At 41.7% G+C, this 144,179-nt stretch overlaps 6 protein-coding genes across 9 annotated transcripts; 4 read left to right on the forward strand and 2 right to left on the reverse strand.

Moving 5' to 3' along the window:
• Positions 1 to 11,530: 11,530 nt before the first annotated feature.
• On the reverse strand, positions 11,531 to 12,556 carry LOC307123537 (T-cell ecto-ADP-ribosyltransferase 1-like; the record flags this gene model as incomplete). Its single annotated transcript, XM_079812094.1, has 2 exons — positions 11,531 to 12,424; positions 12,500 to 12,556. 2 exons carry the CDS (start codon positions 12,554 to 12,556, stop codon positions 11,531 to 11,533), a joined length of 951 nt encoding a protein of 316 aa, XP_079668220.1.
• A 26,584-nt stretch (positions 12,557 to 39,140) lies between these two features.
• LOC307123733 (GTPase IMAP family member 7-like) lies at positions 39,141 to 52,097 on the forward strand. Its single transcript, XM_079812407.1, has 2 exons — positions 39,141 to 39,247; positions 50,234 to 52,097. Exons 1-2 carry the CDS (start codon positions 39,214 to 39,216, stop codon positions 50,668 to 50,670), a joined length of 471 nt encoding a protein of 156 aa, XP_079668533.1. The 5' UTR covers positions 39,141 to 39,213; the 3' UTR covers positions 50,671 to 52,097.
• On the forward strand, positions 50,722 to 51,153 carry LOC307123741 (uncharacterized protein; the record flags this gene model as incomplete). The annotated part of the gene is made up of 1 exon (XM_079812420.1): positions 50,722 to 51,153. One exon carries the CDS (start codon positions 50,722 to 50,724, stop codon positions 51,151 to 51,153), a length of 432 nt encoding a protein of 143 aa, XP_079668546.1.
• Positions 52,098 to 53,303: 1,206 nt separating the features above from the next.
• On the forward strand, positions 53,304 to 69,931 carry LOC307131923 (GTPase IMAP family member 8-like). Of its 2 annotated transcripts, XM_079826016.1 has the most exons (3): positions 53,304 to 53,398; positions 67,752 to 68,363; positions 68,456 to 69,931. In XM_079826016.1, the coding sequence occupies exons 2-3, from the start codon at positions 67,766 to 67,768 to the stop codon at positions 69,274 to 69,276; spliced, it is 1,419 nt and encodes a 472-aa protein (XP_079682142.1). In that variant the 5' UTR covers positions 53,304 to 53,398; positions 67,752 to 67,765; the 3' UTR covers positions 69,277 to 69,931. The 2 variants fall into 2 exon arrangements, 1 of the variants encoding a protein (XP_079682142.1); XR_013817245.1 differs by lacking the exons at positions 67,752 to 68,363; positions 68,456 to 69,931 and adding an exon at positions 54,591 to 55,827.
• LOC307131932 (GTPase IMAP family member 9-like) lies at positions 69,534 to 78,470 on the reverse strand. Of its 3 annotated transcripts, none has more exons than XR_013817247.1 (4): positions 78,214 to 78,470; positions 77,087 to 77,137; positions 72,127 to 73,495; positions 70,075 to 72,050 (listed from the first exon to the last, which is right to left on the reverse strand). XR_013817247.1 is itself a non-coding variant. In XM_079826033.1 (3 exons), the coding sequence occupies exons 2-3, from the start codon at positions 77,093 to 77,095 to the stop codon at positions 72,380 to 72,382; spliced, it is 1,125 nt and encodes a 374-aa protein (XP_079682159.1). In that variant the 5' UTR covers positions 77,096 to 77,137; positions 78,214 to 78,470; the 3' UTR covers positions 69,534 to 72,379. The 3 variants fall into 3 exon arrangements, 1 of the variants encoding a protein (XP_079682159.1); XR_013817248.1 differs by having other exon boundaries at positions 70,081 to 71,832; positions 72,173 to 73,495; XM_079826033.1 differs by having other exon boundaries at positions 69,534 to 73,495.
• Positions 78,471 to 80,432: 1,962 nt separating this feature from the next.
• On the forward strand, positions 80,433 to 82,045 carry LOC307131940 (GTPase IMAP family member 5-like). Its single transcript, XM_079826062.1, has 3 exons — positions 80,433 to 80,491; positions 80,984 to 81,051; positions 81,147 to 82,045. The coding sequence occupies exons 2-3, from the start codon at positions 81,043 to 81,045 to the stop codon at positions 81,849 to 81,851; spliced, it is 714 nt and encodes a 237-aa protein (XP_079682188.1). The 5' UTR covers positions 80,433 to 80,491; positions 80,984 to 81,042; the 3' UTR covers positions 81,852 to 82,045.
• Positions 82,046 to 144,179: the final 62,134 nt, after the last annotated feature.

Genomic DNA, 144,179 nt, shown 5'->3' on the forward strand with positions numbered 1-144,179 from the left:
CTCCCTCTCTCTCTCTCTCTCAGGTAGCATTTTATTCATGCTGTGTACGATTAATGGTATAAGTTTATCATCTCATACATCCATTTTTAAGCTATTTTAAGTGTAACCATAACCAGATTTTGTCATTAAATCCTATCTATTATGAATACTGTGCTAACTAGTTTTTATTTGGTATTGACTTTGAAGGGCTCCCTATTTCAATACAATATAGTCACATTATAGCAACGCTCTCCCACATATTTTGCTATTGTAACTGCACTTATCTCTGTCGTTGGTATAAGTTGCAGTGGGTGGAAATAGACGAGAAATGTACAGTTTTCTTCCATCTTTCTGATAATGTTTCTTTAGTCTTCTGGCAACCCTGCAGATTGAACCATCTACAGGAGTCCACTCTTACAAAGTCATCCGCAATAAACCCGTCTCCAGCGTGTTGCCTCCGATCATTCGAATATTACAATTAAATAATACTTAAATCGATATGTCATCCTCAATAAACCCGTCTCCAGCATGATGACTCCGATTGTTCGAATATTACAATTTAATAATTCTTAAATTGATATGTCATCCACAATAAACCCGTCTCCAGCGTGTTGCCTCTGATCATTCGAATATTACAATTAAATAATACTTAAATCGATATGTCATCCTCAATAAACCCGTCTCCGGCGTGATGACTCCGATTGTTCGAATATTACAATTAAATAATACTTAAATCGATATGTCATCCGCAATAAACCCGTCTCCAGCGTGTTGACTCCGATTGTTCGAATATTACAATTAAATAATACTTAAATCGATATGCCATCCTCAATAAACCCGTCTCCAGCGTGTTGACTCCGATTGTTCGAATATTACAATTTAATAATACTTAAATCGATATGTCATCCGCAATAAACCCGTCTCCAGCGTGTTGACCCCGATTGTTCGAATATTACAATTAAATAATACTTAAATCGATATGTCATCCGCAATAAACCCGTCTCCAGCGTGATGACTCCGATTGTTCGAATATTACAATTAAATAATACTTAAATCGATGTCATCCGCAATAAACCCGTCTCCAGCGTGATGACTCCGATTGTTCGAATATTACAATTTAATAATACTTAAATCGATATGTCATCCGCAATAAACCCGTCTCCAGCGTGTTGACCCCGACTGTTCGAATATTACAATTAAATAATACTTAAATTGATATGTCATCCTCAATAAACCCGTCTCCAGCGTGATGACTCCGATTGTTCGAATATTACAATTAAATAATACTTAAATCGATGTCATCCTCAATAAACCCGTCTCCAGCGTGATGACTCCGATTGTTCGAATATTACAATTAAATAATACTTAAATCGATATGTCATCCGTAATAAACCCGTCTCCAGCGTGATGACTCCGATTGTTCGAATATTACAATTAAATAATACTTAAATCGATATGTCATCCGCAATAAACACGTCTCCAGCGTGATGACTCCGATTGTTTGAATATTACAATTAAATAATACTTAAATCGATATGTCATCCGTAATAAACCCGTCTCCAGCGTGATGACTCCGATTGTTCGAATATTACAATTTAATAATACTTAAATCGATATGTCATCCGCAATTAACCCGTCTCCAGCGTGATGACTCCGATTGTTCGAATATTACAATTAAATAATACTTAAATCGATATGTCATCCGCAATAAACCCGTCTCCAGCGTGATGACTCCGATTGTTCGAATATTACAATTAAATAATACTTAAATCGATATGTCATCCGCAATAAACACGTCTCCAGCGTGATGACTCCGATTGTTCGAATATTACAATTAAATAATACTTAAATCAATATGTCATCCTCAATAAACCCGTCTCCGGCGCGATGACTCCGATTGTTCGAATATTACAATTAAATAATACTTAAATCGATATGTCATCCTCAATAAACCTGTCTCCAGCGTGATGACTCCGATTGTTCGAATATTACAATTAAATAATACTTAAATCGATATGTCATCCTCAATAAACCCGTCTCCAGCGTGATGACTCCGATTGTTCGAATATTACAATCTAATAATTCTTAAATTGAAATGTCATCCTCAATAAACCCGTCTCCAGCGTGATGACTCCGATTGTTCGAATATTACAATTAAATAATACTTAAATCGATATGTCATCCGCAATAAACACGTCTCCAGCGTGATGACCCCGATTGTTTGAATATTACAATTAAATAATACTTAAATCAATATGTCATCCTCAATAAACCCGTCTCCGGCGCGATGACTCCGATTGTTCGAATATTACAATTAAATAATACTTAAATCGATATGTCATCCGCAATAAACCTGTCTCCAGCGTGATGACTCCGATTGTTCGAATATTACAATTAAATAATACTTAAATCGATATGTCATCCTCAATAAACCCGTCTCCAGCGTGATGACTCCGATTGTTCGAATATTACAATCTAATAATTCTTAAATCGATATGTCATCCTCAATAAACCCGTCTCCAGCGTGATGACTCCGATTGTTCGAATATTACAATTAAATAATACTTAAATCGATATGTCATCCTCAATAAACCCGTCTCCAGCGTGATGACTCCGATTGTTCGAATATTACAATCTAATAATTCTTAAATCGATATGTCATCCTCAATAAACACGTCTCCAGCGTGATGACTCCGATTGTTTGAATATTATAATTAAATAATACTTAAATCGATATGTCATCAGTAATAAACCCGTCTCCAGCGTGATGACTCCGATTGTTTGAATATTACAATTAAATAATACTTAAATCGATATGTCATCCGCAATAAACCCGTCTCCAGCGTGATGACTCCGATTGTTCGAATATTACAATTTAATAATTCTTAAATCGATATGTCATCCTCAATAAACCTGTCTCCAGCGTGATGCCTCCGATTGTTCGAATATTACAATTTAATAATTCTTAAATCGATATGTCATCCGCAATAAACCCGTCTCCAGCGTGATGACTCCGATTGTTCGAATATTACAATTAAATAATATTTAAATCGATATGTCATCCTCAATAAACCCGTCTCCAGCGTGATGACTCCGATTGTTCGAATATTACAATTAAATAATACTTAAATCGATATGTCATCCGCAATAAACCCGTCTCCAGCGTGATGACTCCGATTGTTCAAATATTACAATTAAATAATACTTAAATCGATATGTCATCCGTAATAAACACGTCTCCAGCGTGATGACTCCGATTGTTCGAATATTACAATTTAATAATACTTAAATCGATATGTCATCCGTAATAAACCCGTCTCCAGCGTGATGACTCCGATTGTTCGAATATTACAATTAAATAATACTTAAATCGATATGTCATCCTCAATAAACCCGTCTCCAGCGTGATGACTCCGATTGTTCGAATATTACAATTAAATAATACTTAAATCGATATGTCATCCGCAATAAACCCGTCTCCAGCGTGATGACTCCGATTGTTCGAATATTACAATTAAAAAATACTTAAATTGATATGTCATCCGCAATAAACACGTCTCCAGCGTGATGACTCCGATTGTTCGAATATTACAATTAAATAATACTTAAATCGATATGTCATCCGCAATAAACCCGTCTCCAGCGTGATGACTCCGATTGTTCGAATATTACAATCTAATAACTCTTAAATCGATATGTCATCCTCAATAAACCCGTCTCCAGCGTGTTGCCTCCAGTCCTTCGAATATTCCGATCTATTATGACCTCTGACCTGTAAACTGCCAGAATAATAATAATAATAAATATAGCTGCAAGCAGCCATACCGGGGCCAAGCGCAAAGAAGAAGACAAGACATGCCAAAATGGCTGGCAATGTCAGATCAACTGCAGCAATGAGCAATTAAAGACCTATTAAGGTGATTTTAGGCAAAATAGCTGTAAAATGATAAATACAGTCAATAATAATGATTTAATGATTTATCACTTTCAACCAATAGGTGGCACAGTTAGGTGTGGTCAGAATAAGGGAACAATGACACTTGCAAAGATTGGTGTCAATAAATCAAAGCAGTGTGTCAATATAGTGTCAATATGTCATTGCAGAGATATAGCTTCAAGAGGCCTTTTCATTATAAGTATGGACCACATGGCGGTGCTGTTTTGAAACCTTTTAAGTACCTTAAAGGCATGGTGCTGATGGCACATACAAAGTTTCGTAATAATACAGTAATTCATTTGTAAAGTAAAGCATTTTATATCATAATACTGCATTGTCAATGGGAATTTCATGTTTTGTTCTATTATAGCGCCACCAAGTGGCACAATCCTACCATTTTTTTTATGTGTCCTCAGAGTGAGCCCATACATGTCTGTGTCAATTTTGGTGAAAATATCTAGTTTCGTTTTGGAGTTATAGACATTTATATGAAAAAACACATGAAAAATGACTGACACCTGACTTTGATTGGATTTTACACCTCCTTACTATCAATAATTTTACATTTGGGCATAAATAAATAGCTATCGACCTATGTTTTCGAACTTCTGACGCTGGTTTCGTCTCGATCGAACTAGGGGTTTCGAAGATATCAGCTAATATGCCGAAACCTAGCAAGTCTGGAATCGTTGGACTCGGTGAGGATTCAGGAGACTAAAAAAGTTAGTCCCATGAAAATAAGTCAACCCCACCCAGAGTTATAAGCGTTTGGAAAAAAAAATTCTCCACTAGGTGGTGCTGTTTCGAAACTTCTCAGGCTCCTTCAGGGCATTGTGCTGATGACCCATACCAAGTTTCGTAACAATCCATTCATGTGTTCATAAAATACAGCATTTTAGCACATAATTCAAAATGGCCGACAGCCAAAATGGCCGATATGGTAACATTAAATATCAGACGACTCGGCATGCCGTCCTGAATCTAACGAGACCAATTTTTGGACAAACGGTTCAAAAATTATAAGCAAAAATAGCAATTTTTTGTATCTCCGGACCAGTAGGTGGTGCTGCGCCGAAACACTGCATGTTGCCTCAAGTCATGCTTGTGATGAAATATACCAAGATTGGTTTTAATACGATAAAGCGTTGCAGAGATATACCCTTAAGTGTGTTCTTGCAACCGCTACTTAAAATTTGTTTGCGCGTTTATCAAAAACGAATTAACGAATCAACTTGATTTGCAAGATTTTTTGTCAGCATGGTCTGAAGATGATCTGGTTAAATTTTTGTGCAAATCGGATGAACCGTGTAGGACGAGCTCGCAAAAGTAGGTTTTTCGGAAAATACAAAAATGGCATGAAAAATGTAATGACAGAAAATGATTTCATATGGTGCAATCGAATCGGCTTCAGCCAAGGAATCATAAAAAGTTAGTCCCATGAAAATAAGTCAATCTCACCCAAAGTTAAAAGTGTTTGGGAAAAAAAATTCTCCACTAGGTGGCGCTGTTTCGAAACTTCTCAGGCTCCTTCAGGGCATCGTGCTGATGACCCATACCAAGTTTCGTAACAATCCGTTCATGCAATCATAAAATACAGCATTTTAGCACATAATTCAAAATGGCCGACTGCCAAAATGGCCGATATGGTAAAATTGGATATCAGACGACTCGGCATGCCGTCCTGAATCTAACAAGACAACTTTTATGATTTTTGACCAAAGAGTTCAGAAGTTATAAGCAAAAATAGCCATTTATTGTATCTCCGGACCAGTAGGTGGTGCTGCGCCGAAACGCTGCATGTTGCCTCAATTCATGCTTGTGATGACTTTTGCCAAGTTTGGTTTGAATACGATAAAGCGTTGTGGAGATATAGCCTTAAGTGTGTTTTTGCAACCGCTACATAAAATTTGTTTGTGTGTTTATCAAAAACGAATTAACGAATCAACTTGATTTGCAAGATTTTTTGTCACCATGGTCTGAAGATGATTTGGTTCGATTTTCTTGCAAATCGAATGAACCGTCTAGGACGAGTTCGCCAAAGTAGGTTTTTCGGAAAATACTAAATGGCGGGAAAATTATTATGACGGAAAATGACGTCATATGGTGCAATCGAATCAGCTTGAGCAAAGGATTCAGAGGAAAAAAGAATTTTGTTTCTAGCCCTTATGGTTAAAAAGTTATTAGCATAAACATGAGTCAAACTTTGGTCTGATGGTGGCGCTAGAGCGATTGAGTTAGAGACTCCAAATTTGCTATGGAGACTTTTCAGACTGTCCTTTATCTGTGTGCCAAATTTCACAACTTTTTACCATTCGGTTCTATGGGCTGCCATAGACTTCGTGGCGGAAGAATAATAATAAATATAGCTGCGAGCAGCCATTAACGGGGCCAAGCACAAACAAGCCAATAAATCATGCCAACATAGCTGAGAGTGTTAGACCAACTGCAACAATGAGCAATTAAAGGCATTTTAAGATGATTTTAGGCAAAATGGCTGAAAAATCATATATACAGTCACTAATAATATGATTTAATGGTTTGTCACTTTTGACCAATAGGTGGCACAGTAACGAAATTGATGTGGTGTGGTCAGAGTGAGATGACGATGACAAAGGCAAAGTTTGGTGTCAGTATGTCAAAGCATTGCAGAGATACAGCCTCAAGAGTCATTTTGGCATCATGGCTCAACTTTGTCGCTGCAGTATATGAAAACGGTTTTGTCTGTTGACACGAAATTAATAACTTTTTGCTGTAATAGTCTGAAGATGTTACGATTCGATTTTGGTGAAAATCAGACAAATGGTCTAGGAGGAGTTCGTAAAAGTAGGTTTCTAAAGTAAATCAAAATGGCGAACAGAATGTTTGGCCAAATATGGTAAAATTGGGATCTATGTTCTTGGCATGACCCAAGGAATCTATTAAAACCAGATTTATGACAATAGTCAAATTTTAATCAAAAGTTATTAGCATTATTGGGAAATTAATTATAACTTTTGTCCACAAGGTGGCGCTGCCTTGAAACCTTTTGAGTACTTTCAGGGCTTGGTGACGAAGATACACATCGAGTTTCATAATGATACGCCAATGCGTTTGTAAAACATAGCACTTTCTGACTAAATTCAAAATGGCCGACGCCCAAAATGGTTGATATGGGAAAATTGGGTATGGTATGACTCGGCGTGATGCCCCGACTCTAAGGAGACCAGTTTTGTGATATTTGGCTAAAGCATTCTTAAGTTATAATCAAAAATATAAATTTTTTCTACCTCTGGACCACTAGGTGGCGCTGCGCTGAAACGCTGCATGTTGCCTCAGGTCATACTTGTGATGACACACACCAAGTTTGGTTTGAATACGATAAAGCGTTGTAGAGATAGAGCCTGACTTTCATTTTTTTGGCAATTAGTCGATTTCATTCGAATATTATTCAAGAACAGTTTGACTAATCATCTTGAGTCTAATACGCTTTTGTCACCATAGTCTGAAGATGATCTGGTTAAATTTTCGTGCAAATTGGAGCAACGGCCTAGGAGGAGTTTGCAAAAGTAGGTTTTTCGGTTAATTAAAAATGGCGGGAAAATTATAATGACGGAAAATGACTTCATAGGGTGCATTCGAATCGTGCATCAAGGAATCAGAGGAAAAAGGAATTTTGTTTCTAGCCCTTATGGTTCAAAAGTTATTTGCAAAATAATAAGTCAAACTTTGGACAGTTGGTGGCGCTAGAGGGATTGTTTTAGAGATTCCAAAATTGGCTTGGTCAATGCTGGGACTATCCTCTATCTGTGTGCCAAATTTCACAACTTTCCCGCAAGCGGTTCTATGGGCTGCCATAGACTTGCGGCGGAATAATAATAAGAAATCTAACGATTTCAATAGGTGCCTACGCACCTTCGGTGCTTGGCCCCTAATAATAGGAACGGGAACGGTTTCAATAGGTGCCTCCGCACCTTCGGTGCTTGGCCCCTAATAATAATCATACACTGTTTGTTAATTGGCCAGAGGAGAACTGGCACCCCGACTGAGCCTGGTTTCTCCCAAGGTTTATTTTTCTCCATTAGGTCACCTGATGGGGTTTTGGTTTCCTTGCCACTGTTGCCTCTGGCTTGGCGTGCTCAGTTGGGGACACTACATTTTTCAACTAAACATCGAAATAAATCTAATTAATAAACTAAATTAACCATATAAACTAAATAACTGATCTAATTATTGATCTAAAGCCCACACTGTCACCGTATGGAAATTGAAATGAACTGATGACATCAAATGGCTATACAGCTTAATAAAATTATGCTGCATTATTTTCCTGTTTAACACTGTAAAGCTGCTTTGAAACAATCTACATTGTTAAAAGCGCTATATAAATAAAGGTGACTTGACGTGTGACGGACATGGAAATTCGGTACATTTTATAACTCTCTCAACAACCGTGTTAAAGTGTTAAATGCATTATATATATGTTCAAATACATGTATGAAATATATTGCATCGAAAAGATTCGCTTAAAATATATAATTTTTACCTTTAATCTGTTAATGAGTTGGAGCGTGTAAAATCGCATCAAATCTGCTGCAGTACGGCAAGAGAAGAGTGACAAAATACAACATCTGCAGTACCATTAATAGCCACAGGAGGGGAGCCTTCGAACACCAATGCATACACACCAATGCCTTATTTTATGAAATTCACACAATATTACTATATAAATTAACTGTTCTTTTTAACCCTGTTACATCGAACTGTTGAATTTGTTGGAGTGGTGTGACGGGGGTGAGTTGGTCTTTCCCGGAACAGATCGCAAATCTTCTGCAGTACACCACACTGGACTTCAGGTAGGCCTTGAACAAATATATATTGCTTTCAAGAGGCCTTAAACCCCATTGACTAAGACAGATATCGCACACACACACACACACACACACACACACACACACAGACACACCATACACAAGCACACTAACCTCACGTTTCTTTTGAACTCTCTGCTTGTGACAAAGACATTCAAACGTGATATCTGAACTGAACTTGAACATGTGAAAGAGACTGAGTATGTTGTGGTGATTCGTTTCCTGATATGTTTTGTTTTATTTTATCTGAATAAGCGTGGTACAGGGTAAGAGATGAGCCTCTTTTGAGTTAATTCAAAGGAAAACAAAGAACGTGTGTGCGCTTTTAACATGAGTTTATTTTATATTTGAACTGTTCTGTGAGGAGTGATTCTAGATCCACTACGACACAAGTTTTAAATATGGATATTTTTCTTTCACAAACATTCGCTTTGCTTCAGAAGGCTTTTATTAACCCCAGTTATTTGACGGACAGATGCTTTTTCTTTATGGACTTCAAAAACAGAGCATCAAATACTGCTATAATTATAATGATTGTGTCCATCTGAAAGAAGAATGTGATGTACACCTAGGATGACATGAGGGAGAGTAAATCATGGGATAATTTTCATTTTTGGGTGAACAATCCCTTTAATTCTAGCTAATACACACTAAAGTCACGTGTTCAATTCTACACAACGTGTCATTTTTAACACATCTCTTTTTAGAGTGCGACAGATTATTTGGCTGGTTTTTCCTTTCTTGTTCACATCCATCAGATCTAAAAGAAACATTAAATCATGTGAGATTTCAAATGTGAAGCTCAAAGTCAAGATCACTGAAGAGTTCAATAGTCATTTCAATCCCATCAAATCTGCTCGAAGATGAATGTCATAAGGATGATTTGTGTTATAAATCCCTAGTTTGGTCCTGAAACTCTAGAGGGCGCAGGGGGAAGAACAGGAAGCAGGAGACAAATTCATGGCAAAAAATAGTTTATTGAATAATCTAGTTGAATTCAACTTTTATCCAAAGCGACTTACAGTGCACAATATCATCTTATGACACTCAAAACATTAATATGGAGACATTGACAGGTCTATAACTTGCTTGTAAAGACACACTGCATAACATATGATTAAACAGCAATAGAAAAAAAATGTAACATTTAAAATGATTAAATGAATATGAATGAGTAGATAGTGTTGGACTCGGCACAATCACAATCCTATGCGAGGCTTGTTTGGGCAATCCGCAACAGCTCGCACTTTCCCTCGACCCAAATATGTATACACAAAAGAATATGTAGGCTGTATTTTCTTGGAAGTCAGATGACTTTCTGGCCTTGTGCTTTGTTTGCAACATCGCCCCTCGTTCCAGTTCCTGTTTTTTCACCCTGCACACAAAACTGCTTCTTTGTTAAGAAACAGAAGTGCTCTACAGCGCCTCAGCCTTATAACCAAACAACTCCTTAAATGGACCTGTCATATATACCAACACCCTATGGCTATTACTCTGGTCACTCTAATCCCCAACAGAAAGTACACACTTTTCTTACCCATTTAGCTTTCAATCCCCATTACCTTCAATTAACTATGTTAATGATTAATCTCTAAAAGCATGCTAGCAATTATGCACATGTGAAGTACAACATGGATGCATGTTTGCTTTCTGGAAGCTGCGCACAAGCTGCTATCAAAAAATCAAATTAAATCTTTAAATCCTTATTTAAAAAAACATACATGAACAAATAATGTTTTCTGACAAAGAAGGCAAAAATGATGTGTAGATAATTAATTGATTTGTGTGGAACTAAAGCAAATCATCTAGTCATGCAAATCAGTACTCAATACAGTGGGTTCGGAAAGTATTCAGACCCCCTTAAATTTTCACTCTTTGTTATATTGCAGCCATTTGCTAAAATCATTTAAGTTAATTGTTTCTCATTAATGTACACAAAGCACCCCATATTTATAGAAAAACACAGAATTGTTGACATTTTTGCAGATTTATTAAAAAATAAAAACTGAAATATCACATGGTCCTAAGTAGTCAGACCCTTTGCTCAGTATTTAGGAGACGCACCCTTTTGATCTAATACAGCCATGAGTCTTTTGGGGAAAGATGCAACAAGTTTTTCACACCTGGATTTGGGGATCCTCTGCCATTCCTCCTTGCAGATCCTCGCCAGTTCTGCCAGGTTGGATGGTAAACGTTGGTGGACAGCCATTTTCAGGTCTCTCCAGAGATGCTCAATTGGGTTTAAGTCAGGGCTCTGGCTGGGCCATTCAAGAACAGTCACGGAGTTGTTGTGAAGCCACTCCTTCGTTACTTTAGCTGTGTGCTTGGGGTCATTGTCTTGTTGGAAGGTGAACCTTCGGCCCAGTCTAAGGTCTTGAGCACTCTGGAGAAGGTTTACGTCCAGGATGTCCCTGTACTTGGCCGCATTCATCTTTCCCTCGAATGCAACCAGTCATCCTGTACCTGCAGCTGAAAAACACCCCCACAGCATGATGCTGCCACCACCAGGCTTCACTGTTGGGACTGTATTGGACAGGTGATGAGCAGTGCCTGGTTTTCTCCACACATACCGCTTAGAATTTTCTTTTTTAATAAATCTGCAAAAATGTCAACAATTCTGTGTTTTTCTGTCAATATGGGGTGTTGTGTGTACATTAATGAGAAAAAATGAACTTTAGCAAATGGCTGCAATATAACAAAGAGTGAAAAATTTAAGGGGGTCTGAATACTTTCCATACCCACAGTATATTTTGAAGTATTACACAGCTCAAACTGAAGAGCATAAGAGCAGTGCCAAGGTCACAGGGTCCTCATCAATTTCTCGTAAAAGGGAGAGTGCATGGCTTCTATACCTTGAATGCAATGTAAATCGCTTTCCACCAAAGCGTCTACCAAATTCATACATCCTAAATGTTGGTCTTTTTGTTACCGACTCTGTTGGTTTGTTGAATAGAGCACAGTTCAGGTCACTTCTTACTCCAGTGCTTTCCAACACAAACACAGTGTCACACCAGAGATCTTTCTGCTCTGCTCTTGTCTTGACAGCAGTGACTTTAAACTTCTCATATGGAGGAATCAGCACCTCTTTTTGATCAGGATACTTTGAGTATTTTGACACATCAGCACCTTCACAAGTTCTGATTTCAAAACAAGATTTCTTTCCAAAACTTTCTGCTACTGCACGATTAAGAGAGGATGAAGCAAACTGGCCAAAACGAACCTGTTTGTTCAGAACAGTCTTAAATTCAACATTTGTTCCACGATAAGTAAATTTGCATCCATTTTGTGTTTCCTTCAGAATCTGTATCGCTTCTGTCAGCAAAAACTGAAGTGAATACCATGTGTATGTTATGTCTTTGTATTTTTGTTTATCATTACGAACAGCATTATTAAACACCCGATATGTCTTCAAATCTACGTTGGTGTACACATAAATGGCAACTGAATGATTCTCTTCCAAGTTATCGGCAGGAGGCTCATGATTCTCTAAAGCATCTTCCCAAGCCATTCTGAATTCAGGTGACTTATTCAGTTCATTCTGTAGCAATTCAGTCTCAACCAGACATTTCATGCTCTTTTTGCAACCAACATAAAGGTCATCAACAGACCTTTCTGCCATATCCAATGGATATATCTGTCCTTCAACAGCAGTTCTGTGATCCTGCAGTGACAGGAATCATAATGATCAGTCATCAGTTTTCATGTCTGTAATATTCATACTAGAACACAAGCTCACCTGTCCAAGAGCAGCTGAAATGAGCAGAAGAGCTTCAATGATCAGCAGCATCTTCATTCAGTCGAATCCCTCAGATGATCCAGTGAAAAAAGTGAGGATACCCATTGCCTTAAAATGATTAAGTAACTAAACTTAATAAATGTCTTGTTATAAATAAGTTATGTGGAATTGACAAGTTCACATAACTTTGAAAATCTACTGCAAATAGTAGGCCATCAGGGGAATTTTGACATACTCTTTTGAACATACGATGCTTTGGGACACACTTAATCTCACATAATATTTAGGATGGATAATATATGCATTAGGATGCAGGGACGGTACAAACTTTGTTTTTTTTTTCAAATCCAATTATTTATTTTTTAAATTGAACTGTCAGGACACCTTTTAACAATCTATTATTTCATAAAGTCAGATATAATTCGTTTTTCTCAGAATCTCTGCATCAGGATATGAAACTGCATGTATGCATATTCTTAAATAAACCAGTGTTTGGTTCCCCCTGAGGCTCTTTACTCATGACACGCCTGATTCATATCTCGATTCAACATGTAGTGGATGTTATTTTCAGATGTAATTTATCACTGCAGTAATCTTGTGTTATTGATAATAGCAGCCCTGTCATTCTACAGAATAAGGTCCAGTAATGTTGTTTGAAGAACTGTTCAGTTATCACAAGTGGAAGATTTGACATCTTCCACGGGTACCAGAGTAGATAAATCTAAAAACAACACCCTTGAGTTTTCGTGTGTACAGCCAATCTGTATATTTTGTGAAACGATGATGTCATCACCCCACGTCTCGACACTAGTCAGACACCGCTACGTCACGTAACAGTGACAGCAGCAGCAACAACAACAACAACAACAACAACATAATTTGTTGTTTCAGAATGGGAGGCAGGTCAAACCCAATAAAGCAGGGTAAAACAAGCCCATTTCTGAAAGAGATGTAACTTATAATTATGCCGAGTTCCCACTGCACGATTTTCAAAGTAGTCGGATCACTGCTCTTTTCACACTGCATGACTATCTGGGCCAGCATTCAGTCACTGCTGTGTTCACACTGACCGATGGATCGGCGACAGGTTTCACACTGCATGACTGTACAAGAGGAAGAATCGCCGACAACGGTCTCGTTCGCAAACTACGTTTCACAACCAAACGCACGTGAGAAGTAACAAGGACGGCGAGATGCGAGATCACACGTGTGTGAGACCGGAGTCACGCAAGACTGGAATTATTATTATAAAATGATAAACTGCACAAAGCTTGTGATCCAAATTGTCTGATTTGTAGTGAAAATGAGAAAAAGGAAAAAAAAAACATTATATGGTGGAGGAAATGATTGGGGAGACGCGGGGAGCAAGGATTGTGTGTTCTGCAAAGAGAATTGGAGGTAAATAAATCACTGTGCAATGTGCTGCTGTTGCAGCCGGTCAAACAAATGTTTGTTTTCTGTTTCTGTTTGATTTCCTTGTAAATATATCCATTAAAGTTAACATTTCTATTAAAATACTGATATTCTGGTCTATAACTCCTCCCCCCTTTATCTTGCTCTCTCTCATTGGCTGTCGGTCATCGCCAATGTAGTTTTCAGTCAGAACTCTTTTCACACAGTAGGATTTTGAATCGGCGACAGGTCCAGATATTTAGCATGCCAAATATCTCAAAGGCGTCGACGACTCATCAGCGATTTTCTCTTTGATAATGTCATTGTCACTCACGTGAACGAGCATCGATTTACCTATGATTTTGGACATTTGTCTGCGATTTCGTAAAACCTGTCAGCAAGTGAAAATCAGGCCTAAAGTTGTGCAATGTGAACTCTGCATTAGAGTCAGTTACCATGGTAAACCCACACAGCAAATTTCCCAGTGTTAAATTAACACTACTCAGTGTTTATATGTGTGCACACTCAGAGTGTTAAATGTAACACTGAATCAGTGTTGAAGTTAATTAGGTAATTAAGAGATTAATTGAGTGATGTTTGAGCATTAGTGATGAACACTTAATGTTAACAAGCAGAATCACTGAATGAAAGAGAAACACTAAAACTACAGCTGAATTCAGTCACAGCCCTGAAATCCACTGAAGATAAAAGACGACATTACATCTCTGAAGATGCACATTACTGGCACAACAAGATGAATGACAGACATTTGACCCAAAGGTTGTGGGTTCAAGTCCAGTGCGGGGTAACTTTATAAAAAATTTTGCAATGTGTAATTTCAATTCCTTTATTATCCGGGTAAGTGTTGTACTTATCTTTCTTCCTCTTGGATTAGAAATAAGTGTTTTTTTGTTCATCTGAACTTCTGTTCATTTTGAGTTCATCCTTCCTATACTTAATACATTCTTAGGACAGTATATTTCTGCCATTTTTGTTCTTCTGGTTCTGCATTGCGCTACAGCCCCTTCTAGGGCTCGGCCCCACAATCGCTGCTTGCAGCTATATTTGTGTTTATATCTCTGTTGTTTTGAGACATTGCATCATACATTCAAATGGTGGAGGGAAGAGGAGATGCACCAAGTACCTCAGGAATAATTGTTAAATCATTTCATTTTCAAAAAACCAAACGGGTACAAAATTATTTTTCAGCCTAATAAGATGTTAGAAAAACTTTTATCCAGATTTTTAAAATATTTCTCTTGTACTTTTTTTTTTTTCTCTGACAGAAAATACATCTGTCCACTCCGGTGGGGTATATTGTGCCAATTGGGCCTTAGATTCCACCTTATTTTGTATGTTTTAGTTAAAATGATGATGTAATTTTCATGTTAGATTTATTAAACACACTGTAAAAAAAAATAAAGTTGAGAAAACTTAAAAGTTTAAGGCAACCAGCTGCAGAACATTTTTGAGTTTTCTCAACTTAGGGTCAATTAATTGTACAAACTTTTTTCATGTTAAATAGTTGAATAAACTTTAAAAGCTGAATTTGTCATACAAAACATAAGTTGGGTTTTTTACAGTGCAGTAATATTAAATAGTCTTTAGATTTGATTTCCTTCAATGCTTACAGTCTATATTTATTGTATTTTTATTTTAGGTTGTCAGTGTACATTTTAAAATGAATAATACATATTTTATTAATAGTTTTATTGGTGGAAGAAGGTCAATCAAATAATACTAGGTATGATACAGGTTTTAATGTTTTAAATAAAAGTTGGCCATTTTTTAAATAAAGTTTTGATACATAGATTGATATGTTTTTTTTTTTTTAAATGTACTCTCAATTGCTGTTGTTATTTAATGACATTTTTTGTATTCATATCATTTGCAAGTGAATGTTTTAAAAACAAACTCAAACAATGAGTTTTATTGAATCACTTTTTATACCATGGTTCACTGCTGTGGACAGATATGTAACTCTCTCAAAATAAAATATATTGGAAATAAAAAGTTATTGGCATGATTTTTCACTTGTTTAAAAGTAAAAACAAACAAACAAAAATATTACTTTGTGATTGAATAATTCATGCATGAAAGGGTTAATTATGTCGGAATTATTAGAACCATTTAAATTACACAGAGTTACCATTGTGGAGCTGAGTGAAGCATGTGCTCAGGCTGTGGACTGACGTATGTATTATTCCATAATCCATATTTAGATTTTCTTAGAATCTCTGCATCAGGATGTGAAACTGCACTTATGCAAGTTCAGCGGTTTGTTCCCCTGAGGCTTCATACCTGATTCACTCATGTTTTCAGCTGCAGTGTAGAATTAAATGGCAATTGAACTCATGTTTGACAAGTTAGCTTTTGGTTTCTTAGCATTGTCTATGCATATAAAAAAAATATAAAAATAAAAAGTTAATGTAGTTGTTTCCTTCATCAGAAATGTATTATCTCCACTTCATATTGAGCTTCAAAGCATTCCATATAGCAAAAATGATTTGGGGAACAAGGTTCTTTCATACAAGAAAAGGATGACAGGGAACCCAAATGTATTCTAAATGTACAATATCAAAATCCTCTGGGTAATATCAGAACAGGCCAAATGCAGATAGAGCCGTCTAATTCAAAAAAAAAAAAAAAAAAAACACTTCCTGCTTTTATAAGGTATAATTCTAAGGTTCTCTCTTGCAAAACATTACAGTTTTTCTCAGTCGCTTTAGTGCATTTCTCACATCACTATTTACATTTGCACAACAGTTCTCAAAACAATTAGTACAAACTGCAAAATCTAGTTGATAACCTGCAAAAGCGTGTCACTTGCTCAAAATGGATAGCTCATTCCTCAAACGCAAGTTTTCATGTCAATGAAAGTGTCAGTGTCATCCCCCCAATCTGCTGAGAATCAACAACTGGCCGATGAGCTGAATGCTTTTTACTGCAGGTTTGAAAAGCCCAGTCTCACACCACACACCGCTCTGATCTTCACTTCACACGTCCCCAATCTCCTCCTGCACCCCCTCTCCTCCCCCCTCCTGTCATCCAACCCGAGCTTAAGGTCTGTGTGGAGGATGTGAGCAGAGTCTTCAAAAAACAGAAGACTAGGAAAGCTTCAGGCCCAGACGGCTTCTCATCTGCCTGTTTGAAAGCCTGCGCTGACCAACTGGCCCCAGTCTTCACGCAGATCTTCAACAGATCATTGGAGCAGTGTGAAGTTCCCTGCTGCTTCAAACGCTCCACTATCATTCCCGTCCCCAAAAAACCCAAAATCACTGGACTTAATGACTACAGACCTGTCGCTCTCACGTCTGTGGTCATGAAGTCGTTTGAAAGACTGGTTCTGGCCCACCTGGAGGACATCACTGGACCCTTACTGGATCCTCTTCAGTTTGCCTACAGAGTAAACAGGTCTGTGGATGATGCAGTCAACATGGGACTGCATTATATCCTGCAACATCTCGACAGACCTTGGGCTTATGCAAGAATCTTATTCATGGACTTCAGTTCGGCCTTCAATACCATCATGCCTGATCTTCTCTCAGCTAAACTGACCCAGCTCTCCATGCCATCCTCAATCTGTCAGTGGATCTCCAGCTTCCTGACAGACCAGCAACAGCTCGTGAGACTGGGGAAACTCACATCCAGGACTCTCACTACCAGCACTGGCGCCCCCCAGGGGTGTGTCCTCTCCCCACTGCTCTTCTCCCTGTACACCAATGACTGCTCTTCTAAAGACCCCTCTGTGAAGCTCCTGAGATCTGCAGACCACATCACTGTCATCAGCCTCATCCAAAACAGTGATGAGTCTGCTTACAGACTGGAGGTTGAACAGCTGCTGTCTGGTGCAGTTATAACAACCTTGAGCTCAACACACTCAAAACAGTGGAGATGATAGTGGACTTCAGGAGGAACAGCCCATCATGAACAGCACTGTGGAAGCAGTGGAGTCATTCAGGTTCCTGGGCACTACCATCTCTCAGGACCTGAAGTGGGACAATCACATTGACTCCATTGTGAAAAAGGCCCAGCAGAGACTGCACTTCCTTCGTCAGCTGTGGAAGTTCAACCTCCCACAGGAGCTGCTGATTCAGTTCTACTCGGCTGGCATTGAGTCTGTCTTATGCACTTCCATCACTGTCTGGTTTGGTTCAGCTACCAAATCTGACATCAGGAGACTACAACGGACAATTCGGACTGCAATCCAGGACCTGTCCAGGACCTGAACTCTTCCAGAGTGAGGAAGAGAGCAGGGAAAATCATCACAGACTCCGCTCACCCTGGACACCTCCTGTTTGAACTGTTACCATCAGGACGGCGACTCCGATCACTGGGCACTAGAACATCTGAGCACAGGAACAGTTTCTTCCCACAGGCCATTTCCCTCTTGAACAGTTAAATACCCCCCCAAAGTGCAATACTCTGACTGTTTAGTCCAATCTTCTAAACTCAGGAGATTATTTACGTTTATATATTCATACTACTCAAATACTGTAAATATGTTCATAATCTGTAAATGTTTATTCTGACTAAACGTAACTGTGACCTTATATTTTTTATACTATTTTTCATATTTTTATTCTTAGAATTTGTATTACTATGTTCTTGTTGTGTTTGTATTGTAAATGTGCACTGGAAGCTTCAGCACCAAGAACAATTCCTTGTGTGTGCAAGCGCACTTGGCAATAAAGCTCTTTCTGATTCTGATTCATGTCTAATGTAATTTACTTGTTATTTATATAGCTTGTTATCAGAAATAATCTACTCTAGAGGTGATTATTCTGGCTGCGTTTACACCTGGCATTAGTCAATCAGGACACAGCGAGTTTACATTTGTTCACATGAAGTGGTCGCCATCTGGATAAATGATCGGATTTATGTTTCCCGCAAAATATTTAAATGTGCCTTTATCAGTGCAAAACAACTTTTGCTTTGTCCTCTATTAACGGCAGTGCCCATACAGCACAGGATTTTTTGTGATGCATTCATATACAATCAATCTCAAATAGTGTACTTTATCTACATGTTAACTTTCCCAACATTAATATTATGTTATGAAACAAAGAAACATGTTATTTCGATGCATTGCATTGAAGGCGAGCGCGCAAGCATTTATAGATACTATACAGAAAACGGCATTACACCCAAAAATGTTAATTCTGTCATTATTACTCTCCCTCATGTCGTTCCAAACCTTTAAGACCTTCGTTCATCTTCAGAACACAACTTCAGATATTTCTCTTCTTCTCTACGGTCTTACGGTTTGGGGTCGACATGAGGGTGAGTAATTAATGTATGAATTTACATTTTTGGGTGAACAAACCCTTTAAAGGGGCCGTTCCCCCACTCTATATTGCAGACAGAAATGGGAGATTATTTATAATAAACATGCCTGAACAATAAAAACATGTAAATTAAGATAATGCTGCCCAATTAAGATGAAAGATGATAGCGTATAAAGATAATGCAGCCTCTGTTGTTGTTGATTCTTTGCGGACGTCTACCGGAAGTTAAGTTTGGGCTACAAAAGCGCGCATGCGCAGTAACGTTTGTTTAAGTTGTTGCAGTTGAAACCGTCTATACATGTTGCTGCTGATTGGGCTGACATTTGACACACCCACCAAACGAGATAAAACGCATCTCAAACCTGTTGCGCACCGTTTCCAGGAAACATGACGTTCCGGTTTGAGCTTTGAACGTGCCCCTGATGCCTCACTTTCTTTCCAGTCACGTGACTGCTTCTCTTTCGGAATGTTCGGAATTAATTTGTGTCGGAATGTTAGAACCCAGACCAGCTCTACGGGTTTATGGAAGTTCAAGTCCATTTACTAGCATTTTTAAAGGTCCCGTTCTTCGTGATCCCATTGTTCAAACTTTAGTTAGTGTGTAATGTTGCTGTTAGAGCATAAATAATACCTGTAAAATTATAAAGCTCAAAGTTCAATGCCAAGCAAGATATTTTATTTAACAGAAGTTCCCTTTCAAAGCCTACAGCGAACGGCCGGTTTGGACTACATCCTGGTACTTCCTGCTTTAATGACGTCAGTAGAACAGTTTGTTGACTAACTTCCGCCCACAAGAATACGCCTTGTTGCTCTCCCAAATGGAGAAGAGGAAGTGTTGCGTTTGAGTGTGTTTGTCGCCAAGCTGCTGTCGAATCACAACACAGGAACCGGGCAACGTGCGCTAAGCTGCTGTCCAATCACAACACAGGAACCGGGCAACGTGCACTAAGCTGCTGTCCAATCACAACACGGGAACCGGGCAACGTGCGCTAAGCTGCTGTCCAATCACAACACAGGAACCGGGCAATGTGCACTAAGCTGCTGTCCAATCACAACACAGGAACCGGGCAACGTGCGCTAAGCTGCTGTCCAATCACAACACGGGAACCGGGCAACGTGCGCTAAGCTGCTGTCCAATCACAACACGGGAACCGGGCAACGTGCGCTAAGCTGCGGTCAAATCACAACACGGGAACCGGGCAACGTGCGCTAAGCTGCTGTCCAATCACAACACGGGAACCGGGCAACGTGCGCTAAGCTGCTGTCGAATCACAACACGGGAACCGGGCAACGTGCGCTAAGCTGCTGTCCAATCACAACACGGGAACTGGGCAACGTGCGCTAAGCTGCTGTCCAATCACAACACGGGAACCGGGCAACGTGCGCTAAGCTGCTGTCCAATCACAACACGGGAACCGGGCAACGTGCGCTAAGCTGCTGTCCAATCACAACACGGGAACCGGGCAACGTGCGCTAAGCTGTGGTCAAATCACAACACGGGAACCGGGCAACGTGCGCTAAGCTGCTGTCCAATCACAACACGGGAACCGGGCAACGTGCGCTAAGCTGCTGTCCAATCACAACACGGGAACCGGGCAACGTGCGCTAAGCTACTGTCCAATCACAACACGGGAACCGGGCAACGTGCGCTAAGCTGCTGTCCAATCACAACACGGGAACCGGGCAACGTGCGCTAAGCTGCTGTCCAATCACAACACGGGAACCGGGCAACGTGCGCTAAGCTGCTGTCCAATCACAACACGGGAACCGGGCAACGTGCGCTAAGCTGCTGTCCAATCACAACACGGGAACCGGGCAACGTGCGCTAAGCTGCTGTCCAATCACAACACGGGAACCGGGCAACGTGCGCTAAGCTGCTGTCGAAGCACAACACAGGAACCGGGCAACGTGCGCTAAGCTGCTGTCCAATCACAACACGGGAACCGGGCAACGTGCACTAAGCTGCTGTCCAATCACAACACGGGAACCGGGCAACGTGCGCTAAGCTGCTGTCTAATCACAACACGGGAACCGGGCAACGTGCGCTAAGCTGCTGTCGAAGCACAACACTGGAACCGGGCAACGTGCGCTAAGCTGCTGTCCAATCACAACACGGGAACCGGGCAACGTGCGCTAAGCTGCTGTCCAATCACAACACAGGAACCGGGCAACGTGCGCTAAGCTGCTGTCCAATCACAACACGGGAACCGGGCAACGTGCGCTAAGCTGCTGTCCAATCACAACACGGGAACCGGGCAACGTGCGCTAAGCTGCGGTCCAATCACAACACGGGAACCGGGCAACGTGCGCTAAGCTGCTGTCCAATCACAACACGGGAACCGGGCAACGTGCGCTAAGCTGCGGTCCAATCACAACACGGGAACCGGGCAACGTGCGCTAAGCTGCTGTCCAATCACAACACAGGAACCGGGCAACGTGCGCTAAGCTGCTGTCCAATCACAACACGGGAACCGGGCAACGTGCGCTAAGCTGCTGTCCAATCACAACACGGGAACCGGGCAACGTGCGCTAAGCTGCTGTCGAATCACAACACGGGAACCGGGCAACGTGCGCTAAGCTGCTGTCCAATCACAACACGGGAACCGGGCAACGTGCGCTAAGCTGCTGTCCAATCACAACACTGGAACCGGGCAACGTGCGCTAAGCTGCTGTCCAATCACAACACGGGAACCGGGCAACGTGCGCTAAGCTGCTGTCCAATCACAACACGGGAACCGGGCAACGTGCGCTAAGCTGCTGTCCAATCACAACACGGGAACCGGGCAACGTGCGCTAAGCTGCTGTCCAATCACAACACGGGAACCGGGCAACGTGCGCTAAGCTGCTGTCCAATCACAACACGGGAACCGGGCAACGTGCGCTAAGCTGTGGTCAAATCACAACACGGGAACCGGGCAACGTGCGCTAAGCTGCTGTCCAATCACAACACGGGAACCGGGCAACGTGCGCTAAGCTGCTGTCCAATCACAACACGGGAACCGGGCAACGTGCGCTAAGCTGCTGTCCAATCACAACACGGGAACCGGGCAACGTGCGCTAAGCTGCTGTCCAATCACAACACGGGAACCGGGCAACGTGCGCTAAGCTGCTGTCCAATCACAACACGGGAACCGGGCAACGTGCGCTAAGCTGCTGTCCAATCACAACACGGGAACCGGGCAACGTGCGCTAAGCTGCTGTCCAATCACAACACGGGAACCGGGCAACGTGCGCTAAGATGCTGTCCAATCACAACACAGGAACCGGGCAACGTGCGCTAAGATGCTGTCCAATCACAACACAGGAAACGGGCAACGTGCGCTAAGATGCTGTCCAATCACAACACAGGAACCGGGCAACGTGCACTAAGATGCTGTCCAATCACAACACAGGAACCGGGCAACGTGCGCTAAGCTGCTGTCCAATCACAACACAGGAACCGGGCAACGTGCACTAAGCTGCTGTCCAATCACAACACGGGAACCGGGCAACGTGCACTAAGATGCTGTCCAATCACAACACAGGAACCGGGCAACGTGCGCTAAGCTGCTGTCCAATCACAACACAGGAACCGGGCAACGTGCACTAAGCTGCTGTCCAATCACAACACGGGAACCGGGCAACGTGCGCTAAGCTGCTGTCCAATCACAACACAGGAACCGGGCAACGTGCGCTAAGCTGCTGTCCAATCACAACACGGGAACCGGGCAACGTGCGCTAAGCTGCTGTCCAATCACAACACTGGAACCGGGCAACGTGCGCTAAGCTGCTGTCCAATCACAACACGGGAACCGGGCAACGTGCGCTAAGCTGCTGTCCAATCACAACACAGGAACCGGGCAACGTGCGCTAAGCTGCTGTCCAATCACAACACGGGAACCGGGCAACGTGCGTTAAGCTGCTGTCCAATCACAACACGGGAACCGGGCAACGTGCGCTAAGCTGCGGTCCAATCACAACACGGGAACCGGGCAACGTGCGCTAAGCTGCTGTCCAATCACAACACAGGAACCGGGCAACGTGCGCTAAGCTGCTGTCCAATCACAACACGGGAACCGGGCAACGTGCGCTAAGCTGCTGTCCAATCACAACACGGGAACCGGGCAACGTGCGCTAAGCTGCTGTCCAATCACAACACAGGAACCGGGCAACGTGCGCTAAGCTGCTGTCCAATCACAACACGGGAACCGGGCAACGTGCGCTAAGCTGCTGTCCAATCACAACACGGGAACCGGGCAACGTGCGCTAAGCTGCTGTCCAATCACAACACGGGAACCGGGCAACGTGCGCTAAGCTGCTGTCGAAGCACAACACAGGAACCGGGCAACGTGCGCTAAGCTGCTGTCCAATCACAACACGGGAACCGGGCAACGTGCGCTAAGCTTCTGTCCAATCACAACACGGGAACCGGGCAACGTGCGCTAAGCTGCGGTCGAATCACAACACAGGAACCGGGCAACGTGCGCTAAGCTGCTGTCCAATCACAACACGGGAACCGGGCAACGTGCGCTAAGCTGCTGTCCAATCACAACACGGGAACCGGGCAACGTGCGCTAAGCTGCTGTCCAATCACAACACGGGAACCGGGCAACGTGCGCTAAGCTGCTGTCGAAGCACAACACAGGAACCGGGCAACGTGCGCTAAGCTGCTGTCCAATCACAACACTGGAACCGGGCAACGTGCGCTAAGCTGCTGTCCAATCACAACACGGGAACCGGGCAACGTGCGCTAAGCTGCTGTCCAATCACAACACAGGAACCAGGCAACGTGCGCTAAGCTGCTGTCCAATCACAACACGGGAACCGGGCAACGTGCGTTAAGCTGCTGTCCAATCACAACACGGGAACCGGGCAACGTGCGCTAAGCTGCGGTCCAATCACAACACGGGAACCGGGCAACGTGCGCTAAGCTGCTGTCCAATCACAACACAGGAACCGGGCAACGTGCGCTAAGCTGCTGTCCAATCACAACACGGGAACCGGGCAACGTGCGCTAAGCTGCTGTCCAATCACAACACGGGAACCGGGCAACGTGCGCTAAGCTGCTGTCCAATCACAACACAGGAACCGGGCAACGTGCGCTAAGCTGCTGTCCAATCACAACACGGGAACCGGGCAACGTGCGCTAAGCTGCTGTCCAATCACAACACGGGAACCGGGCAACGTGCGCTAAGCTGCTGTCCAATCACAACACGGGAACCGGGCAACGTGCGCTAAGCTGCTGTCGAAGCACAACACAGGAACCGGGCAACGTGCGCTAAGCTGCTGTCCAATCACAACACGGGAACCGGGCAACGTGCGCTAAGCTTCTGTCCAATCACAACACGGGAACCGGGCAACGTGCGCTAAGCTGCGGTCGAATCACAACACAGGAACCGGGCAACGTGCGCTAAGCTGCTGTCCAATCACAACACGGGAACCGGGCAACGTGCGCTAAGCTGCTGTCCAATCACAACACGGGAACCGGGCAACGTGCGCTAAGCTGCTGTCCAATCACAACACGGGAACCGGGCAACGTGCGCTAAGCTGCTGTCGAAGCACAACACAGGAACCGGGCAACGTGCGCTAAGCTGCTGTCCAATCACAACACGGGAACCGGGCAACGTGCGCTAAGCTTCTGTCCAATCACAACACGGAAACCGGGCAACGTGCGCTAAGCTGCTGTCCAATCACAACACGGGAACCGGGCAACGTGCGCTAAGCTGCTGTCCAATCACAACACGGGAACCGGGCAACGTGCGCTAAGCTGTGGTCAAATCACAACACGGGAACCGGGCAACGTGCGCTAAGCTGCTGTCCAATCACAACACGGGAACCGGGCAACGTGCGCTAAGCTGCTGTCCAATCACAACACGGGAACCGGGCAACGTGCGCTAAGCTGCTGTCCAATCACAACACGGGAACCGGGCAACGTGCGCTAAGCTGCTGTCCAATCACAACACGGGAACCGGGCAACGTGCGCTAAGCTGCTGTCCAATCACAACACGGGAACCGGGCAACGTGCGCTAAGCTGCTGTCCAATCACAACACGGGAACCGGGCAACGTGCGCTAAGCTGCTGTCCAATCACAACACGGGAACCGTGCAACGTGCGCTAAGCTGCTGTCCAATCACAACACGGGAACCGGGCAACGTGCGCTAAGCTGTGGTCAAATCACAACACGGGAACCGGGCAACGTGCGCTAAGCTGCTGTCCAATCACAACACAGGAACCGGGCAACGTGCGCTAAGCTGCTGTCCAATCACAACACGGGAACCGGGCAACGTGCGCTAAGCTGTGGTCAAATCACAACACGGGAACCGGGCAACGTGCGCTAAGCTGCTGTCCAATCACAACACGGGAACCGGGCAACGTGCGCTAAGCTGCTGTCCAATCACAACACGGGAACCGGGCAACGTGCGCTAAGCTGCTGTCCAATCACAACACGGGAACCGGGCAACGTGCGCTAAGCTGCTGTCCAATCACAACACGGGAACCAGGCAACGTGCGCTAAGCTGCTGTCCAATCACAACACGGGAACCGGGCAACGTGCGCTAAGCTGTGGTCAAATCACAACACGGGAACCGGGCAACGTGCGCTAAGCTGCTGTCCAATCACAACACGGGAACCGGGCAACGTGCGCTAAGCTGCTGTCCAATCACAACACGGGAACCGGGCAACGTGCGCTAAGCTACTGTCCAATCACAACACGGGAACCGGGCAACGTGCGCTAAGCTGCTGTCCAATCACAACACGGGAACCGGGCAACGTGCGCTAAGCTGCTGTCCAATCACAACACGGGAACCGGGCAACGTGCGCTAAGCTGCTGTCCAATCACAACACGGGAACCGGGCAACGTGCGCTAAGCTGCTGTCCAATCACAACACGGGAACCGGGCAACGTTCGCTAAGCTGCTGTCCAATCACAACACGGGAACCGGGCAACGTGCGCTAAGCTGCTGTCCAATCACAACACGGGAACCGGGCAACGTGCGCTAAGCTGCTGTCCAATCACAACACGGGAACCGGGCAACGTGCGCTAAGCTGCTGTCCAATCACAACACGGGAACCGGGCAACGTGCGCTAAGCTGCTGTCGAAGCACAACACAGGAACCGGGCAACGTGCGCTAAGCTGCTGTCCAATCACAACACGGGAACCGGGCAACGTGCACTAAGCTGCTGTCCAATCACAACACGGGAACCGGGCAACGTGCGCTAAGCTGCTGTCTAATCACAACACGGGAACCGGGCAACGTGCGCTAAGCTGCTGTCGAAGCACAACACTGGAACCGGGCAACGTGCGCTAAGCTGCTGTCCAATCACAACACGGGAACCGGGCAACGTGCGCTAAGCTGCTGTCCAATCACAACACAGGAACCGGGCAACGTGCGCTAAGCTGCTGTCCAATCACAACACGGGAACCGGGCAACGTGCGCTAAGCTGCTGTCCAATCACAACACGGGAACCGGGCAACGTGCGCTAAGCTGCGGTCCAATCACAACACGGGAACCGGGCAACGTGCGCTAAGCTGCTGTCCAATCACAACACAGGAACCGGGCAACGTGCGCTAAGCTGCTGTCCAATCACAACACGGGAACCGGGCAACGTGCGCTAAGCTGCTGTCCAATCACAACACAGGAACCGGGCAACGTGCGCTAAGCTGCGGTCCAATCACAACACGGGAACCGGGCAACGTGCGCTAAGCTGCTGTCGAAGCACAACACTGGAACCGGGCAACGTGCGCTAAGCTGCTGTCCAATCACAACACGGGAACCGGGCAACGTGCGCTAAGCTGCTGTCCAATCACAACACAGGAACCGGGCAACGTGCGCTAAGCTGCTGTCCAATCACAACACGGGAACCGGGCAACGTGCGCTAAGCTGCTGTCCAATCACAACACGGGAACCGGGCAACGTGCGCTAAGCTGCGGTCCAATCACAACACGGGAACCGGGCAACGTGCGCTAAGCTGCTGTCCAATCACAACACAGGAACCGGGCAACGTGCGCTAAGCTGCTGTCCAATCACAACACGGGAACCGGGCAACGTGCGCTAAGCTGCTGTCCAATCACAACACAGGAACCGGGCAACGTGCGCTAAGCTGCGGTCCAATCACAACACGGGAACCGGGCAACGTGCGCTAAGCTGCTGTCCAATCACAACACGGGAACCGGGCAACGTGCGCTAAGCTGCTGTCGAATCACAACACGGGAACCGGGCAACGTGCGCTAAGCTGCTGTCCAATCACAACACGGGAACCGGGCAACGTGCGCTAAGCTGCTGTCCAATCACAACACGGGAACCGGGCAACGTGCGCTAAGCTGCTGTCCAATCACAACACGGGAACCGGGCAACGTGCGCTAAGCTGCTGTCCAATCACAACACGGGAACCGGGCAACGTGCGCTAAGCTGCTGTCCAATCACAACACGGGAACCGGGCAACGTGCGCTAAGCTGTGGTCAAATCACAACACGGGAACCGGGCAACGTGCGCTAAGCTGCTGTCCAATCACAACACGGGAACCGGGCAACGTGCGCTAAGCTGCTGTCCAATCACAACACGGGAACCGGGCAACGTGCGCTAAGCTGCTGTCCAATCACAACACGGGAACCGGGCAACGTGCGCTAAGCTGCTGTCCAATCACAACACGGGAACCGGGCAACGTGCGCTAAGCTGCTGTCCAATCACAACACGGGAACCGGGCAACGTGCGCTAAGCTGCTGTCCAATCACAACACGGGAACCGGGCAACGTGCGCTAAGCTGCTGTCCAATCACAACACGGGAACCGGGCAACGTGCGCTAAGCTGCTGTCCAATCACAACACGGGAACCGGGCAACGTGCGCTAAGCTGCTGTCCAATCACAACACGGGAACCGGGCAACGTGCGCTAAGCTGCTGTCCAATCACAACACGGGAACCGGGCAACGTGCGCTAAGCTGTGGTCAAATCACAACACGGGAACCGGGCAACGTGCGCTAAGCTGCTGTCCAATCACAACACGGGAACCGGGCAACGTGCGCTAAGCTGCTGTCCAATCACAACACGGGAACCGGGCAACGTGCGCTAAGCTGCTGTCCAATCACAACACGGGAACCGGGCAACGTGCGCTAAGCTGCTGTCCAATCACAACACGGGAACCGGGCAACGTGCGCTAAGCTGCTGTCCAATCACAACACGGGAACCGGGCAACGTGCGCTAAGCTGCTGTCGAAGCACAACACAGGAACCGGGCAACGTGCGCTAAGCTGCTGTCCAATCACAACACGGGAACCGGGCAACGTGCGCTAAGCTTCTGTCCAATCACAACACGGGAACCGGGCAACGTGCGCTAAGCTGCTGTCCAATCACAACACGGGAACCGGGCAACGTGCGCTAAGCTGCTGTCCAATCACAACACGGGAACCGGGCAACGTGCGCTAAGCTGTGGTCAAATCACAACACGGGAACCGGGCAACGTGCGCTAAGCTGCTGTCCAATCACAACACGGGAACCGGGCAACGTGCGCTAAGCTGCTGTCCAATCACAACACGGGAACCGGGCAACGTGCGCTAAGCTGCTGTCCAATCACAACACGGGAACCGGGCAACGTGCGCTAAGCTGCTGTCCAATCACAACACGGGAACCGGGCAACGTGCGCTAAGCTGCTGTCCAATCACAACACGGGAACCGGGCAACGTGCGCTAAGCTGCTGTCCAATCACAACACGGGAACCGGGCAACGTGCGCTAAGCTGCTGTCCAATCACAACACGGGAACCGTGCAACGTGCGCTAAGCTGCTGTCCAATCACAACACGGGAACCGGGCAACGTGCGCTAAGCTGCGGTCCAATCACAACACGGGAACCGGGCAACGTGCGCTAAGCTGCTGTCCAATCACAACACAGGAACCGGGCAACGTGCGCTAAGCTGCTGTCCAATCACAACACGGGAACCGGGCAACGTGCGCTAAGCTGCTGTCCAATCACAACACAGGAACCGGGCAACGTGCGCTAAGCTGCGGTCCAATCACAACACGGGAACCGGGCAACGTGCGCTAAGCTGCTGTCCAATCACAACACGGGAACCGGGCAACGTGCGCTAAGCTGCTGTCGAATCACAACACGGGAACCGGGCAACGTGCGCTAAGCTGCTGTCCAATCACAACACGGGAACCGGGCAACGTGCGCTAAGCTGCTGTCCAATCACAACACGGGAACCGGGCAACGTGCGCTAAGCTGCTGTCCAATCACAACACGGGAACCGGGCAACGTGCGCTAAGCTGCTGTCCAATCACAACACGGGAACCGGGCAACGTGCGCTAAGCTGCTGTCTAATCACAACACGGGAACCGGGCAACGTTCGCTAAGCTGCTGTCCAATCACAACACGGGAACCGGGCAACGTGCGCTAAGCTGCTGTCCAATCACAACACGGGAACCGGGCAACGTGCGCTAAGCTGCTGTCCAATCACAACACGGGAACCGGGCAACGTGCGCTAAGCTGCTGTCCAATCACAACACGGGAACCGGGCAACGTGCGCTAAGCTGCTGTCGAAGCACAACACAGGAACCGGGCAACGTGCGCTAAGCTGCTGTCCAATCACAACACGGGAACCGGGCAACGTGCACTAAGCTGCTGTCCAATCACAACACGGGAACCGGGCAACGTGCGCTAAGCTGCTGTCTAATCACAACACGGGAACCGGGCAACGTGCGCTAAGCTGCTGTCCAATCACAACACAGGAACCGGGCAACGTGCGCTAAGCTGCTGTCGAAGCACAACACTGGAACCGGGCAACGTGCGCTAAGCTGCTGTCCAATCACAACACGGGAACCGGGCAACGTGCGCTAAGCTGCTGTCCAATCACAACACAGGAACCGGGCAACGTGCGCTAAGCTGCTGTCCAATCACAACACTGGAACCGGGCAACGTGCGCTAAGCTGCTGTCCAATCACAACACGGGAACCGGGCAACGTGCGCTAAGCTGCGGTCCAATCACAACACGGGAACCGGGCAACGTGCGCTAAGCTGCTGTCCAATCACAACACAGGAACCGGGCAACGTGCGCTAAGCTGCTGTCCAATCACAACACGGGAACCGGGCAACGTGCGCTAAGCTGCTGTCCAATCACAACACAGGAACCGGGCAACGTGCGCTAAGCTGCGGTCCAATCACAACACGGGAACCGGGCAACGTGCGCTAAGCTGCTGTCCAATCACAACACGGGAACCGGGCAACGTGCGCTAAGCTGCTGTCGAATCACAACACGGGAACCGGGCAACGTGCGCTAAGCTGCTGTCCAATCACAACACGGGAACCGGGCAACGTGCGCTAAGCTGCTGTCCAATCACAACACGGGAACCGGGCAACGTGCGCTAAGCTGTGGTCAAATCACAACACGGGAACCGGGCAACGTGCGCTAAGCTGCTGTCCAATCACAACACGGGAACCGGGCAACGTGCGCTAAGCTGCTGTCCAATCACAACACGGGAACCGGGCAACGTGCGCTAAGCTGCTGTCCAATCACAACACGGGAACCGGGCAACGTGCGCTAAGCTGCTGTCCAATCACAACACGGGAACCGGGCAACGTGCGCTAAGCTGCTGTCCAATCACAACACGGGAACCGGGCAACGTGCGCTAAGCTGTGGTCAAATCACAACACGGGAACCGGGCAACGTGCGCTAAGCTGCTGTCCAATCACAACACGGGAACCGGGCAACGTGCGCTAAGCTGCTGTCCAATCACAACACGGGAACCGGGCAACGTGCGCTAAGCTGCTGTCCAATCACAACACGGGAACCGGGCAACGTGCGCTAAGCTGCTGTCCAATCACAACACGGGAACCGGGCAACGTGCGCTAAGCTGCTGTCCAATCACAACACGGGAACCGGGCAACGTGCGCTAAGCTGCTGTCCAATCACAACACGGGAACCGGGCAACGTGCGCTAAGCTGCTGTCGAAGCACAACACAGGAACCGGGCAACGTGCGCTAAGCTGCTGTCCAATCACAACACGGGAACCGGGCAACGTGCGCTAAGCTTCTGTCCAATCACAACACGGGAACCGGGCAACGTGCGCTAAGCTGCTGTCCAATCACAACACGGGAACCGGGCAACGTGCGCTAAGCTGCTGTCCAATCACAACACGGGAACCGGGCAACGTGCGCTAAGCTGTGGTCAAATCACAACACGGGAACCGGGCAACGTGCGCTAAGCTGCTGTCCAATCACAACACGGGAACCGGGCAACGTGCGCTAAGCTGCTGTCCAATCACAACACGGGAACCGGGCAACGTGCGCTAAGCTGCTGTCCAATCACAACACGGGAACCGGGCAACGTGCGCTAAGCTGCTGTCCAATCACAACACGGGAACCGGGCAACGTGCGCTAAGCTGCTGTCCAATCACAACACGGGAACCGGGCAACGTGCGCTAAGCTGCTGTCCAATCACAACACGGGAACCGGGCAACGTGCGCTAAGCTGCTGTCCAATCACAACACGGGAACCGTGCAACGTGCGCTAAGCTGCTGTCCAATCACAACACGGGAACCGGGCAACGTGCGCTAAGCTGCTGTCCAATCACAACACGGGAACCGGGCAACGTGCGCTAAGCTGTGGTCAAATCACAACACGGGAACCGGGCAACGTGCGCTAAGCTGCTGTCCAATCACAACACGGGAACCGGGCAACGTGCGCTAAGCTGCTGTCCAATCACAACACGGGAACCGGGCAACGTGCGCTAAGCTGCTGTCCAATCACAACACGGGAACCGGGCAACGTGCGCTAAGCTGCTGTCCAATCACAACACGGGAACCGGGCAACGTGCGCTAAGCTGCTGTCCAATCACAACACGGGAACCGGGCAACGTGCGCTAAGCTGCTGTCCAATCACAACACGGGAACCGGGCAACGTGCGCTAAGCTGCTGTCGAAGCACAACACAGGAACCGGGCAACGTGCGCTAAGCTGCTGTCCAATCACAACACGGGAACCGGGCAACGTGCACTAAGCTTCTGTCCAATCACAACACGGGAACCGGGCAACGTGCGCTAAGCTGCTGTCCAATCACAACACGGGAACCGGGCAACGTGCGCTAAGCTGCTGTCCAATCACAACACGGGAACCGGGCAACGTGCGCTAAGCTGCTGTCCAATCACAACACGGGAACCGGGCAACGTGCGCTAAGCTGCTGTCCAATCACAACACAGGAACCGGGCAACGTGCGCTAAGCTGCTGTCCAATCACAACACGGGAACCGGGCAACGTGCGCTAAGCTGCTGTCCAATCACAACACGGGAACCGGGCAACGTGCGCTAAGCTGCGGTCCAATCACAACACGGGAACCGGGCAACGTGCGCTAAGCTGCTGTCCAATCACAACACGGGAACCGGGCAACGTGCGCTAAGCTGCTGTCCAATCACAACACGGGAACCGGGCAACGTGCGCTAAGCTGTGGTCAAATCACAACACGGGAACCGGGCAACGTGCGCTAAGCTGCTGTCCAATCACAACACGGGAACCGGGCAACGTGCGCTAAGCTGTGGTCAAATCACAACACGGGAACCGGGCAACGTGCGCTAAGCTGCTGTCCAATCACAACACGGGAACCGGGCAACGTGCGCTAAGCTGCTGTCCAATCACAACACGGGAACCGGGCAACGTGCGCTAAGCTGCTGTCCAATCACAACACGGGAACCGGGCAACGTGCGCTAAGCTGCTGTCCAATCACAACACGGGAACCAGGCAACGTGCGCTAAGCTGCTGTCCAATCACAACACGGGAACCGGGCAACGTGCGCTAAGCTGCTGTCCAATCACAACACGGGAACCGGGCAACGTGCGCTAAGCTGCTGTCCAATCACAACACGGGAACCGGGCAACGTGCGCTAAGCTGCTGTCCAATCACAACACGGGAACCGGGCAACGTGCGCTAAGCTGCTGTCCAATCACAACACGGGAACCGGGCAACGTGCGCTAAGCTGCTGTCGAAGCACAACACTGGAACCGGGCAACGTGCGCTAAGCTGCTGTCCAATCACAACACGGGAACCGTGCAACGTGCGCTAAGCTGCTGTCCAATCACAACACGGGAACCGGGCAACGTGCGCTAAGCTGCTGTCGAAGCACAACACTGGAACCGGGCAACGTGCGCTAAGCTGCTGTCCAATCACAACACGGGAACCGGGCAACGTGCGCTAAGCTGCTGTCGAATCACAACACGGGAACCGGGCAACGTGCGCTAAGCTGCGGTCCAATCACAACACGGGAACCGGGCAACGTGCGCTAAGCTGCTGTCCAATCACAACACGGGAACCGGGCAACGTGCGCTAAGATGCTGTCCAATCACAATAAGGGAACCGGGCAACGTGCACTAAGCTGCTGTCCAATCACAACACGGGAACCGGGCAACGTGCGCTAAGCTGCTGTCCAATCACAACACGGGAACCGGGAACCGGGCAACGTGCGCTAAGCTGCTGTCCAATCACAACACAGGAACCGGGCAACGTGCGCTAAGCTGCTGTCGAATCACAACACAGGAACCAGGCAACGTGCGCTAAGCTGCTGTCGAATCACAACACGGGAACCGGGCAACGTGCGCTAAGCTGCGGTCGAATCACAAGACAGGAACCAGGCAACGTGCGCTAAGCTGCTGTCCAATCACAACACGGGAACCGGGCAACGTGCGCTAAGCTGCTGTCCAATCACAACACAGGAACCGGGCAACGTGCGCTAAGCTGCTGTCCAATCACAACACGGGAACCGGGCAACGTGCGCTAAGCTGCGGTCGAATCACAACACAGGAACCGGGCAACGTGCGCTAAGCTGCGGTCGAATCACAACACGGGAACCGGGCAACGTGCGCTAAGCTGCGGTCGAATCACAACACAGGAACCGGGCAACGTGCGCTAAGCTGCGGTCGAATCACAACACAGGAACCGGGCAACGTGCGCTAAGCTGCTGTCCAATCACAACACGGGAACCGGGCAATGTGTACTAAGCTGCTGTCCAATCACAACACAGGAACCGGGCAACGTGCGCTAAGCTGCTGTCCAATCACAACACAGGAACCGGGCAACGTGCGCTAAGCTGCTGTCCAATCACAACACGGGAACCGGGCAACGTGCGCTAAGCTGCGGTCGAATCACAACACAGGAACCGGGCAACGTGCGCTAAGCTGCTGTCCAATCACAACACAGGAACCGGGCAACGTGCGCTAAGCTGCTGTCGAATCACAACACAGGAACCGGGCAACGTGCGCTAAGCTGCTGTCGAATCACAAGACAGGAACCGGGCAACGTGCGCTAAGCTGCGGTCGAATCACAACACAGGAACCGCTGGCACAATCAGAACTCGTTACGTATTTCTGAAGGAGGGACTTCATAGAACAAGGAACTCATCAGCCGTTTTTAGGACAGTGAGAACAGCGGTATACAGATCAGTAAATTGTGTGAAAAATACTGTGTTTTTTACACACGAAACATGAACACATGTTATATTGCACACTGTAAACACAATCAAAGCTTCAAAAAAACACGAAGAACGGGACCTTTAATATAGGGTGAATTCAGGGTGATTGGGACACTTTTCCAAGTCATCTCAATGGCAAAATGTGTCCAAATCACCCTAAATTCACCCTACAAGCCTATAGCCTATATTTCTTGATCATATTTTCTGCCATATAAACAATAGACTATAAAATCCATACAATTATTAGAGCACCATTTACTTGCATCAAACAACTCTGTTAGTATTATTATAATTGTTACATTTAATTTATTGCCACACTTTAATATGTTAACTATATTATCAGAAAACTGAACATTTAGCATAGTCAGGCTTTTATTTGTGTTTAACGGATAAAAATCGCACTGTTATATGGCTGTTATAAATTTTACATGCCACAAGATTAGGGGTGTAACGATTCATCTACTACATCGATGTATCGATTTATTTTCCTACGATCTAACTACATCGATCTGTGCTCGGCAAGTTGGCCTTCCGGACGACATATATCGATCTAACATCGTTTTAAAAGGTAATCAATCGATTGTATCGATCATAGGAAATAACGCATTGGATTTAAGCACGTCAGACTTTATATGGATGTTTTTTCTTAGCACTTTTAATGATAAAGGCGTTAAACGTTACTCGATTCAGTCTGCCTATCTGTGACATCATCGCAACGCACGCACCAGCAGCAGCGCTAAGAAAACAAAACAGCATGGCGGATGGCAGAGGAGAAGCCAACCAGCGAGAAATTATCAAGTCACCAGGAGAAAGAGCTAAGTTAGTAACGTGTTACCTGTACTTTCAACCCTTGCTAAATGTTACCTGTGCATTCCTGGGACCAGTGTGCCAGCAGAGCGAGCTTTTAATACTGCTGGCGACATAGTGAACGCACAGAGAAGTGTTCTGCGGTCAGATCATGTTGATATTTTTGAAAAAGAAATATGTAGAGTCATTGAAGAGTAGTTGGTTACATTTTATCTTTTGTTAAATATTGTTTGTTTATTAAACTGAGAGTAGTAGCAGGTTCAGCCAGTTTATTCAAACTGAAGAGATGTTGGTTGCACTTTATTTTTGATATTAATATTGTATTTGTATTATTTTAATGTTGAAAAACAACAGCAAAAGTAACAGGTACACCTACTATTAATTAAACCTGAAGAGAAGTTAGTTGCACTTTATTTTTGATATTAATATTGTAATATTTGTATGTTGGATAACAAAAGCAGAAGTAGCAGGTTAACCTACTGTTGAAATGTTGGTTGCACTTACTGGGCTTTTATTGAAAATGTATTGAATATTGAAAATGAGAGCAGAAAAGGTTAACTTCCTGTTAATTCAACCTAAACTGTTGATTGCACTTTATTCAAATAAAATTTGAATGCATTTGCCATTAATTGTTGTTTACTTGTTTGTTTATATCCATAATTAATTGATACCTGATTCCCTTACAAGAAACAACAGGAATCTAGGAAACGTCACCTGCACTGACCAGTATCCAGATATTTATTTCAGTCACACAATTTTTGGCTAAAAAGTTACTGAATCGATTTCAGGTCACTGAATCGTTTCGGATCGTATCGTTCTAAATGAACCAAAATCGTCCTTGAATCGTATCGACAACCTCAAATCGTGATACGAATCGAATCGTTGTTAAAACGAATCGTTACACCCCTACACAAGATGGTTTTCGACACTCCCGTTGCTTTGAATCTTTTCCCGAAAAACAATCGGGGCCCATCCATAGGAAGTGACAACGTCCGGCTAAGGAAGTAGACCAGCTGGCACAGAAAACATTAAATTATCCACAAATAGAAACGAATGTATCTTTTAGTAATCTGAAGTCAAGAGATTGATTTCATTTGAAATGAGTAAGAAATGGCAAAAGATATGGAATTGTGGATCTAAAGGATGACATCTTTATCAGATTCAGGATGGAAATGAGAGGAAAACATATGGAAATAGGAAAAAATGTATAACTGTTAGAAGGATAAGAATTGGTCACACTGCATTAAACAACAGGGAAGCATGAAACAGGAAACTGTGCCTGAAACAGTGCAGCATATTCTTTTTGAGTCTCTGCATATCAGAGGGAGAGACAACAGTCATTCAAGAATTATGATGGAGGGGACTTGATAACATTTCACTAAAAGTATTGTTAGGAAACTGGTCAAGACAATCAATAATTCATGAAATATTATTTAAATATCTTTAAAAAAATTATTAAAAAAACAGGAACAGGAACAGGAACAATGAATAGAGTTTTTTTTAAAGATTTCTTTCATTTCTTCACTCCACACTCCAGATCAGTCGGTGGCGGTAATGCACCTTATAGTTGGATAAAGAAGAAGGGTGTTCTCAGTGTGGAGGGATTCGCCATTATCTGCGCGGATCTCTAAATCTAGTGGCGATTAAAGGACAACTAAAAAGATGTGGCAAAATCAATGGAACAAAGAAAGTAAAGGAAGATATCTGTTAAAAAATAACCCATTAGTTGGGAGTACAGGGTCTGGAGGACGAAATAGAAAAGAGGAGAAGGTTATTACAAGAATAAGGAATGGGCAAACTGGGCTAAATGGTTCTCTCTATGTGATTGGAAAACATAAGGATGGGAAGTGTGAATATTGTGGAGAGCCAGAAACAGTGGATCATGTTTTATTACATTGTCAGAAGTATGAATCAGAGAGAGAGAAGTTTTAAAGCATGCACTGAGAGAAAATGGAGAGGAAAATATCAGTAATATTCTTAAAACCAGCTTTTTTTGTGATTGTTGCGGCAAAAATCCTTGATTATGCGGCACGTTTTCTTAAAAAATGCGATGGAAAATGCGGATATTTATGCAATTTTATGCGATAAAATTTGCAAAAACTACAGTTTGAGGAAAAAGAGAAAAATAATATTTTTAATTGAATATTTAAGTTCTCATCTTGTTTTATTGAAGACCTTAATAAACACATGGCTCAATTTGGACCGATTTCAAAACACAGCATCATGAGGCTTCAGAGCGTTATGAATCAGTGAGTCGATTCATGATTCGGATCACGTGTAAAACTGCTGAAATACGTGACTTTGGCGATCCGAACCGCTGAATCGACTCACTGATTCATAACGCTCTGAACAGCTGAATCGACTCACTGACTCATAACGCTCTGAACCGCTGAATCGACTCACTGATTCCATAACGTTCTGAACCGCTGAATCGACTCACTGATTCATAACGCTCTGAACTGCTGAATCGACTCACTGATTCATAACGCTCTGAACCGCTGAATCGACTCACTGATTCATAATGCTCTGAACCGCTGAATCGACTCACTGACTCATAACGCTCTGAACCGCTGAATCGACTCACTGATTCCATAACGTTCTGAACCGCTGAATCGACTCACTGACTCATAACGCTCTGAACCGCTGAATCGACTCACTGACTCATAACGCTCTGAACCGCTGAATCGACTCACTGATTCATAATGCTCTGAACCGCTGAATCGACTCACTGACTCATAACGCTCTGAACTGCTGAATCGACTCACTGATTCATAACGCTCTGAACCGCTGAATCGACTCACTGACTCATAACGCTCTGAACCGCTGAATCGACTCACTGATTCATAACGCTCTGAACCGCTGAATCGACTCACTGATTCATAACGCTCTGAACTGCTGAATCGACTCACTGATTCATAACGCTGTGAAGCTTCATGATGCTGTGTTGTGAAATCGGTCAGCTCAGGGAAACTGCTTTGCTCTTTTGCTGTTATTTTTGTTGGCCAATGGGAGTTTGCGCTTCATCATGGTTTCACTGATATCTATGGTTTCACTGATATCTATGGTTTCTCCGTGGGGTTTGCAGCTTTTCGATGACGTTCACGTTGGGTAATTACGTCACTTTAAAGCGTTCCCATGGCAACAGGGGGAAATGGCGGTTCTTGTGTGAAGTAAACAAAAAATGTTCAACTTTCTGCTAATATATATATGACTTTATTGCAACGGAAATGCGGGGGATTATGAGATCATGTTAACCTCGCATATTTTGCACGCAGAAATAGGCAATTTATGCGCCGAAAGTGCGGCGTATTTGAAAAAAACGGATAAATTATATATATATATATATATATATATATATATATATATATATATAAATATGCAGACTTTGGCTGATTATGCATTAAATCATGCGATCGCATAATCACGTTTTTCTGGAGGGACTGAAAAACATCTGCAGATGACAAGGGTTGGAAACTTCTTCTAGAGTATTTAGGATCAACAAGATTAATGAATAGAATTTGAGAATTATAATTTTGTTTATGTTTATTTGTTTAGGTTTGTTTATTGGTTATTTTATTTTATTTTATCTTTTTTTTTAATCTCATTTAAAAATGTGTTCTCTTTGTCCTTATAATTTGGGTGTTTATATAGATCATTAGTCCAGACTCCAGATCAGTGGGTGGCGGTAATGCGCCTAGAAGTTGTTTGCCAACCGCCAATGAAAACAGAAGAAGAAGAAGAAGAAGAAGAAGAAGAAGAAGAAGAAGAAGAAGAAGAAGGAGGAGAAGAAGGATCTCTAAATCTGACCCATGGCGTCCTCAAGCGCCACAACAGAGACTTCAGGTAACGTTTTGCCTTTAAGAAGAACTAATATAAGTAATTGTGTTACACAGACAAATGAACTTCATATACTCAATGTATTTTAAGTTCGTACTGTTTTACTTTCGGTTTGCACACGGACTGTGAAGTGCTGTTACTTCCACATCTGCAAATAGCCCAACTTCTCTTCGCCGTTATTTCCATTACGTATGGTCCGTTCTTTAGAAAGTGCAAACATTTTAAACAATGTATGGTTGCAAGGGTATCGATACGTTCTGTAAACTAGGCTAAGTGTCTGGAGCCTTAAATCTGGGCTTTTCATTTTCTGTTGAGTAGTGTAAAGATAACAGGCCAACACTGAATCAAGGTTGAAATTTAACATTGATTTTTCATCAGGTTTGCACCCTAAAATAATGTTATTTCAATGATGAAAAATAGAATAAAATAAAATAAAATAAAATTAAATAACTTATTTTACATCGAAACAACGTTGAGGAAATGTCAAATCAAACTCGCTTTATGTACAGCAGGATTCTATGCCAGTATTGTTTATTATTACAGTTGTATGTATTATTCATATTTGTATATTGACTGTGATGTATTGTATGTTGAAGAGATTTAAAAGAGTAAAAGTCGTGTCCATTTTGACTTCTTTCAATGAAGGGCTGACATTAACATGGCAAAAAAAGTCACTGACCCCAAAACATTTGATTTATTTCTGTCATACATCTACAAAAGGTCTTAAACATCTAAACCTCAATTAATTCTCAATATGTCGTATGAGGTCACCATGATGGTGATAAGTGTTTGCTTTATTTGGGCTCTTAACCTTTGACTTTTATAATATACATTTTTCTCTAGCTGGTGTAACCGTGTGTTTATAACGGGGATGGGACGATTACCGGTTTCACGATAAACCATGATAAAATGTACTGACGGTTAGTATTATTGTTTAAAATGTAATTATCGATTAAAAAGCTTGTGGTAAATCCTGTCCAGCCAGCATCAGTCTGCGCAACGTTGTTTTGAAACGGTGGAAGGCAGTGACAGTGCTCGGCCTTCTAAATAGACCAAATCAAAAAGTCGAGTATGGTCACCCCGTCCGCAGAACATGCAAGAAGAAAGCAGCTGCTATAGGGGCAAACACTTCAAATCTGCCGAGTCGTCTTCATGACCATAACACACTGTTGTATATTAGGGGTGTAGCGGTACACAAAACGGTTCGGTACGGGTTTGGTACAGCAGTTTTACAAAATTGCTTTTTATTTATTTATTTTTATTCAACAGTGGTTTCCTAAAAAAAAATGTGTCTGTCCCTAAATTAATGCAATTATAACTATAAGTTTCTTAAAGATAATGCTTTAAACTATATAAGGAGTCCTTATTGCACATTATTATTAAAGGTTAACAACAGAGCCCAAACTATTAGCCTAAATTCAGTTGCTATTTATTTTTAGGTATAATAATCAACACTCAAATAACACACAGTACCCAAACATGTCAACGTCACATAAGGCAGTTTTTGCAATAACTTCTAAATCTAATTATAAAATAGTTTTTTCTCCAATTCTTTGTTGAAATGTAATCATTTATACACAGTGTGTCATTTTCATGACAGGTTTATTTAAACATACATTAAATAATCAAGACATCACTAACAGGCTAAGCAGAATATAATGAATATAACGGCTAATATAGTAAATATAACGGCTAATATAATGAATATAACGGCTAATATTGGTCATATATTTAGTGAAAGAGTTGATTTCTCTAGTGAACTCACAGCTGTTGGCACTGATGGACTTCTGATGTAAATGTGATGCTACATGATAGTGTTTACAAGCTGTTTTATTGTCTTTACGCGGTTAAAACACAGATTGAGCGATTACACGACATATGATACATTTCAGTAAGTGTCAATTAGGGGTGGCACGGTACATGGAAAAAAACCGAACCATTCGGTTCGCTTGTCTTGGTTCGGAGTGTGTGCATCGCACGGTTTCGACGCATGCACAATGTATCCTCGTGCCCGTATGTTACCTCAGACAGTGGGTGTCTTTTCGCGCGAAATAAGGTGTTTGTGTGTGTGTGTGTGTGTGTGTGTGTGTGTGTGTGTGTGTGTGTGTGTGTGTGTGTGTGTGTGTGTGTGTGTGTGTGTGGGCATACAGTAAAATAAAGTAAAAGTGGAGTGCTGCAGGTCACGTGTAGAAATGCAAGTGGGAGAGATAAGGAAGGCTGCACCAGCGTATAGCTGGCAGGGCAGATGCAGTCGGTATGGAGAGCGGGAGCTGCGCGCATTCACACACTGGCAGTGTGTGTCTTGCGCAGCTGAACCGCGGCTCGTGTATTGCAAATACGGACGAATATTGTCCATTCTGTCACATTTTCCGGTGTTCTCCTCCGACCCCTGTCTGTCTTGTGTTTTGATTTATGATGGGCAGCATTTATCTGCTGCAAATGCGACGTGTTCCCCTCTGTCTCATACACACATGCATATAACATGTTGTATATAAGTAGTTCACATGGTAAATGTAACATTTAAAAGTTAAGATGCTTCTACAGTAGTTGTAATAATTTAAACATGCCTTTGAAGTTTGGGCAAACAACACTGCCAGAAGTTTGTTTTCGTGTATTTTTGTTTTCTTTTCACAGCGCTGGATGTCATGTGGTGAAACACACGGCACACTTCATGGTGAAATGTGTTAATCAGGTCAGCTGAATTAAAGCCACAGTGCATTGTTCTGATCAAAATTGACATGATTAACATGAAAAATGGGTAGACAGCCAGTTAGGAAACAACTTCTTCTACATGATATAAAAATGTTTTAATACTGTATCCTAAACTGTGGATGATTAAGCTATATATCATATGCTGAAGGAAATTTCTGGAGTGTTAACAATTAAAAAAAACAATAAGAACCGTACAGACCGAAAACCGTGATATGAACCGAACCGTGCCACCCCTAGTGTCAATGTCAATGTATCCTCAACATACCTTAAGAGATATTAATTAATTTATTCTTTAGGAAGAGATGATCGCCTTCACTCGCGTGCTGCGCTGCTGCTTGAAGTTGAACTGAAGCGTCTATACAGAGCCTATACAGTCACGTCACATTAAAGAGCGTCAAAACGGCATTTATCGTTTGAATTTATCGTGTGGGAACTCGGATTGAAGTGTGTTCCGTGCTTAAAACAAACTGTTAAAGATTGCATTCGGAACCGTTTGGTACACACACGCACCGAACCAAGAGCCCTGTACCGAAACAGTTCGATACGAATACATGTACCGTTACACCCCTAGTGTATAGTGAACACAAGGCAAGTGGACTTTGACCTCAATACCAAAACTGTCTAGGAAATAATTGGGCACAAAATGTTGTTTTGAGTTGAAATATTTTATCTCACTCACTTGTAATTTATGTCAAGCAAGTGGCTTTGAGCCAAAGACGAACTAACAAGTTCAAACTAGGGCTACACGATAATGATTAAAATGATAATCCTGATTTTGTTCAATTATAATCAGGATTATTGATCACGTTTATTCTATCAAAAAGGGTAATGTAGTTATGGCCTCCCATAGAAAACCTTTATAAAGAAAAAGCTTAATGTCACTTAATGTAGCCTACTAAGTGATATTAAAAGATCAAATTCTGCACAAACCAATTTTTCTGTATAGTATGGTTTAGTAATATAGTGTTTACTAAGTTTGGTTTGTTAATTATAAGGGACCCACTTTATATTAGGTGGCCTTAACTACTATGTACTAACATTTTAATTAATCATTTGATACAATGCACTTATTGTGTACGTACATGTTTTTACATTGTACTTACATTTTTAAAAATACCTTCATGTAATTGACATCTGTTATTAATTTCTGTAGTTACATTTGTAATTACACAGTTGACTCTTCCCTTACACCTAACCCAACCCTTAAACTTACCCACACCACCACACCTGTCCCTAACCCTACCCTTAAACTTACCCACACCACCACATCTGTCCCTAACCCTACCCTTAAACTGACCCATACCACCACATCTGTCCCTAACCCTACCCTTAAACTTACCCATACCACCACAACTGTCCCTAACCCTACCCTTAAACTTACCCACACCACCACATCTGTCCCTAACCCTACCCTTAAACTTACCCATACCACCACACCTGTCCATAACCCTACCCTTAAACTTACCCATACCACCACATCTGTCCCTAACCCTACCCTTAAACTTACCCATACCACCACGCCTGTCCATAACCCTACCCTTAAACTTACCCATACCACCACACCTGTCCATAACCCTACCCTTAAACCTAGCCATACCACCACATCTGTCCCTAACCCTACCCTTAAACTTAACCATACCACCACACCTGTCCCTAACCCTACCCTTAAACTTACCCATACCACCACATCTGTCCCTAACCCTACCCTTAAACTTACCCATACCACCACACCTGTCCCTAACCCTACCCTTAAACTTACCCATACCACCACACCTGTCCCTAACCCTACCCTTAAACTTACCCATACCACCACATCTGTCCCTAACCCTACCCTTAAACTTACCCACACCACCACATCTGTCCCTAACCATACCCTTAAACTTACCCATACCACCACACCTGTCCCTAACCCTACCCTTAAACTTACCCACACCACCACATCTGTCCCTAACCCTACCCTTAAACTTACCCATACCACCACACCTGTCCCTAACCCTACCCTTAAACTTACCCACACCACCACACCTGTCCCTAACCCTATCCTTAAACTTACCCATACCACCACATCTGTCCCTAACCCTACCCTTAAACTTACCCACACCACCACATCTGTCCCTAACCCTACCCTTAAACTTACCCATACCACCACACCTGTCCCTAACCCTACCCTTAAACTTACCCACGCCACCACACCTGTCCCTAACCCTACCCTTAAACTTACCCATGCCACCACATCTGTCCCTAACCCTATCCTTAAACTTACCCATACCACCACATCTGTCCCTAACCCTATCCTTAAACGTACCCATACCACCACATCTGTCCCTAACCCTATCCTTAAACTTACCCATACCACCACACCTGTCCCTAACCCTACCCTTAAACTGACCCATACCACCACACCTGTCCCTAACCCTATCCTTAAACTTACCCATACCACCACACCTGTCCCTAACCCTATCCTTAAACTTACCCATACCACCACATCTGTCCCTAACCCTACCCTTAAACTTACCCACACCACCACATCTGTCCCTAACCCTACCCTTAAACTTACCCATACCACCACACCTGTCCCTAACCCTACCCTTAAACTTACCCACACCACCACACCTGTCCCTAACCCTACCCTTAAACTTACCCATGCCACCACATCTGTCCCTAACCCTACCCTTAAACTTACCCATACCACCACATCTGTCCCTAACCCTACCCTTAAACTTACCCATACCACCACACCTGTCCCTAACCCTACCCTTAAACTTACCCACGCCACCACACCTGTCCCTAACCCTACCCTTAAACTTACCCATACCACCACACCTGTCCCTAACCCTATCCTTAAACTTACCCATACCACCACATCTGTCCCTAACCCTATCCTTAAACTGACCCATACCACCACATCTGTCCCTAACCCTACCCTTAAACTTACCCATACCACCACATCTGTCCCTAACCCTACCCTTAAACTTACCCATACCACCACACCTGTCCCTAACCCTATCCTTAAACTTACCCATACCACCACATCTGTCCCTAACCCTACCCTTAAACTTACCCATACCACCACACCTGTCCCTAACCCTACCCTTAAACTTACCCATACCACCACACCTGTCCATAACCCTACCCTTAAACTTACCCATACCACCACACCTGTCCCTAACCCTACCCTTAAACTGACCCAGTGTGGATTCCAGAGTTTCAGGGCCACAGCACTGAATGATCTACCACCCATAGTAGAAAGATGGAAACAAGGTACAGTAAGTAGTCTTGAGTCAGACGAGGAAGTGAATAACGGTGTAGAAGTTCAGATAAATAAAGGGGAGCAAGTCCATGCCAGAGTCCTGCATGGGTCCGATTTTGTAAACCCGCACCGCCCGTACCTGCAGTGCTTAAAACCGCATCCGACCCGTTTTCCGACAACAGCACTAAATAAAATCCGCACCCGACCCGCTTAAAATAGAACCGACACCCGACCCGCACCCGCAATAAAATCAGTTTAGCATATCACATTATAGAAACACTTACAAAAATGTTTATTGCCAGCATACAGAAGTTATTACACGACCATTAACACAAGGACAAATTCAGCCGGGACATTCTAAACGCTTTACGCTTAACGTGGCTTAATGTACTAAGACACTGTTATTAAGAGACCAAACTCAGTAAACATAATACTAATAACGTATACTATGTACAAAAAAATCAGATGAGCCCAGAATATGAACGCAACACGTTTAATTACACGTTAAGCGCTTTCCTCCCATAGAAAACCATTATAAGAACATTTACATTTATGCATTTGGCAGACGCTTTTATCCAAAGCGACTTACAGTGCCCTTATTACAGGGACAATCCCCCTGGAGCAACATGGAGTAAAGTGCCTTGCTCAAGGACACACTGGTGGTGACCACTGGGATCGAACCAGCAACCTTCTGCATATCAGTTCCATGGTTTAACCCACTGGACCACCATCTCACATTACGCTTAACACTTAACGTGGCTTAATGTACTAAAACAGTGTTATTAAGAGACCAAACTCAGGAAACATAACAAAAATACTGTTCGATAGAACTTCTTGTTCATGGTTTGTTACCACAGTTATCTGCATGCTTCCTCAGCGATGAAGTTCCACATTTGCGGCTATCTTTTCTTCAACTCCTCATTATCCATCTCGACGACTGCAGTGCAGGCAGATCGCACACGCGGTTGTGATTCTTCTGGGAGGGCGCGCGCCCTGCGCGACCACAAATAAACTGATATGGATTTGAAATTATTTTATCAACTTGAAATGCAGGCAAGGCACATTTTTGTATATGCATATTTTTAGGAACACATCTACAATATATATGCATATATTGTATATGTCCGTGCAGGACTCTGGTCAATGCAGACATTTAAAAGTTAACAATATAATTTTATACTGGATGCGGACAGAAACAGGTAGTCAATGCAGATTATCGAGCAAAGGTGTAATGTGATAAGATTTCTTGACTTGATGGATGACTTTGGCAGCAGAATTTTGTACATATTGAAGTCTAACGATTGTTTTAGCGGGAAGCCCAATAAGCAGTGGATTACAGTAGTCGAGACGTGAGGTTATTAATGCATTGATTAGAGTTTCTGTATCTTTAGTGCTGAGAGCAGGTCGCAGTCGGGCAATATCACGGAGGTGGTAGAATGCAGTCTTGGTAATAGAACTTATATGAGCTTGAAATGTAAGTGAAGAGTCAAAAGTTACACCCAGATTTCTAACAGTGTGAGATAAACTCAATTCTGACTTTTTCAAAAGGGATGGTGGACCAAATACAGTAACCTCAGTTTTATTGTTGTTAAATCGAAGGAAGTTTCTATGTAACCAGGTTTTGGTGTCGGCAATACAGGTATTCAATGAGTCCAAGAGGAGAGTGGCGACGGAGCGGGCTGAAATGTAAATTTACAAGTCATCAGCATAACAATGATAGATGAGACCATGACTACGGATAATGTGACCTAATGGTAACAGATAAATATTGAACAATACTCATATATCCCAGAGTCAAGACGTGTATGGCAGTTTAAGGACCGCAAAACAGATGTAGAGTATGTTAATGACATACTGCAAATGCCACATATGGATGGTGACAAAGTAGCCGGAGAATCCCGATGGTAGGGAAACAAGATAATCACAGCCAGGTATAAAGTAATCCAAAAGAGAACCAGCGGGAAAACTCATAGCAGATGAACACGAGCATAAACAGACGGGCACCAGTTAGCGTTCACAGTGTGAAGCGGCAGCCAGACATGAACAGCATACTCGCACCGGAACCGGAAATCCGTCCATAATGGAATGTCCATTATGTCAATTATGTATTAAACATATTATAGCCACACAAATGTAGTGCAGGCAATGCCTATTATCTTCAATGCATGCTTATAACAAAACAAAATATAAAAAACCCAGCCTCTTTTCGTTTACATTTTTTTTAAAAACACACATTAATGTATGCATAATATAGGCTATGATTATTTATCAGTGTAATAAATTAAATATGACAAAACACAACCCAGTCTCTTTTTGTTAAATGTCAGTTTATGTGTGATCAACAGCAATTATTATATAAGTAAAAGCTATAAGAAGCTATACAATAAATAAAGCAATTCAGTCAAACAAAGTCAGCGCTAGGAGACTACAACGGTAAAGTTTAATAGCTTAAAAATATAAAGTTATGAAACTTCACTTTGCCTTCAGACAAAACGATCTGTCAGGGAACAAATTATAGATTAATGAGAGCAAAGATCAACCGTTAGATCTACACCAGACGAATCATATCTTATGTTTAACCACCACAGAGACATCAGAGCCAGCGGCTGAAGGACTGGCCGAGGAAAGGCTGCTGTCGGCGGGGTTAATGAGCGATTGAGCGCCGCTGATCCACTGGAGCTCACAACTCCGAAAACGGCAGATCAAATTTTCAAAAAGGCGCTCTCTTTATAAATAAACCACAGATTTGAGATTTAAACAACTACATTCATGTATGAGATCATGATACATTCTGTACCATCATACAGACATGATGGCTGATTCGAACGAGTGATGCTCCACGGCGGCAAATCTGCTTCACCGTCGCTGCGCTGTCGTCATCGTGTAAAGCCCGCCCCAACGTTTCTGATTGGTTCCTCGATTTCTAGGCATTAGAAATGGGTTTGAATGGGCTCTTTGCCAGACTACTTGCAGAGCAAATCTAAATTTGCCGGAAGTTGTCTGGGTTTTCCCAGGCTAGTAGTGTTCTGTATTCATACCGTTTCGCTGTCGTGTTTTAAACACGAATCTGATGTGTGAGTGCTCTCCGTGCAGCGCCGCGTGTGAATGTAAACACAAGGCGTCAGTGATAGTTTTTATTTGGCCTCTAGAGGGCGCTCTCGTGCTATATAATGCCAGTAGATCCTTCTCAGAGCTCTTGTACTGTGTAATAACAGCTCAGCGCTCCAGCAACGGACACAACACGGAAAAACTATTGTGAGGATTTTTGCCGATAGCTGATTGGTGGAACAATCGGTTATCGGTAACGATTAATCGGCAAAACCGATGAATAAACATCTTCTATAAAACCCTTCTATACTTTATTTAATGGAAAATATATTAACCACTCAAAACTGACTGAAAAACTGATAACAACTGAAAAGAATGATAACAAAAAGCACACAACAATTCTTGCTTATTGATATGAACAAGTGATTTATCTTTCCTCCAAAGCCACATGAAGCAATTTTGAATTTAGAATCATAGTTACAACTATTTAATGGACACTTTTGACATTTCTGAAGTGATATAATTGTGGCTGGGTAAACAACACAGATTTAGTGGAAGGATAGTGGTAATGCAGCGGTGAACTACAGCAATATGTATTCTCATTTTCCCCAGTAGCTACAGCTCCATAAAAATAATAAATAAAGTTAATATAGTATCTGGTAAGGACATATTATATTAATAATGCAATCAGTCAGTAAATAAAGTTGAACTCTCTTGCATCTGGTCCGTCGATGAAGGTGTCCACAAAAGGCGTCCATTCACAACTGACTTCCGGAAAAATGCGATTGACCAATGACATTTCAGGTTACAATGAAATAAGTAAAGTCCCGCCCCACGACTGATAAAAATAAAAAGTTTTCGCGCGAGCAAAATAGAAGCTCGAGTGCGGGGAATGATGACGGGCGTGCTGCGAGTCGTGTCCAAGCTCGCAAGGGCTTGATTTGCGCGCAGAGGAGCACGCAGGTTTAAAAGGCTTCTGCCAGCCGGCTCGTCTCATTGTGAAATGGCTGACATGGATTGTTTTAAAATACGGCGAATAAGCTCAATGTGCCGGCTTTAGCTAGCTTGTAGTCTCAATATGTAGAGCTCAAATTGAGTAAAGAGTGTTTTTTACAACTCACCAGACTGTCCAACCTCCTCACTCACTTTCTTCCAAGCAAGATCCTTTTTATTCCTGTTTCTATATGAAGTATGAAGATGTATCGTACAGCTCCGGGTATCTGGGTATCAGACATTTGTCCTGATTTTTGTCACTACTAGAGCAAGTTCCTGATTGGTTAACGCGGCGCGAATATCCACCAAAGTTCAGATCTGGTGTGAACGCACCATTACAGTTGTAATGCGATTTAAACCTTTACAAAGCTTCTCTTGCGCATGCACATTTCATTCATGCTTGCAATCTTATGTACCCTTTCACAAATCTTACCCTGTGTATGCGATTGTTTATAGCATCATTTTACCTTCATATTTATAAGGATGCTGACTTTTAGAAGGCTTATCCATGTTAATTACCGTTATCAGGGCTAGACGCTTACTTTTTTCCCAAGTTGCACCTGTGCTCCTAAGTTGAAAAAGTTAGGAGTGCATTTAGAAACTTTAGTGGCGCAACTATTTCTGCCTATGTCTGCTCTACGGGGTGACCATACTCGATTAAGTTTCCCTCAGGACTTTTGTAAAAGCCAAAAATATGACCACACCTCAGACTTTGTCCTTTTAGAAGGCCGAGCACTGTCACTGCCTTCTATCATTTCTTCTCAATAAAAAAACAGTGTTGCACACTACGCCAGACTTATCCGGGATAATCAAACAGGGTTTTAACAATAATTAAATTATACTAACTGTCACTACATTTTATCGTGGTTAATCGAGAAACCAGTAATCGTCCCATCCCTAAACATGTTATTTGTTTGCTTTGTGTCTTTGATTTCACTATCAGTTAATCCATTTTAGCAAGTACATAAGTTTATTCTGTCTATTTTCAGTGTCCTTGAGACTGGTGTTGGTGGGAAAGACTGGAGCAGGCAAAAGCTCCTCTGGAAACACCATCCTGTGCATAAAAGCCTTTAAAGCTTCTAAAAGCCCTTCATCTGTGACTAAAGAGTGCTGGAAAGAGACTGAAGAGGTGTCTGGAAGAGAAATGACTCTGGTAGATACTCCTGGTATGTTTGACACAGATGTACCTGAGGATCTTCTGAAACGGGAGATCAGCAAGTGTATAAACATGACGGCACCTGGACCTCACGCCATCATCCTGGTCATTCAGCTCGGCCTGTTCGCAAAAGAAGAGAGACTCTCCGTGGAGAAGATCAGAGCTGTATTTGGAGAAGAAGCAGACAAACACACAATCGTCCTCTTCACTCACGGGGATGAACTGACCAGCTCTATTGAAGACTTCATTAAAGCCAGTGAGGATCTCTGAGAAATCCTGAGGCGCTGTGGGGGAAGATATCACGTCTTCAACAATAAAGAGATGGAGGATCGAAATCAAGTTCTGACACTCCTAGAGAAAGTGGATGCCATGGTCTCTGCTAATGGAGGGGGGTTTTACACCAGCGACTCTTACCAGGGTGTGGAGATCATCTTGAAGACCAAAGAAGAGGAGCTGAGACGAGAATACGAGAAGAAACTACAAGAGAAAGAGAGGGAACTGGAGTCCAGATTTGCTGAAGAGAAGCAGAAACTACAAGAGAGAATGGAGACTCTAACAGAATCTGAGCAGGAGAAGCAAGAGAAGATCAATGAGCTGGAACGACTGAATCAGAGGAACATTAACAAATTGGCCGAGAACAAGCGACACTATGAAGCAAAGCTGAGACAGGCCAGACTGGAGGCAGAACTCACTCACATTAATGAGGGGAAAATGATGGAGATCCTTGCCAACTTACAAAGCCTAGTCCTGTAGTGATAATTAAATAACCGTTATTTGATCTTTTAATAGGCCTACAGCACAAGGGGGAGTTATGGACCAAAAGAATTAGACAATCACCAATTAAGTTTGCGTGCACACTATGCAAAGTCATCTGAAGCCATCCCATAGTTTAATGTGAGGGACAGAAGAATATTTACATCATTACATTACAAGTTGACAGAAAGTCGTTTTCCCTCGACAGCTGTCAATCATTCTCCCTTCAGCATTCAAACAACGCGACCCGTTCGGTTACAACAGTAAAACTCTCTCCAATATCATTTCACGAGTTCACACTTGCATCAAATTAAATAGAGTAAAGATTATACATATCTGGCATCAAACACACAACTGGATTTGAATGATAATTTGATTATAATTGAACTTTTTTTACTTTAGTGAGTGTGTAGTATTGCTGTTTGAGCATAAACAACATCTGCAATTACGACGCTCAAAGTTTAGAGCAAAGGGAGATATTTGCTTTTCCAGAAATCTCTGGTACCCCATTGTCTGAGATGGTTCTCGGTGTCCCACAACCATTCCAATTCCACCAATCGATGAGCATTTGCTCAGGATGTGATCAACACAAATGGTGCAGAAACAACAGAACTTGACTTTCTTCTTCCATATGATAATTGAGCCATTTTGGGGGCGAGCTCATCCTAAAATAGACTTTGGAGGGGAATCTGAGTTGAGGCAGACTACAATTTCTTACAAGACGGAGCGCTATAATTCTGACTAAAATATACATTTTGCTAAAACATTTGTTGCTGGTGAACATAAATGTGCCATATGTGGAATTTCATATATGCTTTTTTATTAGTTTAATTTTTTAATCAAATAGAAAAAATTAGAGAATGACTTGTGCTGAATTTTCCATGTTTTAGCTAAGCCGTAATGATGCATTTTTATATCACTTAAATAAATAAAAATGGACATTCAGTCCTGCAATACTAATTTGTTTTGTTTTAGGGATGGGAGAAAAAATGAAACATCCCACCCCTAATATAAATAAATATATATATATATATATATACTTTTTTAATTTTATTTATATATATATATATATAGCTTGTGATTTATATATTTTTATTCTGTTGTTTTTCCATTTAATGAAGGGAATATATTTAATATTTACATGTCTTAACTGTAATCTTATGCTGCAAAATGATAATTTACAAAGGAATAAATTCATCACAATTATTTAATTAATGAAGCACAAAAAATGTATGGCAAAGCCCTAAAGCTGGCAATTAATCTGCATAACCGCAATACTTTTTTAGACAATTAATCATCAGCCAAATTTGATAATCATGACAGGCCTAACAAAGCCTCTAAAATGAATCATTTAATTCCTAGTGTTGTGAACGGTTAGGTTCATGTGCATAAGGCAATGGTGCAAATAAGAACCTTTTTTAATGATTGTAATATTATGATGTCAGTCAGTAAATCATCTTATTTGTCATCTTGTCTAGGGGAGTAAATATTGATGGTAAGTTTGAAGTGAAATGGAGTGAAGGTGAAAGGGCTACACACTCAGAATGGGTCTGGATCTCTTTTCTAAACTCAGTTCATGCCACCTGTAGTTGAGGACAAGGGTTAACTGAGCTGCTTTACTGTAGCATGCATCTGTAATATTGTTTTATTATATATTATTGTAACATTTATGAACTCTGCTATTTCACCTGCTTTCCTCATCCCAACAGAATGTGTGCTGACATCAGTCAAGCTGAGCTTTGTAACACAGGATGACAGACGCTTTACTCCCTATATATAGAGGAATCTGAATAATGACACTATATTAGAGCTGCTTTACCTCAGAATCTGAATAACACTGAATTTCTGTCTTGATCTGAATAATGACAGTATATTTTAGAGCTGCTTTACAGCAGAATCTGAATTGTCTCCATTGTTTATTATATGCTATGTTCCCGTATATTTCTGTGAAACTGCTTTGACAAATCTGCATTGTATAAATTGCTATAGAAATAAAGGTGACCACATTTAAAAGCAAATAAACACGTACAGTCATCTTCTAAAGCAGTGTACTGTCATACGAGCTAGATACCACTAAAGAAACACATTTTAGCTCCTGTGGTAAATTGCTCTCCCTCTCTCTTCCTCTCCGTTTTTATTTCTAATGCTCCGCCTTTCATTGAAAACGAAAGTGACTAGGTTTCAAGCACATCGAGGCTCGAGAACGGATCGACAAGTCAACCGTATCTTGAGTTATTTTTGTAAGGTAAGATGATGATGATGTTTTAAGCTCGTTGAATATGATTTTAGGCTAACCGAGACGTGACTAAGTTGTGTAAATGACTGAAATGAACAAGTCCATAGCTGATGTGTAGGCCTAGGTCTATAAGTGCGTCATCACTAGGCTACTACAGATTTACTATCGCTTCGCTTCTCACCGTCGGAACAGAGAAATATGGTTTGATTATAGTGTTGTTTATGTTTAGGCCATTTCTTTATAGACCCCTTTCACAGACTGTGATGACGCGTTTTTTTAATGTATGTACATTTATAACACTAATACTTTGTATTATATTACTTTTGCATCAAATTACCAAAAAAAAAGTTAGCGCTGCTTTTAAAACTTTTACTGTTTGTAAACACACAGGATGCGCGCGCAGATAGGTTGCAGAAAACCAGTGAGAGATAGCGCTATAGAAAATTACATACGGTACAAAATCGTTCCATTTAAAAAGATTATAGATTATTTATAGATATACATTTATAGATGATTAATTATAGATTATTAGATGTTGTTTTCAAAATGTTTACTATAGTTTGTCACCCAGTGATAGGGACCGGCGGTATCATGAATGCTGTTTTACGTGAATATTATGACACCAGTGCAGCACAAACATTTATTTCCAAAATAAATATATTTTTAAAGGTCCCGTTCTTCGTGTTTTTTTGAAGCTTTGATTGTGTTTACAGTGTGCAATATAACATGTGTTCATGTTTCGCGTGTAAAAAAACAGTATTTTTCACACAATTTACTCATCTGTACACCGCTGTTTTCACTGTCCTAAAAATAGCTGATGAGATCCTTGTTCTATGAAGTCCCTCCTTCAGAAATACGTCACGAGTTCTGATTGTGCCAGCGGTTCCTGTGTTGTGATTGGACAGCAGCTTAGCGCACGTTGCCCGGTTCCTGTGTTGTGATTCGACAGCAGTTTAGCGCACATTGCCCGGTTCCTGTGTTGTGATTGGACAGCAGCTTAGCGCACGTTGCCCGTTTCCTGTGTTGTGATTGGACAGCAGCTTAGCGCACGTTGCCCGGTTCCTGTGTTGTGATTGGACAGCAGCTTAGCGCACGTTGCCCGGTTCCTGTGTTGTGATTCGACCGCAGCTTAGTGCACGTAACTTGCACGGAAAGGTCACGCCTCTTAACGGGAGATGTATGCGCTCAATGATCTCTACAGTGTCCCTGGGAAAGCCAAACAAAGGTGATTTGACTCCGGGATGAAAATAACAGCGTCTCGACGACATGGCGACAAACACACTCAAACGCAAACACTTCCTCTTCTCCACGCAACACTTCCTCTTCTCCACGTGGGACAGCAACAAGACCACGCCCCCTTTTTCTCGTATTCTTGTGGGTAGAGGTTAGTCTGTTCTACTGTTCTACTGACGTCATTTATGACGTAACATGCTATCTATTTCTGATGCAGAAAAGTTAGTTCATGCATTCATGACCTCGAGACTAGATTACTGTAATGCTTTATTAGCTGGTTGTCCTGCATCATCGATAAACAAACTGCAGTTAGTTCAAAACGCAGCTGCTAGAGTGCTTACTAGGTCAAGAAAATATGATCATATAACACCAATTTTATCATCCCTACACTGGTTACCTATTAAGTTCCGTATCAATTACAAAGTATTGCTACTGACCTATAAAGCCCTAAATGGGCTAGCTCCAGTGTATTTAACTGATCTTTTATCGCCCTACAATCCATCGCGCTCTTTAAGATCACTAAACTCGAGGCTTCTGGTCATTCCTAGGATATCCAAGTCCACTAAAGGAGGGAGGGCTTTTTCACATTTAGCTCCTAAACTCTGGAATAGTCTTCCGGATATTGTTCGAGGTTCAGACTCGCTGTCCCAGTTTAAAACTAGATTAAAGACGCATCTCTTTAGCCAAGCATTCACATTATAATTAAGTTTTATACTACAGTTAAATCGCACCAACAGCATTAATATTCTGAACAGCAGCTATGCTAATTATTTCCCATCTGCTTTTCTGTTGTTATCTCGGGACACTAGTCCCGAGGTAACTAGTTCGTCAGCTCCAGTTTGTATCCAGCCTCTGATGGAGACTTCAGATGCCCCGACACCTGTGATGAGACGACTCGACGCCTGTGAAGAGACGACTCAACGCCAGCGTTGTTATGGCCTAAAATAATACATGATTGATTAACTTATCCTAACATTTTTTCTTTAACATTCTCTTTTCTAACATTTTTCAATGTACATTTATGAAATGCACTTTCTGTGAAGCTGCTTTGAAACAATGTGTATTGTGAAAAGCGCTATACAAATAAATTTGAATTGAATTGAATTGAATTTATGAAGGAAGTACCAGGATGTAGTCCAAGCCGGCCGTTCGCTGTAGGCTTTGAAAGGGAACTTCTGTTAAATAAAATATCTCGCTTGGCATTGAACTTTGAGCTTTATAATTTTACAGGTATTATTTATGCTCTAACAGCAACATTACACACTAACTAAAGTTTGAACAATGGGATCACGAAGAATGGGACCTTTAATTAAATGTTACATCGCAGCCATAGAAACATTATATTCATGCCGAACGAGAGAAGTAGGCTTTGTGAGCTGAGCCAAATTTAAGCTTTGTCTGTGTTTCGCAATCTGGTCACCCGATTTTCCACGAATTTAACAATAGGCTTACTCTCATTTTATTCATTTACGTCTCTCACAGGGGATTATGCACGTTTCTTCCTTGTTTGCTTTTAATTAGGAGTTCGCATAATTTACTGTGGTAAAGTAGAAAACCCTGCTGTAGGACAGATACATTTAGTTAAAATGTTAGGTAAATGAGGTATCATTTGAAAGCTTAACTCAAAATTCATCCTGTGAAAACCGTTTTGAAATCGGACATTGTGTTACCATGGAAACGTTACTCTAAATTATTCTAGCGGGCTCCTCCCCTAGTGGGCGGCGTCATGTTTCATATTACAACAATTATTTTAAATACTTTCTGATGCATTTTTTTCTTATTTTCAAAATCTTTTCCAATCTTGACAAAACACATATTGTCGGAAAGGTCTGAGTCTCAAGGGTCCATATTTGGGGACTGTTTTGTGATGGAAGTGATATTTGGACAGAAATTTACAGGAAAATGCATCAAAAAAACAATCAATGGAATGTGAATGACACCCGGTGGCTGTGTTTGGTACAGCACCTAAACAAAATCTCATGGGAACTTCAATTTTTGTGATATCAACTTCAAATTTGGAACACATATTGGTTAGACATATGGCTTTGATTTTATAATAATTTTAGAGTACATTTTTTTTGTAAAATATATATTTTATATGAAATAAAAAATACAGTATTTACAGTATTAAATTATTAATACAGTATTAAAACAGTATATAAAGTACAGTATTTTTCATTTACAGTAAATTTAAACTTCTATCACTTTTTCATACTTTCATATTTTGAATTGCTTTTACTTCAGCAATAATCTGCAGAGTCTCGTCTTTAAAACGAGACCAAACTTTGGTCTATATTCCAAAGCATTCTTGAATTACAGCCCTTTAAGTTTGGATAGTGCATTTTCATGTGTATTCTCAAAAAGGGGGGTGATGGTTAAAGGGTTTTAATCCATCGTTTTTCAGCAGATTCTTCTTGGAAAACCAAAGCATGTGCGATTGTTCACCAACTCTCTTCTGCACGTGTGTGTATTACGTCACCAAAACACACCACCGCGCATGCGCATGACAGCGTCCAGTACGTATTGGATCTGATCCAGCTACGTCATCTCGCTTCAGGCTGCAGCGAGGACTTGTTGGAGACCAGACACAAAACAACCGGTTCTTTTTAGTGAACCGGTCGAACCTGTTCGCGTCTCGAGTCAGCGCTGATCCACAAGTTACTAAAGTTACTCACTTTCTGACGTGATAGGCTATGTTCGAACTGTCAACAAGTGTATTCTATAATAAAAAGTGGTTTCACTCTATGAATTTTTAATCACGGCAAAATGGTGTAAATTGGATACTTATCAATTTCGTTGCAAGTGCAGGGCGTTTGCAGAGAGCCCGTCCACACGCTCTTCTGATTGGCTGTGATGTCAGGTTTGCTGCTGAAATTCTTGTTGCATCGCGTCTGGTTAGGACACCGCAACAGAACCAACGAGCAGCGTCATGAGCTGTTTATTTCTCCTGCTTGTCTGATATGGCGAGCCGATCATGCCACGGATAACCTACCGAAGTAGACAGTCGTGACTCGTGTTCTTTTACGTGAGAGAAGGGGTACGTCGCCACAACAGACGCGTGACACCAACGTCGCTGAGAAGTACGTCGCCACCACAATAAAGTATCTTATCCTTGTTTTTTCTAGCTTTTCTATCATCAAAGTTTCCATTTTATTGTTGAAGAAAATCTTGAATGAAATGAAAGAAAATTAAGGGCTTTAGCGTCCAAGTAAAAAAAAGAATGCCTTTAATGTTCATAACATTTTTAATTGGCTGAACTTCACTTCAACACTAGTATATATGCACATGAAATAAACGTATAAGTAGAATACACTATTGCCACTTTTTGGGAAAGTTAACTGAATACTGTAAAAGAAATAGCCTATAACAAATACATCTAGGCTATTAATGCAACATTTTAAATGGTTTTGAAGGCGACATAGGCCTATGGAAACAATGTATTTATCAGGTGTTTTAATTGGAAAATAAACAAATTTACATACAAATTAGGCATTGAAAAAACAATATTAACAATTTACAATAGCCTACTCAAAAGTCAAAACAGCAATTAAGTCTCGAATTAAGTCTCGAATCAAGTGCAAGGAATTAAAAAAATGAAATTAAGAAAATAAAATAAAATAGACACAGTAAAGAGCTATATTGCACATAGCTTATTTAAAAAAACTGGCTACTGTAGAAGCCTTTTCACTTGAAAGGGTACAAAGTGAAGCAACTAAAGCTTTAAGTTCATTAGTAAAATGAGGAAAGGAGGGTTTTCTGAAAAAATCTGCAAATATGAATAAAGTATTTAGCAAGTTCAAATAGGTTATTAATCAATTGTGAGCAATCTTTCTTAAGTAAACCAAATTTAATTTGTTTGCATTCAATGAGATTTACACATATAATAATATATGACAGTTTACTGTACAATTGAGACCAAAGCAATTTGGAGTAATAATAGCTAATAATAATTTAAAAAAAGATATGCTCAGTGGTTTCAATATTAGTTCCAAAAAATTGACAAGAGTTTTCTCCAATATCAAATTTAGATTTAATTATTTAGATGGGCATGCCATTTATTATATTGAAATAAAGTTCTTTCATTTTAGGGAGAGTTGGAAAGGTAAGACAATTAATTATCTGTATCAGGCGTATTGTAAGGCGACGACGTATGTATCAGGTCTTATTAGGCGACGTACATCGAAACGACGTATGTATCAGGCGTCTTATAAGGCGACGTGCCTAGTTCAGACGTACTAAAATTTAGTCAATTTCTCACATACGCCGTCGCCGCGTCGCCGTAGGTATTCGTTCCTACCATGACGTCGCCGTGACTTCGCCGCCGGTCTGTCGTCTACCGTCTCTATCAATCCCATTCAAAAAAAGACACGGACTGACGGCGACGGAAGGGTAGACTGCTCCTTCGCCTTCTTCAGGGTAGTATTAGAAAAGTCACTTTTCGCTCGCCATAGTCTGAATGCCAGGGTATGGCAACTGCCACACCACCATACGTAAACGCCCCTGTCGTGAGGTGCTTGTTTGTGCACTGAACACACTCTGTGAAAAACAGTGAATCACACTTTTTTTTAAATAACTGTATAGACCAGTGGTCTTCACTATTTTTTTCAGGAGAGCCACACTGATAGGAAAAAATCAATAGGAGAGCAACTTTTACCGCAAAATTTCAAAAGTTACATACAGTCATAAATAGCATGTCTGCGTATCAGTCTGTCATCCCTGAACATACAATATACTATGTAATAAATACAAAAGCTAGATAGATAGTGGGTAGGCATAATATATTTTTAATGTAAACTTTCTTTTAGTGCTGTTTTAAACTAGATTATTCACACATTTTTCTGTTTAAAACACATTTTTATATATATTTTATAATGTAATACTTTCACAGTAAATCACCAAATTAATGTGGAAAAAACAGACATTTTTAAATATTTGTTCAATGGCATGTTTTTATGAATGTTGGCCCGTATCACTGATATTAATACTGATACTGATGTCTCTTTGAAATAGACCCTCCCCCATTTAAAATATGAATTATAGCCATTCAACATTAGTGTAATTGAAAGCTTTTGAACATGTATTAGGCTTCAAACTTCATTAGTAGCCTAGTTAGTGCTGCTGTGACTTTAAGATCTGCCGAACATGACGCGGATCTTATTTAACTCATTTAAAACTGTTCTTCTGAGGATAATCAACAAAACGGACATTTAGGCATAATTCTGTGTTATAGTTTGTTCAAGAGCGAAAGAGAACTGGATTCCAGCGCTGTCTGTGCTCATGATGCTGGCGCGTAACACACACCACTCAATACGGTTGACAATGCGTATCATATGCACGTAAAAAGTCGTTTTGGTGTATAAATTGCACGATAAATGCAAATTGTGTTTATAGATACGCATTTCATGAGAATGTGTTGATCTATAAGAGCACATTCGCCATTAAAAGCAGGAAAAAGAGCCAAACTGACAACTCCGCAGAGAGTCATGGGCGTAGGGCAGAGCAAGTTTATCCTTTCTCTAGATTTCCATCTTGTAAAGCCGCTGTTTTGGGCTTCGAGGAGAGTTGAAATCAGGTCAACTTTATGGTAATAAGCTATGACACGGTTCGGCGGCAACCAATCGGAATATAGAAGTGCTCCGCTTGAGATGATTCCAGAGAACGCAGTTCTGTATGGCAAGCCGTTTTAGCTTAAATTGTTCCCAGTCGTAATTGCATTTTTAGTAAGAATTGAATTAGAGAGCTCTACAATTCAATTCTTGTATTCAAAAACTAGTAACAATTACAATACAGAGCTCTCTAATTCAATTATTACTAGTAACAATTAGATCGGCGTTCTGCCTATCTGGGCTTTTTCTACTGATGTTTATACATTGTGTTGATGCTCTCATAACCTACGATCGTCAAATATTGCTGCACATCAAAAAGTTCACTGGAGACTCGTTCTACAGCCTGCTCCATCACGCGTGATTTCTACTCTACGTTCTCTCATTCCTCGGCGGCGTATGTTCACCGGTTACCGTGTTGTATCATCTCCCAGCGGAAACGTTGCAGAAAGAGGGGAAATCGCGGAGGCATCCGGGTGAGGATTAGCAGAGAATTTTCACTGGAATTAATTTTTACTAGTAAAAAAACGAATTAAAGATATGTATAATTGCAGAGCTCTGTAATTGAATTAGAGAGCTCTGCAATTTAATTCTTACTCTTTGACTAGAGAGCTCTCTAATTCAATTGTTACTAGTAAGCATTGGATTGCAGAGCTTTCTAATTGGAATTCTTACTACTAACAATTCAATAACAGAGCTCTCTAATTGTATTATTACTATTAAATATGCAACTCTCTCTCTATTCAGTACTACCTCATTATGATAATTAGGTTACACCTCACGGATATTCACAAAATGGCCGACTACACTGCAGGGCTGCGTTCAGCCCTAACAAAAACTTTTTTTAAATGGAAACGGTGCTGCGTTGAACACGCTGTTCTGATGACGTTGAGTTGCAACTATGGCAGCTGAGAAGGCCATCCTTTGTGTTCTTTTTGAGGAATTTTCGGCGCCTGATGAAATCGATATAAATACGTGTTTAATACTGCAAAATACACGCAATCACTGCCCTTGCCGACCAGAATAAAAGACAACATCCCAATCCCATTTAATGAACCTTTTTTATGGTAATCTCCTGGTAATCAATTCTAATTTTATTTTATTTCTAGTTCTTACTTTTTTAATAGCTTGTATTTTCTTTCTCATTTATGTAAAGCACTTAATTACCATATATGAAATTTACCTTGCAATGAAGCTAAAAATATAAATAAATACATCATCATGTTGATATACTGACACACCCACCAAACGAGATAAAACACATCTCAAACCCGTTGCGCACCGGTTTCCGGAAACATGACGTTCAACCGGAAACCGTAGCAAAACGTTGCTCACCGGTTTGAGCTTTGAACGTGCCCCAGGTTGTTCAGTCAAGGCATTTTTAATGATGAAGAGAAATGCAGAGGTAATAGTCTGCAACACAAAGTTGATTTGGCGCTAATTTGATGTAATATTTAATGTTATATAATTTTTTTTTTTTTTTTTTTAGTTTGTGGCAAATGAGAATCGATACAATTATTGAATACATTTTGGGACAAAGGTCTTGTTAATGTTTTTCAGTTTTCAGTAATGAAAGCAAAAGTTTTTCCAATAATGGAAGTATGTGTAAAAGTAAGGTATTTTGGGTAAAATGATATAAGTAATCAAATAGTTTATGTAATTTTAAAATGAACATATTTATTAAACAAAAATGAATTATTTTATGTATCAAAAATAGTACAAACTTTGCTAAAGTGATTGTATTGAACAAGTATAGACATTATTAAAAACATTATTTTCTGCAATCATATAACATGAGAATAATGAAAAGCACATTTTTCTTAAGGTGTGAACGAATCATTTGAATGAGTGATTTAATGAATCACTCATTAAGACAGAATTGGGCTGCCACCTACTGGTGGTTTTAAACAAGCCTTAAACAAAAAAATTCCCAAATATTTGCAAGACATCTTATCCTTGACGAAAAAAATCCCCAAAAATATATGTAGCCTATTTTTTTTTTTTTTTTTTTTGTCAATATCGCATACCCCTAATTTGGGCTTGTATTTGTTTGGTCATGAGAATAATAATAAAAAAAAAAAAAACATTTTAGGCTACAAGAAATATATGCAGGAACGATTTAAAGCCAGAATAGGTTTAACCTATTTAAATATATCTCCTTCCAACCTACAGTAGGCTATTCCACAATCCACACTTTTTGGGTGTATATAATATAATATAATATTTTATTTTTATTATTATATATAATATTCACATTTTTAATCATTATTTCTCTCTCATACTTATATTCCATATATAGTAGTTATTGGGTAATTAAAACAAACATGATGGATATTAAAAGAGAGAAATATATTTTACATATTAAATTGCATTATGTCAGAGTGAAGGCTAGCCTAATAATTTAGCCTATGTAGCTCATATCTGCAAACATGTTACCGTAATAAACACAAACATTTGAATATATTTTGTCTGGTAAACTATATCATTACCAGGACCAGCAGCAAGGAGACAATAATTTTTAGAGTATAAAGATGTGAATAAATGTAGTTTAAGTATCAATTGCAAAATATAGCTATATAGCTATATATAGCTAAGTTGTCTAATGGGACTTTTATTTTGAAGTGTAGCTCCGCAGGTGGGATTTGCTGAGGGAAATCAGTCCCTCCAGAAAAACGCGATTATGCGATCGCATAATTTAATGCATAATCAGGACCACATTTTTTTCAAATACGCCGCACTTTCGCCGTGTAAATTGCCTATTTCTGCGTGCAAAATATGCGGGGCTAGCATGATTTCATAATCCCCGCATTTTCGTTGCAAAAAAGTCACATATATATTAGCAGAAAGTTGAAAAATGTTCGTTTACTTCACACAAGAGCCGCCATTTTCCCCTGTTGCCATGGGAACGCTTTGAAGTGACGTAATTACCTGACATCGAAAAGCTGCAAACCCCGTGGAGAAACCATAGATATCAGTGAAACCATGATGAAGCACAAACCCCCATTGACCAACACAAATAACAGCAAAAGAGCAAAGCAGTTTCCCAGTGATGACCAATCAGAACACAGCATCATGAAGCTTCAGAGCGTTATGAGTCAGTGAGTCGATTCAGCGGTTCAGAGCGTTATGAATCAGTGAGTCGATTCAGCGGTTCAGAGCGTTATGAGTCAGTGAGTCGATTCAGCGGTTCAGAGCGTTATGAATCAGTGAGTCGATTCAGCGGTTCAGAGCGTTATGAGTCAGTGAGTCGATTCAGCGGTTCAGAGCGTTATGAATCAGTGAGTCGATTCAGCGGTTCAGAGCGTTATGAGTCAGTGAGTCGATTCAGCGGTTCAGAGCGTTATGAGTCAGTGAGTCGATTCAGCGGTTCAGAGCATTATGACTCAGTGAGTCGATTCAGCGGTTCAGAGCGTTATGAGTCAGTGAGTCGATTCAGCGGTTCAGAGCGTTATGAGTCAGTGAGTCGATTCAGAGGTTCAGAGCGTTATGAATCAGTGAGTCGATTCAGTGGTTCGGAGCGTTATGAGTCAGTGAGTCGATTCAGCGGTTCAGAGCGTTATGAATCAGTGAGTCGATTCAGCGGTTCAGAGCGTTATGAATCAGTGAGTCGATTCAGCGGTTCAGAGCGTTATGAATCAGTGAGTCGATTCAGCGGTTTGGAGCGTTATGAATCAGTGAGTTGATTCAGCGGTTCAGAGCGTTATGAGTCAGCTTTTTTTCTCTTTTTCATCAAACCGCAGTTTTTGCAAGTTTTATCGCACAAAATCGCATAAATATCCCGCATTTTCCATCGCATTTTTTAAGAAAACGTGCCGCATAATCTAGGATTTTTGCCTGCAACAATCACAAAAAAAAGCCGCATTTTTCTGGAAGGACTGGGAAATGGGTGTAATAGCATATCTGTTTTGCATCTAATCAATACAAGTTCTTACTAGTAAGAATACAATTGTGGAGCTCTATAACTGGAATTCTTACTAGTAAGAACTGATCTAGAGAGCTCTCTGATACAATTGCAGAGCTCTGTATTGTAATTGTTACTAGTAAGAATTGAATTGTAGAGCTCTCTAATGGAATTCTTACTAGTAAAAATGCAATTACGACAAGTAACGCTGGGAGCAATTTAAGCTAACACGGCTTGCCATAGTTCTGTAAACTTTGGTTCCCACCACATTAGTTCCCAAGCAAAACGAAGGAGAGGTTGATCATTGCTGTGGCGGGTTTGGTAAGAAGGCGCGCAACATTATTAATTAGATTAGATATAACTTTATTGTCATTACACAAGTACAAGTACAAGGCAACGAAATGCAGTTTAGGTCTAACCAGAAGTGCAATAGCAGCAAGTGCAGGATATACAATGGTTGCATAAGTGCAGGACATGGATATGTACTGAATATATATAAATATGTATAAATAGAGAGACGGTTATTACTATAAACAGAACTGAATTTACAGGTGAATATATACAGTGAATATAATATACAGATGGCTATTACTATAAACAGAATTTTACAGATATAGATATACAATAATATGTTAGGCAAGATGAGGAATATAGCAGTGGATTAAGTTAGTGCAATAAATTATGGACAGAGCTATCCGAGAAAAAAAAAGTGGAAAGTGCAGTGGAAAGTGGTTGCATATTACAGTTAGAAGCACGGTGCAAAATGCAAATGTAAACAGTAGGTACTATAAATACAGTCGGCAGTGCAAATGAGCATAATCCAGTTAAGATATGGTGGTGCAAAATGCATAAGTAAACAGTTGTTACTGTAATAAACAGTCGGTAGTGCAAATAATAAAGTGAAGGCTGATGTGAGGTAGGAGAGTTAGCAGTTTATGAGGGAAGTGGATCAACGGGGGTTTGAGTTCAGTAAAGAGACAGCTCTGGGGAAAAAACTGTTCTTAAGTCTGCTGGTCCTGGTCCGGAGGATCCTGAAACGCCTGCCGGAGGGCAGGAGAGAAAACAGTCTGTGTGCTGGGTGAGAGGAGTCCTTGAGGATGCTGCGAGCTCGATGCAGACAGCGTTTCCTCTGGATGTGCTCGATGGCAGGTAGTGGAGTCCCTGTGATGCGCTGGGCAGTTTTCACCACCCGCTGCAGTGCCTTGCGCTCCGCAACAGAGCAGCTCCCATACCATACTGCCACACAGTTGGTCAGGATGCTTTCTATTGCGCAGCGGTAGAAGTTCACCAGGATAGCCGAGGAGAGCTGATTCTTCCTCAGTGTCCTCAGGAAGAAGAGGCGCTGGTGAGCCTTCTTGACCAGGCTGGAGGTGTTAGTCGTCCACGACATGTCCGCCGAGATGTGGATCCCCAGGAACTTGAAACTGGAGACACGCTCAACAGCCATTCCATTGATGTGGATGGTGTCGTGTGTGCCTCTTGACTCTTTCCTGAAGTCCACGATGAGCTCCTTTGTTTTGGTGGTGTTGAGGAGCAGGTTATTTTCGGTGCACCATGTGGCCAGGTGCTGGATCTCCTTCCTGTAGGCAGTCTCATCGTTGTTGCTGATGAGACCAATCACCGTAGTGTCGTCCGCAAACTTGACGATGGAGTTAGATCCATACACAGGCTAGCAGTCGGAGGTGAAGAGGGAGTAGAGAAACGGACTTAGCACACAGCCCTGTGGTACACCAGTGTTGAGTGTGATGGACGTGGAGCAGGTGGATCCTGATCGAACATTCTGGGGTCTGTCAGTTAGGAAGTCCAAAATCCAGTTACACATTGAATTGTTGATGCCCAGGTCTCCAAGTTTGGCTATTAACTTGGTTGGGATGACAGTGTTGAATGCTGAGCTGAAGTCAACAAACAGCATGCGTGCATAAGTGTTCTTATGGTCCAGATGAGTGAGCACAGAGTGCAGTGCCATGGAAACTGCATCCTCTGTGCTCCTATTGCTGCGGTAGGCAAACGAGTCCAATGTGGATGGAATAGAGTCTTTTAGGTGTTCCAGGACCAGCCGCTCAAAGCACTTCATAACGATGGGTGTGAGTGCTACAGGGCGGTAGTCATTAGGGCACCTCGGGCTAGAGCTTTTCGGCACTGGCACAATGGAAGTGCGTTTAAAGCATGATGGTACAGCTCCTTGGGCGAGAGACAGGTTGAAAATGTCTGTAAAAACCCCAGCGAGCTGCTCCGCACATGCCCTGAGAACACGTCCAGGGATGTTGTCTGGTCCAGCAGCCTTGTGCGCGCTGATCCGGCTCAGTGCCTTGCAGACATCTGTGGAGGAGAGTTTGATAGGTGGGTGGTCAGCTGAGGGTTTGAGCTTGGTGGCAGTTTCTCTGTTGTCTCTTTCAAAACGAGCATAAAAGTAATTTAGCTCGTTCAGGAAGTTGACATCAGTGGCTGCGGGGGTGGACCGGGTGGGCTTATAATCACTGATGGCCTGAATGCCCTGCCACATGCGTCGAGGGTCAGAGTTGGAAAAGTGTCCCTCTATCTTTAGCTTGTAGCAGTGCTTGGCCTTTTTGATGCCCCTCTTCAGGTTTGCTCTGGATGCGCTGTAGGCTTGTGCATCACCTGATCTGAAGGCAGTGTTGCGTGACTTCAGCAGGAGTCGCACTTCCCTGTTCATCCAAGGCTTCTGATTTGGGTATGTGATGATCTGTTTCTGGGTTGTAACACTGTCAATTGTGGTATTGATATGATCCAATACAGAGGAGGTGTAGGAGTCAATGTCCGTGCATTAATAGCAACATTTTTGCTCTAGAACGCTTGTTTTTCATCGGGAATGCAATTAATTTGCTCAAAACAACACCAATTTGATCAATTGCATTAATGCTTCACTTCAACCAGGACAGTTAATGTAATGTAGGCTGCACACAAATGAATGTTAATGTTAATTAAAGACCAAGGCTAGCAAATGTCTCCTATAAACTGCATGTTGAAATTAGACTAGCACTTAACCATGAACACGAAAGCCACACCACACAAATGGCTTTCAAATGGTTTATTTCGTTAGCAAACATGCAACTATAATTGTTACGTTTTCCATCGATCAGTTTTGTTTTTTTAACTTTCCCATTTAAATGATTTCATTAGGTTAGTTTACGGTTATACCGTACCTGTGGTCAGTCAGCACAAATGTCGATCAACCTGATTGTTTACTTTTGCCCCTTTAAATAAAGTTTAAAAAAAGACCAAGCATTCGATCAACGTCAGCACGTCCACAAATCTTTCTACAGCATCGTTGGCAGGGCGTCCAGAGCTAAGTTTGACGCTCTCAAACTTGTGTGTGAACGCACAGTAAGCGGGTGCGAGCTGCATGAGGCTCGTGAGTCGCACAATGAGTAACACTGGTATAGACTATATAATTAAATTGCAGGCTTTGATTTGATATTCACACTTATATTGCACGCTATATGGCGATCGATTTTTATTTTGCATTCAATATAATTAGCTTTTTGTCAGCTTAGGAACACTCTGCAGTTCCCTCACAAACCCCCAAGGCTTTGCAAACTCTGCTCTGTTGCGAGTCGCTTTGTTAGTTACTTGTGTTTTCATTCATTACACTTTTTCCCTTTAGGACACATTTTGAAAATGGCTCAAACTAATGAAGATTTGAATCTGGTCCTACTTGGAAGAGCAGGAGCAGGAAAAAGTGCAACTGGAAACACAATACTGGGACGAGACGCTTTCATATCAAAGAAAAGCCCCACACCTGTCACACAAGATGTTGCCGTGCAATCTGGAGCTGTTTCCGGTTTTCCAGTCACTGTTTATGACACACCAGGATTATCTGACACAGAAATGAGTGAAAAGAAGGTTCAGCAGAAACAAGCGGTTGAGCAGAAATATGAAGAGGTTCTGCAGAGATGTGAATCACGTCACTGTGCGTTTCTGCTGGTCATCAAAGCTGACCGATTCACTAGAGAAGAGAGAGAAGCTGTGGAGAAGATTGAGAAGCTGCTGGGAGAAGAACGCCTGAAGAAAACCTGGATTCTCTTCACTGGAGAAGATCAACTGGTGGATGACAACATGACGATACAAGAATTCATTAATCTGTCTGAACCACTGAAGAAACTCGTTCAGAAATATGAGGAGAGATTCCATGTGTTCAACAACAAGATGAAAGAACTTACTGGACAAGTTAAAATGCTGATTGCAAACATTGCCAAAACATGTTATAAAACAATGGGTGAGTCTTTCATACCAAATATTAAAATGTGTTAATTAAAATAGCTGTGAATAAGGTTAATGTTAAAACTGTACTTTTCTTTTTTTATACAGTGAAATTGAAGGATAACGTGATGAGCCAAATACCAAAAAAATTTAAACCGGTCACTCGTGACAGTCCTTCATCCAGACGGATTGTGCTTCTGGGTAAAAGTGGTGTTGGGAAGAGTGCAGCTGGAAACACAATCCTGGGACAGAAAGTGTTCAGATCTGAGAGCAATGCGAGCTCAGTCACCAGTAAATGTTCAGAAGCTCACGCCACTGTTTCAGGCAGATCTGTGTCTGTATTTGATACTCCTGGGTTCTTCGACACACGGATGAAAGATGAAGAGTTAAAGACAGAGATAGCCAGAAGTCTTTGTTTATCCAGTCCTGGACCGCACGCTTTTCTCATTGTGTTTAGAGTAATTGACAGATTCACTGAGCAGGAGCAGCAGATTCCTCAGCAGATTAGGGTGTTGTTTGGTGAGGATGTGTTAAAATACTCCATCATTCTCTTCACTCATGGAGATCAGCTAGAGAAGTCCATAGAGAAACTCATTGAGGAGAACTGTAGATTAAGAGATCTAGTTCAGCAGTGTGGAGGCAGATATCACGTCTTCAACAACAGAGATGAGAAGAACAGAGAGCAGGTGAAGGATCTACTGCAGAAGATTGACTCAATGATAGAGCAGAACGGAGGACACTACAGCAATCAGATGTACGAAGAGGCTCAGAGATTCAGACGAGAGGAAGAAGAGAGGAGACAGAGAGGGGAAAAGAGTACCTTTGAAAATGTAATGGATTTTTTATCAAAGTTTATTTCTGAGCATCCATTTTATTTTTATATGGCAGTTTTTGTACTTGGTGCTGGAGCTGTTGGAGGTGCTCTATGAGCTTTTATTGGAGTTAAAGCTACTGCTGTTGGAGCTGTTGGTGGAGCTGTTGTTGGTGGAGCTGTTGCTGTAGCTGTTGTAAAAAAACGCTAGGGTCACTGAGCCCGTTACAGTTGAGAAGAGGTGGTTGGGCGTTCCTGACCAGGGCCTAGAATCACCCCAACCTTGCAGTAACGGAGGTTTACTCATTATTTCTTTGATATTTGTTACTTGTATATCACTAATCTTTACATTCAATTGTTTTTTTGTGTTTTTTTACTTTAAAATATAAAATGCCATGAGCAGTAAAGTGCCATTCTCTCTCTATGCTTGTTGTTGTAATAAAGCAGGTTTAACTTGTTTTACGACAGATCAAGTCTGCAACTAAGGGTCATTTCTTGAACTATTGTCTCCTGTGACATGCTCTTCTGTGGCATCTGAAGACTTTACACATCACAAGAAAAAGCATCAGAATCTCCAAATGTGACGAAACCTTTATCTTGCACTGGTGGCTGTATTTCTGTAATTGATTTTCATTCAACTGTAACATAAAATATGTATATTGAATATTCTACTGTTTGCAATTGTGTACACTTTGGATTTAAACTTTAAGTGCAATCAATATTAAATAAATCATGAAAATCTTCTCAAAATAAACAATGATTTACCTTTCTATTAACTTTAAGTATTATCAATAAATGGTTTAATGTATTACATCAACATAAAATAAATTTAACATAAGAAAATACTGTATACGGTTTCAAATGATTAGATTTGAAAACCATAAATATGAATATGAGATACTCTAGGACACCGAACCATGAGTGGAGATTCGTTTTATTCATGTTTAAGATGCCTCAAATAAGAGATGCTATCAACACTTTGTTTTCAAGATCACACTTTTCTCATTTCATAGCATTGTCATATCAGTCCATACACATAATCATCTAGACAGTTCTGAAACCTTGAATCAACACTAAATGTCAGACGTGAAATTTACTAAATACTTCAGAAAATATGAATTGTATTTTTGTCAAAATTGCAATCTTAAGAAATCATTAAAGGAACATGCCGACTTTTTGTGACTCCACCATATCCCCCAGAGTTAGATAAGTCCATATGAGTAATGAAACGGTATGGACATTTCACATCATGATTATAGTGACCCAAATTATCACGGTTATCAATATCATTACGGTTTTGTTCAAATGCGATGAAACTGTTAAAAAAGAACAGATGCACACACTTAAAACATTTCAACAAGTTTTATATTTGAAAATCAACAAACAACAAATATATCAAGCAGCTCTATGCACTTAACAGGTAAACATTAATCTCAATTCAATAAATCCCTGTAGTTATTTATGTGGTAAGGAAAATCTGTGTAATAATTGTTCAATGAACATGCATTATTATAAGGGCTTGACATTAACTTTTTGCTCACCAGCCACTGTGGCTAGTGGTTTTCCAAAGTTACTAGCCACTCAGAATACATTGTTATTGGGAAATTTTTTTTTGATTATATGTTAATGAGCATTGTAAACACCCAAATCAAGTCCATGTGAAATGTATACATGACTCATCAGTGTTCTATCAGCTACGACGCATTTAAATCTAACAGATTTGGTGTACGAGCCCAAACAGTATCCTAGTGGAATAATGCATATCCATATTTTCATGATTTGTATATATTTTGAAAATATTTTCTCTTCAAATGCTATTGAAGTTAGAAACGTGTATACCAATGTTGTATGTAACTTTAGCGACGGTCCCTAAATCCGTGACTATCGAACGTAAAGCCGACTTTATGCCATTCATATCAGATGCGCTGTGGTTCTGCTGTGTTTGTTTGAAACTATTTTCACTGCTGAAATAGAACAAAAACAGTCAACCTCTGTATGATGAGTGAATCTCCTGCATACATCACACACACACATCTCTGCTTTGAGTGCAGTTTTCAGTGAGTGAGAGCGGCTCTGAACAAAACTCTAGTTAATCTGAACGCCTCTGATTATGAGACATTGCATTCATAAACTCAATAGAAACACGTGTGATTGGTTATAATGCGCAACGCGATTATAACAGATGGCTTTTGAGAAGACTATAATAAGTTCAACCACAAAAGTGGCTAGTGGGAGTGACTGTGTTACACGCCACAGCCGAAATACACCCTGATTATCCCTTAAATGTCACCCTAGTCTTGTCTGAACTTGTTTGTTCGTCTTTGGCTCAAGCTTCACGTTCTTATTTCCCAAACGTACTTTCACGAGTTTGTGTGCCCATATAATCTTAGTGAAAGTGGTAAACAGATTTGGCTTGCTGTCTGCTATAGAGGGGCTCGGAGAGGATATTCTACCCAAGCTTCGATTGCTCCCCTATAACAGGCAAAATTGTACAAAAGGAGGAGCAGGGGAGGAGGAGGAGGATGCTGCAGGAACTAACAATGGGAAGCTGCTGGTTTCTAATCTGGAAGATTAGATGGGCATACTCCTCCCGAAATTATGTTTAATAACTTCACTTTAATATTGAGGTCAAAGTCCACTTGCCTTGCATAGCTAGCCTAGCGTAGCACAAAGACTCCAGCTAGCCTTCTGCTCAATAAGTGACAAAATAACGCCAACATTTTCCCATTTACATGTTGTTATGTGTATAGTTACATCGTGTACTAAGACTGAAGGAAAATGAAAAGTTGTGATTTGTGATGTGGCTAGGAACTATACTTTCATTCCTGCGTAATAATCAAGGAACTTTGAGCTATCCCATGAGTGCAGCGGCGCATTGATATTACACAGCGCCTGAAAATAGGTGACAACCTGCTTACACAGAGAGCGCTGGGGACTATTTTCAGGCGCTGTGTAATACCATTGCAGCGTTATTTTGTCACTTATTGAGCAGTAGGCTAGCTGGAGCCATTTACCTCCAGTCTTTGTGCTAAGCTAGGCTAACGGTGGGTGCATCAGACAGAGTTATGGCACGCACTGAGATGAGAATGGGATGTATAGACTTATCTAACTCTGGGTGATACGGTGAATAAGCTAAAATCTCAAAAAGTTGGCGTGTTCCTTTAAGTAATTCAATTTAAGAGAAAAATGCAAAGCTGCTTTTTATGATGATCTGTAAAGCATTAACGGCAGCATTGCACTGATGTTACAGCTCCAGCTAATACTGACAACACTGCAATATGACGTACATTTCCTCCTAGAACGTGACCAATCGCTGCTCCAGAAACTGCACCACACACAGCAACGGCTGTTTTCAGCACAAACTGTCCAACAGCACTGGGACGCTCCTCAGATGAACAGATCCTCACAAACTGACTCTTGCTGTGCACCCATCCACAGAGAATCCCAGAGAAAGCTCCTGCAGCTGCCGCTGATCCTCCGATACAGAAACCTTTAATGAAAGTCCATCCCTGTGAAGAGTCTTTCTTCCACACTGAAACACCTCCTGTCCCTACAGCAAAACACACCACTAAACAGACATTCTTTAGCTTTATCTGTTGAAGGAACACATGTGTTATGCTCTTCCCAGCTTTGTCTGGGTTATCCGGTCTTTCCTGCTCCTCAGATTCCCTCCTCACACGTGTCTCTCTCTCTCTCTCCTCCTCTCTTCTCCTCTCGTTCTCCTCCATCATGTCTAGTGTGTAGCAGGAGTTTGTGTTCTCAGACACAAGTCTGTCGATCTTCTCCATGAGTTCAGTCACCTGCCGTCTGTTTGCTGGAGCTTTAATGTTAAACTCATGATATCTCTGACCGCATCGATTAATAAAGTCAGATAATTCATTATTGCTCCTGATCATTTCACTTAGTGGCGTCACGTGTGTTTGATCTGCATGAGTGAAGAGCACTAGAGTAAATCTGAGAGCTTCAGCTCCAAACTTCTGCTCAAAGCGACTCAGGAAATCCTTCTCTTGTTTGGTGAATGTGCTGAAAGACAGAATGAGCAGGATGACATGAACACCTGGTGCAGAGAGAGCTTTCTTCAGCTCTGAGTCTGAATCAAAGTCAGTGTGAGTGGAGAAGATGAAGTCTGGAGTATCGATCACTGTCACGCTCCTGTTATCAACCGCTCCGCTGTGTGTCTGACAGACTCTGGTCACTGAGGAAGAGCTCATTTCTGACTCAAACACTCCACCATTGAAGAGGATGTTTCCTGTGGCGCTTTTCCCCGATCCGGTTTTACCGACCAACAGCACCCGAGGCCGACGATCTTCATCATCACTTCCCTCACTCGTCAACATCTACAAACAATAATTAAAAAAACACACAACAGATTGTCAGTTAAAACACAATAAAATGCGTCCGGGAGTGCATGGGAGTATTTTAGCATGAAACGCATTGATGATGTGATGTCTGCGCGCGCATGGTGTGCTCTATAGTTCATTATCATTCATTTCTATTTTAGAAACCATATCCATGGTAAGAATGAGCATGGTTTACCTGTGACTGTGATCTTACTAATAGTTTAACCTTTTAATAGAAGTAAATGTTAGTTCCCTTAGAGCTTGACGAAATATAAATATCAGTATCTTACATAAATTAACTCTTTACCAATGTTAGTGTTGTTAAAGGAATAGATGACCCCAAAATATAATTTACTCTCCCTCATGTCATTCCAAACCTGTATGTCTTTCTCTCTTCTGTGAAACACAAAAGAAGATATTTTAAAGAATGGTAGTAACCAAACCCTCGACTTCATTTGAAAACAACCCTCTACAATAATAGTAAAACACTCGCACATGCGAGTAAATCATCACTGACTAAATAATAGCTTACATTAGCCATTGACTAATAAATGCTTAGATTTTACTCGCCAGTGTGTGTTAGAGGCTAAGAATTAGTTTAGCATAGATAAAGTTTCACTCGCTCTCCGTCGAGCGCTGACGTACCGTAAACTCTAGTGTGAAGGAGCACAACTTGACGTCGCTTTGCCAAGAGTGCTGTGTTTCTCTCTCTCACAATCTCACAATCACACACACACACACGCAAAGAGAGAGAAGAGAGAGTCTAACACCCCATGCATAATCTGCTACATGTGAAGTGAACCATATTATTTGTTGTATTGTCCTGTCAAAACAACGGAGTTCATTTGGAATTATTCAGCTTTTAAGAAGCAGAAGATACACGTTTTTAGTGGGCAAAGCTAATATGGAAACGGCAATCTCATAAGCTGGCGCTCATCTTTTACTGTCCCTGATTTGATTTCAGCAAATCAGCTTGAGCGAACGCAGACATGATTATTATTCAGCTCATCAATCCTTAGTGAGTTGTATATTGTTATTAGTAATAATTACTATTATCATTTTTACAGAAACACTGAATGGCCAACAATATCTTGGTTCAGTTAAAATATCAAATATGCAGTCATACATGTGTGTGTGTGTATATATATATATATTAATCTCGATATATAAAATAGATGTAGATCTCGATATAGATGTATATTTGAATACACACACATGTATATATTTAGGAGATATTTGCATACTGTGTATATCTTTTCATATCATTTATATTATATATAAATATTTTAAATATAAATATTCAAAAATAATTTCTTAAATATACATGCATGCGTGCATATTTATATACACATAATAATTATACACAGTACACACACTTATATTATGTTTAAAAAAAAATTATTTTGGATGCGGTTAATCACGTTTAATTGATTGACAGCACTAATATAAATAAAAATAGTATATCAGTCTGGTGAGTAAACAAAAAAATGTACTAGCTAATAGGGGTGTAACGATTCATCTACTACATCGATGTATCGATTTATTTTCCTACGATCTAACTACATCGATCTGTGCTCGGCAAGTTGGCCTTCCGGACGACATATATCGATCTAACATCGTTTTAAAAGGTAATCAATCGATTGTATCGATCATAGGAAATAACGCATTGGATTTAAGCACGTCAGACTTTATATGGATGTTTTTTCTTAGCACTTTTAATGATAAAGGCGTTAAACGTTACTCGATTCAGTCTGCCTATCTGTGACATCATCGCAACGCACGCACCAGCAGCAGCGCTAAGAAAACAAAACAGCATGGCGGATGGCAGAGGAGAAGCCAACCAGCGAGAAATTATCAAGTCACCAGGAGAAAGAGCTAAGTTAGTAACGTGTTACCTGTACTTTCAACCCTTGCTAAATGTTACCTGTGCATTCCTGGGACCAGTGTGCCAGCAGAGCGAGCTTTTAATACTGCTGGCGACATAGTGAACGCACAGAGAAGTGTTCTGCGGTCAGATCATGTTGATATTTTTGAAAAAGAAATATGTAGAGTCATTGAAGAGTAGTTGGTTACATTTTATCTTTTGTTAAATATTGTTTGTTTATTAAACTGAGAGTAGTAGCAGGTTCAGCCAGTTTATTCAAACTGAAGAGATGTTGGTTGCACTTTATTTTTGATATTAATATTGTATTTGTATTATTTTAATGTTGAAAAACAACAGCAAAAGTAACAGGTACACCTACTATTAATTAAACCTGAAGAGAAGTTAGTTGCACTTTATTTTTGATATTAATATTGTAATATTTGTATGTTGGATAACAAAAGCAGAAGTAGCAGGTTAACCTACTGTTGAAATGTTGGTTGCACTTACTGGGCTTTTATTGAAAATGTATTGAATATTGAAAATGAGAGCAGAAAAGGTTAACTTCCTGTTAATTCAACCTAAACTGTTGATTGCACTTTATTCAAATAAAATTTGAATGCATTTGCCATTAATTGTTGTTTACTTGTTTGTTTATATCCATAATTAATTGATACCTGATTCCCTTACAAGAAACAACAGGAATCTAGGAAACGTCACCTGCACTGACCAGTATCCAGATATTTATTTCAGTCACACAATTTTTGGCTAAAAAGTTACTGAATCGATTTCAGGTCACTGAATCGTTTCGGATCGTATCGTTCTAAATGAACCAAAATCGTCCTTGAATCGTATCGACAACCTCAAATCGTGATACGAATCGAATCGTTGTTAAAACGAATCGTTACACCCCTACTAGCTAATGGTGATTCTGTTGCCAAGGTGTGCTTAGAGGGTTGGGGAAAAAGCAGACATTTCCCAAATGACCTTATTTTATGTTCCACAGAAAGAAAGTCATACTTTAGAATGGCATTAGGGTAAGCAGGAAATGTAGCTACTTTAGACCATGCTAGCTCAAAACCAGTGCTTCAGTGTCAAGTGCATTTCTATGTGACAAAAACTAAACAGCTCTTTCGTAATTCGTGGAAAGAGCGCATACAGAAAGGCCGTAAAAACTGCTAGATCTGCTTATTTCTCAACTCTCTTGGAAGAAAACTAACACAACCCAAGGTATTTATTCAATATAGTGGCTAAATTAACCAAAAATAAAGCTTCAACTTCTGATGTTTGTAAACAGCACAGCTGTAATGACTTTATGGACTTCTTTACATGTAAGACTGATAATATTAGTACATATCCTAATGACAAAGATGAATTGATGATATTAAGAAGAGGATCTATGACCTCTGGTAGCATCTCTTTTAATCTCTTTTTATAGTTGATTTTATTGATTTAACGAATTTAGCCAATTCTTCTTCTCCTATAGCAGTGAATGATTGTAATTTTTCCTCAGTGACACTACAATGCTCTGTCTGCTGTGATACTGTAGTAGACGGCTGCATGTATGAATTAAATATTACTGTTTTTGCAGTAAATTCAATAATATATATCATTATTTGTTTGTTCTATGTTATTACTTAATTTACTTAAATTGCAGTGTGTGTGATGTGACAATCGCACTGAGACGCAATTTTATTTTGATATGTCAAACAAAAGGAGTTTCTCACCTGATTCATAATTGCAGAAGCCTTATCCCTTTGCTCAAAGACAATGCCTGTCTAAAATCAACAATAACATGGCATATTAGTTAGTAACATATATAACCAGAGAAAGTGGCCTATTACATTTTATCTTTACTGCTTTTGAACCATTAGTATGGTAATATGAAACTGAACTCTATGAATGAAGAAATATGAATTCACATTAAAGTTGCAAAATATGGAGGTCAATAAATAACCGAAAGGAATAGCAATATTACAAACTGACAAATGTGGTATAGCCTTCTTTTTTTTGTCAATTCAAAATCAAAAAAGTTTTTAACTACTGGCTCATTATCATCCCAGCTAACAATTTTAGCTGGTAACGTTAAAAGCGTCCAGTTTTTTAAACGTTGTATTAAAGTTCTACTTAGGGTATAAGAACGTTATTGAAAACGTTTTTTAGAACGTTCCATTCTCTTGTTATATAAACATTGTATTAACGTTCATGTTAGGGTATAAGAACGTTATTGAAAACGTTTTTAGAACTTTCCATTCTCTTGTTATATAAACGTTGTATTAACGTTCATGTTAGGGTATAAGAACGTTATTGAGAACGTTATTAGAACGTTCAATTCTCTTGTTATATAAACATTGTATTAACGTTCTTGCTTGGTTATAAGAAGGTGTCACTGGATATACAAATGATGTATCTGAAGTTGATTTGCAAAAGAAAAACGCTGTGTGACTAATTTGCAATGACTATAGTTTTAATGTAATAACGTTTTTAAAACGTTCCTCTAACAATGTAAGAATAACGTTTTAAAGCTAACATTTTTAGAACGTTTATCAATAGTATATAACGTTTACACAACGTTCTAATAACGTTACTGCAAGAACGTTTTTTGATAACTTTGAGAGAACTTTCAGAGAACGTTAGCCAATGTTCTGAGAACGTTCCCTGTTAGCTGGGATGTTGTTTCCACATTAAAAAATATCTTTAGAATGAATGCTGTAACAGATTGAAAATAGAACATGCACGCATTATTTACCTATTATACATATTCGCTCATGATTCATTCGAATTAACTTCTAAGATAATACTTCTACGCAATAAAAGAAGCTATATAAACGTAAAATACTAAAACGTCACTCACTGAGAAGCACACGAGACAGTCGAGGGGAAATGCCTTCCGTCAGAGCTTCAACAAAATGTCCGATTTTACTTTCACATTTAACTGTTTCCACCTAATCGTTCTGTTGATCCGATCAAAAGTTCAGCGGGGGAGTCTAGGCGGGGTCTAAAATGTTCAGTGATCGGGTCATTAAAACCATAAATATAGTCAAGAACGCATGACTACATTGCATTTGTAGTCTTTCCGTTCTGAATGTGAACCTCCGCCCACTCTTCTACGCAAAGCGACGCGTTGAGAGAAAACTCCTCTTTGTCCTCTTTGGGCTTGTCCTAATACACACACTTGTGGCATAGAGGTTGAAGAACTGAACATATAATCAAACCACACGAGTGTTTACACTGAAAAGGTTACCAACAATATGTTCTTAATTCAATAAAGGCAATGAATGTAGGCTAGGTCTTAAAAATAAAAACCAAATAAATATTGACATTTCCTTTAGATGGGATGTGTGTGCCAATATACATACTGATTAAACATTAGCATATATCTGAGTTTAGCAGCAGAAATTGATTTGAATAGCCTATACCAGGGGTTTTCAAACTTTATGATGCCCAAATATGACTAACCTTTTATGAGGGACCCCCTTCCTAAAATCCAAAATATTTAAACTGTTAGATAAGTAGTAAGTGTGACATTATAAATACAACATATTGTTTGCAAACTTAAATCGGCAATGCTTAATGTTGGATGTATAGACCCGAAGAAGAATATGTTCAATTAAAATGATTTGTACAGTTCTTTCACAATAAATGTATGTAAGCAGATTAGATAAGCAGATAAAGGGGACTATAGTGAGGAAAGATACAAAGCAAACATATACTACAATTCTGGAAAGTATGTATACGGCAATAGGATAGGTGTACAAAAAAGGAGAGAAACATTTACAAATGAATGTTCGGTAGACTTTATCCATTTGTCCTTTTATTCTCTGAAATTTTCTGGGGACCCCTTAGAACCATCTGGAGGACCCCTGGGGGTCCCCGGACCCCAGTTTGAAAACCCATGGCCTATACAAAACATTAATACAAGCCTCCGTTACTAAATTGCACTACTATGCTATATTTGATTAAAATGTAAAGTTTACCATGCATCATCTCGGAAATAAAGCAGTCAGTGTTATTTGTCTGAATAAGTTATGATGCATGATTTCCTGATTGATCTATTTCAGACTCTTAAAGACAACGCATATGTATGCCGTTTACAGTTTCCACATGTGTAAAGTTATGCTATGTTGTTGAAGTAACTATTCATTTAACCATTGTTTAAATCAGGGGTGTCCAAACTCGGTCCTGGAGGGCCACTGTCCTGAAGGGTTTAGCTCCAGCTTGCTTCAACACCTGTCTGGAAGTCTCTAGTATGCCTAATAAGACCTTGATTAGCGGGTTCAGGTGTGTTTAATTGGGGTTGGAGCTAAACTCTGCAGGACAGTGGCCCTCCAGGAGCAGGATTTCACACCCCTGGTTTAAATAATATCAGCTTCGAAATGCATGCTGTTCTCTTTCATCATCTCGTGTCTCGTGTCGCAGCCACTACAAAACTAAGTGAACCCAACATGTTCCTTCCCAGTCACCATAGTAAACTGCTGTTGACAGTTCTTCCAGCATTCTGCATATTCTTTCTCTATGATTTTGTGATCCATTTTTTCACACTGAGGACACTCAAACACAACTGTTAGAATATAAATGCTGCAAAAATAGACATTGCTGGTGTTCTGTCGATTTGTCTTACCTTGTCAGATTTTGTTACCTCCCATTAAAACAGTAGGTAGCACAATTTGACAGCAAAAAATGCTACCTATTAGATTGTATCATATCACCAGCATCATATTAATGTAATATGAGGCTTTATTAATATCAATACCTACCCCTAAAACTATGCAAATATTTAAAAATAAAATGTGCGCATACTCAAACCCTGGTAGGAAAATCTGAAGGGTGGGATAAAATGTCACATTTTGTGACATAGATTAAATAAATCCCAGCCTTTTCAGGAAATGGAAGAAACACATTTTAGACTGTATTGTCAAAGTTGATATTGTGGCTTTATATGATCACTATATTATTCATAATCAATCAAGTTTTTGATAAGCGAATGTCGGACATGTGTTTTGTCTGTGATTCGGTCGTGTCGCTTTCACAGAATGACGCGGCTGTTAAAAGTGAAAGTAAAATATCTCCGACATTTTGTTGAAGCTTCTGACCGAAGACATTTGACCTCCTCTGTTTTTAAGTGCTTCTTGGTGAGTGTACCGTTTAAGTTCTTTGTATTTGTTTATATCTAACGAATAAATTGTGTAGATTAGTGTAGCCTATCAACTAAAAAGCGAATAGCTGATAAAAAGCTGATAGCAGCGGTGATAAATAAAAAACAAAACACGCACACATTCCAGCGCCAGATCGCACCTCGGAACTAAGACAAACGAAGTTAATCATTTGATAGGCAACTGGAAGTTTCCATTAGGTACATACATGACGCGAGATATTTTTAAAAAGTGCTGGGAACAACCATGGCAACACCTATCTACAATCCTGTGAGACATGTTTGGTTAAAATCTATATTAAAACTTACCAAAGTTGTGTCAGCCATACCACAAGCTTGCCTAAAAGCAGACAACAAATGTTGCGATCCCATGATGCGTGCTATCAAATATATCATCTGTCCAGCCTCTTTCTGAAGGTTTTTTATTTATTTTACATTATTTAACTGAAAAGTGCTTTTGTGTTTTTTGTAGTTTGACTCCTGTTTGTCTTGGTGAAAGTGCTTTAACCAGGGAAAGCGAACCTTGAAATCATGCATCAAGTGAGTAACTCTTCCCCCCTCTGGATTCTTTTGTAACACACACATACATTTGAGTGTGTTCGGTTAACTAAGTGATGTGTGGTTTTATGTATTAGGGCTGGCTGCCTCGGGTGCTGTTGGTCGGTAAAACCGGATCGGGGAAAAGCGCCACAGGAAACCTCCTCTTCAGTGATCGAGTGTTTGAGTCAGAAATGAGCTCTTCCTCAGTGACCAGAGTCTGTCAGACACACAGCGGAGCGGTTGATAACAGGAGCGTGACAGTGATCGATACTCCAGACTTCATCTTCTCCACTCACACTGACTTTGATTCAGACTCAGAGCTGAAGAAAGCTCTCTCTGCACCAGGTGTTCATGTCATCCTGCTCATTCTGTCTTTCAGCACATTCACCAAACAAGAGAAGGATTTCCTGAGTCGCTTTGAGCAGAAGTTTGGAGCTGAAGCTCTCAGATTTACTCTAGTGCTCTTCACTCATGCAGATCAAACACACGTGACGCCACTAAGTGAAATGATCAGGAGCAATAATGAATTATCTGACTTTATTAATCGATGCGGTCAGAGATATCATGAGTTTAACATTAAAGCTCCAGCAAACAGACGGCAGGTGACTGAACTCATGGAGAAGATCGACAGACTTGTGTCTGAGAACACAAACTCCTGCTACACACTAGACATGATGGAGGAGAACAAGCATAATCATGGGAGAAGGGTGAACCATCCATGGCTTAAACAGAAAAATATATATTTATTTATTGTCATTATTGTAGGTGTTGTTTTAATTATCTCCATTCTGCTCAATTAGCAATTCTCAATCCTTAATGCTGAACAAACTGATCATATTGAATGGATAATTTCAATTGGAAAGGTGAATTTTATTGGTAGGCTAATGTTTGTGTATTTTTTGCTTTATTTGTAATGCTTAATTTCATATAACTGCTTTCTTTTCAACCCCTGCTTAATATGTAAATAAAACTAAGATGCAGCATTTTTAATTGAAACCTTAACGTTTGTGATTTTTGTTGTGTATTATCTGCTTTTATCTGACTTTTAAAATCATATTTCCAACTTTTATCTTATAATTATGACTTAGCATGTCATATTTTTGACTTTTATCTAATAATGAGGACTTTTAAAATCATATTTCCAACATTGACTTTTATCTAATAATCTTATAATTATGACTTAGCATGTTGTATTTTTGACTTTTATCTAATAATGAGGACTTTTGAAATCATATTTCAACATTTTATCTTATAATTATGACTTAGCATGTCATATTTTTGACTTTTATCTAATAATGAGGACTTTTGAAATCATATTTCAACATTTTATCTTATAATTATGACTTAGCATGTCATATTTTTGACTTTTATCTAATAATGAGGACTTTTGAAATCATATTTCAACATTTTATCTTATAATTATGACTTAGCATGTCATATTTTTGACTTTTATCTAATAATGAGGACTTTTAAAATTATATTTTCAACATTTTATCTCATAATTATGACAGCATGTCGTATTTTTTACTTTTTATCTAATAATGAGGACTTTTAAAATCATATTTCCAACATTTATCTTATAATTATGACTTAGCATGTCGTATTTTTGACTTTTTATGTAATAATGAGGACTTTTAAAATCATAATTTCTACATTTATCTTATAATTATGACTTAGCATGTCATATTTTTGACTTTTTATCTAATATTGAGGACTTTTAAAATCATATTTTCAACATTTTATCTCTTAATTATGACTTTATGATAACTGAAATGAGCTGATGAGTGATATAGTTGAATATTTAGTGTCCACAACTAAAGTTTAAAGAATATGTGTTGCTGCAAAGAGGGACTTAATTGCTATCAAAGTGTTTTTTGTAAAGCAAGATCAACAAACGCTGCAATGATTAACGGGCGCCTATTATGCCCCTTTTTACAAGATGTAATATACTCGGGTGTCCCTAGAGTGTATCTGTGAAGTTTCATCTCAAAATACCCCACAGATCATTTAATAGCTTGTCAAATTCGTCCCTATTTGGGTGTGAGCAAACTGTTTCCATGTGTGTATCTTTAAATGCAAATGAGCTGCTTCTCCCCATTCCTGTGGAAAACTGTTCCAGTGGGTGGAGTAGGCCAGAGGTTACTATTTAGAATATAGGAAAAAAATATAGGAAAAAATTATAGGCTACTTCATCACCAATGTCATAAAAAGCATTTTGCTTTTGTGATGCATATATTCATCATCATATAAAGTCTGTTTCTGGATGTAAGAGCTGAAGTCACTAGTAGCTCTGGCAGTGTGTAATCTGGATGTTGCCCGGTTTTAATAATTATTTATTACATAACTGTAATTATTATAAAACTGTAAAAATAATAACAATTCAAATAAAACACAAAAAAGATGATGCATTTTATTTGTTTACATGTAAATCATGTCAACAGTAACCAACACCAGAGAACTGTGAACGTGGTGTGTTGTTAAATTATTGAAATATTATCTTTATTAATCTCCGGAGGATTTCAAGTAAATATTTTAGGTCAACAGAGTTGAGAAATGTTCAGAAATGGTATCACTTGTAAAATGAGAAAAAGCGTTAAACAAGATTACCACAACGTTATGGATCATTAAAATTTTGATGATTTCATGCACCATATAAAACACCTGTGTGTGTGTGTGTGTGTGTGTGTGTGTGTGTGTGTGTGTGTGTGTGTGTGTGTGTGTGTGTGTGTGTGTGTGTGTGTGTGTGTGTGTGTGTGTGTTATTAGTAGCTCTTTATCTTAGATTCTCTACAGTATTTGTATTTGACTGTTAACTAAATACAAAAGAGAAAAACATGATATACTCTTTTGAGGGTCCCTTTTAAAAGGATAGGTTGTTCAAAAATAACAATTCTGACGCCCTCATCTGGTTTCAAAGTTGTATGACTCGTGCATATTTTGAAAATAAATGTCAAGTCAAGTCAACTTTATTTATATAGCGCTTTTAACAATGTAGATTGTTTCAAAGCAGCTTTACAGTGTTAAACAGGAAAATAATGCAGCATAATTTTATTCAGCCGTATAGCCATTCTGGAGAAAATGGTGATGTCATCAGTTCATTTCAATTATCATACCGTGGCAGTGTGGGCTTTAGATCAGTAATTTAGTTTATATGGTTAATTTAGTTTAATAATTAGATTTATTTCGATGTTTAGTTTATTGTCCCCAACTGAGCACGCCAAGCCAGAGGCAACAGTGGCAAGGAAAGCAAAACCCCATCAGGTGACCTAATGGAGAAAAATAAACCTTGGGAGAAACCAGGCTCAGTCGGGGTGCCAGTTCTCCTCTGGCCAATTAACAAACAGCGTATGATTATTATTATTATTATTATTATTATTATTCTGGCAACTTTACAGGTCAGAGGTCATAATCCTTCTATCCATCCATCCATCTTCTTCCGCTTATCCGGGGCCGGGTCGCGGGGGCAGCAGTCTAAGCAGAGATGCCCAGACTTCCCTCTCCCTAGACACTTCCTCTAGCTCTTCCGGGGGGACACCGAGGCGTTCCAAGGCCAGCCGGGAGACATAGTCCCTCCAGCGTGTCCTTGGTCTTCCCCGGGGCCTCCTCCCGGTTGGACATGCCCGAAACACCTTCCCGGGAAGGCGTTCAGGAGGCATCCGGAACAGATGTCCGAGCCACCTCAGCTGTCCCCTCTCGATGTGGAGGAGTAGCGGCTCTACTCCGAGTTCCTCCCGAGTGACTGAGCTTCTCACCCTATCTCTAAGGGAGCGCCCAGCCACCCTGCGGAGAAAGCTCATTTCGGCCGCCTGTATCCGGGATCTTGTCCTTTCGGTCATGACCCAAAGCTCATGACCATAGGTGAGAGTAGGAACGTAGATTGACCGGTAAATTGAGAGCTTTGCCTTACGGCTTAGCTCTTTCTTCACCACGACAGACCGGTACATCGACCGCATTACTGCAGAAGCTGCACCGATCCGTCTGTCAATCTCCCGTTCCATCCTCCCCTCACTCGTGAACAAGACCCCTAGATACTTGAACTCCTCCACTTGAGGCAGGAACTCTCCACCAACCTGAAGTGGGCAAGCCACCCTTTTCCGACTGAGGACCATGGCCTCGGATTTGGAGGTGCTGATCCCCATCCCAGCCGCTTCACACTCGGCTGCAAACCGTCCCAGTGCATGCTGAAGGTCCTGGTTAGAAGGGGCCAACACGACAACGTCATCCGCAAAGAGCAGAGACGAAACCGTTTGGTCCCCAAACCTGACACCCTCCGGCCCTTGGCTGCACCTAGAAATTCTGTCCATAAAAATTATGAACAGAACCGGCGACAAAGGGCAGCCCTGCCGGAGTCCAACATGCACTGGGAACAAGTCTGACTTAATGCCGGCAATGCGGACCAAACTCCTGCTTCGGTCATACAGGGACCGGACAGCCCTCAGCAAAGGACCCCGGACCCCATATTCCCCCAGCACCCTCCACAGGACGCCGCGAGGGACACAGTCGAATGCCTTCTCCAAATCCACAAAACAAATGTGGACTGGTTGGGCAAACTCCCATGAACCCTCCAGCACCCTTTAGAGGGTATAGAGCTGGTCCAGTGTTCCACGACCAGGACGAAAACCACACTGTTCCTCCTGAATCCGAGGTTCCACTATCGGCCGAATTCTCCTCTCCAGTACCCTGGCATAGACTTTCCCGGGGAGGCTGAGAAGTGTGATCCCCCTATAGTTGGAACACACCCTCCGGTCCCCCTTTTTAAAAAGAGGAACCACCACCCCGGTCTGCCATCCCAGAGGCACTGTCCCCGACCGCCACGCGATGCTGCAGAGGCGTGTCAGCCAAGACAGCCCCACAACATCCAGAGACTTGAGGTACTCAGGGCGGATCTCATCCACCCCCGGTGCCTTGCCACCGAGGAGTTTCTTGACCACCTCGGTGACTTCAGCTTGGGTGATGGACGAGTCCTCCTCTGAGCCCCCAGCCTCTGCTTCCTCAATGGAAGACGTGACGGCGGGATTGAGGAGATCCTCAAAGTATTCCTTCCACCGTCCGACAACATCCCCAGTTGAGGTCAACAGCCGCCCATCGCCACTGTAAACAGCGTTGGTAGGGCACTGCTTCCCCCTCCTGAGGCGCCGGACGGTTTGCCAGAATCTCTTCGAGGCCAGCCGATAGTCCTTTTCCATGGCCTCACCGAACTCCTCCCAGGCCCGAGTTTTTGCCTCCACAACCACCCGGGCTGCAGTCCGTTTAGCCTGCCGGTGCATAATAGATCGGAAAATTCGAAGGACTGGAGGCAACATGCTGGAGACGGGTTTATTGAGGATGATGTTGATTAAATAATTATTAAAGTGCAATATTCGAATGATCGGAGGCAACATGCTGGAGACGGGTTTATTGAGGATGATGTTGATTAAATAATTATTAAAGTGTAATATTCGAACAATCAGACTCATCACACTGGAGACGGGTTTATTGAGGATGCCGTGTCGATGAGGCAGTTGCAGGGGGAGTCTAATCACGGTCTCTGCGGACACTTCAGGGTTCTGTGTTGGTCTTCTCTGGGCGCAGGTCCACCATCTGATCTGGATACGGCCCGGATCCGGCTGACTGCAGTAAACCTCGGGATAAAACAGAGAGACTAGCATTAGCGTAGATGCCATTCTTCTGATGATGTAACGAGTACATCAGGTGTTATGGGAAGTGTTCCCGGTTCCGGCTGACCTAGTTAATGCAGCCTAACAATCATTTCATTGAAAAAGTGTTTTATGTGTATGCCACAGTAAAGAGATGTGTTTTTAGTCTAGATTTAAACTGACAGAGTGTGTCTGCTTCCCGAACAATGTTAGGAAGACTGTTCCAGAGTTTAGGAGCTAAATAGGTAAAGGATCGACCGCCTTCAGTTGATTTGCATATTCTCGGTATGATCAACTGGCCAGAGTTTAGAGAGCGCAGTAGACGTGATGGAGTATAATATGTTAAGAGCTCGCTCAAGTATTGGGGAGCTAAACCATTTAGTGCTTTGTAAGTAATAAGCAAGATTTTAAAATGTATGCGATGTTTAATAGGCAGCCAGTGCAGTGTTGACAGAACTGTGCTAATATGGTCACACTTCCTGGTTCCAGTAAGAACTGGAGCTGCTGCGTTTTGGACCAGCTAGAGTTTATTTATTAAGCGAGCAGGGCAACCACCCAGTAGAGCATTACAATAATCTAACGTTGAGGTCATGAACGCATGAACTAACTGCTCAGCATTTTGCATTGAGAGCATGTGCCGTAATTTAGATATATTTTTAAGATGGTAGAATGCAGTTTTACAGATGCTAGAAACGTGGCTTTCAAACGAAAGATTGGTATCAAAGAGCACACCCAGGTTCCTCACTGACCACGAGGACTTGACAGAGCAGCCATCAAGTGTTAGACAGTATTCTAGGGCACTAGAATAAAGATAATTAAAAATTAATTTTTTTCTGAATTGAGTTGCAGGAAATTACCGGCCATCCAGTGTTTTATATCAGCTATGCATTCCGTTAATCTTGTGAATTGGTAAGTTTCTTCAGGGCGTGAAGAAAAATAGAGCTGAGTATCGTCAGCATAACAATGAAAACTAATGCCATGCTTCCTAATGATATCTCCCAGTGGTAGCATGTACAGGGTGAAGAGTAGCGGTCCTAGCACTGAGCCTTGCGGTACTCCATACTGAACTTGCGATCGGTGTGACATCTCTTCATTTACTGCTACAAACTGATAACGGTCACATAGGTATGATTTAAACCATGACAAAGCAATTCCACTAATACCTACATAATTTTCGAGTCTATTCAAAAGAACGTTGTGGTCGATGGTATCAAATGCAGCGCTAAGATCGAGTAACACTAATAGAGAGATACAGCCACGATCGGATGATAAGAGTAAATCAAGTGTAACTCTGAGGAGAGCAGTCTCAGTGCTATGATACGCTCTAAATTCTGACTGGAAATCCTCACAGATACCAATTCTTTCTAAAAAGGAACATAATTGTGAAGACACTGCCTTTTCAAGTATTTTTGACAGAAAGGGTAGATTTGAGATTGGTCTATAATTGACTAATTCTGTAGGATCAAGTTGCGTTTTTTTAAGAAGTGGTTTAATAATAGCCAACTTAAAAGTTTTCGGTACATATCCTAATGACAAATATGAATTAATGATTTTAAGAAGAGGATCTATGACCTCTGGTAGCATCTCTTTTGTTAGAGTAATGATGAAATTCATTCCTTTATTCCCAATATTTAACCAGGGATGAGGCCTAATATAGGGAGGCCTTGCTCCCATTATGTAACCGAGAGGAATGCCAAATGTAAAGAGGCCTATGTTAATCACACAAGTATGTTATGTATGGTTTTATGATCTTAAGACTATATAGGAAAATGTAGTGGAGGTTTTATAGAGAACCTTTATGTTTGACTTTATAAGAGCCGAATAGAAAAATGTAGTGAAGGTTTTATAGAGAACCTTTATGTTTGACTTTATAAGAGCCGTAAAGAAAAATGTAGTGGAGGTTTTATAGAGAACCTTTATGCTTGACTTTGTAAGAGCCACCAGTAGGATAGAAATAGCAAAGTGAAGTGAAAAGTTGTTTATATGGCCGAGAAACTTTTATAAGAAGTTTTTATTTTCATAACTTTTATGTGTAAACTGTTTGTAAGGCCGAAGAGCCTAAAGGGGGTTTTTCTTGTGCAACTTTCATGAATGATTTTGTAAACATGGAAAAACATGATACTGTGAAAATGTTTTACTTTGGTTTGTGGTAAAGACACAGAAACAAAGACTTTTGTGAAAATGTTTTTATTTGGTTTTATAGCAAAAACACGGAGACAAAGGCTTTGTAGAAATGTTTTATTAGACAATTGAAATAAACACGCTGAGACATGTTTTAGGTAATATGCTTTATTGAAAAGATAAAGAAAGACATGGAGCCAAATGTGCGAAAGTCATTTATTAATGTAAAAGACAAGCAAGTGAAATGTAAACTGTATTAGTATGCAAGCATGTAACAAAGCGTTGAACAAAGAAGTAGGTTTTACCCCAGGATGATGTCTTGCAGACGAGACGAAGGAAAAAGTCAAGGATCCGAGCCAGAAGAAGAAGAATGAAAGAATACAAAGCATTACATACTGAAATGTTGAAGGAACTGAGGGAGTTGACAATGGTCCAAAATCTGGGATTGGATAAACTGTACTTATGTGAATGAATATGTAATGAAGAGGTGTGATGATTAAAATGTTATATAAGGTATTGATCTCTGTATGAACTTCAGAAGCTGAGAGCGACATGCTGCTTCTCCATTGCTTGATGATCCGAGCCTGACATCTGCTGGTGACTCTTGTGAACCGACTTTTTGAAACTTAGAACTTTTCTTTTTTTTTGTAACCACTATTGGTTGTATGTAAAACTTATGTTAATGGAAAAATAAATCTACTTATAATTGATTTATGAAAACCTTTTGCCACGTCTCTGCTTTCTAAAACGAGTCGAACTGAACCAGACACGGAGGGGGTCTGTTCTTCTAGAGAGTGAGTATGAATTTATATTTATGATCTAGTTAAGGATTTTACCTGCTTTACCTAGTCTGAGAATATAAGTTAAAACTAGGTAGAAGGTGTGTGGGATCTAAATAGATTATGGGATCTAAATAGATTGTACACCGAATAACACTTTTAATAGCCTAGTCGGTACAGGGTCAAGCATACGTTGTTGATTTTGATGATTTAACGAATTTAGCCAATTCTTCTTCTCCTATAGCAGTGAATGATTGTAATTTTTCCTCAGTGACACTACAATGCTCTGTCTGATGTGATACTGTAGTAGACGGCTGCATGGTTAAAATTTTCTTCCTAATATTAATAGTAATCAGTCTTACATGTGAAGAAGTTCATAAAGTCATTACTGCTGTGCTGTTTACAAACATCAGAAGTTGAAGCTTTATTTTTGGTTAATTTAGCCACTATATTGAATAAATACCTTGGGTTGTGTTTGTTTTCTTCCAAGAGAGTCGAGAAATAAGCAGATCTAGCAGTTCTTACGGCCTTTCTGTATGCGATCATGTGCTCTTTCCACGAATTACGAAAGTGGGTAATCGCGCTCGGGCACGGTACAAGGCAACCGTGCCTAGTGTGAGTACACCCTTAAGGGCCCGGGTGTGCTCGTTGTACCACGGTGTTGGACTATTTTCTTTAATCTTCTTTAAGCGCAGAGGAGCAACTGTGTCTAAAGTACTGGAAAAGAGAGGGTCAATAGATTCTGTTGCAACATCGAGTTCTTCTATGCTATCTGGGATGCTGAGGAGAGGATACTGATGAGGAAGATTATTTAAAAAGCAATCTTTAGTAGCGGCAGTGATTGTCCTGCCATTTTTGAAGCGAGGGGGCGGCTTTGCAACCTTAGCTAAATTAAGTATACATGATACTAGGTAATGATCAGAGATGTCATCGCTCTGCTGCAAAATTTCAACTGTATCAACATTTATTCCATGTGACAATATTAGGTCTAAAGTATGATTATGGCGATGAGTGGGTCCTGACACATGTTGCCTAACTCCAATAGAGTTTAGTGTATCTTTAAATGCTAATCCCAATACGTCTTTTTCGTTGTCTACATGGATATTAAAATCACCAACAATTAGTACTTTATCTACGGCCAGTACTAATTCTGATAGAAAGTCAGCAAATTCTTTGATAAAGTCTGTATTATGCCCTGGTGGCCTGTATACAGTAGCTAACACCAATGTTGAACGGGTTTTGTCATGTACACTACATAACGTTACATAAAGCACCAAAACTTCGAAGGAAGTATATTTGAAACTAGACTTCTGATTAATACTGAAGATATTATTATAAATTACAGCAACCTTTACCTTTCAGACGCGGCTCATGTTTATAACAATAATCTTGGGGGGTGGACTCATTTAAAGTAATGTAGTCGTCAGGTTTTAGCCAGGTTTCTGTCAAACAGCACATCTAGATTATTATCTGTAATAATATCATTAACAATAAGCGCTTTTGGGGAAAGGGATCTAATATTCAGCAACCCAAGCTTTATCAATTGTTCATCTGTATTGTATCTTTTGTTTATTTGTTGGACATCAATTAAGTTTTTACTGTTGAATGGTTTTGATGTTTTTTTGTATTTACTAATTCGGGGAACAGACACAGTCTCTATATGATAATATCTAGGTGAAAGAGTCTCTATGTGCTGGGATTTATCTGACTCCGGTGACATGAGACAGCTAGCAGATGGTCAGTTTAGCCAGTTTGTCTGCTTCCTGACCTGGGCCCTAGTGAGTCAAAGTTTAGCTCTAAGACTATGTGCCAAATTACTAGAGAGAAGAGCGGCACCACCCCAGGAGGGATGGATGCCATCCTTCTTCAACAGGTCAGGTCTGCCCCAAAAACTTTTCCAATTGTCTATGAACCCTATGTTAACACCACTTAGACAACCAGCCATTGAGTGATGATAGTCTGCTAACTATCTCATCACTCCTTTTAACAGGGAGCGGACCAGAACAATAAACAGCCTCTGACATCGTACTAGCGAGTTCACACCTCTTTAATGTTAATTTTGGTGATCTCCGACTGGCGAAGTCGAACATCATTAGTGCTGACGTGAATAATAATCTTAGAGAATTTACGATTAGCTTTAGCCAGCACTTTTAAATTTGCTTTGATGTCAGGCGCTCTGGCTCCCGGTAAACATGTGACTATGGTGGCTGGTGTCTCTATTTTCACGTTCCGTGTAATAGAATCACCAATGACTAGGGCACTTTCAACAGGACACTCAGTGGGTGCTTCACTGAGAGGGGAGAACCTGTTTGATGTTCTAACCGGAACGGAAGAGTGGTTCTTTGGTCTGCGACTGTGCTGCCTCACTGTCACCCAGTTTCCCTGCTGCACGGGCCCTGCAGCCGGAACCGAAGAATGTACAGAGTTCACTAAGCTATTCGCATCCAAATCAGTGTCTAAAGCTGTTACATCCTCACTACTCTCAGATAAAGTATGGATGCGTGTTTCTAATTCTGAAATCTTCTCCGTCAGCCTAACTATCTCCTTACATTTATCACATGTGAAGCCCTGTTCGCCAGCGGAGAAGCCTATACTGAACATGCAGCATGCGGTGCAAGTGATAATGACGGGAGAAGACATGACTTACCGTGTTTGTTGATTAATCCAATTTACCACAAATGTTTGCTGGACACTATTTACTAATCCCACTAATGAACTCAGAGAGCAGACCCGGGTGCAGAGATGACAAGCTAACAGGCTAGCGAAATGCTAACGTGTGATGGTGATTTAGATTAAAAGCTAGCGATGTCAAATTTAACGTGATATGCAATATTTAAACAATGTATGGTGATGAGTAAGTTATATTTAGCAGTAGAACAAAGAAAATATATCAAAATAGAGATTCAAATGCAAGCAAGGCTGTACAGAGATACAAACAGGAGGCAAACAGCAGACAGGAGACAGGAGCAATTGATGAGGACAACTCATTCAAGAAGCACCTGAAGTTAAAAACATCATCAGAAATGTGTTTGATGGAGTGGATGTTGTATGTTGGGAAAGTTTCTCCATATAGTTCATAACAGGTATCCACAAAGTGTTCCAGCAGGTTTTGAGCATATTGCAGGTAGTGTCCTCTTCTGGCATCATCATCATCATCCAAGAGAATAGACATTCCGATTGTTAATGACAGAAAGTGATGATAATGGTCCGGAGACAGAACATCCTGCAACACAAGTGGTCCTGTATACAGCAAAAATTGCCGTAGTTCAGTTGCTTTCCAGCGATCAAGTTCAGTCAGAGATCTTGGCCGCCTGGCAAACTCTGCCGGCATTGCACCTTTCAGTTGTACTAACGTATTGTTGATTTTTTCACGCTGTACTTTTTGCAACCTGCAAATTACTGGGCCTCACAACAAAAAGGTGAGTAATCTTTTCACAACTCCAAGAAAAATTTGGTGCATGTGGTCAAGAGGAAACTGTGTGACACATTTGATTCCCAGTTGAGCTAGAGGTGTAGGTTCCTTCTGATGGTTTGAATACTGTAACTGACTGAATTTATCATCAGTGAGTTTCTCACAAGACACTTTATTTAAGTGGACAACCCTTCTCTCAACTGATGTGCCCACTGACAAACAACGCTCATATCTATGCAAGGCATTATGGCTTTTGATGCACTTTAGATATGCTCTTGCTGGAGCATCACATACAAATGCTCACAGAGTTAATTTGTGCACTGTGGTTTTGTGTGGGACACCATTTTGCATAAGCACCTGCAATTCTGCTATTAAATCACGAAGATAGTCATGAACAGGGTCGGGCTTGCTATTGCCATAATATAGAGCAACCAGAAATGGCTCAGAATTATTAAATTTAGCAAGAATAGGCCAAAAATGTGTGGACTTTAATATTGGCAGACCATCTATATTGATAATAAGGTCTATGCTGCCTGTAAATGAGGGGTTTTGGGAAAGGTACTGGAGAATACCCGGCTCTAAGCCATGGTATGTGTACTGGCCACCGCATATATTCTTCATTTCAAACCCTGACGGGGTTTCTAGCAGCGTTCTGCTGTCTTTTGGAAGTGTATGCCCATGTGTTCTCAAGATTCCCAGCAGCTTATTTAGTGCAGCATGTGTTTGACTTGTTGTTGTTGCCCATTCAGCCAAATCTTTGCGTAATGATGGTGTGTCATCTGAATCTGAATAATCAAGTTCTGTATTAGAGTCACTGGAATCGGCAGTTTCCTTGTATCCATAGTTTAAATCCTGAACGACCGAACCATCCCCAGTTGATGGACCCTCTTCAGCATCTACATCTAAAGATAGACCCTCCTCAGACAAATATCCTTGTAACTGTACATCCAAATCTGGATATTCATCCAAGCTGCTACTTGATGTAGCAAGAGCATTAACTCTATCTCTCAATCGACGCCATTCTCTTTTTTGGTATTTGGGATCCATATCATATCCAACTGCTGAATATATTATAATAAAAGTTATATTATCATTGACAAATATTAACAATGTTATCCAAAGACATAATAATAATATTTGAAACTGAAATATACAGTATATTTTGTATTATTGTAATAAAGGTAATATTTTCATTTATAACCTACTTTTAGTCACTCAATTTTAAGTCTTTATTAATCACTGTGCTATATACCTCTACTGAACTTATAAAGATACTTAAAGTGATAGTTCACACAAAAATTTAAATCCTGTCATCATTTACTCACCCTCAAGTTATTCCCAACCTTTATGGGTTTCTTTCTGTTGAACACAAAAAATAATGTTGGTAACATGACATGTGATGGTGGCCATTGACTTTCACAGTAGGGAAAAAAAGACTATGCCTTTTATAAATTGTAAAGGAATAATAATTATTTTCTTATACTGCACTATAAAAAAACTCTTTTCACTAAAATTGTTTTATTATGTTAATCATAACTGTTATATAAATATAACTCTTTTAAAGTGTTTTTAAATGTCTTCTTATATTGTCTTTTTATACTATTGCCCAATGTTTGAAATGCCTTTTTTGGTCAAATGTTCTATACAAATAAACTTGCCTTGATAAATAAACTCATATTTCAAATAATAATAATCTAAAAACTAAAAGATATTTGTGGATTTTATAACAAATAATAATAAGTTGGCCGTTTCGTTTAAGGGCAGACAGAAGCACAGTTACAGTAACTTACACGTGCAGGTAACGTTAGCTTGGTAGAAAGAAAAAAAACTATCCAATGTTACCCGCTGAAATGTCACGGTTCCTACACATGCAACAAATAATGTATTTAAATAATAAACACTTCAAAACAAACGAACACACATACTTACAAGATCCAAGTGTAAGTTTTAAGGTTTGCTGTTGCTTGACCGTTGCTCTACGACAGGTAGCCTATAAAATGCTCTCTCTCGTGTAAAATGGCGGAAATGCTTATCGCAAGATCTTGCAAAAGTGATCTCTATTACCTTAAAGTCGTGCGTTGCCAGTATTCATGTCTTGTTGCCATCTAGGTTGATAATTGTAATTGCATTTTTATTGAACTTAAAATGAAAGCCCGTCAAATAATATCCTAGAATGTGTAGTATGAATGTTAGTGACTGATAGGTTTTATGTATATCTCAGCCTCACCTTGTAGTGTGGTTTTAGTGGTCTACACACACACTCTCTCTCTCTCTCTCTCTCTCTCTCTCTCTCTCTCTCTCTCTCTCTCTCTCTCTTTAAGTGGAGCAGACCCTAGACATATGGTTTCAATATAAGAAGGCTCTGGTGGGTCCTTGTGGTGAAATGGCCTCTATTCTATGCATTAGAAAGAAGCTGAAGGAGCTCCAGGCTTGCCTGGGAAGAAATAATGATTACCAGATGTGTTGTATACATTATACTGATATCACGTGGCTCACGTTCTTATACCATGAGATATATATGATGTAATTATTTTCCATTGGTTGAATACATAGTACGCCTCTTTTCTTTTGCATATATATTTGAAATCCTTTGTTCAATAAATAGAAGATTTTCCTTCCCTCAGATCTGAGCAGTCATTGTCTTTGAATCACAGAGAAATGCTGAGAAGGGCACTAGACGGGACAAGATATAATTGAGACTTATCATTCACAAATGCACATTACTTTTTGAATGAGCAATTTATGATTTATGAATGCAGAACGGAACATTTTTATTTGCAAACGTACAAATCGCTGCACAATCATTCAAACCCGAATTCCACAGATTTAAATCGAATGGCATTTGTTTGTGGCTAGTAAGATACATTCATAACATTAATCGTTTAGAGTCTAAAATCATCCCATAAAACTGCTATTGTGATGCGCACAAATGACAATGTTGTGGAGGTTGAACTGTTTTGCAAATGTAAATAGTGCTGTGAGAAATGCACCAAAGCCACTGAGAAAAACTGCAATTGAAGCAATCATTTTCACGAAACACAAACAGTTTACTTCTAATTTGTTTTCAAACATAACATTAGTGTTGTAACAATGTGTCGACATGTATGAGAAAGTTCCATGAATTGCTTTCTGTGACATTTATTTCATATTTTAGGACGGATAATTATTTTCTTGTTCAAGTTAAGCATAAAAGGCAGTGCTGACTATTTTGTTCAGTGCAGATTTTGGCAGATACCATTTCTTATTTATTTAGTTCCTTAAACGTTTTTAATCATTAAATAATCCTTTGCCTTTGTGCTTTCCATCTTTTAAGAACAGCTGTCATCACTAGCCCATAAGCGCGCGCGTTGGCAGTTCGCTGTATTTCTCCTCATTTCCACACACACACACACACACACACACACACACACACACACACACACACACACACACACACACACACACACACACACACACACACACACACACACACACACACACACACTCGCTCAGGTCTGAATGAACTCAACACATGTTCCTCTCATGCTCACACACACACACACACACACACACACACACACACACACACACACACACACACATAGCAGCAGACCCGTCCTGTCGTTCAGTTCAGGAACAGCAGCGTCGAGTCTCTGAGGTGAGTCGAGCAGTTCGCGGTATTTCTCCTCATATTTACACACACACACACACACACACTTTATAGAGTTTGATGAAGGCTCATTTCTGTGTTGTTCTCATCGGGCTCAGCGCTACTGGAGCGGCTTCCTCCTGAAATAAACATTTAGTGCAGCAGCAGCGTGTGTGTGTGTGTGTGTGTGTGTGTGTGTGTGTGTGTGTGTGTGTGTGTGAGCATGAGAGGAACATGTGTGTGTTTGTGTGTGTGTGATTGTTTCGATGTTTGAGTGAGAACTGTGACTGATGTCAAGTCAAAAGTCAAAGTTTGAGATCTGTGAGGGGAATCATCTCAAATGTTGAGCTCACATTTTATTTCTACTCTTTTCACATCTTTGACTGTTCAGACTTATTAGTTACTTTAAAAGGTTAAAGTACACAGATACTGCTAAATACTGTCACAAAGTCCATATGCGCGCGCGCCTTTCGCAGCAGATGTCGTCTCCGCTCGCATCTCGCCCCGAAGGGGTGTCTTTATATATTTACTTTGCTGTGCTTTCACACCTGCCTCATTTAGCTCGGTTGAATTGTACTAGAGTTGGTTTCCCCTTTGGTGCGGTTCGTTCGGTCAGCTGGGAAAGCAGCAATCGCTCTCGGGTGCGCACCAAAAGCAGACCAGACAAGCGTACCGAGATCGCCTTGAAGAGGAGCTTTCAAACGAACTCTGGAGCGGTTCCTTTGTGGGCAGAACGTGATCCGACCTCGAACAGACCCAAGTGCAAAAAGTAATGATCTCTTTTTGACTAAACCAGCTGCCGTAGTCTGCTGTGCTTTACATTATAGGATGAGGAAGTGTTTGTTGACAGTTTGCACTTTAGCATGGCAGCTCGCGGACAAACTTGGAGTAGTGAGGAGGTGCGGAGCCTCATAGAGTTTAGAAGAATTAATGCACGCCTCCGCTTGAAGTGACGAGTGATGCGCGCTCTCCGTTTGCAATGCATTAAAGGATTAGTTCACTTTTAAATAAACTTTTGCTGATAATTTACTCACCCCCATGTCATCCAAGATGTCCATGTCTTCTTTTCTTCGGTTGAAAAGAAATTAAGGTTTTTGATGAAAACATTCCAGGATATTTCTCCATATAATGGACTTCAATGGGCTCCAAACGGTTCAAGGTCCAAATGACAGTTTCAGTGCAGCTTCAAAGGGCTTTAAACGATACCAAACGATACCAGACGATGAATAAGGGTCTTATCTAGCCAAACCATCAGTTTCTGTGAGAAACCCAGCAGTATTTATGCTATTATTTTACCTCTTATCAGACGAACGTGATCATCTCTGAGCTCAGCCATAACTTCCGCTAAGTGAGGTCAAATATGATCATGGTCATAGGTATATCGATCGTAGATGCCTCATTCTACTGATCCGTGCAAGCGCTAATGAGGCATCTACGTATACATCTATGACCATGATCTATTTTGACCTCACTCAGCGGAAGTTATGGCGGAGCTCAGAGATGAGCACATTCGTCTGATAAGAGGTAAAATAACAGCATAAATACTGCTCGGTTTCTCACAGAAACTGATGGTTTGGCTAGAGAAGACCCTTATTCATCGTCTGCTGTCGTTTAAAGCCCTTTGAAGCTGCACTGAAACTGTCATTTGAACCGTTTGGAGCCCATTGAAGTCCATTATATGGAGAAATATCCTGGAATATTTTCATCAAAAACCTTCATTTCTTTTCGACTGCAGAAAGAAAGACATGGACATCTTGGATGACATGGGGGTGAGTAAATTATCAGCAAAAGTTTATTTAAAAGTGAACTAATCCTTTAAGCCTTGTTTACTCTCGCCTTAGGCTCCTCCCCAAATGGACCGGGCGTCTTGGGGGCAACTCAGAGTATTAACTCATATTAAATATTAAAGACATAGATTTTAAGAAATTGATATCACAGCTAAAAAGCACAGATTTTTATAATTATAATAATAAGAATAATAATAATAATAATAATAATAATATATTTTGCATAATAAATCCTTAAACCTTTCTAATGAAGTATTTTGTAAAATATAATAATAATAATAATAATAATAATAATAATTATTATATTGTTATATTTATTCTTAAATACTCTATTTTTGTTAATTTAATAGTAATATTTCTTATTTTGTTAAATATTTTATTTAATAATTATTAATTTAGTCTATATATATATATATATATATATATATATATATATATATATATATATATATATATATATATATATATATATATATATATATATATATATATAAAAAACACAAAATGTTATATACACACTCTTTTCGTTTGTAAAAATTAAAAATGAAATAAAAATCGCATTTTAAATCGCAATTTTAACCAGAATAATCTCAATTAGATATTTTCCCCAAATGGTGCAGCCCTAGAATCCATGAGCCATTCCATGAAGTGCTTTAAAAACATATATTAGAATATTGTCCTGTATCCTAAATTGTACTGTTAGCCACCCCAAAAGGGACAGCAGGGGAGTAACATGATCTGAATTCTTTCTCAGTTTTATTTTCACTCAATTGAAGAAGATTTCCAGCCGTCCACAACTTCACTTCCTCTAGACACTTAAGAGGAGTAGGGCATTGGAATCCTTACTGCAGGGTCTCAACTAATAAATGATATGCGATATAAACGATACAAAATTGGCCTACGATAGATATTTTAATTTTATTTTCATTCTATCGCCCTCGCATCTGCGCGTCGGAGGGCTTAAATCCAAAACAAGTCCAAATAATGCTGCACTGGTCTTTTTCACCAGCTCCTCCGTTTCACTTTCAGCTACCGGTATGTTTACTCGAGATGACGAATACGATGATGTGTTGTAATCAGTTTCAGCTCGTGGCTCTAAATTTTGTGGGTAGATTCCGTCATCAACATGCATTATTGCGATACTGCAATAGAATTAAAATCTCTTTCATAGGCCAATTTTGTATCGTTTATATCACTCATTACTAGTCTCAATGCAATAATTTGTCTCTACTAATAATAATAATAATAATAATAATAATAATAATAATAATAATAATAATAATAATAATTATGCTTAGGTGGTTGATTATTTTTCACTTGATCTTTTTTATAAACAATGTTTAGTTTTAAACAGCATACAGGCTTTACATGTTTATGTATTATTTACTTATGATTATCATCATAAATAATAAACTTATTGAATTGTATTTAATTTTTTTAAGTAGTTAAATTTAAAAATAAAAATAAAAAAATTGAAAGTTTTATCCTGGTTACTATTCACTGCCATTATATGGTTAAGTACATACAGGACGTTTTTTTTTTTTTTTTTAAATGTTCTGCTTTTTCGTTGTTAAAGTCTCTGCAGCTAGTGTACTTGAATTATTTTATCTGCAACATTATGTTTTGCACAATAGTTTTTGCACAATATATGTTATCAAAACAACATATGATGTTCCTTCTTTAAAAAAAAATACAGCAGTTTGAAACCTCTTCTAAATAGGTTCTATTATAATGTATATATCGCAATATATATAATGTTATCGCAAGAGGCTGCAATGTATATCACAATATGGATTTTAGGCCATATTGCCCATCCCTAGTCTCAACGGTAAATAGACTTGAGTGTCGTCAGAATACAGATGGTACGAAATACCATCATTCTTAAAAATCATTCCCATTTTAAAGCCATACCCTGAATACCAACAGATTGCGTTAGACGATACCGATAAATTGGAAGGATCCGATGATCAATGGTGTCAAAGGCTGCTGACAAATCTAGTAAAATGAATGCTGCACATTTACCTGCATCCTTACTCAAAATATCATTAACAACCCTTAAAAGGGCTGATTCTGATATATGTCCACCTCTAAAACCCAACTGGAATTTATCTTAAATGTTATTTTTTGTTAAGAAGGTGGATAGTTGTTTCAACGCAATCTTTTCAAGTACCTTAGACAAGCCAGTAAGTTTTGAAAGTTGCTGATAATTGTTTAAATCATTAGATTAGATTAGATTCTACTTTATTGTCATTACACAAGTACAGGTTCAAGGCAACAAAATTTGAATAGCCTCGTTATACTTAATAAATATATTTGCTTCTTCTTAGTGTTCCCTGCACTAGAGCGCACAACTGCACGAGCTTATATGGCAGAAGCCATGTCTTAGCTTGCATTTTGTGTTAAACTACGTTCGTTTGACATTGTGGAAAATAGAATAATAGAATCAAAATGTATTATCCTTTTTACACGTTAGGGATGTGACGGTGAAAACATTTTCCCTCACCGTTTCCCTCAATGCTGTGCTTTTGCACTGAGCGGCTGAACGCATGCAGCCGTGTGCAGTTTACTCTCGGTTTGCCAATTCAGGGGCGGGTTGCTTGAATTGTGGGGACATTAGCTATTTTTCTTAATGAAAAACATTGCAACAAAACAGTACAATGACAAACTCCCTTAAATAGGCGCTTTTACATCGCTTTGAAACCAAATATTCCGCGATCATCTTGTATGTAGCTCCTCGCTCTCGTGAAGAATATGATCTGACTGCTGCTGATGTGCTGAGACGCCCGTTAGTTTGGCTCAAGTGGCACGTTCAGTTTTTTAATCCAAATCTAACTTCAGATCTAGGCCCTATAGCCCGGCCCTGGCCCTAGATGTTGAGGCCCTAGCCCGGCCTGTCCGACAGCTTACCAAAACTATCACTCAAGTCCCGTGATTTTTTTATTTTTTTTATCCTCCCTATTAGGCCTACACATCGTTGCAGCCATTGAAATAGTTCAGTTTTGTTTTTAATGTCAAAGTGGTTATATTTTGTTTCGTTTCTTTATTAAGTTAATTTAGAAAAAATGTTTAAAGCATTTTTTTTTTTTTTGTTAATTTGAAGTTTTTGTTTTTTAAAGTAGCGGCCAGTGGCTTACAGTGAGTTAACCGCATGTTTGATCAATTTAGCCTCTCAAAATAACACTGGACTTGTCTTACTTATAATAAAATCCATAGATATAAAACACTTCAAGCATCACAATGTTAGTTTAAACGTTTAGCCTACTATCACCACCACCACCACCACAGTAAAAAGGCATTTTTGACAAGCTGAGGCAGGCTGATGCTGCTGGCAACGGCGCAAACGAAACAAAGTGAAGTGACGTGTTTTAATAATTTTTTTATTTTTTTATTATATTTATTTTTTTATTTTAGTGTCATATAGAACCTTTTTTTGAGTAAACATTCCTCCCTATTACACATCGTTGCAGCCATTAACATAGTTCAGTTTTGTTTTTAATGTCAAAGTAGTTATATTTCGTTTTGTTTCTTTATTAAGTTAATTTAGAAAATGTTTAAAGCATTTTTTTGTTTGTTAAATTAAAGTTTTTGTTTTTTAAAGTAACGACCAAGCAGCCGTCAGTGAATTAACAACACATGTTTGATCCATTTATCCAAGTATTAAATCAACACTTGACGTGTCTTGCTTATAATAAAATCCAAAGATATAAAACACTTCAAGCATCACAATGTTTGTTTAAACGTTTAGCCTATACTATCACTTTTTTGAACCACTTTTAGTGACATATAGAACCTTTTTTTTTATTTTATTTTTTTAGTAAACTTAAAAAACAGCCCGGTTGTCTTACCTTACAGTTCTTCGCAAAATTAATATAAATCCGATCTTCAATTCTTGCGCTAGCCAATGCACATTTAACAGAGTTCACATCAACGAAAGCAACAGATATGAGCTGCATTATAGGCTATTCATCAGCTCATTTCAAGATCAAAGACCGCAATATCAGAACAAGTGACCTAAGCACTGTAAGAGCATTTAGTCTCATTCGTTTTAATGAAGATTATTGTGTTTTTGAGCATCTAAGACATTCGGCAGTTTGCGTGTTACTCATTTGCGGCGATAGCCTACTCTAAACACTATGCGAGCCGACTTGACAGTAGTGGTGGCATGTTGTTTCCACCAGTGCAGAACCCCTCATTGTTTCTTTTAATTAATGAATGTCTAAAATATAAAAGTAGGTATGAGGTATGACTTCAAAATTGACCTGAAATCCGGCCCCAGGGGCAGAAATGCAGGGCTCTAGTTAGTCTGTTCTATAACTGAACAGAATTATTTTTACTAGCTACTATATTGTATCAAAACTGGGACGTAACAGACCTGTGTGTTTTGTATCACTAGTTCATTGGCCGTTCGCGGAGCAAGCCCTGTCCGCGTGAGGCACGCCGCTTCTCCAGATTCCAGCCTTTATTAGAGAGAAGGATATGTTCAGCTCCTTCCCTCTGAAGCTTCTAATATTCGATGTTGATTATATATAGCAGCAAGTGCAGGATATACAATGGTTGAATAAGTGCAGGATATGGATATGTACTGAATATATATATAGAGATGGCTATTACTATAAACAGAATTTTACAGATAGATGTACACAATGATATGTTAGGCTAAGATGAGCAGTATAGCAATGGATTTGAGGTAGTGCAATAAAGTATGGACAGAAGCTATCCGAAAAGTGTAAAAGTGCAGTGGAAAGTAATTGCATATTACAGTTAAAAGTAGTGTTGTTTTTGGCGGCCTGTTTTCATTTTAGTTTTAGTCTAGTCTTTGTGTCAAGCTGTCATTTTAGTTTTTATTAGTTTTAGTCATAGTCATACTCTTTTTAGTCTAGTCAAGTTTTAGTCGACTAAAAGTCTGAGCATTTTAGTCTTATTTTAGTCAGAATTATCTATGACTATTTTCGTCTAGTTTTAGTCGACGAAAACTGATGACATTTTAGTCAAGTTTTACTCAATGCAAATTGTATTTTAGTCTCTTTTTAGTAATGCAATTCTATTTAACCCAGTCAATGTAGTATAAGTACGTATTATAGACAAAACCAAAATCTTCTTTTAGCCAAACCCATTTCAAACAAGGTTATCTTATTATATTATTGTTACCTTAGACTCAAGAATACATCCATTCCAGACACGGAAGACGCTCTGATTTGAAGTTACAACATATTTATTTTACCAACTAAACATGTTAAAAGGACACACACATACATTTAAATAAAATAAATAAAAACATTGAGATGTCTCTTAAGGTTTGTGGTGTTTTTTCCTGTGATTTTTGTGGCCACATTTTTCCCCATCTATTTCCACAACACCCGTTTTATTTTCCACTTCAATAAAAGTTTTTCCAAATGTCTTAATAAGAATAAATGCATATTTAATTTAATAATAGGAAAATAATATCCAAATTATTATTTAAATATGTATAAAATTAGACCCACATTATAGTTAAAATGTTTTTCTGTCTTGTATTTTATCTCAAAATAAAGGATGTAATTTTATTCCACATGGAAATGAGTGGAAATAAGTGAATATAGCCTCTTATTCGCTTATGAGGTATTCATAATGCTGCGGTTATTTTAACATATATAATTGCTGCCGTTATAACGGCACATTTCAAATGTTTACGTGCTTTTCTTTCTTTCTTTGAGCGGTGATGAAATATCTTGCTCTTGTAAATACTTACCAATATTTCAGTAATAAAAGTCTAGATCTTTAAAATGCATCCAGATAACAGCGAAGCACAACCGCACGGTGCTCTGCAGTGGCCAAAAAGGATATAAACCGTGAATTCTGAAGTGATTGAAAACTCAGAGATGTGGATTCAGACGGCACCCCACGACCTTGGTGTTTGTCAAACAGTAATTCAGTTAGGTAATTCGGCCGGAGATTTTTACACGGGTGGTGGGAGAAAAACACTGATATTCTGTATTAAGACGACAATAAAATCACTGACTAGCCCCTGTAAATGATGAAGACACCTTACGACCGCAGGACAAACAATTACCGTCCGAATAGGGCTTACGAACCCCAACTGGCCGGCCAAAGGACCCGTTCACTCACCGGAGACGCCGCGCGAGTGGGGTTTGAAGAGAGTGATGTCACCTGCGTCTGCGCAGTGAGACCTGATGCAGCCCCTGAATGAGACGCACAGAAATACTGCAAAATAAAAACACGACTTTTCGTCTCGTCTCATTTTCGTCAACGAAAATGAAGAGACATTTTAGCATAGTTTTTATTTTGTGAACCACATTTAGTCTCGTTTTTATTCGTCATCGTCACATGACCAGCATTTACGTTGCGTCTCGTCTCGTTTTCGTCACGTTATAAAGGTTCGTTGACGAAGATATTTAGTCATACTTTTCGTTGACGAAAACAACACTAGTTAAAAGTATGGTACTGCAAAATGCATATGTAAACAGTTATTACTGTAATAAACAGTCGGCAGTGCAAATGAACAATCCAGTAGTGCAAATAACAAAGTGAAGGCAGATGTTAGGGGGGAGAGGAGAGTTGGCAGTATATGAGGGGCGTGGGATCAACGAGGGTTAGAGTTCAATAAAGAGACCGCTCCGGGGAAAAAACTGTTCTTAAGTCTGCTGGAACCAGAAACGCCTGCCGGAGGGCAGGAGAGAAAACAGTCTGTGTGCTGGGTGAGAGGAGTCCTTGAGGATGCTGCGAGCTCGGTGCAGACAGCGTTTCCTCTGGATGTGCTCGATGGCAGGTAGTGGAGTCCCTGTGATGCGCTGGGCAGTTTTCACCACCCGCTGCAGTGCCTTGCGCTCCGCAACAGAGCAGCTCCCATATCATACTGCCACACAGTTGGTCAGGATGCTTTCTATTGCGCAGCGGTAGAAGTTCACCAGGATAGCCGAGGAGAGCTGATTCTTCCTCAGTGTCCTCAGGAAGAAGAGGCGCTGGTGAGCCTTCTTGACCAGGCTGGAGGTGTTGGTCGTCCACGACATGTCCGCTGAAATGTGGATCCCCAGGAACTTGAAACTGGAGACACGTTCAACAGCCATTCCATTGATGTGGATGGTGTCGTGTGTGCCTCTTGACTTTCCTGAAGTCCACGATGAGCTCCTTCATTTTGGTGGTGTTGAGGAGCAGGTTATTATCAGCGCACCATGTGGCCAGGTGCTGGATCTCCTCCCTATAGGCAGTCACATCGTTGTTGCTGATGAGACCAATCACCGTAGTGTCGTCCGCAAACTTGATGATAGATTTAGATCCATACATAGGCTTGCAATCGGAGGTGAAACGGGAGTAGAGAAACGGGCTTAGCACACAGCCCTGTGATACACTAGTATTAAGTGTGATGGACATGGAGCAGGTGGATCCTGATCGAACATTCTGGGGTCTGTTGGTCAGGGAGTCCAAAAACATCTCAACCCTTGTTCCCTGAGAAAGGGAACAAGAACTGCGTCAACGACACTATGGGGATAGTCCCTTAGCGTAGCGCGTCTGAAGCATGAATGAAATCAACCGATCCTGATTGGTGCTGCGTCATGACGTAGTGTGTGATGGCAAGCCCGGAAGCTACAAATGAACGCAGGCCCATAGTAAAAACAGTCTTTTGCGATGAAGCAGGTGCTCCCACGTAGTGAAGCAGTTCTCGTTCCCTTTCTCAGGGAACAAGGGTTATAGTCATAACCCGAGACATTCCCTTTTGAGGGAACTCGAATTGCGTCAACGACACTTTGGGGAACGAATACCCACTAGACCACACAGAATCACGCCCATTCTAGTGTGAAGCTGGGAACCAGGTACAACTTAGGATCCGAGCACCCTGGAGCCAGGCGTCGCAGGGAGATCCAGACTGTAAAATATGATGAAGGTGTGTGTGGGGTGGCCCACCCCGGCGCCTCACAAATCTCATGCAGCGAGGCCCCAGAAAGGAGGGCCACAGAGGAGGCCACACCCCTCGTGGAGTGAGCCCTCACAGCTGTGTGTGAAGGCAAACCGCGCACCCGATAAGCCATGGCTATAGCCTGGACAATCCAATTACTGATTGTCTGCTTAGCAGACCCCCCCCCCCCCCCCCCCCAATGCTCTAAGAAGAGCATTTTTGCAGTGTAGTCAAATCTTCTGATCATTTAACATATAATAGGCCTTTGTTGACTACATTCCAAATAAAATAAACTACAAAAAAATATATTTCCTTTGCTCTGTTGCTCTCTGTCACATAGGCCTGCCTGAAGCTCATTCATTATGCAGCTCATTAATGCCGGCTGTTATGTCCTTTGTTATCTTAGGTGCTATCTCATCATTATTCAGTAGATATCACGCCTCCTCGCATATTGGCTTTGTGAAGAGAAACTGTCTTACAAATTTTAAATCAGTGTTTTGTTTTATGTGAATGAGTAGGCTCAATGATTCTCATCAGTATAAAGAAAAAACTCTATGGAAATACAAGATGGAGTCAAAAGTCTTGTGAACACATATCGATTGTGTGTTTTGAGACCTAATTTTAATTTTAATTTTTTTTGTTTTTTCAAAAACAGTGATTATACATTTTTCTCTCACAAATACAAGCATGTACATACATGTTGCTCACATATTATGGTAGCCCAGTTTGTGCTGAATACAGTGTAATTACACTTTTGCCATTAATGTGTTTATAAGCAACTGAAAAAAACACAAATGTAAGAGCATGTCAAAACGTCTAAAGGGCCCCAAAAGAGCTCAGACTCCAGAGGGTTAAGAGTGGACGGGGTTAGACCGGCGGAAAAACGATCCTGGAGGAACTCCAGTACTGCCGCAACAGAGTTCTCTACACAAGTGGAAAAAAGATTCCACTTCAGGCTGTACAACTTCTTCGTGGAAGGTGCCCTGGAGCTGATTAAGGTCTCGACGACACCGGCTGACAGGCTCTTCTCTAGGTACTGAGCCCCCTCAGGGGCCAGACCCAAAGGTTCCATAGCTCCGGCCGGGGGTGAAAAATTTAGCCCCCTGCCTGATACAACAGATCCCTCCTCAGAGGGACCTGCCATGGAAAGCCGTCTAGAAGAGCCATGATGTCGGAGAACCATACTTGGATCGGCCACCGGGGTGCTACTAAGAGAAGGCTGATGCTATCCTGGCGGACCTGCTCCAGAACACCCGGGAGCAGAATGATCGGGGGAAATGCATACAAATGCCGCCTCTGCCACGTCTAAGTCATGGCGTCCAACCCCAGCGGGGCTTGCACGCATGCACACACTGATGCACGCACGCACACACAAAACACACACACACACACACACACACTCACTCACTTGGATATGTGGTGTATGGTTACTCTCCATAGGCATAATGTTACAGTGTGTGGTCATTGAAAATGTGTTCTGATATATATTCCTCACAAATTTTTTTTCTCTCATTTCAGACGTGATGGAAGAGAGTAGAAGAGAGAAGAAACCTTTGAGTCACTCAAAGACTAAAAAGACATTTATAAAGAAAACAAGAGCCAAGAAATCTACAACCTGCACTCAGTGTGGAAAGAGTTTCACAAGGAAACGTTGTCTGGAGCATCACACGAGAATTCACACTGGAGAGAAGCCGTTGTTGTGAACTTCAGTTGTTTGTTGAAGAATAGACCAGGAGACGTCGGATCAAGACAGAATTATTCTTTTAATGAGAACCTTCTGTGCTGCAGGTCGTCCGAAAACAGTCTGATTTCACAGCACAAGATAATGCAATTTATCTACATTTCATGGGAAGTGGTTCTACAGCAGAGGAGGAGACATTCAAACAAAGGAAATGCATATGTTGTGTAGGTAAAAGACACACCCTACTATGAAATCCCTACCAGTCCCATTGAATCAGCATACCTATTCGTATGCTGATACTAGCCAGGCCAAAAAGCCATTAAAGTCTGGGCTCCCAAAAGGTGGGCTCTGACTCATTTAAAACACAATAGAGAATAACAGTTCTGGCAGGAAAGGAGACTCTTGTTAGAGCCTTTGAAGTCAGTAAAACAGGTCTGGGAGATTTGCGTAGCAGACTAATTCATCTGACATCATCATTTTTACCTAAAATCCTAAATGCAATGTACTTTCTAAAATTTGTAATCCCACAATTCCCCCCTTTGGGAGTTCTAATAACTCCCACATAATACAAATTTAAACCTTCATCAGTCCATTCTGTAGCTTATGTTTGTTAACATATGCCCCATCTTCTAGTCATGTAACTTGGAAAAAGTTACAGGCACATTTCACTTGCTCTGTGTTGATTGTCTGTAGTGACGAATGACATGCTGCCACAGAAACAAACATGCCACTAGGGTCCGTGTAGTTCATTACGGGCAATATTCTTTTGTGGTTGGAACAGTCCTTGTGAGATCTTTGTTGACCTTACAGGTTTCCGAACCATGAAGAATTATCTTCAGTCATCTGAAAGATCAAGAATGTCTTGTTGGATTTTGTTCAAGAGTCCTTGACCACCATGTTTGTGCATAAGTGAGTCCTTGAATGCAGCCATCTTCTTTGTTGGTGGTAGGAGAGAAATCAGGGTGCACCTGCCATTGAATTGGCTGAGCAGGATGTTATATACAGACGTTCCTCCCATCATGTGCCACCCATGGGATTCCTGCTCCTACTGAAGGCAGGTGTGGCATGCAAACGTTCTTTCCAGCAAACAAGGTGTTTCTTGACATATTCATCAGCTCTGAGAATATGTTGTTTCTGGAGTCTACACTTTGTGTGATGTCGCAAGGCAATCTTGTAGTAGCAAGGCTACTAGTAGCAAGTAGTAGCAAGGCAGTCTTGATCATGTTGATGGAAGACTGAAGTTCCCGTAGATCATTTCTGCGTTGTGTATTTTTTTTTTCTTCTTCTTCTTGACAGTTGACTCATTAGTGGGTCTAGTTGTCCTTCAGAGGTTGTGGCTTCATACGCAGGTGAGGATCAGTGCGTATGGGTCTAGTTGTCCTTCAGAGGTTGTGGCTTCATACACAGGTGAGGCTCGGTGCGTATGAATCTGGGGACAGCCATCAATAGGTATCTGCACAAAGAAAAACACAAGACAACAGAGCAGTATTTGTTCTAAAAGACAGCAAACATCAGGGTTGTCTCATCTGTTCAATTGGAGTCTGCTATTGTTGTTCCTTCTTTCCCTATTTGTTAATTCCTGTGACACCTAAAGAAACAGTGAGGTAAGGATGGACTAGTGGATGGGGATGCCTACAAGGGAATCTTCGCCGCAGGTTTGGCCCCCGAATGCCTGTTGCATTCAGTTCTTTCCTGGGCTCCTCACTGATTCGTGTCCTACCCTATCCCTGTTGGTGGGGGAACAACTTTATAGTGTGACATATGACTCCAGGTTTTCCTTCCCTGACACAAAACTGCAGCTGCTGTAATGTTACCTTCAATCACTTGAGCTGAACCCTCAACAAACAACTCCAATTCTGCATTCTCAATGGGAGTTTCTGCTATTTCATTCGTAGTTGCGTTTGTAACCGTAACACAATCATGAGTCATTTCATCCTCTAACAAAACTTCAGTCATTGCTGACATCATACATGAGGATGGGTTTGTGACTGGTGCACTCTGTAGAACAATGTCCGGGGCTGTGACGCTAAATTTCACTGAATCAACAGGCACATCAGATACTGATTGAATGGCTACATCTGTTTCAAAGAAAGCTTGCAAGTCAGGATTGGCGTTGTCAGTCTGACTAACTTCATTCACATCAGTTTTCTCTTCAGCTTTGTTGAGGTTCAATTTCTTAGTCAAAGAAGCTACTCTAGCACAGAGTTCTTCGTTCTGTTTCTCTAGCTCTGAGATCTGCTGAGACTGTTGTCTAGCTAGCGCTAAACCAAATTCTCTGTGACAACAAATAATGCCTTTCACATTGTTCTTGCGAATACATGCTCCTAAAACTTTTTTACATTCATCAATCGACCAATTCTTGTCCGGATGGATCTCATATTTCTGAGTAAGTTTTTGTCTAACTTTCTCGGTGACAATTAAATTCATCTGCACTCCTAACTGTGATATGAAATCACTGTCTGTCCACAGAGGAGCTGCGAGACCACCTTTTTCAGTTGTGGGGGTCAGTCTAGGATTCTTCCTAAACATTTTTGAATTTCTTTGTTACCACACACACAAACACTCACTTCTCTGATCATTTCTTTGTTAACACAGCTCAACTATTGTTAACTTCCTTGACAAAAACAGAGGACAACACAAATATTAACTAAATGTTAATCTTCCCTGCTTGAAAAACAGAGGATAACTCATCCCTAAAAAAACACTTTTTAGAGGGTAACACAAATATTAGCTAAATGCTAATCTTCCCTATTTAAAACAGAACAATTATTAGTTTGTGAGGCTAATAACTTCCCTATTTGACAAACAGAGGATAACTCATCCCTAAAAAACACTTTTTAGAGGGTAACACAAATATTAGCTAAATGCTAATCTTCCCTATTTCAAACAGAATTAGAGGGTAACACAAAACACAAATATTAGCTAAATGCTAATCTTCCCTATTTCAAACAGAATTAGAGGGTAACACAAAACACAAATATTAGCTAAATGCTAATCTTCCCTATTTCAAACAGAACAATTATTAGTTTGTGAGGCTAATCTTTTCTGTTTGATAACAGAGGATAACTTAGTTAACCAAACCCTACAGCCGTCTGTTAACTCTTCCCTGGCAGCCAGAGGATAAACAAATTTGTACTGGTCTTTTTAAGGTTCTTTTGGATAGAGCAGCACTCACCATAACCCTTGGTTGAAAGATTCAGTCTGGAAAATCTTTGTTCAGCTGGAAGTTTCGCTCTGGATTCCAGTCTGGAACGTACGCAGATCTTTTTCTTTGAGCTTGAAGTTTCAATCTGGATTTTAGGTGAGGAAGCTGGAACTCTATCCGGGTCACGGCACCATCTGTTGTGAACTTCAGTTGTTTGTTGAAGAATAGACCAGGAGACGTCGGATCAAGACAGAATTATTCTTTTAATGAGAACCTTCTGTGCTGCAGGTCGTCCGAAAACAGTCTGATTTCACAGCACAAGATAATGCAATTTATCTACATTTCATGGGAAGTGGTTCTACAGCAGAGGAGGAGACATTCAAACAAAGGAAATGCATATGTTGTGTAGGTAAAAGACACACCCTACTATGAAATCCCTACCAGTCCCATTGAATCAGCATACCTATTCGTATGCTGATACTAGCCAGGCCAAAAAGCCATTAAAGTCTGGGCTCCCAAAAGGTGGGCTCTGACTCATTTAAAACACAATAGAGAATAACAGTTCTGGCAGGAAAGGAGACTCTTGTTAGAGCCTTTGAAGTCAGTAAAACAGGTCTGGGAGATTTGCGTAGCAGACTAATTCATCTGACATCATCATTTTTACCTAAAATCCTAAATGCAATGTACTTTCTAAAATTTGTAATCCCACACCGTTCTCATGTGATCAGTGCGGGAAGAGCTTCACACAAAAAATACACCTTAAGAAACACATGAGGATCCACACCGGAGAGAAGCCGTTCTCATGTGATCAGTGTGGGAAGAGTTTCTCACGATCAACACACCTTAAAGTTCACATGAGGATCCACACCGGAGAGAAGCCGTACTCATGTGATCACTGCGGGAAAACATTTCTTAGTGCATCAACCCTGAAGGCACACCTGACAGTTCATATGAAGGAGAAGCCACATTCGTGTTCTGTGTGTGGAAAGAGTTTCTCACAGCTGCAAAATTTACAAAGACATGAGAAAATACACACTGGTGTGAGAGAGTACATGTGCTTTGAGTGTGAGAAAACTTTTATTAGAGCAAACTGTTTAAAACTGCACCAGAGGATTCACACTGGAGAAAAACCTTACAAGTGTTCACACTGTGACAAGAGATTCAGTCAGTCAGGAAGTCTGAAAAGACACGAGAGGATCCACAGCAGAGAGAAAACACATGTGTGATCAGTGCGGGAAGAGTTTCTCTATTAAAAGTCACCTGAAGAAACACATGAAGATCCATGGGGAAACGGAGGGGTTCGCTGATGCTGATATTAACGGCGAGACACAGCAGGCATTCGGTCAGAACTGAATGAGATGGATTGTTAATCAAAGAGATGCTCTCATCAGAATGTAGATGATTCTTATTACTGAAGACTTGATGGGCATACAGCACTGTGCAAAATGTTAAAGCACGTTTGTATTTTCACCCCCAAAAATGGTTTTAAGCCAGTTATTTATATCTTTTGTAATAGTGTGTCTGTAGATAATATCAGTTTACATTTTCAAGCATTCATTTTGCCATTAATTGTAATAATCCATTCCAGTGAGATTTTTGATAACAGATGTATGATCCACACGGAGATCTGATCTCACCATCATCGAGTCCGTCCGAGATTACATGAAGAAACCAGAAATCCAGAAGAACTGTGGCAGGCGTTTCTTCAAGTGTCCTGGAGACGCTGCCGCACTTCTTCTGGATTTATAAATAACTGGACAAAAGGCCAAGCTTTAATGACGTTGGTGTCCTCCTCTGGACATTTATTTTATTGCACTTACGGGTACTTACTGAATCACATGATTATTATTTCTGTCTTTTCATTGGTTTAAGTCAGCGGAACTAAATGTCAATCAAAGTATGTTTATGTCCAGACATGTAACGAAACAGGTTGCTAACTTCAGCGGCAGTTTTGCATTGATCTCCGTGCAGATCTGGTCCAATTTCTAACGGACTTTCGTTCATACTGTGTGCGTACATCTTAAACAGTCCTAGAAAAATGCGGCCTTTTTTGTGATTGTTGTGGCAAAAATCCTTGATTATGCGGCACGTTTTCTTAAAAAATGCGATGGAAAATGCGGGATCTTTATGCAATTTTATGCAATAAAACTTGCAAAAACTGCGGATTGATGAAAAGGAGAAAAAAAGCGAATATTTTAATTGAATATTTAAGTTCTCATTTTGTTTTATTGAAGACCTTAATAAACACATGGCTCAATTTGGACCGATTTCAAAACAATGGATCATGAAGCTTCGAAGCATTATGACGATTCAGCGGTTCGCCAAAGTCACGTATTTCAGCAGTTTGACACGCGATCCGAACCACGAATCGACTCACTGATTTATAACGCTCCAAACCGCTGAATCGACTCACTGATTCATAACGCTCTGAACCGCTGAATCGACTCACTGATTCATAACGCTCTGAACCGCTGAATCGACTCACTGATTCATAACGCTCCAAACCGCTGAATCGACTCACTGATTCATAACTCTCTGAATCGCTGAATCGACTCACTGATTCATAACGCTCTGAACCGCTGAATCGACTCACTGATTCATAACACTCGAAACTGCTGAATTGACTCACTGATTCATAACGCTCCAAACCGCTGAATCGACTCACTGACTCATAACGCTCTGAACCGCTGAATCGACTCACTGATTCATAACGCTCCGAACCGCTGAATCGACTCACTGATTCATAACGCTCTGAACCGCTGAATCAACTCAATGATTCATAACGCTCCAAACCGCTGAATCGACTCACTGATTCATAACTCTCTGAACCGCTGAATCGACTCACTGATTCATAACGCTCTGAACCGCTGAATCGACTCACTGATTCATAACACTCGAAACTGCTGAATTGACTCACTGATTCATAACGCTCCAAACCGCTGAATCGACTCACTGACTCATAACGCTCTGAACCGCTGAATCGACTCACTGATTCATAACGCTCCGAACCGCTGAATCGACTCACTGATTCATAACGCTCTGAACCGCTGAATCAACTCAATGATTCATAACGCTCCAAACCGCTGAATCGACTCACTGATTCATAACGCTCTGAATCGCTGAATCAACTCAATGATTCATACCGCTCCAAACCGCTGAATCGACTCACTGATTCATAGCGCTCTGAACCGCTGAATCGACTCACTGATTCATAACGCTCCAAACCGCTGAATCGACTCACTGACTCATAACGCTCTGAACCGCTGAATCGACTCACTGATTCATAACGCTCCGAACCGCTGAATCGACTCACTGATTCATAACGCTCCAAACCACTGAATCGACTCACTGATTCATAACGCTCCAAACCACTGAATTGACTCACTGATTCATAGCGCTCCAAACCGCTGAATCGACTCACTGATTCATAACGCTGAATCGACTCACTGATCTATAACGCTCCAAACCGCTGAATCGACTCACTGATTCATAACGCTCTGAACTGCTGAATCGACTCACTGATTCATAACGCTCCAAACCGCTGAATCAACTCACTGATTCATAACGCTCTGAACCGCTGAATCGACTCACTGACTCATAACGCTCTGAACCACTGAATCGACTCACTGACTCATAACGCTCTGAACCGCTGAATCGACTCACTGATTCATAATGCTCTGAACCGCTGAATCGACTCACTGACTCATAACGCTCTGAACCGCTGAATCGACTCACTGACTCATAACGCTCTGAACCACTGAATCGACTCACTGACTCATAACGCTCTGAACCGCTGAATCGACTCGCTGATTATGCATTAAATCATGCGATCGCATAATCACGTTTTTCTGGAGGGACTGCTTAAAAGTAAGTAGTTAAATTCTCTTTTATGCATGTATTGTTAGATTGAATTGCTGTTATGTTATATTACGTTACTAAAAGTTTGTATATTCCATTGAAAGAGTCGCAATGCGCACGCAATTTGCACTGTACATTCATTTCAGCATAAACCATGCTTAATACGACTTTAAATGCAACTTTTTGAATACTATGTGGAAGATTTGCCTGATTTGATAGTTGATTTAAAGTGCATATACTGTATGTATAAACCAGATGATATTTAGAGCTACTGGACTTGTATAAATACGTTTTTATCTTTATGCTATTGCATTATTACCGTTTCTGTTTCAGTATTGTACTTATATTCATTGTTATTATCGTTTGCTTATAGAACCACACACTCATACTGATGTATGATACAAATGGGAACAGTAAAGAACTTTTTTGTGGACATGGACCCAGTGATTTATTGTTCTGCCTGAACAATCTGTAGCGGTTGTAGAACGCCACCTTCATGCAAACTTCATGCACCTTGTGGCCTACAAACAAAACTTCGGACTGTGCAAAAGAACACTTCTCATTTAGAGTTAAGTCTGCTTTCTGTAGTCTAGACAGGACCTGCCTTAGTCACTCGTCGTGTTTGGCTTTATCTTTACCACACACTAACACGTCATCAGCATGGCAGATTTCTCCTGTTATTCCATCTAGAAGCTGAGACATGCGTCTCTGGAAGATAAATATATTATCTTTTAAATATTTATTTATTTATAAATATTATAGTTGTATTATAAATATGGTGATTATCTCTTTATATATGGTATTTCCCATCTGAAATCATGTCACGTCATCAAATGTTAGTCAGCCGCTGTTTATTATGTTAATTATTGTGCTTTTTACCTACCGTCATTTTACATATTCTCCTGTTATTGAAAAACTGATGCTTTAATTACTTTGAACAAAACTGAATCATTAACAAGACCTTTGTCTCAATTTGATTCTCCTACATAAACCTACAATCAGTGTTCATTTCGTTGACGAATAATTTTCGTCATAATTTTCGTCAACAACCTTTTTTCACAGACGAAAACGAGCCGATAACTAAATAAAAACTAGTGTTGGATGACAAAAACTATAACGAAAATCAACTGTCATTTTCGTCAACAAATAAAAACGAGACGAAAATGTTAGAGAGGGACGATTAGGAAAGAGATCCAGTCAGAACTGATATCCTGTGTAACAGATGCTCACATTTGATCTGAACTGATCTAACCTCTGGAAAACACGGCTCATCCCCAATCCAGCTCCAGAGCGGCTCAATCAATAACACACACTTATGCCAGACCAGTGTTTATGAACTAATGCTGATGAATAATGACAATGTTTACTTTACCATGTTTATATAGTAATGTGTTTTAGACACTTGGAACAACGCATATTTGATCTCCTCATCTCTGAACTTGAATGAGCTCCTGCAACTGCAATAGAGGCGAGATTTCAAAATAAGAGTCCTGGAGTATTTCCAGCTGGTTTATAATTAAAAGTCACGCATTATATATTCGTTTTTTGGTTACACAATAAACTGTATTTAATTTAATTCCCATTTAATTCACAGTCAGGAGGAAAGACCAGTATTAGACACATATTCAATAAAGTATCAGAGTTATAATAGTTCACTAAAACCATTAAATAAATCTTTGTTACTTAAAATTAAATAAATGTTAACTGAAATAAAAAAAAAAATCAACAAATTTATTTGAAGCTTTAGCTTAACCTGATATGGCCTGCTAGCTAAAACAGAAATACAAAGTTATAAAACTATATAGATGTTTTTAAAAACAAACAAAAAAGTGAATTGAGCTCTTTCGTGTATTTTTAATGTCAAAAACAAAATGATGTCAAAATGTCAGTTCAAGTGACAGTCGGTTATGTAATGCTTAAATGCTTAATGTATTACAATTGAACTAAACTCATTAGATTTTAGGAGAATAAAACTACTTTAGATTTAAAATCTTGTGATATTTATTCGACTAAAACTAAAAACAATTCAGGTGACTAAAATATGACTAAAACTAAAGCAAAATATGCTGTCAAAATTAACACTGCCTACAACATAAAAAAATATGAAATATTACGATGCTGTTCACGATAACTTTAACACAAATTAAAAAAGTAACTATCCCTGCTGAAAAATCCAGCTAAAACCAGCCTAAGCTGGTTGGCTGGTCTTAGCTGGTTTAAGATGGAAGTAGCTGGTTTTAGTAGCCTGGTTTAGCTGGTCAAGCTGGTTTTAGCTGGTCTCCCAGCCTGACTTAGCTGGTCAAGCTGGTTTTAGATGGTCTCCCAGCCTGACTTAGCTGGTCAAGCTGGTTTTAGATGGTCTCCCAGCCTGATTTAGCTGGTCAAACTGGTTTTAGATGGTCTCCCAGCCTGATTTAGCTGGTCAAACTGGTTTTAGATGGTCTCCCAGTCTGATTTAGCTGGTCAAACTGGTTTTAGATGGTCTCCCAGCCTGATTTAGCTGGTCAAGCTGGTTTTAGATGGTCTCCCAGCCTGACTTAGCTGGTCAAGCTGGTTTTAGATGGTCTCCCAGCCTGATTTAGCTGGTCAAGCTGGTTTTAGATGGTCTCCCAGCCTGATTTAGCTGGTCAAACTGGTTTTAGATGGTCTCCCAGTCTGATTTAGCTGGTCAAACTGGTTTTAGATGGTCTCCCAGCCTGATTTAGCTGGTCAAACTGGTTTTAGATGGTCTCCCAGCCTGATTTAGCTGGTCAAGCTGGTCTTCCAGTCTGGACAAGTTGGTGGCCAGCTGGTTTTAGCTGATCTCCCACCCTGGTTTATCTGGTCAAGCTGGTATTCCAGCCTAGACAAGCTGGTCTTCCAGCCTGGCTTAGCTGGTTTTAGCTGGTCTTCCAGCCTAATTTAGCTGATGAACATTTTACCTAATTACAAATTAATCAGATTACTGGTCCATAAACAGATATACATTATTTGTCTAAACACCCAGTGGCAGAAAAAATAGGGACAGTCAGCCAGACCAGCTAAGACCAGCTAAGACCAGCGAAGACCAGCTAAAACCATCAAAGACCAACAATTACCAGCTAAGACCAGCCTGACCAGCTAAGACCAGCGAAGACCAGCTAAAACCATCAAAGACCAACAATTACCAGCTAAGACCAGCCTGACCAGCTAAAACCAGCAATTACCCGCTAAGACCAGCCTGACCAGCTAAGATCAACAATGTCCAGCTAAGACCAGTTTCACCAGCTAAGACCAGTTTGACCAGCTAAGACCAGTTTCACCAGCTAAGACCAGCCTGACCAGCTAAAAAAAAAATTCTAAAACCAGTCTGATAAACCAGCTATGGACCAGGCTGGGAGACCAGCCAAAACCAGCCTGACCACCTTAGGCTGGTTTAAGTTGGATTTTTCAGCAGGGTATATTGAATAAAATGTATAATATACTATTTATTATACCATAAGTATATTATTGAGCTTGTTTACAATATTGTACAATATATGAGTATTATTGAGAGACTATAAAACAGTGCCAATAAAACTAAAATTATAAAGCTTTTTGTAAATATGTTTGAGTATTATATTTTTACAGGAGATGATTTTACAAGATCCTTTTAGAGGAGTTTACATTCAGTCTGCAGCCTGATAACAAGCTGGAGCAGAGATACAGATGTCACTCATTTTGTATACTGTAAAATTATAACTATATAATCTTCCCTTTGTTTCTTTCCCCCACAATTCTAGCCGTTGTGTATTAATCAGTGTAGTTTTCCCTTTACACTCGGCCTTGCTTGCATCAACTTCAGGAAGTTCAGTTGTTTTGCTGACTCAAATCTCGCAAAAAAAAAAAACCCACAGCTGATTGGCTCTCAGGTGATTCGTCATTCTGTTTGAACTTAAAGCGCAGGCATTCATGAGTGAGAAGCAGTGCATGTGCATAAAGAGCAGCTGTCTCTGGATCTTCAGCAGGTCTCCTGTATTATATCATATATCTATGATTCTGTTCAGTTCATGTGGAGATGAACTGGAGCAAACACAGTAGAAGGAGCCAGAACTCCTGCAGAAGCAAACACTGGACAGGGGATTTTATCATGGAGCTCATGGAAAGGAGTGACAGCAGATTGTAAGTAGTTAATCTACAGTTTGTTCGCTAAAAGCTGTTTGCTGTTATGATGTTGGAAAGTATTAAATCGATCAGGCAAATCTCTAAATGTGACACATGGCCAGTTGTCTTGTCATTAATGAACCATATGCAGTTTTAAAGTTTTAATATAAACTCGTTTCATAATTAGCAGGAACAATAAATGTATGACTCCACTTGCATCATGTATTACATCATCACCCTGCTGAAAAATCCAGCTTAAACCAGCCTAAGGTGGTCAGGCTGGTTTTGGCTAGTCTCCCAGTCTGGTCATAGCTGGTTTATCAGACTGGTTTTAGAAGGGTTTTGAATTTTTTTTTAGCTGGTCAGGCTGGTCTTAGCTGTTGAAACTGGTCTTAGCTGGATATTGTTGGTCTTAGCTGGTGAAACTGGTCTTAGCTGGATATTGTTGGTCTTAGCTGGTGAAACTGGTCTTAGCTGGATATTGTCGGTCTTAGCTGGTCAGGCTGGTCTTAGCGGGTAATTGCTGGTTTTATCTGGTCAGGCTGGTCTTAGCTGGTAATTGTTGGTCTTTGATGGTTTTAGCTAGTCTTCGCTGATTTTAGCTGGTCAGGCTGGTCTTAGCTGGTCAAACTGGTCTTAGCTGGTGAAACTGGTCTTAGCTGGATATTGTTGGTCTTAGTTGGTGAAACTGGTTTTAGCTGGATATTGTTGGTCTTAGCTGTTCAGGCTGGTCTTAGCTGGATATTGTTGGTCTTAGCTGGTTTAAGCTGGTCAGGCTGGTCTTAGCTGGTAATTGCTGGTTTTAGCTGGTCTTCGCTGGTCTTCGCTGGTCTTAGGTGGTCAGGCTGGTCTTAGCTGGTCAGGCTGGTCTTCGCTGGTCTTAGCTGGTCAGGCTGGTCTTAGCTGGTCAGGCTGGTCTTCGCTGGTCTTAGCTGGTCAGGCTGGTCTTAGCTGGTCAGGCTGGTCTTAGCTGGTCAGGCTGGTCTTAGCTGGTCAAACTGGTCTTAGCTGGTAATTGTTGGTCTTTGATGGTTTTAGCTGGTCAGGCTTGTATTAGCTGGTAATTGTTGGTCTTTGATGGTTTTAGCTGATCTTCGCTGATTTTAGCTGGTCAGGCTGGTCTTAGCAGGTAATTGTTGGTCTTTGATGGTTTTAGCTGGTCTTCGCTGGTCTTAGGTGGTCAGGCTGGTCTTCGCTGGTCTTAGCTGGTCAGGCTGGTCTTAGCTGGTCAAATTGGTCTTAGCTGGTAATTATTGGTCTTTGATGGTTTTAGCTGGTCAGGCTTGTATTAGCTGGTAATTGTTGGTCTTTGATGGTTTTAGCTGATCTTTGCTGATTTTAGCTGGTCAGGCTGGTCTTAGCTGGTAATTGTTGGTCTTTGATGGTTTTAGCTGGTCTTCGCTGGTCTTAGGTGGTCAGGCTGGTCTTAGCTGGTAATTGTTGGTCTTTGATGGTTTTAGCTGGTCTTCGCTGGTCTTAGGTGGTCAGGCTGGTCTTAGCTGGTCTTCGCTGGTCTTAGCTGGTCAGGCTGGTCTTAGCTGGTCAGGCTGGTCTTAGCTGGTCAAACTGGTCTTAGCTGGTAATTGTTGGTCTTTGATGGTTTTAGCTGGTCTTCGCTGGTCTTAGGTGGTCAGGCTGGTCTTAGCTGGTAATTGTTGGTCTTTGATGGTTTTAGCTGGTCTTCGCTGGTCTTAGGTGGTCAGGCTGGTCTTAGCTGGTCAGGCTGGTCTTAGCTGGTCAGGCTGGTCTTCGCTGGTCTTAGCTGGTCAGGCTGGTCTTAGCTGGTCAAACTGGTCTTAGCTGGAAATTGTTGGTCTTTGATGGTTTTAGCTGGTCAAACTGGTCTTAGGTGGTCAGGCTGGTCTTAGCTGGTCAGGCTGGTCTTAGCTGGTCTTCGCTGGTCTTAGCTGGTCAGGCTGGTCTTAGCTGGTCAAACTGGTCTTAGCTGGTAATTGTTGGTCTTTGATGGTTTTAGCTGCTCTTCGCTGATTTTAGCTGGTCAGGCTGGTCTTAGCTGGTAATTGTTGGTCTTTGATGGTTTTAGCTGGTCTTAGCTGGTCAGGCTGGTCTTAGCTGGTCAGTCTGGTCTTAGCTGGTCAAACTGGTCTTAGCTGGTAATTGTTGGTCTTTGATGGTTTTAGCTGGTCAGGCTTGTATTAGCTGGTAATTGTTGGTCTTTGATGGTTTTAGCTGGTCTTCGCTGATTTTAGCTGGTCAGGCTGGTCTTAGCTGGTAATTGTTGGTCTTTGATGGTTTTAGCTGGTCGTCGCTGGTCTTAGCTGGTCAGGCTGGTCTTAGCTGGTCAGGCTGGTCTTAGCTGGTAATTGTTGTTCTTTGATGGTTTTAGCTGGCCAGGCTGGTTTTAGCTGGTCAAACTGGTCTTAGCTGGTAATTGTTGGTCTTTGATGGTTTTAGCTGGTCTTCGCTGGTCTTAGGTGGTCAGGCTGGTCTTAGCTGGTAATTGTTGGTCTTTGATGGTTTTAGCTGGTCTTCGCTGGTCTTAGGTGGTCAGGCTGGTCTTAGCTGGTCAGGCTGGTCTTAGCTGGTCAGGCTGGTCTTCGCTGGTCTTAGCTGGTCAGGCTGGTCTTAGCTGGTCAAACTGGTCTTAGCTGGAAATTGTTGGTCTTTGATGGTTTTAGCTGGTCTTCGCTGGTCTTAGGTGGTCAGGCTGGTCTTAGCTGGTCAGGCTGGTCTTAGCTGGTCTTCGCTGGTCTTAGCTGGTCAGGCTGGTCTTAGCTGGTCAAACTGGTCTTAGCTGGTAATTGTTGGTCTTTGATGGTTTTAGCTGCTCTTCGCTGATTTTAGCTGGTCAGGCTGGTCTTAGCTGGTAATTGTTGGTCTTTGATGGTTTTAGCTGGTCTTAGCTGGTCAGGCTGGTCTTAGCTGGTCAGTCTGGTCTTAGCTGGTCAAACTGGTCTTAGCTGGTAATTGTTGGTCTTTGATGGTTTTAGCTGGTCAGGCTTGTATTAGCTGGTAATTGTTGGTCTTTGATGGTTTTAGCTGGTCTTCGCTGATTTTAGCTGGTCAGGCTGGTCTTAGCTGGTAATTGTTGGTCTTTGATGGTTTTAGCTGGTCTTCGCTGGTCTTAGCTGGTCAGGCTGGTCTTAGCTGGTCAGGCTGGTCTTAGCTGGTAATTGTTGGTCTTTGATGGTTTTAGCTGGCCAGGCTGGTCTTAGCTGGTCAGGCTGGTCTTAGCTGGTCTTAGCTGGTCTGGCTGACTGTCCCTATTTTTTCTGCCACTGGGTGTTTAGACAAATAATGTATATCTGTATATGGACCAGTAATCTGATTAATTTGTAATTAGGTAAAATGTTCATCAGCTAAGTTAGGCTGGAAGACCAGCTAAAACCAGATAAGCCAGGCTGGGAGACCAGCTAAAACCAGCTTGACCAGCTAAGCCAGGCTGGGAGACCATCTAAAACCAGCTTGACCAGCTAAGTCAGGCTGGGAGACCATCTAAAACCAGCTTGACCAGCTAAGCCAGGCTGGAATACCAGCTAAAACCAGCTTGACCAGCTAAATCAGGCTGGGAGACCATCTAAAACCAGCTTGACCAGCTAAGTCAGGCTGGGAGACCATCTAAAACCAGCTTGACCAGCTAAATCAGGCTGGGAGACCAGCTAAAACCAGCTTGACCAGCTAAATCAGGCTGGGAGACCATCTAAAACCAGCTTGACCAGCTAAGCCAGGCTGGGAGACCATCTAAAACCAGCTTGACCAGCTAAGTCAGGCTGGGAGACCATCTAAAACCAGCTTGACCAGCTAAATCAGGCTGGGAGACCATCTAAAACCAGCTTGACCAGCTAAGCCAGGCTGGAATACCAGCTAAAACCAGCTTGACCAGCTAAATCAGGCTGGGAGACCATCTAAAACCAGCTTGACCAGCTAAGTCAGGCTGGGAGACCATCTAAAACCAGCTTGACCAGCTAAATCAGGCTGGGAGACCATCTAAAACCAGCTTGACCAGCTAAATCAGGCTGGGAGACCAGCTAAAACCAGCTTGACCAGCTAAGCCAGGCTACTAAAACCAGCTTGACCAGCTAAGTCAGGCTGGGAGACCAGCTAAAACCAGCTTGACCAGCTAAATCAGGCTACTAAAACCAGCTACTTCCATCTTAAACCAGCTCAGACCAGCCAACCAGCTTAGGCTGGTTTTAGCTGGATTTTTCAGCAGGGTCACGTGGTTGCACATAAATCATATAAAACTGTGAAATGGCATGAGATGTGTCGAGTCACACATGTGTGATTATAGTAAGGGACTGATTGCTGCAAAGCAGCTTCACAGTAATAAAATAACACGAGTGACATTTAAACTCTAGTCTTCACTCTTCAACTTGTCACGTGATCGAGTCTTTGAGCACGCGCTCATCACTAGAGGTCACTGTTGCTCAGGGCCGGCCCTGACCAATTAGCTGCCCTAGGCAAGATTTTACTTGGTGCCCCTTGTAAGGTTTAGCACTACATGTTATCAGTCTAAGTTGTGGAATTACTACTGTTTTATTTTTGTAATGCATTGATGTTTTTATTTTTATTTTCATTGTTGTTGTTTTATATGATGTCCAGTCCATTCTACCCCGTCATTATGTTCACGATATTATTATCATTATTTTATTTTTTAAAAGGCTGATGATAGTTAAACTATACAAAAATAGCACCTACGCCACATTACAGCTTAAACACAAATAGCAAGAGTAAAAGCATCCAGCATTCATGCACAAACTATTCATTGAGAACTAGCAAAAGTGTTTGTTTTCCAGTAGATGGCAGCAATCTTCCACTAAACTATGCACATTCATGTTTTCACCATTAATTAAACTGAGAAATTTTGATATTTAATGTGAATTTTAAATAAAATGTTGCTAGTTTAACCTCTTAACTGTCACCCCCCTTTTTGAGAATACACATGAAAATGCACTATCCAAACTTAAAGGGCTGTAATTCAAGAATGCTTTGGAATATAGACCAAAGTTTGGTCTCGTTTTAAAGACGACATCCTGCAGATTATTGCTGAAGTGAAAGCAATTCAAAATATGAAAGTATGAAATAGTTATGGAAGTTTAAATTTACTGTAAATGAAAAATACTGTACTAAATATTTTTTATTTCATATAAAATATATATTTTACAAAAAAGCATTTACTCTAAAATTACTATAAAATCAAAGCCATATGTCTAACCAATTTGTGTTCCAAATTTGAAGTTGATATCACAAAAATTGAAGTCCCCATGAGATTTTGTTTAGGGTGCTGTACCAAAAATAGCCACCGGGTGTCATTCAAATTCCATTTATTGTTGTTTTGATGCATTTTCCTGTAAATTTCTGTCCAAATATTACTTCCATCACAAAACAGTCACCAAATATGGACCCTTGAGACTCAGACCTTTCCGACAATATGCGTTTTGTCAAGATTGGAAAAGATTTTGAATATAAAGTAGTTAAAATAAAAATTATCTTATTTCTGTTTGGGACGGAAACAAGAAACAAGATTTAATCAGAAACTAGATTATTTTTCTCACCCCAGATAATTTAGCTTGTTTTAAGCATAAACTCACTTAATTTTGATTTTATTTTCAAGAAAACAAGAACATATATCTTGTCATTTTACTTATCTAGTAGGCTAAATGCATCTTAATTTAAGAAGTTTTAGATATTTAGACTAGAAACAAGACAAAAATACTAAGTAAGAAGAGACACAACAAATCTCCCCAACGTTAAACTGATCGCGCGTTATATTTCTGACGCCCTTCAAGTAGCTCGGCGGGGGAGATTGATGAGGCGGACCGGGAAGAGGTGGGGCACTTAGTTAAGTTAATATTTCAAATTAATTTTAATAAAATAGTATCAGTAATACATTTTGGCGCCCCTATGGATGAGTGGCGCCCCTAGCATTTGCGTATTCCGCCTATGCCACGGGCCGGCCCTGCTGTCGCTCCTGTTGCTTTGAGTGAACTGGCTGTAGTGTACATCAGCCCGCTTATTTTTCCTCACGTGGACGTCTGAGAAACACATTTGCTTGGTTTACATTGCATTGCTGTAACGGCCCATACGGGCTTCCCCCTCTTTCACTGAGGTGGAGGACTGATGCAATATTGTTCTTGTACATTTCAGCTATTAAAGTGCACATTTAAAATGCATGCAGAAGTGATCAATGTCCTCTCAGAGTCTAGCCATGAATAATAATCGGAATTCGGCAGGGTTTTTTTTTTAGCGGGTGGGTGGGGTGTTTTCCATCTCAGCCGTTTCTCAGTATGCCTTCTTGCAGAGCTGCCAACTCTCACGCATTGGCCGTGAGACACACGCATTTGATTGGTTTCACACGCTCACACGCCACACCCCCGATTTCTCACGCTGAAGTGCCAACCCGGTCTGTCAAATGCCTGAAAGATGAGTTTATCTATAGATCTATATCTACATGTTGAGCCGATCATGCTTTCGGTGAGGGGGTTAAAGAAAAATGGGCAAATAAATACGGTGTTGCGCGACCTAAAGCTACATTCCGTTTTGGGTTCTGACGAGAACGAGCCTGTAATGAGCGAAGTGGAGCTGTGACGCTGAGGGGTGCGTTTCCCCAAAGTGTCGTTCGCTAACTATGGTCACAACAAGTTCCGTCATTATAAGCATAGTTAAACGAGTCGTGTTTCCCGAAACGATAGTTCCAACCAGGGCCGGCCCAAGCCTTGATGGGGCCCTAAGCAGAATTTTATTTGGGGGCCACTTGGTGCCACCAAAACGACTGACTATTGCCAGTTCTTGATCATTCTCACACCATTATCAATGTTATTAGATGTAGCTGTGATGCTTACATCATGTCTGCCTGTCATGTTTTTACCCTTATACGGTTTTGAATTGTAACAGTAGCAAACCCACAAGAGTGCTCAGGTGTTAACTTGCACTTTAATATTCAAAGTATCTTTTAAAAGAAGCCTCTTATACAGAATATGCTCACAATTTTTGCCCCAGGATTATTTGATGAATAGAAAGTTCAAAAGAACAGCATTTATCTGAAATAGAAAGCAATTCCAAAGCAATTCCATTTTTACACAACTGTTTTCATCACTGATAATAATCATAAATGTGTCTTGATCATGAAATCCTCATATCAGAATGATTGGTGAAGGATCATGTGACACTGAAGACTAGAATGATGATAAATTCAGCTTTGATCACAGGAACAAATTACACTTAATTTACTATATTCACATAAAAAACAGCAGTTTTAAATTGCAATAATATTTCACAATATTACTTAAGGTCAAATAATGCAGCCTTGGTGAGCAGAAGAGACTTCTTTTAAAAACAAGAAATGTTGATGGAAAAAAAATCTAAATGAAGTGAGTTTTTGCTTAAAACAAGCTAAATTATCTGCCAAATGGGGTGAGAAAAATTATCTTATTTCTGTTTGGGACAGAAACACGATTTCAATCAGAAACTAGATTATTTTTCTCACCCCATTGGCAGATCATTTAGCTTGTTTTAAGCATAAACTCACTTAAGAAAAAATATAATTTTACTTATCTAGCAAATGCATCTTGATGTAAGAATTTTTAAATATTTAGACTAGAAAGACAAAAATACTAAATAAGAAGAGCAGTGTATCCCTTATCTTCCCTGCATCAGAGTCTACACCTTGAGCGAGCGACCAAGCACCCTAAAAAATGAAAGTAATCCTGTCTACATTCTACATACATCCTGCCTGTCGACACAACAAATCTCCCCAACGTTAAACTGATCGCGCGTTATATTTCTGACGCCCTTCAAGTAGCTCGGCGGAGGAGATTGATGAGGTGGACCGGGAAGAGGCGGGGGACTTGGTTAAGTTTTTTGCGCTTTATTTGGTAATATTACAAATTAAAATGAATAAAATAGTATCAGTAATACATTTTGGCTCCCCTATAGATGAGTGGCGCCCCTAGCATTTGCCTATTCCGCCTATGCCACGGGCCGGCCCTGCTGCGCAGTTTATCTAGTAATTGTTTAAGGCAGCAAGTAATTTAATGTGTTCTTGGGGGCCCCCTGGTGGCGAAGAGGGCCCTAAGCAGCCGCTTAGTTCGCTTATGCCTTGGGCCGGCTCTGGTTCCAACGAACGTTCGCAAACAGCATCGCAAAGTTAATTTGCATACATTTTGTTCTTGCACTGATGTTAAATTTGTAGCCATTTTGCACTTGGGCAGCCAGTTTGAGATATAGGCTATATTTGAGTATTGTGTGTAATGATTCTGACAGTTTTTTCCATTGAAATGACTGGGGAAAAGTGTCCCAATAACCCTGAATGCCTTTACTCTTTGAAATCATAATTGCATTGCATTATGAAGCTTGAAACCCCAAATATTATAACATTCTTCATGAACAATTATTCAGTTATTTGTAACAATCTCATTGTAAAAAAGAAGAAGAAAAAGAAACATGGTTTCAATGTAGCCAGCTACTTTTTGATAGTAACTTGTATTGTAGCTATTTTCAAAAGGGTAGCTTGAATATAACTTAACTACTCAAAGTAGTTTTTACTACAACACTGTTTTTTTTAGATCAGCCACAGCAAAAAAGAACCACAACAGACAGAAGAGCAACAGACAGGAAAGACAGTTATTTTCCTTTTTCTTCCCTGTAAAAGTATAGCTGTAGGTTGATGTATAATCAATTTGTTCTATTTAGACAAAACCATGCCACTACATAGTGCTTTAAAATTGTGTGTGTGTGTGTGTGTGTGTGTGTGTGTGTGTGTGTGTGTGTGTGTGTGTGTGTGTGTGTGTGTGTGTGTGTGTGTGTGTCTATAGGATATACTGTATACAAAGCGTCATATAGATGCATTTTGTCTTAATAGAAATAATTAATTATCAACCTTATCTATCAAAGGCAAAAAAGAAATCAACAACAAAAACCAATACTACCGCATTCAAATGCTGATGCAGAGAGAGTGTTTTCTGTGATGTGTGTATAGCTATTATATATATATATATATATATATATATATATATATATATATATATATATATATATATATATATATATATATATATATATATATATATATATATATATATATAGCTATTATTATAATATTATTATTTATTTTATTTTTTGTTGCAATTTTTGCTTTGTTCGCGGCAAAATTTTGGTTGGCCCCACCTAATCTCACTCTAAGTTTTTTTGAAAAGTTGGCAGCTCTGCTTCTTGTCTGTACTTGTGTTCTCGTGGACTTGTGAAGCGTCATCAGTCGCTGACAGACCGGTATCCCAGAATGCATCTCAGACCAACGGACGCAGCGATCAGTAATGCCATGCCCCCCAACACCCCCGCATGATGAGCTGAACTGGGAAGTGCGCGAGCCTCTAGTAGTGGAGAGCGGGGTTGGTTGGCACACTTTTCACTCTCTGTCATATTTCTCAGTCATGCTATGTGTTAAAATAACCCAACCAGTAACAACTGAAAAGTTACGATCTCAGATAATCAACAGATATATTTAATGTTCACAAATGATTCCAAATGTTTTTATTCATCATTAAAGTCATGTTGTGCGTTTGTGCCAACCAGCCCCAGTATGGGGGTTAGTTGGCACTCGCAATGGGGTTGGTTGGCACAGATGCTATAGTTACAAAAAAATGAGGTGACAAATATAAAGAACTAGAGTATTTAATTCAAACATTCAAGCAAAGTATCTGCTTATTGTGCTGAATGGTGTTTTGATGTCCTTTGCTGTGCTCTAATACTTCTGTTTTGAGTCTCTAGAATAATCTGTGCTGCTGTCTTTCCTCTGTCTATTGTTCTTAAATACTTTCTGACCATTTTGACTTCTAAAAGAAAATTATTTCATTCATAAGTTTAGGGTTCATGATAACTTAACATACATGTTGGTTGGCATGTGTGTCAACTATAGTGTCAACCAACCCCCAACTCAGTGTGTAAACAAACCCCGCCCACATTAGGACACGCCTCTTTACTGACGTGATGTTAGCCACATAGCATAGCTCATCAGAGACATTTAAATGTCATATTAAAATATAGATGATTCCTATCTCTATCAACTGAAATCCTTACATTTTATATATCTCTATCTATCACAGTTCTCAAATGTATTTAGTGAGGGGGCATTTTTTTGTTTTGACACTGTAAAATAGAAAAGTTGTCCTCACCTCAATAGTTAGTGACAGTTTGATGATTTTAGTAAATGGGTGTGTTCAGGTCAAGTTGGCAGTCATTTTAATGTTATATATTTTTTGGCAACACCCGAATTTAACTGTGTGCCAACCAACCCTTGACCCAACCTGCCCCACTCTCCCCTACTAACCTAACCGAGAGCAGGGCAGCATTATCATCACGGGGTGGCGGCAGCATTATCATCACGGGGTGGCGGCGGCATTATCATCACGGGGTGGCAGCGGCATTATCATCACGGGGTGGCGGCGTGGCGGCGGCATTATCATCACGGGGTGGCGGCAGCATTATCATCACGGGGTGGCGGCAGCATTATCATCACGGGGTGGCGGCGTGGCGGCGGCATTATCATCACGGGGTGGCGGCAGCATTATCATCACGGGGTGGCGGCAGCATTATCATCACGGGGTGGCGGCAGCATTATCATCACGGGGTGACGGCGGCATTATCATCACGGGGTGGCGGCGGCATTATCATCACGGGGTGGCGGCAGCATTATCATTACGGGGTGGCGGCAGCATTATCATTACGGGGTGGCGGCAGCATTATCATCACGGGGTGGCGGCGGCATTATCATCACGGGGTGGCGGCGGCATTATCATCACGGGGTGGCGGCGGCATTATCATCACGGGGTGGCGGCGGCATTATCATCACGGGGTGGCGGCGGCATTATCATCACGGGGTGGCGGCAGCATTATCATCACGGGGTGGCGGCAGCATTATCATCACGGGGTGGCGGCAGCATTATCATCACGGGGTGGCGGCAGCATTATCATCACGGGGTGGCGGCGGCATTATCATCACGGGGTGGCGGCGGCATTATCATCACGGGGTGGCGGCGGCATTATCATCACGGGGTGGCGGCGGCATTATCATCACGGGGTGGCGGCAGCATTATCATCACGGGGTGGCGGCAGCATTATCATCACGGGGTGGCGGCGGCATTATCATCACGGGGTGGCGGCGGCATTATCATCACGGGGTGGCGGCAGCATTATCATCACGGGGTGGCGGCGGCATTATCATCACGGGGTGGCGGCGGCATTATCATCACGGGGTGGCGGCGGCATTATCATCACGGGGTGGCAGCGGCATTATCATCAGGGGGTGGCAGCGGCATTATCATCACGGGGTGGCAGCGGCATTATCATCACGGGGTGGCGGCGGCATTATCATCACGGGGTGGCGGCGGCATTATCATCACGGGGTGGCGGCGGCATTATCATCACGGGGTGGCGGCGGCATTATCATCACGGGGTGGCGGCAGCATTATCATCACGGGGTGGCGGCAGCATTATCATCACGGGGTGGCGGCGGCATTATCATCACGGGGTGGCGGCAGCATTATCATCACGGGGTGGCGGCGGCATTATCATCACGGGGTGGCGGCAGCATTATCATCACGGGGTGGCGGCAGCATTATCATCACGGGGTGGCGGCAGCATTATCATCACGGGGTGGCGGCGGCATTATCATCACGGGGTGGCGGCGGCATTATCATCACGGGGTGGCGGCAGCATTATCATCACAGGGTGGCGGCGGCATTATCATCAGGCATTATCATCACGGGGTGGCGGCAGCATTATCATCACGGGGTGGCAGTGGCATTATCATCACTAGTGGCAGTGGCATTATCATCACAGGGTGGCGGCGGCATTATCATCACGGGGTGGCGGCAGCGGCATTATCATCACGGGGTGGCAGCAGCATTATCATCACGGGGTGGCGGCGGCATTATCATCACAGGGTGGCAGCAGCATTATCATCACGGGGTGGCTGCAGCATTATCATCACGGGGTGGCGGCAGCATTATCATCACGGGGTGGCAGCAGCATTATCATCACGGGGTGGCGGCGGCATTATCATCACAGGGTGGCGGCGGCATTATCATCACGGGGTGGCGGCGGCATTATCATCACGGGGTGGCGGCATTATCATCACGGGGTGGCGGCGGCATTATCATCACGGGGTGGCGGCGGCATTATCATCACGGGGTGGCGGCGGCATTATCATCACGGGGTGGCGGCAGCATTATCATCACGGGGTGGCGGCAGCATTATCATCAGGCATTATCATCACGGGGTGGCGGCGGCATTATCATCACGGGGTGGCGGCGGCATTATCATCACGGGGTGGCGGCAGCATTATCATCACGGGGTGGCGGCAGCATTATCATCACGGGGTGGCAGCGGCATTATCATCACGGGGTGGCAGCGGCATTATCATCACGGGGTGGCGGCAGCATTATCATCACGGGGTGGCGGCGGCATTATCATCACGGGGTGGCAGCGGCATTATCATCACGGGGTGGCGGCAGCATTATCATCACGGGGTGGCGGCGGCATTATCATCACGGGGTGGCGGCGGCATTATCATCACGGGGTGGCAGCGGCATTATCATCACGGGGTGGCGGCAGCATTATCATCACTGGGTGGCGGCAGCATTATCATCACGGGGTGGCAGCGGCATTATCATCACGGGGTGGCAGTGGCATTATCATCACGGGGTGGCGGCAGCATTATCATCACGGGGTGGCGGCAGCATTATCATCACGGGGTGGCGGCAGCATTATCATCACGGGGTGGCAGTGGCATTATCATCACGGGGTGGCGGCGGCATTATCATCACGGGGTGGCGGCAGCATTATCATCACGGGGTGGCAGTGGCATTATCATCACGGGGTGGCGGCAGCATTATCATCACGGGGTGGCGGCAGCATTATCATCACGGGGTGGCAGTGGCATTATCATCACGGGGTGGCAGCATTATCATCACGGGGTGGCGGCGGCATTATCATCACGGGGTGGCGGCAGCATTATCATCACGGGGTGGCGGCAGCATTATCATCACGGGCCAGGCAGTGGCATTATCATCACGGGGTGGCAGTGGCATTATCATCACGGGGTGGCGGCAGCATTATCATCACGGGGTGGCGGCAGCATTATCATCACGGGGTGGCGGCAGCATTATCATCACGGGGTGGCGGCAGCATTATCATCACGGGGTGGCGGCGGCATTATCATCACGGGGTGGCGGCAGCATTATCATCACGGGGTGGCGGCAGCATTATCATCACGGGGTGGCGGCAGCATTATCATCACGGGGTGGCGGCAGCATTATCATCACGGGGTGGCGGCAGCATTATCATCACGGGGTGGCAGTGGCATTATCATCACGGGGTGGCGGCAGCATTATCATCACGGGGTGGCGGCGGCATTATCATCACGGGGTGGCGGCAGCATTATCATCACGGGGTGGCGGCAGCATTATCATTACGGGGTGGCAGCAGCATTATCATCACGGGGTGGCAGTAGCATTATCATCACGGGGTGGCGGCAGCATTATCATCACGGGGTGGCGGCGGCATTATCATCACGGGGTGGCGGCAGCATTATCATCACGGGGTGGCGGCAGCATTATCATGACGGGGTGGCAGCGGCATTATCATCACGGGGTGGCGGCAGCATTATCATGACGGGGTGGCAGCGGCATTATCATCACTGGGTGGCGGCAGCATTATCATCACGGGGTGGCAGCGGCATTATCATCACGGGGTGGCAGTGGCATTATCATCACGGGGTGGCGGCAGCATTATCATCACGGGGTGGCGGCAGCATTATCATCACGGGGTGGCGGCAGCATTATCATCACGGGGTGGCAGTGGCATTATCATCACGGGGTGGCGGCGGCATTATCATCACGGGGTGGCGGCAGCATTATCATCACGGGGTGGCAGTGGCATTATCATCACGGGGTGGCGGCAGCATTATCATCACGGGGTGGCGGCAGCATTATCATCACGGGGTGGCAGTGGCATTATCATCACGGGGTGGCAGCATTATCATCACGGGGTGGCGGCGGCATTATCATCACGGGGTGGCGGCAGCATTATCATCACGGGGTGGCGGCAGCATTATCATCACGGGCCAGGCAGTGGCATTATCATCACGGGGTGGCAGTGGCATTATCATCACGGGGTGGCGGCAGCATTATCATCACGGGGTGGCGGCAGCATTATCATCACGGGGTGGCGGCAGCATTATCATCACGGGGTGGCGGCAGCATTATCATCACGGGGTGGCGGCGGCATTATCATCACGGGGTGGCGGCAGCATTATCATCACGGGGTGGCGGCAGCATTATCATCACGGGGTGGCGGCAGCATTATCATCACGGGGTGGCGGCAGCATTATCATCACGGGGTGGCAGTGGCATTATCATCACGGGGTGGCGGCAGCATTATCATCACGGGGTGGCGGCGGCATTATCATCACGGGGTGGCGGCAGCATTATCATCACGGGGTGGCGGCAGCATTATCATTACGGGGTGGCAGCAGCATTATCATCACGGGGTGGCAGTAGCATTATCATCACGGGGTGGCGGCAGCATTATCATCACGGGCCAGGCAGTGGCATTATCATCACGGGGTGGCAGTGGCATTATCATCACGGGGTGGCGGCAGCATTATCATCACGGGGTGGCGGCAGCATTATCATCACGGGGTGGCGGCAGCATTATCATCACGGGGTGGCGGCAGCATTATCATCACGGGGTGGCGGCGGCATTATCATCACGGGGTGGCGGCAGCATTATCATCACGGGGTGGCGGCAGCATTATCATCACGGGGTGGCGGCAGCATTATCATCACGGGGTGGCGGCAGCATTATCATCACGGGGTGGCAGTGGCATTATCATCACGGGGTGGCGGCAGCATTATCATCACGGGGTGGCGGCGGCATTATCATCACGGGGTGGCGGCAGCATTATCATCACGGGGTGGCGGCAGCATTATCATTACGGGGTGGCAGCAGCATTATCATCACGGGGTGGCAGTAGCATTATCATCACGGGGTGGCGGCAGCATTATCATCACGGGGTGGCGGCGGCATTATCATCACGGGGTGGCGGCAGCATTATCATCACGGGGTGGCGGCAGCATTATCATGACGGGGTGGCAGCGGCATTATCATCACGGGGTGGCGGCAGCATTATCATGACGGGGTGGCAGCGGCATTATCATCACGGGGTGGCGGCAGCATTATCATCACGGGGTGGCGGCAGCATTATCATCACGGGGTGGCGGCGGCATTATCATCACGGGGTGGCGGCGGCATTATCATCACGGGGTGGCGGCAGCATTATCATCACGGGGTGGCGGCGGCATTATCATCACTGGGTGGCGGCGGCATTATCATCACGGGGTGGCGGCGGCATTATCATCACGGGGTGGCGGCGGCATTATCATCACGGGGTGGCGGCAGCATTATCATCACGGGGTGGCGGCAGCATTATCATCACGGGGTGGCAGCGGCATTATCATCACGGGGTGGCGGCGTCATTATCATCACGGGGTGGCGGCGGCATTATCATCACGGGGTGGCGGCAGCATTATCATCACGGGGTGGCGGCAGCATTATCATCACGGGGTGGCGGCGGCATTATCATCACGGGGTGGCGGCAGCATTATCATCACGGGGTGGCGGCGGCATTATCATCACGGGGTGGCGACGGCATTGTTTGGTCACTTGCAACACACCCATAATACACATCATTTCTGCTTAAAATAAGCCTAAAACAAGACCAATTTAGGATAGTAAGAGTACTTTTTAAGCACAAGCCTAATAAAACATTTGAAGTAAAACAATTATTATTATTTTTTATTACTTGTATATTAGTATAAACTTGTAAATATTAAAATATTAAATACAATTGTTAAAATATTAGTTAAATAGTTTTATTTATCATTATTTTTGTAATGTGTTTTTGTTAAGTCAAGTATTAATATTGTTTTGAACTGCTTGTTATTTACAATGCCAACCTATTAACTGTTTTAATTAATCTTTTTATTTATTTTGCGGGTGTGTTGAATTGTATTAAAACCACATAAAAATCCTAATAATCAGAATAATTATTAACGTAATAATAATATAGAGAGCCCACAACAACAAATAAACAAACAAAAACAAAAATATATTGTCCCGTTCTTTAATTAAAAGATAATAACATTCGATTTTAGTGATATTTTGACCACTCAAATAGGAAATGTCAGAAATCTGCTCACCCTAAACCACATATTAATGTTTAATAATATTGTTTTTTTTTTAATCTAAATGAAAAGAGGCAGGGTTGTGTTTTATACTTTGTTTTGTTATAGATATATAAGATAATCAATGCCTGAACCACATTTGTGTGGCTAATATGTTTAAGATTTTTTTGTAAATAAAAAAAAAAAAAGAAAAGAAGCAGTGGTGTTTTATGACATATTTCGTTTTATTGTAGCCTAAAATATACGTTTCTCTATACCAAGTAGGTCTTCACGAACTTCTGACCTGTGTCCGTGGAGTTAATTCAGGCTCGCCAAGTTCAACTCCGGAGAACGAACACTAGTCCGGTACTCTGCTAATGGAACAGCAGCGTTCTTGATAGTATTATTCAGTGTTTATATGTATATTTTAGGCTACAATAAAACTAAATATTTGATAAAACACCACTCTGCCTCTTTTCATTTGCATTAAAAAAATCTTAAACATATTATAGCCACACAACTGTAGTGCAGGCAATGTTATTGCATGTATATTTATAACAAAACAAATTATTAAAAACCCTGCCTCTTTTCGTTTAAATAAAATAAAAATAATATGTGGTTCAGACAAGTGTGATTATCACTGTAATAAAATTAATTATGACATAAAACACAACCCAGTCTATTTTTGTTAAATGTCAGTATATGTGTTTAATAGCCTAAAAATATAAAGTTATGAAACTTCACTTTGCCCTCAGTCAAAACAATTTGCCAGGGAACAAATGATGGATTCATGAGACCAAAGATCGGCCGTTAGAAGACAAATTATATCTGAAGACATCAGAGCCAGCGGCAGCGTCAGAAGGACTAGCCGTGTTAAGGCTGCTCTCGGCGGGGAGAGCTGAGCTGAGCGCCGCTGATCCACTGGAGCTCACAACTCCAGTGGGTGCTGCGGTCATGAATATTGATTAGTTTCCCGTGCTGTGGGCGTGTCCTTGAGACTACGCGCAAACGAATGGAACAGAAAATATTGGTGCACGCTCTTCAAATCTCAACTTGTTCAATGGATTATAATTATAACCCGCAGCCGCAACTCTTCACATTTTAAAAACAGTTTCTGTATTATGATTCTGACTGAGCTGTTGTGCCTGATTGATTTATGAGATGCATTCAGATAAAAAGCCTTGGCAAATAAATACAATTTATTTTGACTCGTTAATGTGTTTGTGCTTTATATTTTAATTTGAATAGTTTGTGTCGACAACAATAAATGAAATGAACCTCCACAAATGTATAAAATAAATGCATGTGCTGTGATTATTCATGTCATTTATCATGATCACCCTTAATTTCTCAGTCCCTCCAGAAAAACGTGATTATGCGATCGCATGATTTAATGCATAATCAGCCAAAGTCCACATATTTATGAGGGGCCGCATTTTTTCAAATACGCCGCACTTTCGCCTCATAAATTGCCTATTTCCACGTGCAAAATATGTGGGGCTAGCATGATTTCATAATCCCCGCATTTTCGTTGCAAAAAAAGTCACATATATTAGCAGAAAGTTGAAAAATGTTTGTTTACTGCACACAAGAGCCGCCATTTCCCCCTGTTGCCATGGGAACGTTTTGAAGTGACGTAATTACCCGACGTGAACGTCATCGAAAAGCTGCAAACCCCGCGGAGAAACCATAGATATCAGAGAAACCATGATGAAGCGCAAACTCCCATTGGCCAACAAAAATAACAGCAAAAGAGCAAAGCAGTTTCAGAACACAGCATCATGAAGCTTCGGAGCGTTATGAGTCAGTGAGTCGATTCAGCGGTTCAGAGCGTTATGAGTCAGTGAGTCGATTCAGCGGTTCAGAGCGTTATGAATCAGTGAGTCGATTCAGCGGTTCAGAGCGTTATGAGTCAGTGAGTCGATTCAGCGGTTCAGAGCGTTATGAATCAGTGAGTCGATTCAGTGGTTCAGAGCGTTATGAATCAGTGAGTCAATTCAGCAGTTCAGAGCGTTATGAGTCAGTGAGTCGATTCAGCGGTTCAGAGCGTTATGAATCAGTGAGTCGATTCAGCGGTTCAGAGCGTTATGAATCAGTGAGTCGATTCAGCGGTTCGGAGCGTTTTGAATCAGTGAGTCGATTCAGCGGTTCAGAGCGTTATGAGTCGATTCAGCGGTTCAGAGCGTTATGAATCAGTGAGTCGATTCAGCGGTTCAGAGCGTTATGAATCAGTGAGTCGATTCAGCGGTTCAGAGCGTTATGAATCAGTGAGTCGATTCAGCGGTTCGGAGCGTTTTGAATCAGTGAGTCGATTCAGCGGTTCAGAGCGTTATGAGTCGATTCAGCAGTTCAGAGCGTTATGAGTCAGTGAGTCGATTCAGCGGTTTGGAGCGTTATGAGTCAGTGAGTCGACTCAGCGGTTCAGAGCGTTATGAATCAGTGAGTCGACTCAGCGGTTCAGAGCGTTATGAATCAGTGAGTCGGTTCAGCGGTTCAGAGCGTTATGAGTCAGTGAGTCGATTCAGTGGTTCAGAGCGTTATGAATCAGTGAGTCAATTCAGCAGTTCAGAGCGTTATGAGTCAGTGAGTCGATTCAGCGGTTCAGAGCGTTATGAATCAGTGAGTCGATTCAGCGGTTCAGAGCGTTATGAATCAGTGAGTCGATTCAGCGGTTCGGAGCGTTTTGAATCAGTGAGTCGATTCAGCGGTTCAGAGCGTTATGAGTCGATTCAGCGGTTCAGAGCGTTATGAATCAGTGAGTCGATTCAGCGGTTCGGAGCGTTTTGAATCAGTGAGTCGATTCAGCGGTTCAGAGCGTTATGAGTCGATTCAGCGGTTCAGAGCGTTATGAATCAGTGAGTCGATTCAGCGGTTCAGAGCGTTATGAATCAGTGAGTCGATTCAGCGGTTCAGAGCGTTATGAATCAGTGAGTCGATTCAGCGGTTCGGAGCGTTTTGAATCAGTGAGTCGATTCAGCGGTTCAGAGCGTTATGAGTCGATTCAGCAGTTCAGAGCGTTATGAGTCAGTGAGTCGATTCAGCGGTTTGGAGCATTATGAATCAGTGAGTCGATTCAGCGGTTCAGAGCGTTATGAGTCAGTGAGTCGACTCAGCGGTTCAGAGCGTTATGAATCAGTGAGTCGGTTCAGCGGTTCTGAGCGTTATGAGTCGGTGAGTCGATTCAGCGGTTCAGAGCGTTATGAATCAGTGAGTCGATTCAGCGGTTCAGAGCGTTATGAATCAGTGAATCGATTCAGTGGTTCAGAGCGTTATGAATCAGTGAGTCGATTCAGCTGTTTGGAGCGTTATGAGTCAGTGGGTCGATTCACTGATTCATAACGCTGTGAAGCTTCATGATGCTGTTTGTTTTGAAATCGTTCATCACTATATAATTCGTTATTTAGGTTTCAGCACAAAAACTATTCTGGTTGCTTCATAAAGTTATTGTAGAGCCGCTGTAGTGAGATGGACTCTGTATCTTTAGTCTTTAGTGCTTTTAAGGGTCTTGAGAGTGTAAAGTTGAGCCAATGGAGGCCTTTCTGAGCATCGGATTTCCACTAAAATATCTTCATCTGTGTCTGAAGATGAACGGAGTCTGACGGGTGTCCAGAGACATGAGGGGACGGCATTCATGACAGAATTTACATTTCTGGGTGAACTAACCCTTTAAGAGATTGCACTGTGTGCATTGGAAGCACTCAAATGTCTGTAAAACAGGAAGTTATTTATTAATTTCTTCAGAAGTTGTAGCATATTCCTTTTGTAAAGCTACAGAACTTGTTTGACTCAATGTTTTGTAAATTTGAGCCATTATTAAAGGTCTTCAATAAAACAAGATGAGAACTTAAATGTTCCAGCACTTTCTGTGATGTAGTGCTTTTTTTCATCAAACCGCAGTTTTTGTAAGTTCCCGCAATTTTATCGCATAAAATTGCACAAATATCCCGCATTTTCCATCGCATTTTTTAAGAAAACGTGCCGCATAATCAACGATTTTTGCCGCAACAATCACAAAAAAAGCCCCATTTTTCTGGAAGGACTGCTTTCTTGCTTATGTTTTAGATAGCCAGTGTTTCCCAAACTCCATAGGCCCATCCTCTTTTCTACAACAAATTGTTTATTTTCCCATATTATACTGGTTACACAACATTAAAGTCGCAAAGCTTTAACTAAGCAACATCAAAATCTGTCTATAGAGTGTAGGTTTTGTATGATTTCTTATGTGGACCACAAAATATATTCTGAAAATGCCAAACAATATTGGATCCTAATGGGGGGGAAAAAACACATTTCTCACATATAATTTCCAAATATATTCTTATAAGTTTCACAGAAGAAAGAAAGTCATACAGGTTTGAAATACAATGAAGGTGAATTTGAATTGTGGTGTAGACTATCCCTTTCAAATGGGTCCACAAAAACATAGGTTAACATGTTGTCTGTTCTTTGACAATATGTTGCACTGGCCAATATATATATATATATATATATATATATATATATATATATATATATATATATATATATATATATATATATATATATATAAAATATAATTTTTATTTTTTTATTTTTTTAAAGCATCCAAAATGATCTGTATGATCCATAGTGGTGTGTGTTTAATCATGTAACATTCTCAAATCTTATTCGGAGGTGTTATATACATCACAAATGTTCACAGGGATTGTCAAACTATTTTGCCAGCCAAACTCGGTTGACCTAAAATATTTACTTGAAGTCTCCTGAGATTGTGCTTTAATATTTCAATTTTACAAAACATTTGCATGTTTGCTGTTACTATAACAATTAAGTAAGGAAGAGTTGCTCCATGAATGTAACTCACATTGAAAAGACGTTTCAAAACAATCTGTGGAAAGAAGGAATGTTCACTATCGTCTCTGAGATAACTGTTTATTAAAACAGGGATTTGTCACTCTTTGGCAAATGAGAACATCCTCCATGTGTGTCCAGATCACACACACAGCAAGAACCAAACAAAGACAAAGTCTTTCTTTAAAATTAATTTAATTTTGTATAAATTTTAATCAATGTTTCATAAACCAATTGGCTGGATTTAATAAACAATTAGGAAATATAGCAGTCAATATAATCGCGACATTAATTGCATTGCATGTGAACTTACTTTTAAACGAAATGATTCAAAACGAAAAGAAATAGGCTATTCTCTGATTATGTAATAATGTGCATTTCTCTGTTGGTGTGTCCACGTCAGCCAACACTGACACAGAAAACTCTAGAGTTTATTAATAAACAAATAAAATGTCTCCTTGCTATTTTTGACACATTCATAATCAATAATTTCGCCGGTTCTTTGTAGCATACTTGGTAATATTAACATATTACGTAAACTTGGGTTTAGAATTCTCTCATATTTATGTAATTAATAAAAGTGCTTAGTCAACGAATGGCTTACATTAACAACTACTAGTATATAAAAAAAAACTTTAGTCGGGGACAGCCCTATTTCACATTTTTTTGAACATGTCACAATGTGCATTCGCTGAGCGGAATGAGAAAGCTCAAGTAATAGGTCAGTATTAGATTTTGGATAGCTAGCTTGCCTTGAATGTTTAGGGGCCCAACCTCATATTCTTTCATAGGGCCCAAAATTGCTAGCGGCGCTCCTGCTGAAAACGCATTCATTGCATTCATTCATGGGGACAGTAAGTCTTAAACAATTCAGTCCGAGTCCAAAAGGGGCCGAGTTGGACTCAAGTCCGAGTTCTTATCAGTCGAGTCCGCCCGAGTCAACATAACCTCAACTAGTTAACAATCAAAAACGGTTTCAAAGAATAGAATGGACTTAGAACTTTTAAGTACATGGAAAACACAAATTAACTATATTAGTAAGAATAAATACTATATAAATTATAAATATAAATAAAACAATTAAATGTCAAATAAAACAAACTTCACTGTATTACAGCGGTTCTGCTTCGTATTAAATGTACTAAAGTTAGTCAGCAGTCGAGCGAGTAGTGATTTTCTCTCATATTATTTCACGCTGAAAATAACAGCAACATTTTATCACATTTAGCTTCAAACAATGTTTAAAACAACTGTTATACATTTTTGACTGTCACTTTTTAGCACATTTACAATATTTGTGAACTTAGAGATATTTTAAATAGTTAAATCTAAATATTAAATGTTAAATCTAATCCGTTGGTGAGTGTGAGGTTGTTCCGGATACGGGCGGGTTTAGTGCCGCGCTGCAGAGCTTCAGGCCCGGCTGTGTTTGGGCTCAGTGCTGCAGGTCCGAGGCTATTAGCCCAGCCCGGTCCGTTGAAATCCCTGCATTCAGACATTTCAGTCTATCAGAAGCTTGTGCTCAACATGATTAATTACCTCGTTTAAAAAAATCGTGCACAATGTAATATTCCGTTCTGTCTGTTTTAAGGAAATCGTGCACAATATACCCAGCTAACAAAAAAATGTCCCCAGAACATCCCCTAAATGGCCCCCGGACGTCCATGTGTAGGGTCCTCTTGTCGTCCCCCGGACGTCCATGTGTAGGGTCCTCTTGTCGTCCCCCGGACGTCCATGTGTAGGGTCCTCTTGTCGTCCCCCGGACGTCCATGTGTAGGGTCCTCTTGTCGTCCCCCGGACGTCCATGTGTAGGGTCATCTTGTCGTCCCCCGGACGTCCAGGTGTAGGGTCCTCTTGACGTCCCCCGGACGTCCATGTGTAGGGTCCTCTTGTCGTCCCCCGGACGTCCATGTGTAGGGTCCTCTTGTCGTCCACCGGACGTCCATGTGTAGGGTCCTCTTGTCGTCCCCCGGACGTCCATGTGTAGGGTCCTCTTGTCGTCCCCCGGACGTCCATGTGTAGGGTCATCTTGTCGTCCCCCGGACGTCCAGGTGTAGGGTCCTCTTGACGTCCCCCGGACGTCCATGTGTAGGGTCCTCTTGTCGTCCACCGGACGTCCATGTGTAGGGTCCTCTTGTCGTCCACCGGACGTCCATGTGTAGGGTCCTCTTGACGTCCCCGGACGTCCATGTGTAGGGTCCTCTTGACGTCCCCTGGACGTCCATGTGTAGGGTCCTCTTGTCGTCCCCCGGACGTCCATGTGTAGGGTCCTCTTGTCGTCCCGCGAACGTCCATGTGTAGGGTCCTCTTGACGTCCCCCGGACGTCCATGTGTAGGGTCCTCTTGACGTCCCCCAGACGTCCTCAAAGACGACCTCCAGACGTTCACAGGACGTCCAGCGGCCATTCGGGACGTTTAGGGGACTTTCACTTTAGCAGCATTTTATTTTATATTTCGGCAAACCAAAGAAAACAGACATGTATGAATTGTAAGTGTACATGTATTTTAATTGAACAGTTGTAAAGGTGATGTGCTCTTTCCGCATCTCTGGTTGTCAGCTCTGGGGTTAGTCCGATGGCAATTCTTCCACTTGGCTTCTAACCTAAAGCAACTAAATGAACACACACTCAGTAGTGTTATGATTTTATGTCTAGTATTATCGTTTGTCCATTGAAAAAAAGACTGTTGACTATTTTGATTTCCATTAATGAATTGAATTCCATTACCATGGTCCAAATTAGCCTAATGTTATATAACGGTTGTCCTAATTTGGGCTGTCTTACTCAGTGTATATTTTTTTTATTTTTTATATTATTATTATTATTATTATTATTATTACTTTTATTATTATTATTATTATTATTATTATTATTATTATTATTATTATTATTGAGCTGTGTGTGCTAAGTATTTGGGAGTTCATTTTAGTCCATCCTGAAGTCCGTTTTGCAGAGATGGACCAAAACGTACTGCCAGATTCTGGAAGATGAATTCTTCAAACAGTGGTACTAGAGGATGTGGTGCTGGTCCTTCAAGAGTCATTCTCAACCTATCTGTCCATAAAGCCTATAAAAAAAACCTTCTTCATGTATTTTACAACACTTCAGCTTGTGATTCTTATTTAGTGGGGGTCATTTTTTAGGATTCTTTACCTAACTGAAGTCTCTGAGATCCTGACACCTTGCACTTCTGGAGACTCCAGGTAGGTTGCAGCTCTGGAAAATGGTGGCGCTGGAGACTAAAGGGTTCCTGATGGTTTCACCCTTAATTCTTCACCTTAATTCTTAATTCTTTTGCAGTTAACAGGTGTCTTTTCTTCACCACATGTTTTTGTCAGATCCTGCTGACCCAACGAGCATTTCACTGTCCAATGGTCTCGCCTTAACTGCAATGTCTAGTATTGCATTAGTATTGCATCCTTCTCATGGGCATTTAATACTTTTTGACTTTTCAGTCTGAGTTAAATCTCTTTTTTGGCTCAATTTATCTGTAAAAGAAAACATGCCTAATAATTCTGCACACCTGAATATAAGGTGATTTTCATTTCCAGCCTTCATGAACAATTATATATCACTTATACATTATTAAATACTAAATTAATAGTAGTTATTAGGATTACTGTGGTTTGGAATTGGTCAAATGTGCCTGGAAAAAAAATAATATCAGAAAATCAACGTGCCTAATAATTCTGCACTCCCTGTATATAAAATGAAAGAATATTAGGGCCACAGAGAAAAAAGAAATGTTGTTAAAATGACAGCTATGGGGCATTTCGTAGAATTATTCTTCAATATGGTTTCACAAACAAGGACATACTTAATCTTTTGGCACATCAGCGTCACAGTGTCATAAGTATCAGGACTGTAAAAAGAATAGGCATCTTTTCTGCAGAAAGAACCAGCCTCATAAATGTATGACTTTTTCCTTCTTCCTCAGTGTGGCCCTAATACTCTGACGTATAAAATACACATTCCATATAAAAACACAAAGTGTAACATTAGGTTCCTTTATTGAATAAGGATAAAACAAAGCAGGTAAACCATCAGCTCCTTTCGAAACTGAAGTCACACAGTGATGGA

The sequence above is a fragment of the Gobio gobio genome (genome assembly GCF_949357685.1).
Source record: "Gobio gobio genome assembly, chromosome: 1".
NCBI classification, from domain to species: Eukaryota; Metazoa; Chordata; class Actinopteri; order Cypriniformes; family Gobionidae; genus Gobio; species Gobio gobio.

Bases quoted from the DNA above. Each gene is read 5' to 3' on its own strand.
- LOC307123733 (XM_079812407.1), top strand. From the start codon at position 39,214: ATGGCGTCCTCAAGCGCCACAACAGAGACTTCAG. The intron at 39,248-50,233 runs GTAACGTTTTGC...GTCTATTTTCAG, and splicing joins CGCCACAACAGAGACTTCAG to TGTCCTTGAGACTGGTGTTG.
- LOC307131923 (XM_079826016.1), top strand. From the start codon at position 67,766: ATGGCTCAAACTAATGAAGATTTGAATCTGGTCCTACTTGGAAGAGCA. The intron at 68,364-68,455 runs GTGAGTCTTTCA...TTTTTTATACAG, and splicing joins AACATGTTATAAAACAATGG to TGAAATTGAAGGATAACGTG.